General features: G+C 35.8%; 1 protein-coding gene across 1 annotated transcript; it reads left to right on the top strand.

The window, feature by feature from the left end:
- The first annotated feature begins 16,706 nt into the window (after window positions 1-16,706).
- Mnn1 (menin 1) lies at window positions 16,707-132,345 on the top strand. The gene is made up of 6 exons (XM_090375735.1): window positions 16,707-17,124; window positions 25,922-26,074; window positions 48,355-48,539; window positions 54,216-54,481; window positions 114,304-115,093; window positions 132,127-132,345. The coding sequence occupies exons 1-6, from the start codon at window positions 16,707-16,709 to the stop codon at window positions 132,343-132,345; spliced, it is 2,031 nt and encodes a 676-aa protein (XP_090231861.1).
- Window positions 132,346-138,359: the final 6,014 nt, after the last annotated feature.

Here is a 138,359-nt window from a genome sequence, read left to right as displayed (position 1 = left end):
CAGATTTGTATTTTGTAAATTATGTATATATATTTATTCAATGCTAATGTATATACGTGGAATTTTTCTAAACATTGAGTTATAAAATTTTCATAACTATGGATTTGTTGCATTTTTTTGAAACAAAGGAAGCCATTATTTCAGATTCTAGAAAATAAAATCCTTCTGAAGTTAATAATAGGGAATACCATTGACAACTTGGATGTGGTGCCAATCTGTAACTATAGAAGAAAACTATAATCACTTAGAACTTTCAGAAAATTTATGTGAAACCTGTATCATCTCAAGAGACTGACAAATGCAGTGCTTAAGACAAGTTGTTGCTTAATATGGGGTACATGTGCAATTTCAGTAAATTTGATTCAGCCATTTTATCAAATAAAAAAAAAAAAAAAAGAAGTAATATGCACTAAAAAATAAAAACACTTCATTTAAAATATATGTACATGTACAATAAAATTTAAAATCCAGCATCTGGCACATCTCAGTCCTCAAGGACTGAGATGTGCCAGATCTAAAATTTCCTGGGTTTTGGAAGGGCATACCTAGTGGTTCACAGCTTCTAAAAATCACATTTCAATAAATATTAAGCACAAACAACTGAACTTATTTACACATCTGTAAACATTTATGACTTTTGTTCTTCCATCTGTTTCTGCAACCAGCAGGATTTAAAATGCGTGGATAATGCAATGGTCTGAATTCTCACAGCAGGAGCTGTCCTGATATTATACTACTAGCAGCTGCTTTAGCTATGTTGCAACCTTTGAAACCTGATTTCATATACTGCATGAAATCTCATATCAAACAACTGCTTTGCCCATGTATATTTATATGTATATATCACTAGAGACCACTTGCATTGTAATGAGGACCAGTTAGTCCTGAAACATGCTGTTATAGCTGTATCATCAGTTTGTTCCTACCTGTGATCAAGGCAAGAATTGAAAAATTATATCCACTAAAGGGAAGAAATTCACGTATATTTGTCTTATTTAATCGGTACGTTTTTATCAAAATTTTATCTTTTAAAATTTACTTTTATGCCATAGTATATCTTCAGTCACTCTGAGTTTTGTGGGGGGTTTGATATGTCTGGGGTCGGGTTGGGACTTTCAGCTGTGATGCCAGGGGTGTCAGTCCTTCCATGAGTGAAGAGCGAGAAACACATTTAATTATAAGTTGTTTTTAGCTATTTTTAATCAATATTATTTGGAGAATATGGTGTAGAAGACATCCTATGAAGCTATGATAATCTCTTATATATTTTAACATGTTTTAAACAAATATTCAGTTACTCTTTGGGTGAGGCTATTTGTTTGAAAGTAGTGCAACTATTGCCAAGGCAAGTTTTTTTCTCTTTTTAGAATTAAGACCATTGCATTTTCTAAGCAGTTTAAATTCTTCTGGCCACAAACACAGAACAGGACAAGATAGTCCTGTAAAAAGGAGACATAGAACAGGAGTAAGCTCAAGAGCACAGGTTTTGAGAACAAGTGGAGAAATTCCATTAGGACCTGGTACCTTGGTATCCAGATTGTTCAAAATTCTTCTGACATCCTCTTGATGGAAGACCACAGGAGAGGCATTCAGTGGAATGGTGAGAGGTAGTTTACCAAGATCATCAATACATGAGTTGGAAGAAAAGTAGGGCTCTAATAGGTCAGCTTTATCTTTAACTGAAGTGGCAATAGAACCATTTGGTTTTGACAGAGGTGGGCAAAAGTTACAGCCAATAGCTTTGGCAAGGGAGCAAAATACTTAACTACCATTTGGACAAGAAGCAAGTTTTCTAATCTTACCCTGTTGGAAATCTAGTTTGGACTGATTAATAACTGCATTACAATTGTTGTGAGCTTTGGTGTAGGCAGAAAATGAACCTGGAGACTTGGAAACAAGCCAGTTACAATAGGCAACATTCTTCTCTTGAACAGCCTTAGCACATTCATTGGAAGACCAAGTTAGATAAAGGATGAGATTTCAGTATAAAATGAAGTATTTCATCCCTACAAGAATAAGTTCACTGACAAGATCTGAGCAAATATCAGAAGATTTGAAACAGTAATCTAACCAAGGAAATGAAGAAAATAAATCTTGCAGATCATCCCATTTTGCATTCTTATAATGCCAAACAGCACAAGGTTGGGTATGGCCTTGAGAGCCATTCTAGCCTAGGTTACTGTTGCACCAGTAAACCCAAAACCAAACCAAAACAAGCCTTGAGAGAAAGGCTCTATTGGAGAAGAGACCATTACAAAGTTGTGATCTGTGGTGCCTAGAGGACCACTCATCTCACAGTGTACTTAGAAGGGTTGTTTGTTAGAGGACGATCAAGTGTGTTGGCTTTGTCGTTAGGATTGTCTGGTATTCTGGTAGGTAAAGGAATGATATGCAAGGTCATCAGTAATTGCAAAAGCCTCATCTCAACCAACTGGGCCTCTGCAACTAGAAAACAGAAGCCAGCTGGAGTTGTTATCATTAAAATCACCAAGGAAAGTTACCTCATTGTTAACAAAGTTGGACTGAAGAAAGTCAAGTGTCAAAGAGTAGAAGTGAAAGAGTTCCAAGTGATTGGTGGAGTTGTAAGGATGATAGAGGCAGCAGATGAATTTGACAGAATCTGGTAGAAGAGATTTTAAACCAGTGGAGATTCCAGATTACTAATTTTCTGACATGGAATAGCAGAATGGACATATGCACCTTTGCAGCAAAAGGAATCACACAGTGAATAATTCAGAAAACTGAGATGAGCAGTTGTTGAATCAACCAATAACTAGGATTCTGTCAAAAAAAGTACATGAGGTTTGACAGACTTTAAGTGGAAATGGACATTGTTGAGATTAGAACTGAGACCACATATATTTTAGATATGGATCAGGAAGTGTGGGAGGTTTAGATTTTTTTCCAGATAAGATTATTCTATTAGTTTGATGATTACATGTTTACAACAGTAATAAAATTTTTGGATATGAGGTACACATGGCAAGAGTATACCCATCTCCTTGACTATAATGTGGCCTCGAAAATGCACCTGCATACACACTACTCAAACTTCCTCCAGTCACTATCTGGCAGTTTGAGACTGAGATACAGTACCTGATCTAGAAGTCACCTAGAGGGTTACCACTAGGTTCGATCCAGTGAACTATCTAGCGACTGGCCTGCACACACACACCATTTTAGAGCTGTGCCCTTGAAATGTAAGGAATATTGGATCTTGCCATAATGTCCATCATATCCTCAAAAGATGTCAATCATACTGCATGATGGAAGAGATGGAGGGATTAAGTGCCAAAGCAACTAAGGCTACCAGGCATCAGTATATTTTCACTAATTGCATGTATTCTTTGGATTTTTGTTGCTTGCCAAAAATTTCTTGAAGGTGGAAAAAAAAACCCTCAGTTGTACTGACTACTCAGTCACACTATACAAAAAAGCCCATGAAAATTCATGTTATTGATGGGATTCAAACTGTCCCATCTGATGTGAAAGGAATGATTATAACCATTGCACTATCAGAAAGTGCCAGAGGGATAACTTCCTCTGATGATATCACATGCTAATTGGGCAGGATCTCGTTTAGCAGTTTTCACAACAGAGGATATCAGATCAAACCAGTAATCTGAACTAATCCACTTCTAGCAAAGGCTGTTCAGGAGAAGAACGTTGCATACCATAATTGGCTTGTTTCTAATTTTTCAGTTTCATTTTCTGCCTACACCAAAGCTTGCACCAATTGTAAAGCAGTTATTAATCAGTTAGAGTTTGAACAGGCTAAGAGTAGAAAACTTCCTTCTTGCCCTAAGTTGAGCATTCTGGTCTCTTGCCAAAGCTATTGGCCGCAACTTTTGCCCATCTCTGCTCCCACCTCTGTCCAAACCAGATGGTTCTGTTGTCACTTCGACCAAGGATAAAGCTGACCTGCTAGCATTCCATTTTTCTTCCAACGTTTGAATTAATGATCTTGGTAAAACACCTCCCAGCATTCCCAACGTGCTGCATTCAATGCCTTCTGTGGTCTTCCATCAAAAGGGTGTCAGAAGGATTTTGACAAATCTTGATGCTAAGAAAGCTCCAGGTCCTGATGGTATTTCTCCAATTGTTCTCAAAACCTGTGCTCCTGAACTTACTCTTGTTCTTTTTCTACTGCAGTTTCTACTGTCAGTCTTAACATCAGTTTTCCATTATTTTTGAGCATTGAGTCAAAGTTGAAATTTTACAAAGCAGATGAGCAAATATGCCACTCAGTTATTTGATAAAAAATACATTGGTGAATAACAGAACAACAAGGAAGATATCCTGTCTGAACAATATGATAAACTTGAAAGATGTGTCGCCAGTACAAGACCATGTGATCTGCTCAAAGTTATCCAGAGTTACCAGGGACATTTGACAATATGATAAACTGCTGTGATTCATTAACAAATGATGCAAATAAATTTGACAGCATTAGCATCAGCCAAAAAAAACCTTTCCCATTTCACCCATCTGGTCACTCCAAATGTTAATCTAGTTCAGCCTTAAATTTCTTTAAGCTATCAACTTCCACAACAGATGGAAGTCTGCTCCAACAATCAATGACCTGCTGGCTAAAGGCAAATTTCTGCACATCTATTCTACAATTGTCTTTCCTCAATTTGAATCAAGGCCCCCTCAGGTTCTTAATGTGAGCAAGCAGAAGTATCCCACAGCATTAAGCCTGCTAAAACCATTCATGGCCTTGTACACCTCAGTGAGATCACCTCGCAGGTGCCTAGTCTCCAGATGCTTCAACTTACAGAATTTAAGCATTTCTTGGTAAGAGCATCCCTTTGTTCCTCTCACCAATATTGTTGCCCTTCTCTGTACTTGTTCTAGCAACTCTACATCCTTCCTAAAATGAGGCCTCCAAACCTGTATGCAGTACTCAAGGTGTGGCCTGACCATTGCCTTATACAAAGGTATAATCAGGTCCTTGTCTCTGCTAGCAAAATTCTTATATATCATTGACAAAACTCCATGACCTGCTCTGGCAGCCTGTCTGCACTGATCAGAGAATATATTAACTGCACAATTACCCCCAGGTCTTTTTCATTCTCCATCTTCCTGAGTGTAGTGCTGCACAGTTGGTACATTTCTCTTGGGTTAATGCTACCAATATGCAGTACTTTGATTTGTCAATGTTAAACTTCAGTTGCTACTTCTCAGCCCATCTGCCTAACTTTTATAGATCCTGTTGCAGTAGCATACTGTCGTTAACAACCCTGCCAACCTTCGTATCATCTGCAAACTTTGACATTAAGCCTGATATACTTTCGTCAATGTTGATGAATACACAAAACAACAATGGACCCAGCACTGAACCCTGGGCGATACTACCAATAACAGGCCATGTAGAGCAGTGTCCCTTTATTGCCACTCTCTGCCATCGCCTACTCAACCATCTGTTTATCCATTGCAGTAACTTGCCCTTAATGCCATACCACTCCAGTTTGTACAGCAGTCTTCCACGTGGAACAGTATCAAAAACTTTCTTGAAATCCAAGTATATATCAAAATTATTTTTTGCATCCAGTTCATTTGTGACCACATCATAGTATCAAATCAAATTGGTCAGACAAGACTTCCCCTTAACAAACCCATGCTGTCTGAACTATTGTTGCAGTCTTGTCTAGATGATCCTGCATCACTTCTTTAACCAGTGACTCCATTAATTTCCCCATAACAGAAGCTAAATCTAAGGTCTTTAATTATTTGCTTCACCCTTTGAAACCCCCTTTGTGAATTGGGGATACATTTGCACATTTCCAGTCCATGGGGACTAAGGATGCACTCATAATTATGGCTAGGGGTTTGCTTACTTCCCTTGCTGCCTCCTTCAGTATAACTCTGATAGATTACATCTGTCCCAGGTGTAATACATCTGCCTTTTTTATGTTTAACTTCAACAATTTCTCCTCCACTTTGCTCTGTTATCACAAATTCATTTAGTTCCCTGTTAGAGGTTAGTAAACTGTCTTCCCCCTTCCGTACAGAATTCCTCATGTATGAATGTAGATGCAAATTACTTTCAGTTTGTCAGCTATCTGAGCAGGATCAACAATCGAACCATCAACATCAAGTGGACGAATCTGATTCATCCCCTTTCCTCTAGAGTTTGCAGAAGTAGAGGTCTTTGTTGTTTTTCTTTGCATCCTTTTGCCAAGCATTTCTCATAATCAATCTTCACTTGCCTAACCTCCTTTTTGACTTGATTACAGACTAGCTTATATCTGTCACCTGATAATTTATATGCCTCCCACGCATTTTCTTCTCTGCATTGTTGAGATTTCAGTAAAGCATTTGTCACTGTTCCACATGAATGACTATAGTACAAATAGGAGCAATTTAGCAATTTGAGGCAGCTCACTGCTACAAATAAAGGGGATGGTTTAATGGCAGAAGGCAGTAAGTGATTATTAAAAGAGTATTGTTCTCCTTGGACTAATAGTGAAAATCTCTCAGGGTTCAGTGGTGGGCCCTTACTGTTTACAATATTTATTAACAGTATTGATGAAGGTGTATCAAACTAAGTTTGCAGTTGATACAAAATTTAGTGTGGTGGAACCCATTTCGATTTTGGCACCACCTTTGTACATCTTGATTCTTCTGGCCTGAGTCCACTGATCTAGACAGATGAGAAGTGCTAAAACAAGACAATGAGGCATCAGAATATTGTTGCTTTAATTGTGTTGAATTTATTGCATAAATTTCCAACTTGAACGAAAAACCATGACCAATCCCTGCCTGAAATTGACAAACTCAGCCATGGGAAAAATCCATAAAATTCGAACTTTGATCTTATCCGGTGTGGGAAGAATTGCAATTATATCCTCTCTCTGCTACCTACTAGGACGATGTTAACAGTATAACGGTGATTTGGCCATCTGCCTTGCTGCTTTCATAAATATCACTGGATAAACCCCAAGAGAAGTGTATTAATTGCTTTTTGCCTTTTCGTTTTCCAGAATGAAATTTTTACAAATACGCTTTCTGGTTTAGACTGTCTAGGTCCTTGTAAATATCTAAACTACACTTGCGGAATGTAAGCTGGTTATAATTAACATCCCTCTAAGTCGATTGGGGTAATCCATCGTTGAGGCTATAAACATAGCTTTCCTTTTACACGCCATTGCAGAGTTAGTCTCGGAGATGGGTATTGTAGGGTTATAGGTGCATCAGCAACTTAGACCGTGTAACCTTTTTGTCAATACTTATTTCAAGTCTACTTTGCTTTTGCTTAATCCCAGAGGAACTTTATTAGAGATAAATTTACACTTATCTAATTTGCTAAGTGTGCCCTAGCATATGATAGTTATGTCACTATCGAAGCCCTTGGGTTTCATTTTTTTAAGGATTGAAAGGTTTTGTGGGCTGATTAGTTAAATCGCGAACTCCTAGGTAGAAGTGGGTATAATGACAGACGATGGGAAGGTGTATATGATGAGAGCCTTGCCAATCAATTTATCCCTGGAGAGATTGTGCAAGGCTCATTGGGTAGAATTTTTGTCAGCGCAGTCTGTGCTTGTTAACCAGGAGAGACTGCTTGTAAATGGATGGGTATACTTAAATAGAAAGAGTGCCAGAATATTTGCTGATGCTTTCGGGGCAGTATTAGGTGGGTCAGAAAACCGCTATCTTGGGGGGGGGGGGGGGATATACAGACTAATAGATTAACAGTAACTGCAGGCAGATGTGAAACTACTGAGTTCGATTTCTGTTGCCTATCAAGGAATTTCACAACCTAGGTGAGTTAGTCATTCTTAAGCGAGAGTTGCAAGCTTTTCTTAATTTCGAGTTTTTCGTTTAGCAAACAGCCAACTGGTCAAAAAATACTCACGTCTCATAGCCTTAATTTCTTTGGCGTTTATTGCACGCTTAACACCCTGAATACCGTGTCTGACAATTCGTATCGGACGAGGCTTACACGATTAAATCTACAGATAATCGGACGAATCAAATATAGCATGAATACATTTCACAGTACAATGTGCTGAATGCCAAATGTGTTAAGCACACTTGCTTTTCAAGAAATGGAACCTTCAGTTAATAACTGCACATTATGTTAGGCAAGTGAGAAAGTAAGTAGGGATTCTCTGTGCGCAATTCACTGAGAGAATGGTCAACTAGTGTCCTTGAAACTAAGTCACTAAACACTTAAAAAGAGTTGTGTCTTAGGGTTTTCGCGTACGACAATGTCTCAGGCGCACCGCGATTCGTCTCATAATCAAATAACCTCCAGCGAATGGGATTTATGAGGTCCACTGCTGCTCGTGGATACAAGAGACAAATACCAAGGATAACAAGCCTTGTGCAGGGTAACAGAAAGCAACAATATCCCAATGCACCAGTAGTAAAGGAAGAGACATTTCACAATGCAGAAATAGTTGTATTATGTCACGAATGGAGGTATTACAGCCACCGACAGATACAGATTTGCTCGGCTGCTGTGATAACACACTAACAGAAAACAAGACGGTTCGTTGACAGTGGGCTCGGAAACAACCAATCGATAGTAAGGACTTGTTTGTTTGTTTGAGAATTTTTTAGGCGCATGGGTGTCTATAGCCATAGTGCGCCAAAGTAGGGGACTGAAAAAAACTTGAAGTGGTCTGAGGAATCCCGGTCCCTCCTCTTTCGTGCCGATGAGAGGACAATATAGCGAGAACAGCATACGTCCCTGGAGTTGTTCACCAAACAACTCCGCCATCAACAGGGTAGGTTGGTGGCGGAGTTGTTTGGTGAACATTGAGTCCTTTGATACCAGCAGAGCAAAATATTTGAAGGCCTTCAAATCGTTTCCAATCTGGCATATCCTCGATGGCTGCAGTGTATACCTCTGTGAATGTATTCTTCCAAGAGGATAAAGCTCAGTGTCTCAAGCCCAGAATTGTTTTCAGGAAAATCAGAGTGAACCCACCTTACTGCTTTGGGGTCACAGGTCTTAATCCATTTGGGCACCAGCAGGATGAAAAAACGAGCTCTTCAGAGTAGAATGTTACAGCTATCCAACTGATGAACTAAAGAAGGTATTTGAGTCAGCATGAACCAGCATCCCTCCCTCTGTCATGCTTTGATACCTTGTTGAATTTGTTTCTTCATGAGAAAATACAATCGAACATATTCCATGCATCTTTTTTTTCTGCTACTGAATTCATCAGTTCAATTTCTCGCACTTTTCTCTAGTGGAACAAAAAAGGTGTTATATGTATAAAAATGAGCTCTAACTTTGTTGCACAGTTTATTTTTCATATATATTATTTTTCATCCATACGCCCTCGGAGATAGCACAGCTGGTAGGATTGCCGTCCTCCCTCACCCCTAGAAAAGACTTGAGTTCGAGTCCCGTGGGACACGGTGGAAATTTTTATGAGCCTTTTTTCACATCATGGCTACATACGTTAATCTGTCTCAGGCGAGGGTAGAATAGTTTTGTCTCCCGGAAACTCTTGTTTTTCGTACAGCAAAACAGAAATTCGACCTCAGAACACACGCAGTTTACAGAATATATACACGAACTAATATGGCCTTAATTGCTGATGCTTCTAAACCCTACTACTACAACAACAATATCCTACTATTTAGATTCGCCACTTGTTCCCATTATCTGGAATTGAATAATGCCTGCAGTCGGCGTGAAATCTATTCATTAAAAGAGTGGTTCCAATCTTTTCACAAAATCAGTTACAACAGTATACATGTATTCACAATAATAATGAATCTGCAGGATTCTCATAAAGTGATCTTTCGCACTTCATAAAATTAATAAATCGATATATCGAAACTTATAGACCATATCGAAGAATTCTTTTTTGCATCCTAAATGGTATTTATCAGATGATTTAACTAAAAAAAATAACAGAAAGCAAGGGATTAATTTAGAAAAATGACATAAAGGTAAACTCCACATTAATCTGTATTGACGATCAAATCTCCAATTTTATTTTTTTTTTCCAAATTAAAAAAAAAATTCGGATTATTTTATTAGAGTCAACCAGAATTTCTTCTACTAACCATTTGTGTAATGTGTCTGTAAATTGCGTATGTTCTCTGGTCGATTTGCCTGTTTTTCTGGACGAATAAACTCCATTTTCTGGGGAAAAAACATTGCTATCTACTCCTGAGACCGACTAGCTCAGCCACGGAGCGAAAAATGCCCATTAAAGACAGGAAATAGTATTTTACAATAAACAATCAAGATGGAACATTGTGCTCTGCACAGCTACCTTCAAAATTTCCATTGAGGTGTTCCCTACATCCTGACGGATTGCACCCTTCAAATCTGAAAGCATGGAAGCAAAATCTCTGAAAAGAGCGACGTTTCAGACATTTCAACAGCCAAAAGTCTATATGGAATTAGGACTAGAGATTAGATGGAGCGGGAGAAGTTGCAGAGGAGGGCTGTGGAAAGGCAATCGATAGTTTTCTCTTCCGTTGAGGTTTTGATATCATTGTACACCATGTGTGTTGATATCATTCTACAATGATATCAACATGGTGTTGCGGCCCATGATGTTAACATTGCACATAACACCATCCTGAATAAAAATTATGCTTCCATGTAAACAACTTCACTGATTCCTTATATAATTTTGTTCCTAATAGACCTGTGAGCTTAACTTCTGTTCCAGGAAAATTAATGGAGGCACTGGTTAAAGAAGCACTGCAGGATCATTTAGACAAGACTTCAGTTATAGCTCAGACACAGCATGGTTTTGTTAAGGGGAAGTCTTGCCTGACCAACTTGATTAGATACTATGCTGCAGTCACAAAAGAACTGGATGCAGGGAATAACTTTGATATTATATACTTGGATCTTAGAAAGGCTTTTGATACTGTTGCACATGGAAGACTGCTACACAAATTGGAGCAGTGTGACATTGGAGGCAAATTGCTGCTATGGATAAAGGGGTGGTTGAGGGGGAGAAGACAGAGAGTGGTAATCAATGGACACTGCTCATCGTGGACTGATGTTATTAGTGGAGTCCCTCAGGGCTCAGTGTTGGGTCCATTATTGTTTTCTGTATTTATAAATGATATTGATGATGGTATATCGGGCTTAATGTCCAAGTTTGCAGACGATACAAAGGTTGGCAGGGTTGTCAAGGACACTACTGACACTATGCTGCTGCAACAGGATCTGGAAAGGTTGAGCGGATGGGCTGAGAGGTGGCAAATGAAGTTTAACATTGACAAATGTAAAGTACTACACATGGGAAACAGCAACCCCAGAGCAACATATCAACTCTGTGGTACTACACTGACAGTGGTAGAGAATGAAAGGGACTTGGGGGTGGTTGTGCAGGCAGATATGAAGTTCTCTGAGCAGTGCAGACGGGCTGCAAGAGTAGCTCATGGAGTATTGTCAATGATATACAGGAATTTTTCCAGCAGGGATAAGGAGGTGATTATTCCATTGTATAAGGCGATGGTCAGGCCACACCTAGAGTACTGTATACAGGTCTGGAGGCCTCATTTCAAGAAGGATGTAGAGCTGCTGGAACGAGTACAGAGAAGGGCAACAAGATTAGTGAATGGAACAAAGGGGTGCCCTTACGAAGAAAGGCTTAAGTTTTGCAAATTACAGTGTCTGGAGACTAGGCACCAGCGAGGTGATCTGATAGAGGTGTATAAAGCCTTGAATGGTTTAAGCATGCTCAATGCTGATGGGATTCTTCCTCTAGCTCAAAAAAATCACCTGAGAGGGCATAAATTCAAATTGAGGAAAGACAGATGTAGGATAGACGTGCGGAAATTTGCCTTTAGCCAGCGGGTGGTTTGTTGGTGGAACAGACTTCCATCCCTTGTGGTGGAGGTTGATAGCCTAAATAAGTTTAAGGCTCAGCTGGACAGGTATTTTGAACGAACAGAGGGGTGAAGTGGAAGTGGGTTTTTTTTTTTTTTTTTTGGCTGATGCTGCATAAGCTTGCTTTCTTGCATCAAATGCCTCTACTAATGCTAATGCTAATAGGCCAGCATATGTGTCATTAATTGCGCATGTCGCAAAATATATTGAATTATTATTGGTTGGAAAGGAAAGGGGACCAATAATAGCACGTGCAATTCAAAACATAGCGTAACATTTAACTTCTTTGGGCATATGAGTGTTTTCTGTAGTCTGAATTCTACTACAGTCTGAAATATTGGTACAAAAATCTATTTGCGATTATTACAAATCCATCTAAAACGCATCTGTTGCTTCTACTAGGCAGAATCATGACGTCTTTGATTGTTTCTAGTCGATGCAAATGTTTTATTTTATAGGGCCTTCCTTTAAGGCTTTATGTGCCGGGCTCCAGCGGCTACCAGTCATACAAAATATATGGGGCATTAAATAAGCTGAACAAATTTGATTGGGGGTTGTTGATACTCCTCATCAGTTATTGCGAGGTGCTGGCAGACGATTACCTTTAGGCCTAGAAGTCCGGTAGCCTTCTTTGATGACGCATTAAAATATTCAATACAATTCTCGAAAACAAGGAGGCTTTCAGATATTTCTTTGTCTTTACGCTCTACCATTGCAATAACACCATGTATTTGTTCACCATGTTTTTTTATGGTGAACAAATAACCTTGCTTCTGATGTTCAAATTTCATACTAATTTTTATTGTATTTAAAAAGATCTGACAAACAGTATACTGATTACATCATAAAAAACAGTATTTCGATGCTGCCAGTGCGTTTTAGATTTATTAATTAGTAAAAGTCAGAGGTTCAAAACTCTACGTGTTTTGAACCTCTGAAAATTCTAGTATTATATTTTTATAGACGGGCGAATATTTTTATGCACATATTCAATTCTTCTTTCTTTTTGATGGACTTCAGAAATTTGTGGAAGGTTGGAAATGCCTTGAACGTATTAAATATATGATTCATATTTTTTAGTGTATTATAGAACTTAGATAGTTGTTTTGCTTTATGAACAGGGCTAAATTTTTACCTAAACAGATAAGGCAGTTAGGAAAGATCCATAGCAATTCCCAGTCCATGTTTTGTTACAGGGGTAGATCCAGACAGTTTTCCAAGGAAAGTGATATATCACGAGGACGATGTACTGGGTGTCTCAAAAATATTGGTACAAACGTTTAGGGGAGGTAGGTAACATCTAAAGGAATGTGAATCGCATAGGAACCCATAACCGGAAACGTCACGGGAATGTAGTAGCAGAGGCACAAGAAGCAGAAATGACACAAGACAGTAATTAGTGGCAAACATTTGACATAATATTAACAATGAAATACCAGATGGATGCATTTCATGATGTTACAACAGATGCTCGAAGGTTCCACCATGAGACGCGATGCATACGTGAACCCGACGCAGCATGAATTGGCGGACACGGTCGAACACACCTGGAGTTTTTTTGACAGTAGCAGCAGCGCAGACGAATCTCGCCACGAGATCCATTTCCGTCTCCACAAGCGATTCATACACGATAGATTTGAGGGCCCCCACAGAAAGAAATGAAGGCTCGATAAATCAGGTGAGCCTGGGGGCCAGGCAACAGGTCCACCACGGCCAAAAACGCCTGTTCAAATGGTCACAAACACATCTTCCATAATGGGCAGGCGCCCCGTCATGTTGAAACCAAATGTTGCGTGTCACATTTGCTGGAACATCGTCAAGTAACCCTGGTAGAACTTGTTCAAGAAAGATCCGATATTTGGCGGAGTTCATGCGGGATGGTAACAGGTATGGGCCGACTAAGCAGTCACCGACCATACCTGCCCACACATTTATTGCGAAGCGATGTTGTGCTGCATGGGGGCGTACACCGTGTGGGTTGTCGTGAGCCCACACATGAGCATTGTGCTGATTGAATAAGCCTTCCTGAGTGAAATAAGCCTCATCCGTGACCAAAACGTAGGCTGGAAAATTCAAATTTTGAACACTTTCTTGGAGAAACCACTGCGCAAAAGCCACACGTGCAGGATGATATTGGGGGAGCAGTAACTGAACCCTTTGAAGATGAAAGGAGTGTAAGGAATCGTCGTGCCAGACACGCTGTACACTGCAACTAGACACTCCTAAGGCAGAGGCAACGGCACGTGTGCTGGTAGTAGGATTACTCTGGACGGCATTCAACACACTTTCTTCCATGGCGGGAGTTCGCGTCGAACTCCCGCCATGGAAGAAACGCTAAATGACCCATAATCGCACAAATTTTGATCACACGCGCAAACAAACGATGGTCCGGTACATGTCTGTCTAGGAAGCGTTCTCCATAAATTCGTTGAGCGGCTCGTCCATTGCCCTCTGCTAATCCATACACTAGGTGCATGTCTGCCAACTCACAGTTCGTATATCGATGCATGCTTTTCGTGCGGCGACTACTGCTTGAATGAGTAAAGCAGAAATTTTTCCTCTCGCGAACTGATGAGCAGTGCCGTCTACCGACTTACGGTGACGTTTCCGGTCATGGGTTTCTATTCGATTCACATTCCTTTAGATGTTACCTACCTCCCCTAAACGTTTGTACCACTGTTTTTGAGACACCCTGTATATGGTGATATACTGATTTAGAATTGACCTGGTTTTGGCGTATTATAGCCTTAGTTGCTACTGCGCCAATAAAATCCAATCCAACCAACCAACTGATTTCGAATTTTTAATGTTGTCTATGATGCGCATTGAATAATCCAAATAGATTTCTGTTTATAATCCGTGTCGGTCATATAGATTCAGAGGAGTTCATAAATTTAAAGAGAAAACAAATACATCATCGTATTCAGCAAGCACGCTAGTGGTTGTTACTGTATGGTTTTAGGCGCATCAGCAACTTAGGCCATATTGCGCCGTAATTATGTCTGCAATTCGATTTGCTGTTTGCTGGGCGAAAACCATGCTACCCTTACCTAAGGCTCAGCCACGTGATGAAAAGTTCCATAAAAACTCCTTGCTTTATTGTTGGAATTCAGGCACAGGTCTTTTGCACCCTGTTTGGGGAGGACTACGGTTATGCCAACTATGCTACCAAGAAGATAATCACCTAGGCTGTCAGACGTGAACTCAGTTGCGTTTACAGTTACCATACCATATCTTAATAACATAAAGACAAAGTCGTGCAAGCCAGTGTTTAGGAAATGACGACTGAAAATTCGCTCTCCCATGGTGAGCGCTCGTGCATAGCAGAATGTTTACTATCACTATTCTTCATAACTGGTTGAAGATGACTGAGTTCGAATCTCATCGATAATACAAAGAATTTTTATAAGCCTTTTTCACAGCGTGGCTCTGTGTCGGTTTCAGGCGAGGCAAGGATTGCATGATTCGTTTCTGGAAACCCTGGTTTTTCATCCAGCAAACATTAAACCGACCGAAAAATACACATTTTACAAACATACATAGTGACGCCTCGTTGGTAGTTCTTTTGGCGCTTAAAAGACATACACATGCTGTGCTGCTACATGAAGATACTTCCTAGGATTATTATCATCAGCCATATGGTGAAGGAATCATCAAGAAAGAGAAGAATGATGATATCTAGCTCAGGACCCTGGGTGTGCCAAGCCCATACTCACCAGATGTGAGCCCCAGGAGTTAATATTTTTGATAATAATGTTAGTAATGTTCTATGTGCTGCATATTGATACTAGTATTTGGTCCAATTTACTCGGAAACTAGAAAGGATGACTATCTGCTTCTGTTCTGTGATTAGATTATCTTTTGAGCAGTGGTAGAAATAGAAAATTTTATGAAATCGAACGCTCACTTTGGATAATATTGCGAAGAAAGCAGTTATCACGTATATGGAATCGAAACAGAGTTCCAGCATCTATTTCGAGTGTTTTCCAGGAGAGTATGCGCTTTCACCACTTGTCTCTGGTTTGGAGAGGTATCGGTTTAAATCTCGTCGACGACGGGAGGAATTTCTCAAGTCCTCATCAATTGAGGCTGTAGCCAGCTAATCTCAGGCAACAGGAGTAAGGCTTCCCTCCATCTGAGTTATTGCGGGTTTTTCATCCTGCGCCCCATACAAATCGGCTCGCAAACAAAGTTCTACAGATAGAATATCTAGACAGGGACATGGAGTTACTCATGGGGATTGTTCAGTTAATAATTATTATTGTTTTTATCATTAAGAAAATGTAAGGTGTTGCCTTGACACCAGAATCTTTACATTATTATACTACAGTATTTTTGAAATGAAAATAGCTCAAGGGTAATACTTCAAAGATTGTTAATTCAGTTAATCTTTGAGAAAGTCCTACACCTCTGTGTATATGAACGCCTTTTCTAGATTCCACAATTTTATAAATATTCTTTTGGCAGTGAGAAAGCACCTCTTTCAAGCAGATTTCTAAGTTGTTGATCCTGAAAAATGATTTTCCTTCTTTTATTGGGCATCTCGTAAACTAGTGGAAACATTCCACTTGTATGGTGTTGTTTATTACTCAGGTAATTCAAGTCGTGGGCCAGAAAAACAACCTTAAATATTTAACATTTGCAAAATTTACGAATAAAGAATAAATAAACTTCTAATAAAATAATCTCATTTCAAAGCAATAAATATTTAATTTCAAATTGGTATATTTTAGATTTTTTCCAACATCAGAATAAACATTTTTTAAAAATTATTTTTAAATATAAATTTCTGTTTTGAAATTCATGCCACCTGGAGTTTATTACATGGAATCACTGCTTTAGCGACGTAGGTTTCTGCGCAAATGAAAATCCCAGTAACAAGATGGCGGGGTTCGGGGAAAGTGTTAAACGTCACTTTCCTCTTCAAAACATTGAGGCAGTAGTTGCGTTATTTAGATCTCAGCTGGACAGTAATGATGAGCCAAATTTAGCTTTTCTCTCTATTGTTGCTGGATGTATTGAAAATTTACTGACATGCAATAGGATTCTGTCACCAAACGCCGAAGTTGAAAGCGCCCTTGAACCAATTTTTCCCGTCGTTCAGTTGGCCACGGTCGAGGCGCTCTACGGCAAGTTCAAGAGTCAGATCAAGGGCTCAGTAGATCTGAGCAAGTTCCGCGGTAGTCGCTTTGCCACGCGGGAGCTTGTGAAGAAAGTATCCGACGTCATCTGGGGATCTCTGACGCGCAGCTACTATAAGGACCGGGCACATTTGCAGTCGCTGTACAGCTATTTGACAGGTAAGCGCTACCCTTGCCATCTGTCGCCATAGTTGCTGTTGTTGCACCGGGCAGATCGCATCTCTAACCGCTGATTGAACCCTGCAACGGCAAATCACTATTACAGTCACGTGTTACTTGTTTTGACACATCCCTTAAGATATACTATATATAGGCTTCCTGTTAAAACCAAAGAAGTATTTTGCTTTCCCATGTCTTCCAAGTGTGAAACAAAAATAAAAAAAAAAAAAAAAAGAGATGCATATTGAACGATGGATTGCTCTCCGTTGACTCGAATTTCGATATTTTCTTGTAGAATGTCGGGGTTCGTACGAAGTAATTAACCACGTGCTTACCGCACAATTCAATGACGTCGACAAAAATAATAACTGAGGGTGATTTCTTTTACTTTTGAGTATTGCTAATATGCCGGTTGAATGAACAGTATTGTACCTTGTGCATTACTGGGTCGTAGTGTTATATATATGTACACACACAAAAGTAAATATATTTTGAAAACATTATAATACCACTCTTAGACCGTGTGAAATTAATAATATAGTTAAGCTATTCGCCTATACATTAAAGTAACGTTTCAGGTATCTGATGATACCCATCATCAGACCATGCAGTTGGGGAACAAAAATAGAAAATTTGAATACAATTACCAATATTATGATAATTACAATTTGTAAATAAACAATTCTAAGTTTGGATTATTGTTAAAATAGGGCCAGATTAATACAAAGATTAAATTCTTACCTTTTGACAGACTCCTCTTGCTGATGTGCCCAGAAACCTAATGTTCATACAGGCAAGAGGCCTACCAGCATTTAATTTATAGGTGAGGGATTAATTCCAATAGCCAATAGAATTGTGCTAGGATTTTTATCCTTGATCCACGGTTCTTGTGTGTAGTGGACTTCTGAGGTGACCTTTGCTCTCCTACTCTGGTTTCGATATTTTCTTGTAGAATGTCGGGATTCGTACGAAGTAATTAACCACATGCTTACAATTGAATGACGTTGACAAAAATAACAGAACGTGATTTCTTTTACCTTTGATTATAAAAATCCTGGCACAATTCTATTGGCTATTGGAATTAATCCCTCACATAAATTAACTGCTGGCAGGCCTCTGACCATATGCACATCAAGTTTCTGGGAGCATTGGCAAGAGGAGTCTGTCAGCAGGTAAGAATTTAATCTCTTTGTATTTACCTAATTTAATTTCTGGCTCTATTTTAACAATAATCTGAACTTAGAATTGTTTATTTGCAAATTGTAATTGTATTCAAATTTGTAACCCTTTCTATTTTTGTTCCCCCAACAGCACGGTCTGATGATGGGTATCAGTAAGATATCTGAAACATTACCTTAATGTATAGTTTAGGCGATTAGCTTAATAAACTATATTATTCATTTCATGTGGTATAAGAGCGGTATTATATTTAGTAATAATCTTAACGGAAAACAACCACATAACAGCTTTCCCTAACTATATTAACATTGTATGTTTACAATGCATATGCATTATCGTAAACAAATAAACTGCTAGTATCAGAAGTATAGGAAACAAATGTGATGAATTCTTGATTATGAGTAAATGTTGACATAATAGGAATATCAGAAACTTTGAATATGATATTCAATTTGAATATATAGAAAGTGTATTTAGGCTTTTGATCAAGAAGCATTCATGAATGTGTTTAGTTATAACAATCTTGTGAGCCTCCTTGGAAGATTAATGACTTTACACTTGATATTCAATTCAAAAGGCCTAAGTTTGAATTTCAGGGATGAAAATTTATTGAGATCTTTTTATTTATTGGCCTTATGCTAGGTGGTGGTGGTGGTGAGTGTTGGACTACTGTGAGAGATATTTCCTGGTGTGCCATTCTCCAAAAAAAAAAAAAAAAGAAAAAAAAAAAGGCCAATTTAGTTCCTATATATATATTCAGGACTGCTATTGTTTGTGATTCTGTCACTGGACAGAGTGTAGGATTTAATTTTTTTTGGGTTTTTTACTTTGCAAACAGACTGCCGTTAGAACACTTGTGTTTAGAGAAGCAAAGCAGTGATATCTCAGTGTGAGTTTCCTTGGTATCAATTCAAAGCAGTCCAATATTGTTATGGTGTGATATTGTATTATTGTTATGGTGCTGCATTTCTGGCCATTTATTCAAATTTCTGATAGTTTTAGGGGTGATCTTTATGTTGATCATAAAAAAAAATGTGCAGACATCCAAAGTTATTTGCCTCCATATGAAAAAATTGCATGCTGCTGCTTGACTTGCATCTTGTTCCCCCTCCTTTCCTTTGTGAAGTTCATATCCTCAATTTTTTACTTTATTGAGATGAGATGAGATGTAGCTCTATTTGTTTGTTGTTGTTGTTATTGTTTGTTATTTGGTTTTTAGGAGCATTAGCAACTAGGGCCATATTGCTCTGGGATATGCGGTGGTCATTCCCTGACCTTTCCGCATCCTCTGTATTTGGTGGAGACGGGCTCGAACCCCAGTCTCATCAAGAAGCGTGTGCTACGCACTGCTGCTCCTTTCCACCTGGCTACGGAGGCGCAGCTCTATTTGTAGTGAATCAATTCGTCATTTCTGGTGTGAAATATTTGCAAAAATAAAGTTCTATGAATTTTATCATTTTATATTAGATCTACAGTGGTCATTAATTTTTCATTGTTGCATTATACATCTGGATTCAGATGTACATGGATTACTGATTCAGATCAAGGACAATCTTCAAAACCAAGGTAAAAATTTATGGACATTAGTGGATGGGTAAAAACAACTACTTACTTCAACTGGTTATTTCACCAATCAGTTTTTTGGGAGAAAAAAAAGAAAGGCAAAAAATAGTTTAAAATGGAAAACACTAAAAATGTATTCTTAATTCTGACATTTAATTGTGGTCTGCAGGATTCCCCCTATATGCAGACATTTTATTGTGTAAGAAGTTCAAAAAACAACATTAAAAACAAGTCTTGTTATCCAAAAAAAAATATATATTCCAACTAACTATGCAGCCAAATTACTTGGTAGCAAACAGGCAAAAAAAGGAGGAAACCAAATCTGTGTAAAGTCACCATACTGTCAGGGTTTTTTGATGTATATGGTTGCCATAATAAATTTTGTTATGGCTAAATTATTTTCAGTTAAACAATAACATGATGAAGATTGAAAGCGAATATCATTCTGGAGTTATACTAAAATTCACAGTGATGTAATTCTACTAGATATAAAAGTTGATATTTATATAAATTTGTATATCTATTTGATATACAAATATATTTTATATTTGGCTTGATGGAATTGACTTTGGGATTCCATTATCTGTTTACAATCTTCAAAAAAACAAATTTAGTTTTTTGTAGATCGTAAGCCATTTTGTGTATTGGGGTCACTGGTTCCTCCACAAGAGAGACAAACTTTTGGACTTCATGCAAGGCATGGACTTATGCCCATATTAGAGATGACACTATCATCCACGAGTCAGCCTAAATTGCTAATATAGTTTTGATATAAATAGCATTATCAAAAAAGGCAGATCTGTTATTTATTTAAAAAGACACTGTCATGGCAGCTATTTCAAGACTGGTCACATGACATGTCATTTGTTAGCGTAAAAAAAAAAAAAAACTAAATGCCAACTGGTGGATAATGCCTCACGTGTATTGAGCAGTCAAGTGGTGTATGGAAGAAAAACTCCAGTTAAACCTATAACAGCCCTTAATCCCCGATAACTCCAATTTCAAATTATTTCAATGCCTGTACTGAAATAACCTCACAATCTTTACTGACCTTGCTGTGTAAGGCAAATGCAGTCCATTATTGGGGGTTAAGTGTACCTATAAAAGTTGTGCATTTAATTAGAAGTTTTTCTTGCCTACGTCATACATTATCCATCAGTTGTCAAAAATAAATTGCTAATAGATATCCATCATCTTTTGACAGATTAAGTTTCTGAAACAGCTGTGCCAGACTTTTAAATAAAAAGCAGAATTCTATTTTTTGGTGATGATATTTATTATTTTATTTTATTAAATGATAAATTAGGCAAATACTAAAATGGTGTTAGTAATTTAGATAGAGTTGGGTCTCACATCTGGTGAGTATGGGCTTGGCACACCCAGGGTCCTGAGCTGGATATCATCATTCTTCTCTTTCTTGGTGATTCCCTTCTACTTTTGACTCTCTCTCAGATTAACTCGGGAATTTTTTTATTTTGGCTGATGTAGCATAAGCCTCAAGCTTCCTTGCACCATGTAGCTAATAATAATAATTTGAGCATAAGGCCAAACCTAGTGGGGGGGGGGGGGGGAGTGAAAGTCTGCCTTAATCACTTGAAGAAAGTATCCCCAATTCAAATTGAATACACAAATGAGTACAGGCTTAAAATTATTTTAATTTCTGCATTTAAATATAATCGTGTTACCTTTACTTAAAATTGTTCAATCAAATTAATTAATTTTAATAAAAATTACTTAATTATTTAAAAATATTAGCCAACCATGTCTCTTAGATGGATACATACATCCACCTAAGAGATCATAACTCATTCAGCCCAAAAAAATAGTTTTTCAGATGATTTTAAAAATATCCTAAAAGATTTTGTTGTTCAGGTGTAACTAGCAGGGGTTCATGTACTTTTAAAACGGTTTAAACCGAAAAATTTATTTAACTTATTGGTAAAATGTCTCCCTCAATTTTTAAAAAGTTAATTTCATTATTATATTAAAGCATTGAAATGATTCTGATTTTTGCACTTCATGAGTATAGTTTGGTTTTCTGCTGTTCATTTGGAGAGGTCTTATTTGAATACTATTGGAACTGGAGGATTTCTTAAAGGACTCTTCATTTAGGACAGTAATTAACTAATATCAGGCAGGAATTGGGTTTTCTGCCTGTGAATTATTCTGGGTTTACATCATGTACAACATACAAATCAGTCCATGGATTTTATATTTTTATTGTATAGATATAATAAATGATATCATGATCACATGTAGAAAGCTACACAATATTCTGCAACCAATGAAATTTCACCAAAACAACCAATGAAATTTCACTGACTTGGGCTTACAAAAATATTCACATAAAATACTACTCACAAAGCAAAATAGCAGTTATATTTATATTTTTTTAAAATGAAATGCATACATTTTTATGTGACATTTAATGTTCTGACTTATTTAACTCAATAAATTCAAACATGACATCAGAATAAAATTTTAAGCTGTGGATCATGTAAATTAGGCAGGCTATAAAAGAATATACATTAGCTTCACTTATTTCTGATTTAATTTGTGTAGCACAGAATGCAGTTGATTAGGTTTTTCTCTTTTTGTAGAATTTCAGAAAGATGAAATGCTGTAATTATGAGCTTACAGCAATAACATAAGGATATTGACTTCAGAAAATTATACTTTATTCAAGGTGACCCATAGGTTGTGCTCTTTTAACCTCCTACCACAGATCTACTGTTATGACTTGGTGAAGATAATATTGTATCTGGAGCCAAGACCAATGTGCTAATGTTCTCTTTACAGGTGAGTTGAGATTCATATTTGAAACCAATTCCTGGCATGTTCTTATCTGGAAAGAATGCAGAATATGCCTCCATTCATCTGAAATCAGGGAAAGCAGTCAGTATTATGACATTATTATGATTGTCTATACAGGCATCATGATGAACAGCTGTATTGAAGGAGGCACTGTGACTACTCAGAAGTATAGGGGCTAGATCCTTGAACCCTGTGTGATGCTTTTGTAGAGGTGCCTGGCCCTGAATTCATTTTTGTAGATGATAATGCTCTTACACATAGGGCTCAGCTGGTTGGTGAATTCTTTCAGTGAGGATATTCTTCAGATGCAGTGACCTGCCAGGTATCTAGATCTGTTTCTGATTGAGGATGCTTTATGGAGATGGATTATAGCACTCCATGTGCTAAGATTTACTCTTATATAGGGGAGTGATTTATTGCCATAAGGCCTTATAAAAGATGTGAGAACTGTATACCCCATGTTCAATTCCTGAGGTGTGCAGGACTGTCCCTACAGGTTTAAATAGTCATGACTATGATTCATGATAATGATAATATATTTCTTTTTAAACTCTAATTGAATCTTATTAAAAAAAATTTTTCACAATAGATTTGACTCATTGATAAATTTTCCACAATGGATTTGACCCAGGAGTAAACTGGATAGGACTTTCGTGCAATTGAAGTGGTACAATCATAGATTATGCAGCTAATATGGCTAGTAAGCTGAATAGGTAACTTATTGATCCATTAGGATTAATTGTGAAGTAATTAGTGGGCACATAGGTAATCCTCTTGGCTTGGAGATGAGTGAACACCTTGCCCACCACAATGTAGGAGCTAAGGATGAGAGAAATGACTACAGATCAGCCAGTTTGACCTATGGGTGACATATTTAGGATATCTACCAAAGAGCATATTATAAATTTTCGTATTTCTTCATGGATGAGGCTTAGATTTGCTTGTTTTCTTTGGCAGGCTTTTGCAAATTAATATTTAATGTATCCGTTTAATTAGTAAGTTTTTGATAAATAAAATATTTTCATAATTTCATACATAATATAGCAAACTTAATTGGTTTACTACAGTATTTTTGTATCTTTTGTATCCTCCTCCTGGCCTTCATAATGTGTTCATTGAGTGGCATAATTTTGACACTTTTCCTATCAGTGTCAAGTACGAAGCAAGACTTGATACTCTCACTACATGATTACACCCATATCCACAAGGAGTTAGATTGATTAGAACCATCTATAAGGACAGTGAAGAACTGTAGTGACAACCAGCCTAGTAGGGAAGGTGAGGCATATGTAGAGGTGAGGCAAAGGGCTACAGCAGCAGTCAGTAGTCCAACACAGGCAAGCCACCCCACCAGCAATGACACTTAACAATGTCAAGGGTCTCAGAATATCGGAACACATTGTAAGACAGCTGGCAGTCACCCAGTAAGATTCGAGCATTCAACTTACAGTCCTAAACTCCTCTATCCACTTCACTCTTTGCAGTGTACCTTGGACTGAGAACTGTGTAGTGATTCTTTCTTAAATAACTAATTATAATGAGATGTTAAACGTTACTAGTAGTTTCTGGAATTTAAGTAAAATTTATAGTTTTAATTTTAAAATTTGTAACCCTCTGCAAATGTGCTGTATCACACAAATTTCAACAGGTTAGCTTCAGATCTAGAAAAGTGGTCATTGCCCTGTGCCTATTCACACTTTGCACCCTTCTTCCCCACTGAAGCACTCTTTTATTGGAGAGTATTTTAAAGATTATTAACAAATATTATAATTATAATATTTATCATTATAATAGAAGAGATTATTGTAAATGGGCACTGCTCTTCTTGGATTAATGTTATACAAGTCCCTCAAGGTTTACTCCTGGGTGTCTTACCTGTTTTCAATATTTATTAACAATATTAATGAAGATGATACAAAAGTTGGCAGGATACTTCATGACAGTAATCAGGGTATGCTACTGCAACAAGATCAAAAAAAATTAGGCAGATGGAGTGAGAAGTGACAGTTGAGGTTTAACATTGGTAAATGTGAAGTACTGTATATGGACAGCAATAATCTCAGAAAACATATCAATTAGATGGTATCACGCTCAAGGTGGTGGAGAACTGAAAAGACCTAGGCGTTGTTGTACAGTCTGACATGAAGTTCTCTGAGCAGTGTAGACATGCCACTAGGACAGCTCATGGGGTTCTGTCAATGATATAAAAGAATTTTGCCAGTAAGGACATGGAGTGATTAACCTATTGTATAAGGCAATGGTTAGGCTACATCTTGAGTACTGTGTACAGGTCTGGAAGCTTTGTTTTAAGAAAGATGTGGATTTCTTGGAATGGGTGTAGAAAAGAGCAACCAGAGTACTCAAAAACAGGGCTGTAGTGGAGGGTATCGGCGTATATTCTCTGGATTTTTTTAGATGAATAGTGCAGCCTTTGGTTTTTGAAAAACTTGAAAAACCAAATATTATTAAAATATTTAACATTATAACATTCATTAAAAACTTTCATAGAGTATACTTTCTGCTTTTACGACTACAGCATTGCTCAAGAATATAAATGTGTACTCCAGCCACAAAAGACTTTGGTTCTGCAAATTGCAGCATTTGAAAACTAGCCATTTGTGAGGAGACTTGAAAGTTTAAGGCTTTAAATAGATTGAGTAGGCTAAATGCTGATGTCATCCTTACTCTTTCTTGGACAACACTTGAGGGAACGTAAATTGAAAAAGGATGGACACAGGCAGAAATTTGCTTCCAGCCAGAGAATAATTGATGTATGACACAAACTTCAGTGTGGTATTGTGAAAGTAGGTAGTTTAAAAAATTTTAAGGAAGAATTAGACAAATTATTATTGAAATTGATAGATGGGGTAGGTAGGGTTTTTTTTTTGGGTGATGCTGCATAAACCTGCTTTCTTGCATCATTTGCCACTACCAATATTAATACTAATTATAATAGTGTACATTACTTCTTGAATTTTCTTGAAAAACCTCATATCCATGATTTTTCTAATTAGAAATTAGCATTTTCCTCTCCATTTCAAATGGCAGAATAAATGAGGGAAATGTAAGCATTGAGAATTTGCGGAGTACTGTATTAGAACAGGGTAAGATTTGAATGAAATTTGGTATATAAATGAGGTTAGAACCATTTTTCTCAGCAACTGTTGCAATGTATTTATAAATGGCAAAACTTTTGTGTAATGATACTGTTTTAGTTTCTTATTGTTTATTTCTCTTCTAGGTAATAAATTGGACTGTTTTGGTGTTGCATTTGCAGTAGTAGCTGCTTGTCAGATTTTGGGTTTTAGTGACGTACATCTAGCTCTTTCTGAGGACCATGCCTGGCTGACATTTGGAAGGGAGAGAGATGAAACAGCAGAAGTAACATGGCATGGTATGTATATTTGCTATAATGAGCAAAATCTAATATTGATAAATATAGATTTATCTTTTAGTAATCTCTTCCACTGTCTTGTGCACATGGTCAGTAAATAGAGAAAAACTAGTCAGTAACTATAGGGTTGGGGAAATGTTGTTGTATTGCTCTAAAACTATTGAAATTAGGAAGCATTTAAACCACAAAATAGTTACAATAGATTAACCCTTTGCAGTCTACCATTATTTTCATTGTGTTCCTTATGCAGTCCAGCTCTAACAGTCATAAAAATGACTAAGTGAAATGTGATGTTCAAAAAATAAATAATTACATTGACATGAACTGATATATGCATGAGGTAATCATGAGCTATTCTTATGTACACACATTTTACATAAGCTAATATATAAAACAGCATGACAAAACATTTTAAAAGCTTTAATGCAATATTTCTTCCTGGAAGAAAAAAATCACAAAACTTTCCATCCAGATCATTGAAAATTTAAGGTGGCAGATGCACTATTCAGAACATCTGCAGATATCTTTCCTTGCTATTCTTGAAAAATTGAATTCTGTCTGTCCATTCTTCAGACCAATATTTCTTTATATCAGTTTTTTTTTTTTTTTTTTTCTCATTTAGTGCCATGTTGATAATGGCTTCAAAAATTTCTTTTAGTTCATTTAGTGAAACCAAAACTCAGTCTTATTTTTACAAATAAGATAGTTTCCAACTGTTCCATGTGGCGTTTGCTTTTTTTCTTCTCCAATTTCTTCAGAAAGGTCTAACAGGTTCACAATATCACTATCAGAAAGGCCTTTACCAGATCTTGATAGTAGGTCTAAATACTTCACTGTAATGTGGAGTATGAGTTACTTTGTGACTTCTATACTGAGAAAAACAACACTACTTGTCATTAGAAATTGAATATAAACATTAGTAAACATCGACTTAGTTTTTCAGATCGCTTATATGAAATATAAATGGATGCCAGTATGGTGGGAAAACAAATTTTATAATTGAAAATGCCAACAGTCAGGCCAGTTTCAACATTGGATTTGAAGACGGCAAAAAAAAAAACCCCAATAACATTGGCTGCTATATATATGAATTATAAACATTAATTAAGCTAGTACAGAAGGAAAGCAGATTTCATAATTGGAAACGGCAATGTTCATGGTGCCACGACATCCGATTGAAAGAGGATTCCAAAAAACAAAAAAAAAATAAATGTCACTGTTGTTAACAATCAAATATAAATATCAATTTAGCTTTTCAGATATAAACATCAAATATAAAAAGATATATAATTTCAAATATAAACATCAATTTAGCTTTTCAGCTTGTTTATATAAAATGCAAATTGGTGGTAGTACAGCAGAAAAACAAATTCTGCAATCAGAAATGTCGATTGGAAAAAGTGGCTTCGACATTGAACTGGAAGTGGAATTTTATGATGTTGCAGTGCTCACATCAGATTACAAAAGGTTAATTCTGTTACAAACTAGCTTGTCGTATTAAAAACAAAAAAAAAAAAAAAATCCTAAAGTGGGCTAAATCCTATTATTTTTGGCAACTTTAGGATGATTTTGAACTGAAGAGAGCAAAACTGATTAAAGATAGTATCAGCTTGTGTGTGTATAGGGGCTCACATCTGGTGAGTATGGGCTTGGCACACCCAGGGTCCTGAGCTGGATATCATCATTCTTCTCTCTCTCTCTCTCTCTCTCTCTGGGTAACTCGGGAAATTTTTTTTTTTTTTTGGCTGGTGCAGCATAAGCCTCAGGCTTCCTTGCACCGTATAGCTAATAATAATAATATGTATCAATGCATATACATGCCTTTTTTCTTTATTACAGTTATACTAGCCCATTTAGATAACACAGTGAATAGTTTCCTCTCTGTCTTGCACCAGGTAGAAAAGGCATGGGTTCAGTTCTCAAGGGTGACAGAAGTTGGGAATTACTACCTGCTGTGGGCTTTATTCTATGCTGTATTCTGTATTAGTTGATCTTGAGCAAGGGTTGCATGTCTTCCTTTCACATCAACTCTGGATTTTCATACAATAAATCAGAAAATTTACAGACAAAATATATTGAGACTTCTTGGTGTTATGCCTCGGTACAAATTCTAAACTTAGCCTAGCAGTTATTATAAATGTTGACTACATTACTAGTCATGTTTTAGTTCCCACAAAAATTAATACAGTAAACCCCCGCGAATAGCGGGGGTTACGTTCCTGAGAAATGCCGCGAATACCGAAAACGCGAATACTGAGTTATGGCTCCCATAGTAATAAAGGGGTTCCGTTCCAAAGTATGAAATATATAAGAAAAACTAGTCTAAAATTTTGTCTATGTATGTATTATATGTACCTTCATAATATGACTATGTACATAGACAGTACATAGTGAAATGCAAGCATATGGCATCGAAATGAAAATAAGAAACAATTTAATATTAAATGTAATATTTATTAGAAATTTCAAACAAATCTTTCAAACCAGCGTCTTTGCTAGCTAAAAAACCTATCCCACCAGTGATATCACCAGTTTCGCTAAAGCGTTGATAAGGAGTTTTGCGTTTTCACGAATGATGAGTGAATTTAACGGAATTTTATTTTGAGTTCGGTCTTCTATCCACAGATTTTGTATTTTTATTGTTTTCCATTTTTTTAAATTTAACATCACGAGTTACAGAGCAAATTTTTGAAGCAATTAGCGCGTTTTCACGGACACTACGGCGGATTTTTTCTTCCGATTTCTTGATTGATCGTACCGTTGACTCATTGATTTTATAATGTTTTGCCACTGAGGAGACACTTTCACCATTAGAAATTTTATCTAATAACTCAATTTTATTCGCTAATGTCATCACCTTCTTTGATATTTTCACATTTCTCTTGTTATTCGTAGTCATATTTTTGTAGGGGTTAGAAAGAACTTGTCCACAATAAAGTCACTTTCTTCCGTTAACACACTCGAAAAAGTCTGTTTTACACTGCAAAACGGTAGATTTATCACTTTTGTAAACATATCAATTTATAAATTGATAAATTTATTCAATTTATAAGCATATAAATTAAAAGCAAACGACGAAACCTTCCATAACAATCGCATAACACATACTGAACAAGGATTAGCGAGAAACATTCACGCTCGCGATTTTGTCACCCCTCTCCCCCCACCCACTGAGTGCTGTTTTGACCGGGAAAGATAATTTTAGCCACACCCATATTTTTTTTATGGGGGAAAATATTCACGGCTAAAATTCACATTTTTTAGGTTTCATTTTATATTAAATCGGCAATCGCGAATACAGATACCGCGAATAGCGGGGGTTTACTGTATTTACATTTTTTTTCACAAGAGTTCAAAATTATAAAGAAAAGCTATTTTTCCTGAATAATATTATGTTGTAATTCTAGTCCCATTATTTAAACCAGGCCTAGGCAACTCAAATCATCAGGAAACAAAAAAATTTTGAGGGGTCATATGAAGAAAGTAAAAACCTGACTTTTATTGAATTAATTTATCTACAATATTTTTATTAGGAAAACTCTCACTTGAAAGTATTACCAGGAGATACTATATTGGCAGCAAAATTTCTAGATTTAAAAATTTTCTTTCTTCAGCATATTTCTTGTAAAATTCACTTTTTCCCCTTTCTCACAAATGAAGTTTAATTTAGCATTCTCATTTACATTTGGGAAAGGTTAGAATTAAATTTTATTTAGATAATTGTTGATTTTGATTGGTGGGCACTTGTAAAACTCTTTTAGAAATTAGGATGATGAAAAAGAAAAAATAGTTTGTTTTTCTGATTAAGCGAGAAAAATATTTTATCCTGGTGAAATTCTTTAACGGCTTGTTATGCAGAAATATTTTCCTAAAAGTTTTTCCTAGTAAAATAAGACATTTTTATGGCATTTTTTCTCCCTGATTACAAAATTGATTTCAAAATATTCATATTCAGTCATATTTTTGAAAATTTCATATTAAGCTGTACTTTGTGATAGCAGGAAATAATGACAACTGCATTTGAAATTTTCATTTTCTTTCTGAAGGCAACCCATGTTTACTGGCATCACCTATTTACCTTAAATTATTAAGTCATGAATGACTCTGGTAAAATTTATTACCATGTGGCAGGTCATGACATGTGAAATGTTCTGAACATTTGGGTTAAGTTATAATATAAACAGTGCTAAGCCACAAAGTGGACAGTTCTATGTTAGATTCTACATGTAAAATTAATGATTTTTATTAAATATACAAATTGAGTTCAGTTGTTTCTGTGTGTTTGTATAATTCAGTGTGTGTGAATGAAATATTTATTGTGTGAGAACTGAAATGTGGCGTCAGTGTGTTAATAAACTCAATAGTTTGTTGTTTATGGCAAGTATGTAATTAAATAGCACAAAAGAAAAATTTATTCTGTGATCAAGAAAGCTTGTGATCTGTATTTGGTTGGAAATAGGAAATCAAAATAAATCTTGGGTTCCATGTATCTTTTTTTTTTTTTATGAAAACCCCAAACACGAGAGGTATTAGAACTTATAGTACTTAGTACCATGCTTGGGTTGGAGGTTGAGAAGACCAAAGAAGATGTTTGTTGACATTAGACATGAACTTCTGTAGACTGTAATTTTCAGGAAATACATAGGGAAGGTTGTTCCAGAGAACGGCAGTTGAATGAATAAACAAGGAAGATGAAAAGTTGGTTCTGTGAGTTTGAAGTTGGACAGTAAATGGATGTTGGCTGGTGGTGGCATGTGTTCGGACTGTTTGGAAAGAGAGAGCGGGAATTATAGAAGCGAATTCAGAAGAACAGTGCCCATGGAAGTATCTGTAGAAGAGGCATGCAGCAGAAACAGTACGTCTATGAGACAGCGAGTGGAGAGACTCTGTTAGAGATGAATCATTAATTAACCTAACTGCCCTCTTCTGAATGGAATCTAGAAGCCTAAGAGAGGTTTTAGGGGCACCGCCCCAGATGGAACAATATTCCATGGTAGGGCGGATTTGCAATTTGTACAGAGTGAATAGCTGTTTTGGAAGAAAAGTAATGCCGAGAGCGAAAGAGAAAACCAAGTTTTTTTGATGCAGAGGAAGCAATATTTGTAATGTGCTTGTGCCAAGAGAGATTAGAAGTCAGGGTAATCCCCAAAAGAGATATATCATTTTGCCTAGAAATCGGAGTGTCACTAAATATAAGCATAGGAGCAGAAGAATCCTTTTTGCGAGATATAAGACAAGACTGAGTTTTAGAAGGGTTGAAATCAACTAAGTTGTCTTTGCCTCACTGTAGAATTACCTGAAGATCGGCATTTAAGGAATTGGTAGCAGATTTTCGAGAAGTTGAAGCTGATTGAGCAGGACAAGGTTTCTCAAAATGGAAAGTGGAATGCAATGTGCTGTCATCGGCAAAACTATGGATAGGATTTCCAGTCAATGGAAGGTCATTAATATACAAGAGGAAAAGAGTGGGGGAAAGAACTGAACCTTGGGGAACACCGGCATTAGTGGAGAAGTTAAAAGACAGAGAGCCATCTACCATCACCCTGAGTGAGTGATCAGAGAGAAAACTGAATAACCAATTACAAAAAACAGTTGGCAAACCATAAGATCGAAGTTTGTTTAGAAGACCTTTATGCCAAACATGATCAAAAGCCTTTGAAATCTCAAGAGCAACTGCTTGAGTTTCACCAAACTTTGGCGCCTCCATAGCCAGGTGGGCAGGAGCAGTAGTCCGTAGCACATGCTTCTTGATTAGACCGAGGTTCGATCCCGGGTCCACCAAATATGGAGGATGTGGAAAGGTCAGGGAATGACCACGCATATCCCCGGAGCAATATGGCTTTAGTTGCTAATGCTCCTAAAAACCAAATAACAATAAATCGCCAAACTTGGTGATTTATTGGCCAGAATTGGCCAATAAATCACCAAGTTTGGGTACATTAGCCAGAATATCACCGGTGGATCGACATTGATGGAATCCATACTGAATCATTGATCAGACGGAAGGTTTCTAGGTAGTTTAAGAGTTGGCGGTTAATTGATTTCTCCGTTACTTTAGAAAGAGTAGAAGTAATTGCAATGGGACGATAATTGGATGGGAGGGATTTGTCACCCTTTTAAGGAACTGGCTGGATATGAGCAAATTTCCAAGCAGAAGGCAAAACACCTTTGGAATAAGGTGGCAAAGAATAGGAGTAAGTTCAGGAGCACAGGTTTTGAGAACAAGTGGAGAAATTTGCCACAGGCCAAACAAGTTTAAATTTGTTTGGCCTGTGTTATTTCATTTGACAATAATATCAATCGCAGTAAAGGTATATATACAGATATATCAAAACTAAGTATACATTTTCACAAATTGGGGTACTTTCTCAAATAAAAATAAAAATAGAATCCCTCCAGCCAGTAATGGAATTCCTGATCCTCAGAAACCTGTGATAGCCCTCAGGAAATCACAAGCAACCAGTTTAATCTAAAAGTAGGACTCTTCCCCTGCACCTACAAGGTGATCTGATTGAGGTGTATAAAGCCAGAGCGAATGGATGGGTGAAATGGGAAGGTTTTTTTTTATTATAGCAGACTCTCGATTTACCAGGATGGGATTAACCGGGAAGCGGATTAACCAGGACACTTCAAGGCTCCAAATTTAAAACAAAAAAAAACCAAAAAAGTCAACCAAATATCATAAAATTCAAGTAATAACTAGAACCTGCAGCTAAAAAAAAAAAAAAAAGTTTAGTTTGTTTTAGTGTATCGCGTCGATTGTTGTGTTCCGTTGCACCGCAAAAAGACAAATTTTGTTTCGTTATTTATGTCAGGGATGTCGAAAATTTTTTTTATAGTAAATATATATATATTTTTTTTTTGTTTAGAAATCGCGAAAATGATGGATAAATGCAAAATAGTTTGCGCTTTCAATTAAACAAAGACTTGAAATTATTCAAAAGTTTGAAAACGATACATCCGTTAAATCTCTAATGAACCATTATAATGTTGGTGACCAAACCATACACAACAAAGGGAAGCTATTAGATTTAAAATCGACATTGCAAAAAATAAAGGGAAGCATCGTATTGGACACGCGAGTAGTACGTGGTAAGTTTTTTATGTATCGCCATATTTTTTACGTAGGTTGCTGAACATTTTTCGATACAGTAAGTCCCCGACTTACGCAACTACGGATTTACGTAAATCCGTAGTTGCGTAAATTTGATCCACTCAAATTTTTTTTTTTTTTAGGATTTTAAAATTTAAAACAAAAAATAATAATAAGTAATCAATAACGATGATCATGGCACACACAAATTGCACAATGCACAAGTGAGATACAGAGTAACAAGCAAAAAAAATAGGAAAGAAGAGAAGATCCTTACCATTTATTTATGGTTTTTTTTTATGAGACTGAAGATTTCTTGTGAAGGGAATGCACACTTCAACATAATAACCCACATAATTGAAGCTATAGGTATTAATGCAAATACAATAAGATAGAGTTTAATACCCATTTATAATTAGATGCACGAACAAAGAAGCCCGGGAAGTGCAAATTGTTTTTGTTTTATGGCAGTGACCTCCAGAAATGTGCTTTAGTAAAATGTGAGCTCGTGCGGGGTGATAATGAATTTTCGCCTTAACCCTGTGAAGTTCTTTACAGAAAATTTCATTTTGACCGTTATCATGGTGCCGACTAAGGGAATAATTACAGTGGTACTAATAAATCTACCAAGAAAAGGAAAGCGATCGATTTGGATCAGAAAATTAAACTAATAAGAATGTATGAAAATGGTCAAACATTAACAAGTATCGCTCTGAATTCATATTTGTCAATAATAATATAGTAGCGATATGCTACTAGTCATTCCTGAGTTACGTAAAACTCAACGAAGTAAGAAGTTACGTCTTACGTTACTATTATGTATGTCGATGACTTCTGTATTTTTGATTAACCGTGAAATCGATTATCCGGGTTTTATTTTTTAACATCTATCCTGGAAAATCGAGAGTCTACTGTACTTATCTATTTAATTATTTATTTATTTTTTTTTTTTTTTTTGGCTGATGCTGATAAGCTTGCTTTCTTGCATCATATGCCTCTACTGATGCTAATATAGTCCTTTAAGTTTGTGGCTATACTCATCTAAGTATATACAAGGGTCAGCTGTTTGAGGAGGATGTGGTGGATATGAGGTGTCCAGATTTATTGTTTAAGGGGCAGGGGGTCCAGTATATGTAGAAATCCGTATATAATTTCACTGTTAAGGGAGCCATAACAGCAGTGCTTTAATCCTCTCCTGTACCTAGGACTGACATTGTGTATATACGCACCTCTCAGTTTCTTTTCTCATTTGTTAGTTTTCTATTTTTATACTGCACATTGGGAATAATTACAGTGGAATAATTACAGTGGTGTCTTTTATAAAACCCAGAAAACAGCCACAATATGAATTTGTGATTATATAGTTTTCTTTGGGTAGTTTGAAATGGGTAATAGTTAAGATGAATTTTGAGAGAGAAATTTTCGATAAATTTAAGGAATTAAACATTGTCATTGAAAGCTGATAATTAAAATTATATTAATAATAATAGAGACAGATAATTATTAATAATAATAATCGAGACAGATAACTTATTGTGGAATCTTTTGATTTAAGCTGCTGAAGTAAACTGGAATTAGTCTGTGTTCAAGTTTGGTTCCATAACTTATTAGTAGAAATAAATTTTATTTTGCAATCACAGGAGTAAGTTCTTTATTTCTCAACCTTTGGTAACATTTTAATATATAAAGTTTTTTTTTTTTTTTTTTTAAGTAAAAATATGAATAGATTATCTTTCTAGGGCATTTAAGTTTGACCTGCATAATATCTGCATAATTCCATTTTCAAAGGAAAGAATTGAAAAATTTATATATTTATTGGAAAAATGTGAAAATAACTCTTATTCTCTAATTTTATGAATTTTATTATTTGATTTAAGTAATATCTTTTACTCTAGAGGTTATAAAGAAAAAGCAGAAATAAGTTACTTTGTATAAATATTTTTGATTGTAATAATGAACAGTTTTCCTGTGTAATAGAACAAGAAAAAGCATTTTTACCTGATGGCAATTAAATAGATAGCATTTTGATATATGCAGAAGTGTTTTGGAGAGTTACAACATTTAGAGATACAGTAGCACCTGAAAAATCCAGCAATATTAGGGCTTTCCTTTCTCGATTATTTTTTAAACCTAATAATTACTGCCAGTAAATTGCATAGATCATTAGCTTGATCAATTGCATAGATCATATGTTGTGTTCTGATGTAGCAAAAAAAGCAGTTTTGTCACTGTGGTAATTATAGCATATACCTCACCTCTGGAAACTTTCTTTTGGCTGCTAGTTTGCAGCCACTGGAGAGTTTCCTGGGAACTACATTCTTAACCTTAAGTTAAAAAAAAGAGAGAGAAAAAAGAAGCATATTTGGAGCAACCAAGAGATATTCATTACAATTTGTTTTTGAATGAAATACCTGTATATATCCTTGCATGAGTTTGGTTCACATTAGGAAGCATACTTCCTGATGTGAACCAAACTCATGCAAGGATATGGCTACAGATATGACTAAGTGACCTATGGTCAAAATATAATTTAGAACAGTCAGAACAGTAGCATTTGAAGTGTGGGACATGTGGAGTAATTTTCAAACTTCAGTTTTTTTTAATGTAACTTGTCAAAATGTATTGGATTGAATATGGATTTGTGAAGTTTTATTGTACTTTATTGGGTATAGAACAAGGATTAGATGATACAAATCAGAATATATGAAGTGTTTACAGTCAGTCCTAGCTCTGTGGTAGGGTGTTTTTTTAAAGATGCAAAAATTGCATGTTTGAATCCTGCACACTGGCTGGCTGCTATAATAACCTAAAGAAGTTAACTCTTATGTCATCAATAAAAGTAATGTATTGTAGAGGTAGTCAAACATATCTTCACAAATTTGATTAATTGATAAAAAATACTGAGAACTCCATGTCTGGAGTTCTCCATTACTCTCTATATCTGCTAGACCAAAACCACACATGCATATATAAAAGCAGACCTTGGACTTATGGCATCTTTTCTAAGCAAGTAAGTTACATGCCTAGAAAAGGTGCCATAAGTCAAAATGACACGAACTGAAATCTTTTTCACTGAAAAATAATGATGTGAAGAAGGGATTATGTTCCTGATGCAGTTATAATCATGTGTATACTAACATAGGAGAAAAAATGACATTTATTGCAATCAGTGCTTTGGTTTATGTTATTGTTTTTTTTCATTATTTTGCAGTGGAAGTGATTATGTAACATCTCAATTTGTTCTTTTAACTTCAACATGTTGCATTTTTCTAGTTACTACACATGCTTAATACAGTTATTTTGGTTGTTGCTATAGTTATTCTGTGAAAGAAAGTACTGTATATGTAATGTGATTGTTTTACAGAAGGGTTAATCATTTTCAAATTCTTGATTTTAATATTTTATTTATTTATTTTTAATGGTTTGTATATGGATTTCCATAAATATTATGACAGTTTCATTTTTATTGATGACTTTCTTGAAGAAAAAAGTCATCAATAAATATGAAATATAAAATAAAGCAATGTAAAATATTAAAATATTTACATTGCTTTATTTTAATGTTTTCTTTCTGTCTACTTCCACCTCTTTATATATACATTTCTACTTTGCATCAATAAGCAGTGCTGAATGGCTGCATTTTTGTTTCCTCTGTTATTGTTATCAATTAAGCCATGTCCCAAATTGATCACAATAAGTGATCCACTGTATTTAGTTTTTATTTTTATTATACATTATATTATTTATTTTATTTTTATATATTTTTATTTCTGTTTTGTTATTTTATTTTTTTAATTGCCCAATGCAACAAAAGCCCCTGGCTTTCTTAGCAATGTGGCTAATACTAATACTAAGATTGAGTGCAAACAAATAGAATTGTTCTTTGGGAGTAAGCTTTAGGCTATTTGATCAACTGACTGGAAAATATATCTAAATAATTAATAGGAATGGATTTATTTAATTTTAGAGTAATAATGATATTCAGAAAACTTTTTTCCCCCTTTTACTCATGTTTATTGCCTATAGTAAATTTTCTGTGATTTGTTGCAAATATGATAGAGAAGATACATTAAACGCTTTGCTTTTTTGATTACTATTCGGAAAAAAAACCAAACATTTAAAATATTGCTGTAGGTTCTTATGCAGAAATTACATAATTTAATAATTAACAGTACAATAGTGTGCGATCTTTATTCTGTTTAAAATGCTAAATATATAGTTACAGATATACAGTGTTATATTTTTAAATTTAAAATTATTTAAAAATAACTCTCTTGCTATTTTTCACACACAGTAAATTTTAGTAAAATACTGCACATTCCTTGGCGATTATTTTATATATAAAAAATTTTATATATATATATATTTTATATATATTTTATATATATAATAAAAAAATATATATACACAGCCAGGCCTCGCATAATGCGAGTTCGATTAATGCTATTTGAAAAATTATACCACTTTTCGAAAACTTTACACTGCAAATTTCCAGTTAACGCGATCTTTTTTTTTTGCGATAGTTGAAAAAGATTTGACTTGCGTGTTAAGCTTACGGTCGTACGGTCAATAAACAAATGTTTGCCTGCTGCCCGCCTCGGTGTGTTCCATCAACCATCGGAAGAAGTCTTGTTACTTGTTTGTCTCCTGCTAATAAAGTCAATGCACACTTGCATAAAAATTCAAATTTTTAAATGAGCCAGATGAAAATGTTACCGCGAAGGAGATAACGGTAAAAGAATTATATGAAATCTTTCGTATCGCAGAGAACCTCAAACAAAAGTTTGAGGTTTTCTGCAATATTTATTTCACCAGGGCCCAGAGAAGATTGTTGTCGGCTATCGGAAATTGCTTGATGAAAAGAGAAAGTCAACACTGTTCAAATATTTCCGCAACAGTCATTTCTTCATTGTGTATTTTATGTCAGAGGTTCCCAAACTTTCCCGGTTCACGGCACCCTGAGTGTCTCAGTAATTTTTTCTAGGCGCACCCAGACCAAAAGAAATACCTAACAGTTCTGTTTAGTAGTTAGGTCCAAACAACTTAATAAGAAATGCTGAAACTGTGAACTACCTTGAGCTAGTAGTTCGCACGGTGTCTGGCAGATGTCGAGTATCGCTGTGTTTCCCTCGAAAATTTAAAATATTCCACGATGCGCAAGTTTGGGAACCGCTGTTTTATGCAATAAACATTTAATTCCATAATTATTTTCATTATCCTTTACATTGTGTACAGTTAAAAAGTTATTTAAAAGGTATTTTTAAAATTTTTTTATGGACATTCCAAAAGGTCAAGGACCAATTATAATTTTTTCTATTGATTATTATATTCGATTAACGCATTTCCGTTTTGCGCGATGTCCTCGCGGGACGAATTAATCGTGTTAATCGAGGCCAGCCTATATATATATATATATATATATATATATATATATGAATATGAGTTAAGTTAATAATGGTAAGAGTTTTTTAAAGGTAAAATATGATATACTAGCTTATCAGGTAAACCATAAACCATGGTGGGTACCCAACGTGACCTGGAAAAAATCAATCTGTGCCATGACATAAGCAATAAATTATAAACATATATAAAAATACCATTAAAATGTTAGTTATGGCAATAAGATACATTGAAAGGGACTTTTTCGAGGGCTAACCCTTACAATGTATCAACCATAATTAACGAGCTATCCATTTCTGTAGTCATCGTCCAGCATAACTATGTCCAAATATACGTAAAATAGTAGTAAGTTAGTGCCAAAAGTATAAAATTTGTAGTAAGTTAGAGCCAAAAGTATAAAATTTTGTAGTAAGTTAGAGCCAAATGGTAGTAATAAAATTTGTTAATTAATCCCAAATTTAGCAGAAACTGGCAAGATGACTGTTAGCCCGACGGATAGCCAAAATTTTAAATTAAATTAAAATTATAGAAAGAGCTATAATTATTGTTAGGCATATGTGCGTAGTTGATAGTAAATGCTGTCACGGTAGTCTAAGCAAAAATAACAGTGTGAGCTGTAGCTAACAAAGGCGAACGGAAAAAGGTATAAGAATAGATATAGTACCTCAATCCCCCTCGAATACTCTAATAGTTCATGAGGTATGAAAAGATAGGGATAAGAAAGTGAAAGTTAAACAGCAAAGAAAAAAAAAAAGATATATATATATATATATATATTCTGTAGTATTCATTCAGTTTCTTTGCTAGCATCTGTAAACTTGCAACTGAACGGTCATGTCCAGCACATTCTACATTCATATAATTGTATATAATAAGAATACTAATAATAAAGCAACAAGTACAGGCAACCCTCGTATATCAATGTACTTCTACAACGCAGTTTCACTCTAACACGGTTAGAGAATTGCGGCAAACCTCGCATAATGGTATTTTTGAGCTTTTGTGCAGGGGAAACCCTGCTATTATGTTGGATGTAATTTTTCAACATTTCCATTCTTTTTTTGTGAATCCTCACTGTTGACTCACTAGTTGGGAAATCTGTGTTAGGTTCTGTGCTATTGAACTTGTGCTTGTTTGAGAGCATAAAAAATTGTGACTTCAAGTGTGCAGCTTGTGACTTTTAAGATTTTTGTAAGACTAAAACATTTTAAGGGCTTAAGCCTCAGGCTGTGAGAGAATTAAACAATGTACAAGTTAGTGAAAACACATCATATTAGTACGCTGCAAACTCTGAATTAGTGAAAACGGAGTCGTTTTAGTTAAATCTCATTGTGTGAATACCTTCACAGCGAGTTGCCATGATATTGCACTACTTTGAATAAGTAATGCTTCACCAAAGGAGAAGACTATTGTTACTTATTCTCAGCACATACCACCACCCAGACGGCACCGTTTTGGGGCTATTTGGCTTTCTTCGGTGGGTGTGTAGGTGTGGCACCCCTGTAATGCAATGATGAAAAAACAGTTGGGAAGTATAACTCTTCACAATATGAGAGATGCTTGATGGTGTATAAAGTGAATTTAGACTAAAACACTTTAAGAGCTTAAACCTCGGGCTGCGAGAGAATTAGACAACATACAAGTTAGTACAAGCAAACACATCATTAGTAGTGCAATATCATGGTAATTCGTTGTGAAGGTATTCACAATATGAGATTTAACTAAAACGATGCCTTTTTCACTAATTGAGAGTTTGTTGCCTACTAATATGAGGCATTTGCACTAACTTGTACATTGTCTAATTCTCTCGCAGCCTGAGGTTTAAGCCCTTAAAGTGTTTTAGTCTGCATTCACTTTATACACCATCAGGCATCTCTCATATTGTGGAGTTATATTTCCCAACTGTTTTGACATCATTGCATCACCAGGGTACGTACCCACCCACCGAAGAAGGGCCAGATAGACCTGAAACGGTCACCAGGGGGATCCTGATGATGTCAGGAGTTTCCAAGAATAGGTAAGAGCAGTCTTCCCCAATGGGGAAGCGTTGCCTATTCGAGGAGTTTTTGAGTGGTGTGAGTTGAAGGAGTTACTGTCCCTTTCATTCTTTGTTTCTTTTTCTCTTCCTCTTACACTCCTACTATTACTTTCCCTCTACTTTTTTTGCTTTTCTAAGTCTAATAGGAACAAGTGGATAGTAGAGAGTTATTATCCCACACATATACAAATAGCCCCGAAACGGTGCCATCTGGGTGGTGGTATCTGCTGAGAATAAGTAACAATAGTCTTCTCCTTTGGTGAAGCATTACTTATTCAAAGTAGTGCAATATCATGGCAACTCGTTGTGAAGGTATTCACAATATGAGATTTAACTAAAACGATGCCGTTTTCGCTAATTCAGAGTTTGCTGCGTACTAATATGATGTGTTTGCACTAACTGGTTTTTGTAAGATTATTTTGGTTTTTATTTGATCGTGATAAATTTTTCCAGGTATGTATTACTAAACTTTGTTCTTAAGAACCATATTGGAATAATTTCTTTGTTGTGAATGAAATTGTAGCCCTAAATTAAATAGCACCGCTCAAAAGAAACTTTATTTCTCTAGAATCAAAGGTACAAATTTTGGATCTTCTTAAAAAAGGGGGAAGGTTAAATTTAAATGAGGCAACAATCTGGACCATAAAAAAAATTAACAGAAAATTAGAACTTCTGTTTATGAAGGAGCTTTAATTTTCCTAAATATGATAGCTTGTTCCCAAATGCTAATAATTGAGAAAATGGAAAAAGCACTCAGTATTTGGATTGATGATAGCAGTAAAAAATGGATCCCATTAGATGGCAATGTAAATAAACAAAAGACACTAAAAATTCATAACCATTTAAAAGGAAATGGAGAACCTTCTGTTAACCTGGAGTTTATTGCTAGCAAAGGGTTGGTTCGAGCGATTTAAAAACAGCTTCATTTCATAACATAAGAATTCAAGGGGAAAGTGCATTGGCTGATAATGAAGTTGCCAAGACGTATGCTGCTGGGAAATTTCGAAAAATTATTGAAGAGCATGGATACACACCACATCAAGTTTTCAGTGCCGATGGCACAGAAAGATGGTGTATTTTTGTTAGCTTTTGGAACACAACCCCCTTTTTGGTACTGGCCTTAGTTCTCTATTGCACAGTTTTGCACACACAAGATTTTATAAGAACCTAACTACCGTGTTATACGAGGGTTACCTGTATATAGGTAAAGTTTAATATACAGTTATAATAACAGTACTAATACTGTAGCACTATGTATACATTGGGTATGTATTGTAATATACAATTGGGTATAATACAGTACATATCCAGTGCTTGAACCAGAAGCAGGGCACTGCATATGTTTATTAAATTCTGTTAATTTATCATTAAGATCCTATTTTGATTTAACTCTCCATCTACATATCCTCTATTTTTGCATTTTAGTAAAATATTGAGTGACCCATGATGACTTTCCAGTTACCTTCTGTATCTGAAAGACCAAAATCATACATGCATATATACTGGTGGACCTTAGACTAATGGCAAGTTACATGCCTATAAAATGTTTTAATTAGTTAAAATGACACGAATTTAAATCCATTTTATGGAGCAAAATGATAGAATGGAATTATGTAGATAGATGTCATTATGTAAATGATAGAAGATAGGATTATTTATTCCTGGCTAAGGATCCAGTATGCAACTTTTATAGATAAAAATAGTTTTTTTAATCATATTCTTCTTCTTTTGATGCCTTCTCCTATTGGAGGTTGGCAATCACCACGCTGTACTTCTGTCTTGGGCAAGTTGAAAAAGATCCTCAGCTGATCTGGCAGTCCAATTGCAGATGTTTTTCAGCCAAGAAAGTTTCCTCTTCCCCACTCCTCTTTTTCTCTTTATTTTCCCCTCTATTATTACTTGAAGCAATTTATATTTCACATTTCTAAGGCAGGCGCCTCCGTAGCCAGGTGGGAAGGAGCAGCAGTGCGTAGCACACGCTTCTTGATTAGACCGGGGTTCGAGCCTGTCACCACCAAATAAGGAGGATGTGGAAAGGTCAGGGAATGACCACCACATATTCCCAGAGCAATATGGCCTTAGTTGCTAATGCTCCTAAAAACCAAAAAACAACAACATTTCTAAGGACATGTCCCAGGTAGGCAGTTTTCCTTCTCTTCACTAAGCGCAACAATTCACGTTTTCTTCCTACTCTTTTCAAGACTGCTCTTTTCATTTAATCATATATTTGCTAATCTTTTATAAAGTATGGAACAGTGTTTATTATAATTATTTGGCTGTAAAAAGTGTTATAACTATTATAACACGTTTCACTTATAATTATTGTAAGTGAACAGTGTTATCACTTTGCTCTTCATTTCTAATATAATGGTACATTTGCTACATTTTGTTATAATATCACTTAATACATCTGCTGTATCTAACACATATAGGCATCAAATGGAACTATAAGTGATGCACCTTAAAGCATATAGGCAGTTGTTTTTAAGTGGTCAGTGTGTGAGTGGTGCAAAAGTAAAAGCATATGAAATTAGCTGCTTAATTCTGTTAGTACACCGATTGAACTCTAGGCTATTAGCAGCAACGCTTTGTTTTTGTTTGTTGCTTGTGCCGAGGTTAGTTTGCACACACGAAATAAACTTTTGATAAAATTTTGAGTTTTGTTTTTATTTACAGCTCAGCCCAAAAATAAGTGTTTGCTTTTAGCTGTGAATCCAGACTTTTACTTTTCAACCGTTATTTAAGAATTTTTGGAATGTTATTTCTCAACATCCTGAAAATTATGGCGCATTGAATGCACTCTCTCATGTATAGGTGGAAGTGAATGTGTTAAGCATTGATCTTTTCTTTTATTGGTCATTTTTAAATGCTTTAAAAAAACACAACAGAATGCAAAGTGCTTAGCAGTGAAGTACATCAGAAGGAGAATGGGTAGCTGACATAACAGTAATCATGATATAGTTAGGCAGATGGAGTTATATGCTCTGTTGGAAAGAATCGGTTCTACATTCCCAAGTTTGTTATTTAATAAAAGGACTACTGGGTCCAGTGTACCTTGAAGGTTTTTTTTTTTTTTTTTTATGTAAACCCCAAACACGAGAGGTATTAGAACCTATAGTACTCAGTACCATGCTAGGGTTGGAGGTTGAGAAGACGAAAGAAGATATTTGTTGACATTGGACTTGAACTTCTGTAGACTGTAATTTTCAGGAAATACGTATGAAGGAAGGTTGTTCCAGAAAACGGCAGTTGAATGAATAAACAAGGAAGATGAAAAGTTGGTTCTGTGAGTTTGAAGATGGACAGTAAATGGATGTTGGCTGGTGGCAGCACGTGTTCGGACTGTTTTGAAAGAGAGAGCGTGAATTATAGAAGCCAATTCAGAAGAACAGTGCCCATGGAAGTATCTGTAGAAGAGGCATGCAGCAGAAACAGTACGTCTATGAGAGTGCGAGTGGAGAGACTCTGTTAGAGATGAATCATTAATTAACTTAACTGCCCTCTTCTGAATGGAATCAAGAAGCCTGAGAGAGGTTTTGGGGGCACCACCCCAGATGTGGGAACAATATTCCATGGTAGGGCGGATTTGCAATTTGTACAGAGTGAATAGCTGTTTGGAAGAAAAGTAATGCCGAGAGCGAAAGAGAAAACCAAGTTTTTTAGATGCAGAGGAAGCAATATTTGTAATGTTCATGTGCCAAGAGAGATTAGAAGTCAGGGTAATCCCCAAAAGAGATATATCAATTTGCCTAGAAATCGGATTGTCACTAAAGATAAGCATAGGAGCAGAAGAATCCTTTTTGCGAGATATAAGACAAGACTGAATTTTAGAAGGGTTGAAATCAACTAAGTTGTCTTTGCCCCACTGGAGAATTACCTGAAGATCGGCATTTAAGGAATTGATAGCAGATTTTCGAGAAATTGAAGCTGATTGAGCAGGACAAGGTTTCTCAAAATGGAAAGTGGAATTCAATGTGCTGTCATCGGCAAAACTATGGATATGATTTCCAGTCAATGGAATAAGGTCAATAATATACAAGAGGAAAAGAATGGGGGAAAGAACTGAACTGAAAACTGGATAACCAATTACTAAAAACAGTTGGCAACCATAAGATGGAAGCATGTTTAGAAGACCTTTATGCAAACACGATCGAAAGCCTTTGAGATGTAAAGAGCAACTACTTGTGTTTCACCGAACCTTTCCATTGAATTAGTCCATAAATGGGTAAGATAAGCCAGAATATCACCAGTGGATCGACACTGATGGAATCCATACTGGTGATCGTTGATCAGACGGAAGGTTTCTAGGTAGTTTAAGAGTTGGCAGTTAATTGATTTCTCCATTACTTTAGAAAGAGTAGAAGTAATTGCAATGGGACGATAATTGGATGGGAGAGATTTTTCACCCATTTTAGGAACTGGCTGGATATGACCAACTATCCAAGCAGAAGGAAAAACACCTTTGGAATAAGAAAGTGAAAAAAGGCGGCAAAGAATAGGAGTAAGTTCAGGAGCACAGGTTTTGAGAGCAAATGGAGAAATACCATTGGGACCTGTAGCTTTCTTAGCATCAAGATTCATCAAAATCCTTCTGACATCCTTTTGACGGAAGACCACAGGAGGCATTGAATGGAGCGTGTTGGGAATGGTGGGAGATGTTTTACCAAGATCATTAATACATGAGTTGGAAGAAAAATGGGATGTTATCAGGTCAGCTTTATCCTTTGGCTGAAGTGACAACATAACCATCTGTTTTGGACAGAGGTGGGAGCAGAGATGGGCAAAAGTTGCGGCCAATAGCTTTGGCAAGAGACCAGAATGCTCGGCTACCATTAGGGCAAGAAGCAAGTTTTCTACTCTTAGCCTGTTCAAACTCTAGTTTGGACTGATTAATAACTGCTTTACAATTGTTGTGAGCTTTGGTGTAGGCAGAAAATGAAACCGGAGAATTAGAAACAAGCCAATTATGATATGCAACATTCTTCTCTTGAACAGCCTTAGCACATTTATTGGAAAATCAAGGTTTAGATAAAGGACGAGATTTTAAAGTGCCGTGTGGAATAAAGGATTCTATTCCTGCAAGAATAATTTCACTGACACGATCTGAGCAAATGTTGACATCAGAAGTTTTGAAACAGTAATCCGACCAAGGAAAAGAAGAAAAGAAGTCTCGCAGGTCTCCCATTTTGCATTCTTGTAATGCCAAACACGAGATTGGGAATAGCCATGAGATAAAGGTTCCATTGGAGAAGAGACAATCACCAAGTTGTGATCTGAAGTGCCTAAAGGACCTCTCACTTCAACTGTGTACTTAGAAGGGTTGTTTGTGAGAAAAAGATCAAGCGTATTGGCTGTATGATTAGGATTGTCTGGTATTCTTGTAGATAAATGAACAATCTGTGCAAGGTCATTAGTAATTGCAAAAGCCTCAGCATCTCGACCAGCTGGGTTGGTGTGACTAGAAAATGGAAGCCAGCTGGAGTTGTGAACATTAAAATCACCAAGGAATATTGCCTCACTATTAGGAAAGTTGGACTGGAGAAAGTCAAGTTGCAAAGAGAGGAAGTCAAAGAGCTCCAAGTGATTAGTGGAATTGGGAGAAGGGTAGAGACAACAGATGAATTTGACACAATGATGTAGAGAGATTTTAAGCCAAAGAAGATCAAAGAGAGGAGATTCCAAATTGCCAAGTCTCTGACAGGGAATATCAGAACAGATATATGCACAAGTACCTTCTTTGAGGCGAAGGAATCATACAGTGAATAATTTGGGCATCCGAGATGAGCAGTAGTTGAATCAACCGATAACTGAGATTCTGTCAGAAAAAGTACATGTGGTTTGGCAGACTGCAAGTGGAAATGGACATCGTTGAGATTAGAATTGAGATCACGTATATTTGTGAACTGAATTAGGAAGTGCTTGGGAGGTTTAGATATTTCCGCAGATAAGCTTGCTCTATTAGTTTGAAAATTCATGGTGTATTCAATAGTAAAAAAAGTGGATGGGACATGTTGTATGAAGTAATGAAATTTTTGGATATGGCATGCATATGGTAAAAATATACCTAGATCCTTGACATAACGTGGCCTCGACAATGCTCCCCGCATACACACTACTTGGACTCCCTCCAGTCACTATCTGGCAGAGTAGAGGGAGCAAGATTATACACTAGCTGATCTGGAAGCCTCCTAGAGAGTTTCCAATAGGTTCGGTCCGGTGTACTAACTAGCGGCCGGCCTGCGAACACCGTTTTAGAGCTGTACCCTCAAAATGTAAGGAATATTGGATCTCACCATGATGTTCATCATAACCTCAAAAGTCATTAATCATACTGCATGATGGAAGAGATAGGGAAGGGTTGACCGAAACATAGCTCTAGAGAATAAACATGAGTTCCACCACTTGAAGCTTCCAATAAGCAAAGTGGTAGTATTGTGCCGGTTGATGAGAGTCATCTACCATCTTGTACTGCCTGGTAACATAGAGGGGCGGCATTCTTCCGTGTGGTGTGGGTGCCACACCTCGATCCCTGCTTACGTTGGTTCACACCGGGGTGGTCACCCACCATGTACTTGTGCATGGTGGTTATACCCAGGATTACTAACAGTCCCACCATCATGAAGGTGCAAGCAGAGGATTTGGCTGTCACAGACTGTCCGGACTTCGCCGAAATTGGGTCCACTTGACTTTAGTGCCACCCGAATATCAGTTCCATCAGCATTTTAGACTCCCAGGTAGCAAGTACAGCTTGTCTGACATATCTGAGAGAATGTCTGTGACAACCTCAAGGACCATTGATAACTTTAAATATAAGAAGGAACTTTATTATTTTTTTTCTTCCCCAAAATACTAATTTCAAGTACTACTAAGTCATATACAAGTACTACTTGTATATGACTTAGTATAAATTGATGTAATGACACACAATAAAATTACTTATAATTCTGAATTTTAGTATTCAAGAAACAAATTACATTCCACTTCCTCAGTCTGAACAATGAATAGGCACCCAGTCACCATAAACAGAAATTGGTAGCATATTTCACTATTCTGAGGTTTGGAGCATTTGGGCGCCCATTCACTGTTTACACTAGGGAATGGGATTATTTCCATATAATCTGCTATGGAACTGTGTGAGGTTAATTTCCATGTAATCTGCACATTATCTTCAGTATAGGTAGATTCCTCTTTTTGATGACTGAAATAAGCATTCCGAGTATTTAATAAAATTAAAATATGTAGTACTGTACTCGTATGTAGGTAATGCAAAACAGGTAACTTTATAAATGAGATGTCATTTATGAACATCTCATTTATAAAGTCATTTATGAAAAAAAATGACATCACCTTTATAAAGTAAAAAATTCTATAAATAAGTTTCCCTAAGATCATTAGGTTCTTACAGCCAGCATTCTTGCAATCTTTTCTCTTTGTAAGGAACTGAGTTTATATTTTAAAATATAAATAACGTAACAAAAGAATGTGCAGGTGATCACTGACTTCTAATCATTAAGTGTTAATTTGTGTAAGGGACATTGCATTCTTTTACTTAACGTAGTGTTATTGACAGTTTTAAGATGGGCAAAATTGAAATAATTTGAGTATTATTTGGATGTCTGAAAGTAATCCTCACCTTTTCCATTCTTTTAAGTTCCAGAACTATTCTTATCATGGCTTTAACTTTCAGAGAATCTTTTAATTCTGATAAAAAGCTTTATTAAATATTAATTAAATTTTTTCTTTCTTTAGGAAAGGGAAATGAAGACAAAAGAGGACAGCCTGTTACCAAAGAAATTACAGACAAATCTTGGCTTTATTTAAATGGACACCCAGTTAAATGCACAAGGCATATGGAAGTTGCAGCTCTTGCATCAGGTATTAATCCTTCAATTAGTGCCACCAGTGATAGTAGTGAGCTTGCTTCACTGCAACAGGTAAATATGTTTGTATATTGAATTGTATGTTGCTAGACTTGTTGTTCAAACCCTGATGTAAGTTAATTTATTTCCATTGGCTCTAAACCTTGACTGGGCACATTGGACATACTGCATCAACCAACAAAGAAAAATGTGTGAATTTTTGAACAAATATGAAGATTTTAGTATTCCTCAAGTATGTTTAAAGCTCCCCTCCATTTGCATCATTAATTATTTTTTCATTGAAGTATAGCTATAAAAAAATTCTTTAAGGCTCCGTTTTGTAGTAAAAATTTTGTCTTAATAAATGGTAGTATTAATTTTCCGTAGAGCTGTTATTTGAGAAATGATTGAAAATTGTCTTAAGATGGTTTGAGAAAACTTTTTTCCTTCTTTTTTTTTTCTTTTTTTTTTTCTTTTCTTTTTTTTTTTCTTTTTTTTAATATCTTTGTCAGCACCTACTACATTTTTTTGGACTGAAGTAAAATTGATGTAATGAAAATGCAAGGCCGAAATGACGCTAATGATGCTAACTCACTCACTAATGTTGATTCGTTAAAGTAAGTAGGGGGTGTGAGCATAAAATGTTTCATTGTTCACAACTTTGTTTCTAGCTATTCGATTTAAAAAATCTAAATGGTTTTGAATTTGGTCAAAGATGTTTTCATATAAAACAGCAGTTCACAAACTACTGCAATTTACTGACCCCTTCATAAATCAAAACAAGTTCGTGGACCCCTTCAAAAAAGTTTGGGACCCCTAAGGTGTGTGTGTGTGTGTGTGTGTGTGTGTGTGTGTGTGTGTGTGTGTGTGTGTGTGTGTGTGTGTGTGTGTGTGTGTGTGTGTGTGTGTGTGTGTGTGTGTGTGTATACATATACAGTATATACACATGCGTGTATGTACTGTATATGTATGAATACTGGTTTTTCTGAAAAGAAAATTCAAAGTTTTATTTGCGAAACAACTCAACTTTATTTTTATTTTATAATAACTCAACAACTCAATTTTATTCTTACTTTATAATAACTTTATTTATCATCAATTTGCTATACATAGAACAAATAATTTGTAATATGTATACAATTATATATACTAATCATATCGAAAATAAGTAATAAATAACAAAATTTGTTGTGATTCTATCAGTATATTTTGATACCTTCTGAACGTTTCACAGACCCTCTGGAACTGGTTTACGGACCCCCAGGGGTCCACAGACCCCTGTTTGGGAAACACAGACATAAAATACAGTGGATTTCGGTTATTCGGGCCACTGGTTAATCGGGGCAGCCGTTTATTTGGGGCAAATCTTAAAAAACAGAACCCAATTGAGAAAATAGCCGGGGTTTACTTTGCTTAATTGGGACAACATACCGTTTAATTGAGGCAGGAGACTGCAGCACTGGAGATTACCCTACGATTGTCTCCGACTGTACCACGTGGTTTGGTTGGATTTCTGGAAGTTACAACCATAGAACAATAAAAACAATTAGCAGTCACCTGTTTATTGGGCTTTTCTGTTAGTGCAATATATCATAAATGCATAGTAAACTCAATCTTATTGAATTTGCAATAATACTGACAGCTGGAATTCTGTAGGTTATTATGGTGAAATGTGTTTACACTTCCATGAAATCTTCAATCATATAAAAAAATTAATTTTCAGAATCTTCTCTTCATTCCTATTTTTATAGCTTCTTAACGTGTTACTCCGTTCTCACTTGTGCGTATCGTGTTACTTGCAATTTGTGTGCTGTGTTCTTTGTTATTGATTGCTTATCTTTTTACTGTTTAAATTTTAACCCCCACCCACAAATGTCAGTGAACAGAAATGTCAACTAGTTGGTATGTACATATTACAGTACATATTAATTATTCCGATTATCACGTATATTCTTCCGATTTTCACGTATCATTTAATTTTTTAATTGGTAAGTTAATAATGGGTAAATTTGTGCTTAATATATCTTTACTTTTTTAGCCTGTGGATAATATTCCTCCTATTTTCGCTAATTAGAATCGCTGTTTAATAGAATTAAAATTCAATTCACAAACTTGATCACAATGACCGGTGCTTACCATTGTATAGTGAACAGTAGTTTACTACGGTGAGTCCATTGTAACATGATTTGATTGTACAGTAAACCAATTGTAAGGTGGAGGTCCATTGTATTTTTAACTATTTACGTGAAACTTCGGATAATTGGGGCAGCCGCTTAATCGGGCCAAAATGCACTAGTCCCAATGTGTCCCAAATAACCGGAATCGACTGTATAACATTTTTCGTGCATACAGGGTACACTTGCATTTTTTTTTTTTTTTTTGTGGAGTTAATTTTTGATATTGTTATCCGGTAATGTCAAAATTAAGAATAATTTTTTTAAAGTTTATCGTTTTCAAATAATTTTGCAGTTTATACCAGAAATCTTGGTGGTGAATTCTGTACACCTATGCACTGTTCAAAGGTTGATTTTATAAAAGTTGTTTCCTTTAGCTATTGCACAAGAACAAGACAGTTCTAAACAATATGCCATGAGCTTTTCCATTTTATTAGATTTATGGAAATCTTATGTCCTTAAGAGAAAGTTATTTTTCTTTTGAATTTCAGTCAAGTATGTGATACCTTTTACAGATAACCATGTTTTATTTGTTTATTTTTTCAAATATGATTCTATTGAATTTATCAATAGAATATTGAATATATCAGTTCGTATTTACCAACTCCGGCAGCTCTACATTTTTATTGCAGAGAACAGCATATAACAGCCACGTGATCTCAGTAGATCACATACTTAGTGGACAGAAATTACGGGATACCTGCCTAGTAATGGATAGGCCCACCTTTCGCCTGAATAAGGGCAGTCACATGGCGAGGCATTGAGTCCACTAGTTCATGAAAGCATTCCACAGGTATTTCCATCCATGCTTTCTTGCTGCACCGCTGTCCATAATTCTGTTGCATTCCTGGGCGGAGGATCCAAACCTCGAACAGACCTTTCCACAGCATCCCAAAGATGCTCCACAGGGTTCCTATCTGGTGAACGGGGAGGCCATTCCATGGTCTTAAAAATCTGCGGAATGCTCTTTGAACCATGTTCTAGTTACTATGACTCTGTGGGGAGTCCCATTTTCCTGCTGGAAAAGTCCATTGCCCTTTGGGTGCACAATGACTAGGAAAGGATGCAGATGTTCTGGAAGGGTGGACACATAACCTGCATTATTCAGAAATGCCTCTAGATGTAATAGAGGTCCCAACGTCTGCCAGTTGAACATGCCCCAGATCATTACTGACTGTCCACCTGCTCGACAGTTCCTTGTTGACATGACAGGTGCATAGCTTCGTGCAGTTTCCACCAGATACGCACCCTCCCGTTCACTTGAAATAACTGGAAACGAGACTCGTCAGACCAGGAGACCTGTCTCCAATCATCCAAGGTCCAGTGCCGATAGTTCTTTTGCCCAGTTGAGGCGTAGATTCCTGTGTCATAGTGTTAGCAATGGGACTCTGGTGGGTTGGCAGCTCCCGTAACCTATTGTGACTAATATTGGTCTTGGTGGAGACTTTTCTAGCACCTACCTCGTTGAAGTCAGCAGTGATTTGTGCCACGGTCGCTCTCCGGTTGGCTGAAACAATGCGAGACGGACGTCGATGGCCCCGTTCATCCACCACCTTTCTCCGCCCACACCACTGTCCACAATGATATGTTATTCTGAAAATCGCATATTCCAGATACACTCTTGATATTATTGAACAGGGATGGTGCACTTTCTGTACCACCTCTGTGATAGAGTAACCCATGTGTTGGGCACTCATTATCATCCCTCTTTCAAAGTCAGTTAACTCACAAGATTTATCCATAGTGACACTGAATTACCATCTATGTAAATGCAGTGATGCTGTGTTACCTATATACCTACCAAGCTGTGCGTTTGTACACTAGCAAGAGGGGTGGCAGCATTGCGTTGCCCAGGAACCAGTCCCATGAATTCTGTCCTTTCAGTGTACACTATGGTTTTATATATTGGAAAAAACAAAACCACGTTTCTTTAGATTTTCAGCCTGACGAATGATCTCCATATATTGATACTTTTTCCCAGCAATTAGAGTGAACAAGTAATTCTTTAAGAATCAGTTAGTGTCTTATAGGTGTGTTTTTTTGCATTTTTTGAAAGTTTTCTCGTGTTATGATGCTTTAATATTTACTTATAAAGAAAGAATTTTTATATGCCCAGGAGGAGTGTTCTCAAGGTTAACTATTCTTGAATAGGTTGGGTGTGTTGATGAAAATATTTGCAACTGGGAGGCCGGACAGAAATTTTTCTTTGCTGTATCATTCACTAGATGTTTATTAATTAAACATAAATGACAGAGAAATGGAGTATTTTGATAGCAAATGTTAGTATAAAATATTTATGTATAAATGATTTTAATAGCAACAGTATAAGAGCAGGAATTCCACATACACTCTCAGACATGTAATTTTAGTCATTATTTAAAGTTAAAACCAAATGACATATATGTGCAAGTTGAAATTATTCCAAGTATTAAATGTGAATATTCTCTTTTCCTATGTACGTGCATCTCTTCATCTCCATACAGTAGCTCTTTTGTTCTCCTCCCAGTCTTTATATGCTCTTTCAGCTATAGTGATTGCTCCTACACTAGTCAAGTCAACTATAGCATTGCTCCTATCTCATCCTTCACTATTCCACTCTGAATTGAAACTCTTCTTGTTTCCTTATAGACTTTCAATCTAATGCCAGTGTATTGTATCATTTGGAAAGTTGTATATTTTAAAATTATAATTTACAAATCCAGCGACTGGCCAACTCTGAAATGTTGTTAAAAAAAAAAAAAAAAAAGAGCCCATGAAAATTCCTCACTTCATTGATGGAATTTGAACGTTGGTCTTTTAATCTAGTGTAGGGAGGATGGTGATTATATCCACTCTGCTACCTGTGAGGATTACTTAACTGTATGGTGAAATTGATGAAAAAAAGTAATTATAAACTTGCATTTATAATTACTATTCATACTATTCCCAAGTTTATAAATTAAGAGTTATTTCCATTAATTTCTAGTTCTTTAGTATATTTTCTCCCCTTGACTTTGTTTTTTGACATGATTGTACAGCTCTTCTGAGTGTGAATACTTCTCTATAGATGAATTTTCCTACCGACTATGGGTATGAAAAAAGGTTATACAGACAGGCAGTGATTATATTGAAATAATTTTGTCAATAACTACATGATAACAAATTGTAACAAAGTGGCAACTAAACTTTTTTGCTATTACTTGGTCTTCACTGGTTTTTTCCTCTCATTGCTCATTTTTTCCTCTTCAATTATTTTTTCCTCTCATTCCTTGTGTGTGTGTGTTAAACCATAGCCTGTGGCACTTCGTATGAATTGGCATCTTGAACTCATCTTAAGATAACATAAAAATAAGTAATATCAGAAATCAGTGATTTTTATTTTTAACAGGTTTGATAATGATGAATTATATAGTCTCCTAACAATGAAATCAAGTTTATTTTATTATGTTCTCTTTCATGAAATATACTTTCATCTAAGTAATTTCTGAGACTTTTTTGCATAACATTTTGTAATGTTTTTCCTTTGAACTAATCTTGATTTTAAAAAATATAAAAAATTCATGATAACACAATTGTATATTATTTTTCTTTATTTCAGCAACTCCTTTGGCTCTTGTATGATTTGGGTCACCTCAAAACTTATCCCATGGCATTGGGAAATTTAGGAGATTTGGAGGAAATAATGCCGACTCCAGGGCGACCTCCACCAATTGATTTATTTAAAGAAGCCATTTTGGCTGCCCAGACTTATTACAACAATCAGCATGTATATCCGTATACATACCTTGGAGGCTACTTATATCGTAATGGCCGCTATAAAGAAGGACTTGAAGCTTGGGCTAATGCTGCAGATGTTATACGCAAGTATGACTATTATTTATTTAGAGAATATATTGAAATGTGTTGGAAGAATGGGGGAGGGAGCCAGGGTATAACAGGACACTCACTAATAAATTAAGACAGTAATTATTCAGCTAAGTTTTTTATTTGAAGTTTTTTTTTTTATTTAAAAGAAATAACATAAATAGTAAGTAATTCTTACTATTTATGTTAGCATAACTGAATTTTAAGAACAAGTATCTATATTTTGTTAATTTTACTGAATTTTTATTTCATAAGAGATTAACAAGATTAACATTTTAGGACATAGAAATATTTTCAAGCTCGTATTACAACCTTAACTCTTTGAAGTTATGAAGCATATTGTAGACAGTATGCTGTTAACTTTTGGTTATAACATCTGTATATTATTTACTGTATATCAACGTACAGTAACGCTGGCCAGAATTTGCCACTGGTCCTTCTGCATAGCATCTGCCAGAGCTTGTTTGGAACAAGATTGTTTTGGCTGTAGCCTAATCTGCACTCCAAATCCCACAGGTGTTAAATGGAATTTGAGACTAGAGCTGGCCAATACATCTTTTTGATGCCTTTTTCCATATACTGTCCTTTTGTGATCCTCAGTATATGACAATGAATGTTGTACTGTCACTGGCAGGACTTGCTTTCCTTAGTACTGCCACATCATATCACAAGAATGTCCAGTTAATATATTCTGTTCACTTATCATGGTAGGACATACTAGTACTGGTGTAGGACTATGTCTGAACCAGCTAAAACAACCCCATACGATCATACTGTCTCTACCAGATCTCAAGGTTAAAATGATATACTCTAATGCAAAGTGTTTTCTGGGCTGTCTTCACAATGTCCATCCACATTGGTGACCGTGATATCTGGCTCATTCACTGCTACTCTTCCATTTAACCTAATACTTTGCAGCTCTCTAGAATGGTTTACATACTAAGAGATGTTACTGCGCTGTGATGGATCTGCTCGATGTTTTTTGCACACAATATGCATGAACCATAATTATTTCTTTTGCTTTGTTGAGGTATTATCTGTGGCCTTCCATCCTTGGAAGGATGGAAGACTGCAGATAATATCTGTCACAATAGATTTTGGGAAGTTTAAACTAGTTGTGCACACAAAAAAGGTTACTAATGTGGCATCCAACCACCATCCCATTTTGAGTCTGTAAGTTTTGATCCACGGTATATAGTGGCTTCTGATCTGCTGTGCACAGCACATTCATTTGTACTGTACAGAGGCAGACTCACTAATATACCATGTTCTTGCACAGCCAGACACAGAATTTATTTTGGTAGGTCTCAGGTGATGCATATGGGTGGAGGACCTCTTGCACAGTATATAGTATTTGCGATTCATTTGTGGAGGGATATCTGTACTTCTTTACCAGTGGCGTTCCTGAAGTCATCCCACACATTCCATCCCTCTCTCCAACACTGCTTCTGGTTGAAATTGCCTGTAATGATCAGAAACACTTTTGCATCCTATTTGTTTTAGAGAGGTCTATGACCAGCAGTTTCAACATTTAAAGCCCAAATGAAATATAGTCCGATTTCATAGACATTGACTTATGTAAAAGTAAATGTGATATTTTGTGGGAAATCTTTATGTGATGATGATAAATTGGATGCCAATTTTGAATTTGCATTGGTTGAATTGGTATAGTTATTAGTAAAATAATAGTTAATAGTTATATTAGTAAACCATTGCAGACCTACCTTATTCAGTTTATAGTAATCAAACCTAAAAGCCTCATTTATGTTATTTCTGTTATGCAGCCAAAAGTAATGTAAGTTGCTAAAGAGACCATGAAATAAAATTAAAATAACTGAGCACTTTTCTGTCCTTAAGATATTGAGACTTGTTAGTGCCTGTGAAGTCATAATAAAATGAATTTGAGAGTGGGCCATATCTTCTCATGTAGTCTTCCTTATCAATAATCTTTAAGCAATGATGCAATATTTTAAACTGTTGAGGATAAGTATTGTAAGTGCAACTGATACCGTGTAAGTTTTGTTCTTTTTCACAGTTGGCTGTATTGCCTGTATTCTTGCAAGCATTTCTATTTGATTTTCTTCATCCTCTATTTTTATTTTACTAATTATGCTTAAATTTTCATCAATCGTTAGCATTACTCCACAGATTTCATGTGTTTTAATGTATTATTTTGGTTCAAAGTTTCTGTTTTATTTTCTAATTAAATTCTTATTATCTCTACTATTATAAGGCAGAATGTTTATGTGTCTTCATACTGAACAAGATTACTGATTCTTACCAAATCTGGGCATATGGTTTGAGATGTGTATGAACAGGTTTTGGGCAAAATAAATTTTCCACCCATCAGAAAATAGCTACCTGGAAAGTCATGCAACTTGTTACTGATAGTTGAGGTAATATGCCTATTACATTTGTCAAAATACATTTTATATAAAGTAGCCATTATCGAGTATGACATTATTTGGGAATTATCTTTTACATATAGTGAATAATGGAAGGAGAATTTCTCTGGGTAGGTAATGGATTATGTGTGGACTGGAAAATAGTGAATGGGGATACATTGTGTTCCCATCTGCCATTTTTGATTCAATGTGGTAGGCAGGAACAATACCAGTCAAAGACCAGATAGGCAGCTAGTTTTTATAATCTGTACCTATGTACCCATCTGTATAATCTGTACTTCTTGCCTATAAATGAATAAAGGTGCAGGATTGTATTTTAAAGCAGATATTGAAATAATCAATTTTCTGTCTTCTGTTCTATAGGTTCACTTTAGAAATGACATTGTTATCTATGATTCATATTTCTATGCCTGCAATGAATAAAAATATTCATTGTTATTCATTGCAGGCATATAAATAATTAATCCCTTTAATGGTAACTTAAAATTCACTTTATGTTTTCAGGGAGAGTGTTTTTCTTTAAAAGAACACACTTTCCATATTTTAATTGGAAGTTTGCCCTACCACATGCTACTCATAAGTTCAGTTGAAAGTTTTTCCTTTCACATACTGCTTGCTTGCTCATTTAGATTTGAAACATTATTCATTGTTGAGTTTATTAATCAGCCTCAGGAGTCTCCAAACAGGCTATTGTGCTAGTGACCTAAGAGTTTTTAAATCAATAACAAATTCAACCCTTTTGGTGATGATATTCCATTAAAAATGATATTAGTAATTTCAGGTTGACTTATGGATAACAATGTCATTTCTAAAGTGAGCATAAGCCTTGTCACTCTCACTAGGAGAACAGAGTATCTCAGGATAGAATGACATCAAAATAGAATGCAGAGAAGTGTACTATTATTTATTTATTTTATGTACTCTACTATTACCTGTATACTGTAGTTTAATGGAGCTTTTATTTATTTTTTATAATTTGTTAAAGGATAACTTGGTAATTAACTACAGATTAATTATTGTGCACTTTTGTTGTGTATTTTTCATGCTTTTTACTAGTTTTTTCTTTTTACTCTGATTGAGAGGAGTTTAATGAAGATATTATTATTAATCATATTTAGCAATCATATGGACTCAGACCATGTACTGGGTGTACCACTTCATCCTTGCATTGACCATTTGGCTATCTTGAGGTTGTCCTCATTATGTTTTGTATCCTGCCACTCTCCTTTTTCTTTGGTTTAATTTTCTGCCTCATCAGGGGGTAGTCAAGCTTAGTAACCCTGACAGCTGCAATGTCTTTGAAGGCTGAAGAGAGAGAGAGAGCTGCAAGCCTTTGGAGTGCATATGTGGCTTTGATTAAATAAAATTGATTTATGCAATAAAAATTTACTTTTCAGATAAAGTCATTTTAAAATCATGATCATAGTTTCAATTTAATTTAATGAATAAAATAGCACATTATGAGGATACTATCATATAAATTATTGTAGAATGACAGAAAATACTGTTAATTAAAAAAAAATTATAGTTGAATTTTTGATAATTTTTATTTCTTAGGATCTGTTTAAAAAGTAAGGTAACATGTTTTTTTGGGGGTTGGAGGAGGACACTGTTTCTTGTTAATAAAGGTATTTGAAGCATGAATTTTTCCAGTCCACATTTCTTTGGGAGCTGCAATTCTAGCATCAAAGAGCTACAACGTAGTTCTTAAGCTGTAGTTTGGAGACATCTGGTGTGCAGTATTTTCATTTGTGATTCTCTTAAAGAATCTTCTGAATACAGCCCGATATTTATTCTAACAGTGAGCATTCATAATGATATTTCTACTGCAATGGGAGCATATTGCTTATTTAAATTATTCTTGAGCACCAAATATTAAAATTTTTCTTCTTTTATTTTACAATAATAATAATAATGACAAAAAATACTGAATAACTTTCCAACATGTATATCCTTTCATATTTTCTCCCCCAACGGTGGTATACTCCTTATTTTCTCCTTCTGGTATTCAAAATCTTCCAACTTTTCTTATTTCTAAAGCCATTTTTCTTATCCTTTATCATATACCTACATGCTTACATAATTTCTGCTTTCTCCTCAGTTTAGGGTTTGGGTTTTATACCCCCAGCTTGCTTAAGTATTAACCATTTTTAGCAGTTGACTGCCCACTGTATTATTTTGCAGATGTCTGCTTCACTTTTATTTTTCACCTTCTTTTAAGTTATTATAAATACTTGCATACCTTATTTCTTTAATTAATTTATTTATTTAATAACCATCTTTATGTAACATGGACTGCTCTCCAGCATAGTGCTGATACAAAAATTTGTATCCCTTGTTTTTCTAGCCATGTTTTGCTAGTACATTATACCTATTTTAGCTCTTTGTCAGCAGTAGTCTGGAGTTAAATGCCATGTCCTGGATAGATAATTATGCTGTTGTACTCTGAAGAAGTTAGCCCCCCCCCCATAAGCTGTTCAGCTAATTATTTGGTATTAATGTTCCTAATACTAACATAGTTTTGTTTCTGGCCTTCTATTCTAAAATATTGTTATAACCCCCTTCTCCCAGATACATTAATATATAACACTTTTATGTGCTATTATTTGCATTTTATTATTACATATTATTTTGCATTTCTTCATTTACAGTTTATTGTAATATGCTTAGATTTTTACTTTTTTTGAAACTTTCTCCTTTTTCTTACTTTTTTCCTGTTCTCTCTCTCTCTTTTTTTTTTTGATGTCTTATACATTGGATATACACTTAGCACAGTCTCTTATTTATCTTTTATTACATTTATTTATATTACATTATTCTAAAACTGTTTTGCTCTGTTTACATACCCTCTACTGTCTACTTCTATCCTCACAATTAAATATACTCGTATATTACTATTTTCACATGTTTAATATATAAACTTTATTTTTTTAACTCAATCACTTTCGATGGAAAAAAGCCATTGTCTTCATGACCAGAAACAAAATAACTCCAATTAATTAATAATCATCACAAGAATTTGTTTTCATTATATATATATTGAGTATATTTTCTTTTTATTTTAAAGTGCATTAAATACTGAAGTATAGGTAATTGCTAATTTTTGGCAGAGCATTTCATAAACCACTTGGGTACTGGAACATCCTAAGATAGTAGTATGCTTTCATAATTACTTGTGGGCTGACAAATAGAAACTACATGGAATGGATTTAAATTATTTGCATCGTAAAGGGAACAACAGCCATGACCATTGCAGTCAATGGGCAAAGTCTCTGACCACCTCATCATACAACTTAGTGTTAATGAATGATAATTATAATAATACTGTAATAAAAAAAATTAGTTTTCTTTATTGAGACTAATAGTTAATACATGGAATGGGGTTCTAATGAAGTCCCAATGATCTCAACTAATATAGTGATGCAAAGATACAGTGGATTACCTATTTGTAGTGTTTCCTTCATTTCATATTGTGTTTCATAATATTTAAAAATACTTAAGTTTTCTTTTAGAAGAAAACTTAAGTAGTTGAAATAATAGCGTATTTTCAACTGTGAATTTTTTTTTTTTTTTTATTATCTCTTACTTTTTCTGAGACTACCTATAATTTGATTAATTGTACTTTATTATATGTAAAGGTTTTGCAATTGATATATTTTGCTGGATTTTTTAATCTGTAAGCAGTTCCATTATTATTACAGGAATCTCTTGATTTATGAACTTTTTATCTTATAAACAAGAATTTTTGATGCCTTGAATTTGACCTTGAGTTTGCAAAAAAATCACACTAGAGCTTCATTTTTTTTTGCTAACTTCTGCTAGGCCTCAACTTAATATGATATGATTTTTTTAAAGTAAAATGAATGCAAATGAAATATTTTCAGTATTTGTATATTATTTAATGTGTTTATACTGTACACATATATACAATATAATGCTTGTGATTTTGTAAAATGTCAGTTTTACTTGTACTGTGCATACATGTATTGTGCAGTATATATATTTTCTTTCTTTCTCTTTTCTCTCTCTATTTTTTTTTTTTTTTTTTTTTTTTGTAAAATTAATTTTGCCAATATGGCTTTTTTATTTTCTTGTTTTGTTATAAAAGTACAGTACATCATATTTACATCCAGAAACAGATAGCAAACTCTTGTGGGGACCCCAGTACAAAACTCAATTTTGGGATCCCTGTTAATTTTAACCCTTCAGTATCAAATTATTAGGAATTTAAGCCTCTCCATCCTTTCTGACTTGAGTCCTAGTACAATTCACTGGTTTGCCATATGTATGCTATGGCTCTGCCAGCAGGAAATTTCAGGAAAGAAATTTAAAAAATAAACAATAAATAAGTAAATATAATATTTATTCCACCTTTGGAACCATCCATGATTTCAGGATGAAAGCATATTGAAAGTTGTGTTGCCTTATTTCTATTATTGCATAATATTATACAGGTACCGGACCATTTATCTGGCAAGCTTGGGACCAGAGGTGACCCGGTTTTCCGGTTTTCTGGACCAAGGCTTAATATATATTTAAAATATAAAATAAATAATGAAAAGTAAAGAAAGAAATTGTATTTAACAGATACAAATCAATACCCTTTTAAAGCATGGTCTGTTTAATCAATATTAATTCATTATCTTCATCTGAAGAGAAGAAGCACTGTTATTGGAGGTTGAAGGTTGAGGCTCAGGCTGAACTTCATTTGAAAGTTTCTGGTTGACCTTTGGAAATATGTCCTGCAGATTCTGTTGTTTCATATACTTTTGGTTTTTCTTTAATGAAAGACTCTTGTATCTTATATATCCACATTATATGCTGTTCACTGATGAAGCTCTTTTGCTCCATTCCCTGAATCAGTTCCTCAGTCAGGCTGATGCACCTGTATATAGACACTTTCTCTTCTTCTTTCAGTGCACTGTCATCACCATCATCACTCTCATCTGATTTGTTCTTATCAGTATTCATTACCATATCTACAGTTTCACTATCAGTGAGTTGGAGCATCACCATCAATGTTTATATACTCTTGTATAGCCCCTTCATCAAGGGACTTGGCTACTTCACACGACAAACCTTTTGCATATTCCAATAAATTCTTCACTATTTCTTCCTTACCAGACATACGAAAACCCCAAAAATCAGGTTCATCATCATCATCAGTTTATGGCAGCCGTTTATCAAAGTATCCTTGGGTATGTTGTCCCAGGATTTTGCTGCACTCCAAAGTGCATCTTTAACATTAAATGCTTTCTGAAATTCTTTTATCCCTGTATCTTTGTTGCAAGTGTCTAGCATTTTCTGCAGAAATACATCCCTGTTTCTGCACTTGGATGCACGAAGAATGTCTTGGTCTAAAGGCTGAATTAGCAAAGTACATTTGGGATGCAAGTAAACAGCACATACATTGTCCTTGACTAGAACTTCAGCAGGAGGGTGTGAAGAACAATTATCAAGCACTAAAATAATTTTGCAGTCATCAGGTAGTCTCACAGATTTACAATGAGCCCTGGCGTCAGGCACAAAGTTCTTTAGAAACCAATCGGTGAAATTCTGTGTTGTAATCCTAGCTTGCTTATTTGCCTTATAAATCACAGGAAACACCCTGACTCCCTTAAATGCCCTAGGATTCTGACTTTTCCCAACAGTGAGTAATTTGCACTTGTGGGTGCTGGCTGCGGTGGAACATGCAAGAACATTCTTATACCCTGCTGGTGCTGATTCATCTGGTGTTACATATGATTTCCTTGATATGTAATGCCAGAATAAAGAAGTTTCATCTGCATTGTACACTTGTTCAGCTGAGACAGTCCCTCATCAGAAACTAACTTGACAAATTCATCTAAATACGCCTCTGCAGCGCATCATGGTCTGCAGAAGCCTTTTCTTCACAAACCTTAAGCTTGCAAATGCTGTGCCTTTGTTTAAATCTGTTGAACCATCCAGAATATTCACATGGAGTTGTCAAATTTAATTCCTCCTGAAAAAGTTTAGCTTTGGCCATTATGATAGAACAATCAAGTGGAAACTTTTCACTCAGATGCTGCCTAATCCGTTCAAGCAAACTCTGTCCACGTCTACACTCTCCGACTGGTGTAAAGTTTTTCGCTTGTCCATTAATTTAGGCACATCACTTTCACCATAGAATTTAAGTATCTGTTCCTTCTGTTTCTTGATATCATAGATAGTAGATGTACCAACACCATACTCCTCAGTCAAATGCCGCACTGAAGCATCTTTATCGAGTCTCATAAGTAACTCTACTTTCTTCGATATACTGAGTAAAAAATGTTCCCTTTTAGACATGGTATTAAATGAAAATTATAATAAATTGGGACAAATAATCACAAAAATGTAGAGGGACAAGTGTACACAGCAGCTGTCATACTGAAATTGACGTGTGATTGATTGCTATTATATTCACGCTTGCTATATTCCGCACCTGCATGTTGTCAACAAAAAAGTCCGCCAGATTCGAAACTAGCCAGTTTTCTGGAAGCCGGATAAATGGTCCAGTACCTGTATTGCACATTTCCTGTGCCTAATGTACTATAATCTATAATAATAAAGCATGTGTGTCAGTATCATGGCTCAAAAACTATGAAGCTTTACATGCCTACTAAAGGAACCCCAGGGATGTTGCACTTTAGCATCATTTTTTTAAATTCATTAAATTTCTCTGAATTATTAAAACTTCTGATTTCTAATTGGTACTATTTTTGATTTCAATGATAATTAAATGTCATCAGGTTAATGAAAGAGGGGAATCAAATGTCACTTAACAACTTATGAAGGTAAGCAAAAGAAAGTGTTAAATCAAATCCTTGAAAACTACAGTATTTGTTAATGTAAGCATTATAAATGAATTAGTTGAATTATGTAAAGTACAATAATATCAATAAATGAAACATATTTTGTGTCTGTAAATGAGATAGAAACTTTAAATTAAACTTGGAAACTTTATTACCAATATCAGTGTTATAAATGAAAGAGAGTGCCATAAAGTAAATGAAAGAACTTTAATTTGATTGATTATTCACATAAATTGTGCCTGTTAAAGAATGCAGTCTGTAAGAATTTGTAAGAAGCTGTCTTAACTTGAGTAATTGTTCTCTTTATCTCTAAAACTTCCAGTTTTCAATCAGTGTATGTACTTGGAAATTTAAAAATTTTTTTTAACAGCGTCAGTATTAGACTAATAATATTTTAGGGCAGAAAGCCACGAACAATGTAAAATTGAAACTATGACATTGGTTAGTGCATTTGCATCATTATTACATGTTGAATTTTTTTTTAGGCAAATGAAAGTTTGTACATTGGTATTATCATTATTGTACCATCTCGCATTGTGAAACTACAAGTTGCCCTTGTTGGTATCTCTTGTATTGTGTAAATAAGTTACAGCTAGGTCATCACCTCTTATACCTCTAGATACCTTTGGTCCTTGAGGTTGTCACAGACATTCTCTCAGATATGCCAGACAAGCTGCACTTGCTACCTGGGAGTCTAAAACACTGATGGACGTGATATTTGCTCAAGTCAAGTGAACCCAATTTCAGCGAACTCCGGACGGTCTGTGACAGCCAAATCCTCTGCTTGCACCTTCATGATGGTGGGACTGTTAGTAATCCTGGGTATAACCTCCATGCACAAGCACATGGTGGGTGACCACCCAGGTGTGAACCAACGTAAGCAGGGGTTGAGGTGTGGCACCCACACCACATGGAGGAATGCCGCCCCTCTATGTTACCAGGCAGTACTAGGTGGTAGATAACTCTCATCAACCGGTGAAATACCACCACTTTGATTATTGGAGGCTTGAAGTGGTGGAACCCATGTTTGGTCTCTAGAGCTAAGTTGCAGTCAACCCTTCCCTATCTCTTCCATCATGCCAGTATGATTGATGACTTTTGAGGTTATGATGAACATCGTGGCGAGATCCAATATTCCTTACATTTTGAGGGTACAGCTCTAAAATGGTGTTCGCAGGCCAGCCGCTAGTTAGTACACCGGACCAAACCTATTGGTAACTCTCTAGGAAGCTTCCGGATCAGCTAGTGTATAATCTTGCTACCTCTACTCTGCCAGATAGCATGTATGCGGGGAGCATTGTCGAGGCCACATTATGTCAAGATTCTGGGTATATTTATTCTTATTTCATTACTTCATACAGCATGTCCCCCCCCCCACTTTTTCTTACTACTGAGTACACCATGAATTGTCAAACTAATATAGCAAGCTTATCTGCGAAAAGATCTAAACCTCCCAAGCACTTCCTAATTCATTTCACAAATATATGTGGTCCTAATTCTAATCTTAACGGTCCATTTCCACTTGCAGTCTGCCAAACCCAATGTACTTTTTCTGACAGAATCTCAGTTATCGGTTGATTCAACTACTGCTCATCTCAGATGCCCAAATTATTCGCTGTATGATTCCTTTCGCCTCAAAGGTGGTACTTGTCTATATGTCCGTTCTGATATTCCCTGTCAGAGACTTGGCAATTTGGAATCTACTCTCTTTGACCTTCTCTGGCTTAAAATATCTCTACCTCGTTGTGTAAAATTTATCTGTTGTCTCTGCCATTCTCCCAACTCCACTAATCACTTGGAGCTCTTTGACTTCCTCTCTTTGCAACTTGACTTTCTCCAGTCCAACTTTCCTAACAGTGAGGTAATTTTCCTTGGTGATTTTAATGTTCACAACTCCAGCTGGCTTCCGTTTTCTAGTCACACCGACTCAGCTGTCGAGATGCTGAGGCTTTTGCAATTACTAATGATCTCATACAGATTGTTCATCTACCTACAAGAATACCGGACAATCCTAATCATTCAGCCAACACGCTTGATCTTTTTCTCACAAACAACCCTTCTAAGTAGGGCACCTCCATTACCAGGTGGGCAGGAGCAGCAGTGTCGTAGCACACGCTTCTTGATTAGACCGGGGTTCGAACCCGTGCCCACCAAATGCGGAAAGGTCAGTAAATGACCACCGCACATCCCCGCAGCAATATGGCCTTAGTTGCTAATGCTCCTAAAAACCAAATAACAAACCCTTCTAAGTACACGGTTGAAGTGAGAGGTCCTTTAGGCACTTCAGATCACAACTTGGTGATCGTCTCTTCTCCAATGGAGCCTTTATCTCATGGCTGTTCTCAATCTTGTGTTGTTTGGCATTACAAGAATGCAAAATGGGATGACCTGCGAGATTTCTTTTCTTCTTTTCCTTGGTCGGATTACTGTTTCAAAACTTCTGATGTCAACGTTTGCTCAGATCGTGTCAGTGAAATTATTTTTGCAGAAATGGAATCCTTTATCCCACACTCCACTTTAAAATCTCCTCCTTTATCTAAACCTAGGTTTTTCAATAAATGTGCTAAGGCTGTTCAAGAGAAGAATGTTGCATTTCGTAATTGGCTTGTTTCTAATTCTTCAGTTTCATTTTCTGCTTACACGAAAGCTCGCAACAATTGTAAAGCAGTTATTAATCAGTTCAAACTAGAGCTTGAACAGCCTAAGAGTATAAAACTTGCTTCTTGCTGTAATGGTAGCCGAGCATTCTGGTCCCTAGCCAAAGCTGTTGGCTGCAACTTTTGCCCATCTCTGCTCCCACCTTTGTCCAAACCAGATGGTTCTGTTGTCACTTCAGCCAAGGATAAGGCTGACCTGCTAGCATCCCATTTTTCTTCCAACTCATATATTAATGATCTTGGTAAAACACCTCCCACCATTCCCAACACGCTCCATTCAATGCCTCCTGTGGTCTTCCGTCAAAAGGATGTAAGAAGGATTTTGACGAATCTTGTTGCAAAGAAAGCTCCAGGTCCCAATGGTATTTCTCCACTTGTTCTCAAAACCTGTGCTCCTGAACTTACTCCTGTTCTTTGTCGTCTTTTTTCACTTTCTTATTCCAAAGGTGTTTTTCCTTCTGCTTGGAAATTTACTCATATCCAGCCAGTTTCTAAAAAGGGTGACAAATCCCTCCCATCCAATTATCGTCACATTGCAATTACTTCTAATCTTTCTAATGTAATGGAGAAATCAATTAAGCGCAAACTCTTAAACTGCCTAGAAACCTTCCGTCTAATCAACGATCGCCTGTATGGATTCCGTCAGTGTCGATCCACTGGTGATGTTCTGGCTTATGTTACCCATTTATGGACTAATTCAATGGAAAGGTTCGGTGAAACACAAGTAGTTGCTCTTGACATCGCAAAGGCTTTCGATCGTGTTTGGCATAAAGGTCTTCTAAACAAGCTTCCATCTTATGGTTTGCCAACTGTTTTTAGTAATTGGTTATCCAGTTTTCTCTCTGATTGCTCACTGAGGGTGATGGTAGATGGCTCTCTGTCTTCTAACCTTTCCACTAATGCCGGTGTCCCCCAAGGTTCAGTTTTTTCCCAAACTCTTTTCCTCTGCTATATTAATGACCTTCTTCCATTGACTGGAAATCCTATCCATAGTTTTGCTAATGATAGCACATTGCATTCCACTTTCCATTTTGAGAAACCTTGTCCTGCTCAATCAGCTTCAATTTCTCGAAAATCTGCTACCAATTCCATAAATGCCGATCTTCAGGTAATTCTCCAGTGGGGCAAAGACAACTTAGTTGATTTCAACCCTTCTGAAACTCAGTCTTGTCTTATACCTCGCTAAAAGGATTCTTCTGCTCCTGTGCTTACCTTTAGTGACACTCCGATTTCTAGACAAAATGATATATCTCTTTTGTGGATTACCCTGACTTCTAATCTCTCTTGGCACATGCACATTACAAATATTGCTTCCTCTGCATCTAAAAAACTTGGTTTTCTCTTTCGTTCTTGACGTTACTTTTCTTCCAAACAGCTGCTCACTCTGTATAAATTGCAAATCAGCCCTGCCATGTAATATTGTTCCCACATCTGGGGTGGTGTCCCCAAAACATCTCTCAGGCTTCTTGATTCCATTCAGAAGAGGGCAGTTAGGTTAATTAATGATTCATCTCTAACAGAGCTCTCCACTCACTGTCCCATGGACGTACTGCTTCTGCTGCATGCCTCTTCTACAGATACTTCCATGGGCACTGTTCTTCTGAATTGGCTTCTATAATTCCCGCTCTCTCATTCAAAACAGTCCGAACACATGCCGCTACCAGCCAACATCCATTTACTGTCCAACTTCAAACTCACAGGCCTCCGTAGCCAGGTGGGAAGGAGCAGCAGTGCATAGCACACGCTTCTTGATTAGACTGGGGTTCGAGCCTGTCACCACCAAATACGGAGGATGCGGAAAGGTCAGGGAATGACCACCGCATATCCCGGAGCAATATGGCCTTAGTTGCTAATGCTCCTAAAAAACCAAATTACAAGCAATAACAACAATCAAACTCACAGAATGAACTTTTCATCTTCCTCGTTTATTCATTCATCTGCCGTTTTCTGGAACAACCTTCCTTCATACGTATTTCTCTGAAAATTACAGTCTATAGAAGTTCAAGTCCAATGTCAACAAATATCTCCTTTCGTCTTCTCAACCTCCAACCCCTCCAAGTACTATATGTTCTAATACCTCTCGTGTTTGAGGTTTACATAAAAAAATAAAAAAAGATACCTACCTGCTCACTAATGAGAAGCCATATAGCTTCAAAACAGTGTTGTCTGAGTTGTGGTACTCAACCAAAAATAAGTAACAGTAGTCTTCTCTAATGAAGAAGCATTACTTATTTGAAGTATAAGGAGGGCAACTTGTTGTGAAGGATTTCACAATATGAGATGGTACAATAATGATGCCAATGTACAAATTTTGGTTTGTTTAAAAAATCAGCTGTGTAGTAATGATGCAAATCCACTAACCAATGTCATCATCAGTGTTATAAACAAAAAGGGGCACCATTAATCAAATCAATTTTTGATTAATGGTGAATTTTTGATATTACTTAATGTCAGTATTATAAATGAATCGAATGAAATGTTTTTTCCCTTCAATAAATGAAACTAGTATATGTATAAGACACCAGTTTACTCTGAAAATTTAAAATGAATTAATATCAACTTTTATTTTAGTATATTTACATTACCTGTGCACAATGCCACACAAACGCTTTCAATAAAATTAAAAGAAGGAATGAAGCACTTTAGATCTATGTGAGATCTAATTTTAACCCCCCCCCCGTTAGAAATTATGTGTGTGTGGAAATTAGACATTAGCATTAGCATTTAGCATTAGCATTAGTAGAGGCATATGATGCAAGAAAGCAAGCTTATTCAGCATCAGCCAAAAAAAAAAAAAAACCCTCTCCCATTTCACCCCTCCGTTCGTTCGAAATACCTGTCCAGTTGAGCTTTAAATTTGTTTAGGCTATCAACTTCAACAACAAGTGATGGAAGTCGGTTCCACCAACCAACCACCCGCTGGCCAAAGGCAAATTTCCGCACATCTATCCGACATCCGTCCTTCCTCAATTTGAATTTATGCCCTCTGAGGTGATTATTCTGAGAAAGATGAAGAATCCCATTGGCATTGAGCATGCTCAAACCATTCAAAGCCTTATACACCTCTATCAGATCACCTCGCCGGTGCCTAGTCTCCAGACTCTGTAATTTGCAAAACTTAAGCCTTTCTTCGTAAGAGCAACCCTTTGTTCCATTTACTAATCTTGTTGCCCTTCTCTGTACCCGTTCCAGCAGCTCTACATCCTTCTTGAAATGAGGCCTCCAGACCTGTATACAGTACTCAAGATGTGGCCTAACCATTGCCTTATACAAGGGAATAATCACCTCCTTATCCCTGCTAGAAAAATTCCTGTATATCATTGACAAGACACCATGAGCTACTCTTGCAGCTCGTCTGCACTGCTCAGAGAACTTCATATCTGCCTGCACAATTACCCCCAGGTCCTTTTCATTCTCCACCACTGTCAGTGTAGTACCGCAGAGTTGATACATTGCTCTGGGGTTACTGTTACCCATATGTAGTACTTTACATTTGTAAATGTTAAACTTCATTTGCCACCTCTCAGCCCATCTGTTCAACCTTTCCAGATCCTGTTGCAGCAGCATAGCGTCAGTAGTGTCCTTAACGACCCTGCCAACCTTTGTATCATCTGCAAACTTAGACATTAAACTTGATATCCCATCATCAATATCATTCATAAACACCGAAAACAACAATGGACCCAACACTGAACCTTGAGGAACTCCACTAATAACATTAGTCCACGTTGAGCAGTGTCCATTGATTACCACTCTCTGTCTTCTGCCACTCAACCATCCCCTTATCCATAGCAGCAATTTGCCTCCAATGCCACACTGCTCCAATTTGTGCAGCAGTCTTCCATGTGCAACAGTATCAAAAGCCTTTCTAAGATCCAAATATATAATATCAAAGTTATTCCCTGCATCCAGTTCTTTTGTGACTACATCATAGTATCCAATCAAATTGGTCAGGCAAGACCTGCCCTTAACAAAACCATGCTGCGTCTGAGCTATAACTGAATTCTTGTCTAGATGATCCTGCAGTGCTTCTTTAACCAGTGCCTCCATTAATTTACCTGGAACAGAAGTTAAACTAACAGGTCTATAATTACTTGTGTCAGCCTTTGATCCTCCTTTGTGAATTGGGGTTACATTTGCACATCTCCAGTCTATGGGTACCTCCCCTGAGTCCAAAGAAGCTCTCATAATTATGGCTAGGGGTTTGCATACTTCCTTTGCTGCCTCCTTTAATATAACTGGATAGATCCCATCCACCCCAGGGGCCTTTTTTATGTTTATCCTCAACAATCTCTCCTCCACTTTCCTCTCAGTTATTACAAAATCATCCAGCTCACTGCCAATGTTTACTTTACCTACATCATTCTCCTTCCTGAATAACTCCTCATGCTTGAATGTAGATGCAAAATACTCGTTTAGATTGTTAGCCACCTGAGCAGGATCCTCAACTGTTGAACCATCAATATCCAGTGGACCAATCTGATTCATCCCTTTCCTTCTCGAGTTCAAGTATGTAAAGAACTCCTTTCTGTTTTTCTTTGCATCCTTTGCCAAGGATTTTTCGTAGTCTGCCTTTGCCTGCCTAATCTCCTTTGTGACTTGGTTACAGACCAACTTATATCTATCATAGGCTTCCATGTCACCCATTAATTTGTATGTATCCCATGCATTTTTCTTCTCTGCCACATGTCTCATTAGTCCATCTGACAACCATTTAGGCCTAAACCTTGAACAATATTTCTTAGTTGGTATGTAAAGCTTGGTAGCCACCAAGATTAGTTCCTTGAATGCTTCCCATTTTGAGTTTGCTGTTGGTAACATCATCAGTTGGTCCCACTGTATAGAATTTAAATACTGTCTCAGACCATCATAGTCGCCTTTACGAAAACAAAAACCCTTCCCTTTACCTCTGATGGTAGTTACCTCCTTGAGTAAATCCCACTTCAACACACTGTGATCACTGCCACCTAGTGGTTCATTTATCTGCAGGTTCTTAATGCATGAAGAATCACTACTGATAATCAGATCAAGAGTATTGCTCCCTCTTGTTGCCTCACGAACATGCTGATGTAGAAAACAATCATCCAATAAATCCACAAAAGCCTTGCTAGTGTGCGAGTGACCAACCCACAAATTCCAGTCAATATCTGGGAAATTAAAATCCCCCATTATAAGACTCTCTGATGTACTGGCCCACTCTATTTCCCTGTACAATATATTATTATACTCATCAGAGTCATTAGGCCTATAGCACACTCCTACTCTCAATTTTGATTTCCCTATGCTTATGTCACATTAAAAACTGACTCGACACTGCCCTGTCCATCGATGTCAACTGGCTTCACTTCCTTTGACTTTATGTGTTTCTTAATTAATAGCATAACCCCTCCTCCCCTCCTGTCCTGTCTATCCTTTCTATATACATTGTATTCCCCAAATTCCAGTTCCGCATTACTTATATCTGTGTGACACCATGTCTCTGATATCCCAACAATATCTGCCTTTGATGTTTTGAGCAATACCTCAAATTCATCAAATTTATTTACCAAACTCCTAGCATTGGTGTACACGCAGGTATACATGCACCTGTTTCTATTCTTAGCTACCCTAACACAACCCATGTGTTTACTTGTAACGCAATGACTACCAGCAGTCTCTGAAATATCCTGCATCTTGTTTTTCAGACTTCTGCTTATTTGAATAGAAGCAGTGCAAGAATCACTTCCACCTCTGCCAGTGGCTACTGTTAATCTATTAGTCCTTGTATCCCCCCCAACTAGCAGTTTTCCGACCCACCTAACACTGCCTCGACAGCATCAGCAAAAATTCTTGCACCCTTTCTATTTAAGTGCATCCCATCCCTGTAGAAGCAATCTCTCCTGTTAACAAGTACAGTCCATGCTGAAAAAAATTCTACCCCTTGAGCCTTGCACAATCCCTCCAGGGCCGAATTGATCGACAAGGCTCTCATCATATACTCCCTCCTATCGTGTCTGGGCAGAATTGCAGACACTTTCAAGTTCAGCCCTAATTCACGGCTTTTTTTCAACAGTGACCTGTACTTGCTAAGTAATTCCACCGGTCTCCTACTCTTAATATCATTAGTGCCAACGTGTACAACTATATCACCTTTTGTGCCCTTAAAAGATGATATCCGCTCTACAACGTCATCAACCTTTGCCCCTGGCAGACATACCCTGGTCCTATTCCACCTATCCTTTTTACAAAGCATGTTCCCCGTTTCCCTGACAATAGAGTCACCAACAACTACTAGTTCCTGTGGGACCAGCGCATTCTGCCTAGGGGGCTGCCCCTGTGTTGCCTGATGACCAAGTGCAAGCTCTGGCGTTGATGTGGGCAGCTGAGAGCTTGATGGGCCCCTCAATTTATTTCCTTTGAGGGCATCCACCCTGTCCTTCAAGGTCTCATAAAGGCCCATAACAACGCTGAGTTGTCGCCTGATTTCCTTGCACTCCTTACATCGTGCACACACAAAGACATCCCCCTTGGCAGTATCATGTCCCGTACCCGACTGCTCCGCAAACATCAAGCAAACAGTGCATTTTAATAGACTGTGATTCAGAGGGCAACTGCCCCCCTCAGTTCTCCCCTGAACCACAGCACTCCCATTAGCTTGAGCCTTTTGCTTTGCTGCTCTGGTCAGAGTCATGATTCCAATTTAATTCAATAAAATTTAAAATTTCATGATATGCTCCTGCCACTCCATCAGTGACTGCAAAGACAGCATATAAACATAGGATAATAGAGTTAATTATTATAATTGTAATTATAAGTTAGTTGCATTAATTATTAGTTAAGATTTGAATTAAATATATATAAAATTGATTTTCCTGTTGTAGTAACATACTACAAAACATTTTTTCATCTGTGCATAATTTACAACTGGAAAAAAAAAATAACAACAGATTTAGATTTTGTGTAGGTTTTTTAAGTGTTTCATTAATTTTTTTTTGGGAGTCAAAAAATGCTGATGGATCTGATAATTAGATTTCACTTGTGAGTCAAGAGCATTGAATTTTGACAGAGTCAATAATTATGTAACAACCAAATTCTGTACCTACACCTTCTTGGGGCTCTTTGTAATCCTGAGTATATTTGCAATGCCTTGTATACTGAAGGTGACTACCGGATATGAAGCATTATTAAGGGCTGAGGTGTGGTGCCAACACCACACGGATGAATAGCTAATCCCTGTTGATACAAGGCAATAATAGGTTATAGATGACATCCATCACCACTTTGCTTAATGGAGACTTGAAGTGGCTAAAACCATTTAGGTGCCCAGAGTAAAGCTCTAACAGCCTCTCATATCTTCTGATATTCACAAGTCATGTCTTTTCAGGTTATGATAGATATCATGGGGATATCCAACATTCCTTACATTTTGATAATACAGCTTTAAAAGTTTTTGCATGCCAGCCACCGGATAGTCCACTGGACTGAATCTGTTGGTAACATTCTTAAAAGCATTTGGATCAACGAGTGTATAATCTTGCTGACTCTATTTTTCCAGCTGTGACTTGAGGGAGTCCAAGAAGAGCATGGGGTACTACCAAAAATATATTATATTAAGGAGTGTATATCTTCCTGTGTGATGAATGTCATAACTAAAAATTCAATTCATACAGCTTGATTGAAGGACCAAACGGACAAACTCAGTTTGGTCCTTTGGTGTTTTTGTGTTGGTGCAACTGCAGGATTGCAATCACTGAAGAAGCGGAGGAGAAAATATCCATGAAACATATGATTTTTTAGATTCTGTTAGTGCTGTAAACCCTTGCTAATCCGGTTAAAGTTAATCTGGATCGAAATATGAAAAATTCTGTTCACAGTTGAGTACTTTGAAAGACACAGGATTTAGGATTGCAGATGAGTCACTGACTGCACAAAGAGAGACAGAACATGCATTATATTGTCTTACATGTTGTTCAGTATCGATGTTGACTTTGAGTCAGATGGATGTTATTGCTTTCATTGCTTCATTTGCCTACTTCTTTATATATATATGTGTACATAAGTAACATATTTTATATAATTATGGGTTTAAAAGAATTGAAAAGTGGAATAAAAAGAAAACACGTTACTTTAACTGTCATTAACAAGCTCAAAGTGATAGAACAACTTGAAAATGGTGTTCCTGGAAAAAAAAATTGCTGAAGAATTTGGTATTACCAACAGACTGTCAGATAATAAAAAACAAAAAGAATCTGTAAAGGCATTTGCTTTAAAATTCAATGTGAGGAGTGATAAAAGCAGTGTACCAGTATCAAGTAGACAGGCAGTGGCATAGTATTTAGGGTAAGGTGCCACCAGTGGTCATCCACATCTATGCCATTAGTATGTGTAGTATACAGAACTCTGTAAATGCCAGAAGTGTGTGTGTGTGGCATGTTGTATGTGCATAGTATTGTGTTGGGTTCTGTTGTTTCTCTGGCTACTTGGCCACAGGGCCCTTAGTAGGATTCTACTTTACCTGCCACCACCACTAGTTGGATAAGCCAGGCTTCCCATTTTTCTCTGACTGGACTCCACCAGGGTCACAAAGAAAGTTGGCGCCTCTGTAGCCAGGTGGGAAGGAGCAGCAGTGTGTAGCACATGCTTCTTGATTAGACCGGGGTTCGAGCCCGTCACCACCAAATACGGAGGGTGCGGAAAGGTCAGGGAATGACCACCGCATATTCCCAGAGCAATATGGCCTTAGTTGCTAATGCTCCTAAAAACCAAATAACAAACAAACAAACATCACAAAGAAAAAGGAAGAAGAGCGTATGGGGAGATGAGGTGGGGTGACAGAAGGTGGACCAACAGGGAAGATGGTCCACTAAGCAGTACAGTAGGGCTCCGCTTTTCAGCGTTCTGCTAATACAGCAGATTTCAATTATATCCATATTCATTATGTTCGACACATGTTCTGCTTTTTCAGCATTTTTTGGCATGAACTGCTGAGCAGCTCAGTCTGTGAAGGGCATCTGGTGCCATTTTAATGTCGGTGATTCAGTCTGTTTACAGCGTATGATAGTGTAAACATGTTATTAGGCTTTTATATGCATTGACAATTGAAAAAAAGGCTATGTTCCACTTTTCAGCAATTTTCGCTTTTCGGCAGGGGTCTGGAAGTGGAGTTTTACTATACAGGCGAAGTAGGAGTTGGGGAAGGGGAGTGAAAGTCACAGAAGCGTGCTCCTATACGAGCACCAATAGCCATGCATCCAGTATGAAGATCCTGCACTCTATTGAGTGCCAGCAGTGGTCCTGTACCCTGTGTGTGGTACCAGCATCCTACCCAGGCGAGGGGTTTGCATTGCAGAGAGTAACTCTGCAGATCCTGCACTTGAAGTGCTAGCATAATTCTACCCCTTTTGGGGGGGGTTAGCATATTCTTACCCCACTAGGGCATTAGTGTGGTGCCATTCCAATTCTAGTATTGGGGCATCTGGTCCGTCTGATTGTGAGTATAACCTGGGCAAATCATGCAAAAGCAGCATGTCGATTCATCAGCTAGGAGGATGTGTTCCTGGTTCTGTGGAGATCCTTGTATTTCCATGAGTAGTCTTAGCATTGGGTCATCATAAGGCTGGACAGGCATTTATCATGTGTTCACAGGTTTCCCTTCACTGCAGTGGCATCTCGGATCACTTTCAATCCCAAGGGCTCTGAGCTTCTGTTGAAAAGATCTGTGTCCCGTAAGCACAAAGGTGACTTGTAGCATGGGGGAGAACCAGGGAGGAGGCTTGGGGAAGGTAAAATTGACTGAGGGTAGAAACTTGTTGGTAATTCTTCCCTTCTCAGTGTTGTTCCATTCTTCTTGCCATAGGTTTAGGAGGTAGTTGGAGATGTGTCTCTTTTCCTCCTTGGAGTTGTTGGCTGGGTCAAGTTCCAGTCCCGGGATTTGAGTTGGTAGTCCTTTCCTTAACTTCCAGAATAGTCCTTTACATACATCCTCAAGATGTAGTGGTATACATCCTGCTATAACTTGGAGGGTAGGGGTTCTGATGGTGTGGCACACCCTGGTCACAGAGTAGAATGAAATGCTGTATCGATGCCAGTTTCCACCTGTCTCTCTCCAGGGAGACCCTGGGATACCAGACTGAGGCTCCATAACATACTAAACAAATAGATAGACATTAAAAAAGCCAAAAGAAGTGTTGCTGGAAGAAGCTGTATTTAAGTCGTATTCACAGCAGTGATCTAGTGGTGTTGGCATGCGACGCCAATGCCACCTGATAAATGTATTGTCTTTTTATAGTTTTTGGATAAAGGCTTTGCAGTGATATTTTTTTTAATTTATTTTCATCATCACTACCTACATCATTAAATTTTCCATTTATTTGTGTTCTAAGTTTTTTTGCCTTTTAGCTATCTTTTGCTTCTTTAATCCAGATGGCCTCTCCCCCCCAATTAATTGGGATTAGTGAGGGTTTACTGTAATAAATAGATTCTAAATTCTACTCTGGTGCAGTGTTTTCATTTCACGTGCTTTTTTTTTTTTCTTTCTTTTTTCAATTTAAATCTGTGTAAGTGAGATAACAAAAAGAATTACATATAATCCATTATAAACGATTTTTTATTTACATTTTGTAGTGTTCCTGTAGACAAAACCTCTGAATTTCTTTGAAACTGTGTTTCTCCTTTTACTTTCTACTTACTAGCTCACTCTACTCCTATGATAGTAATCCTTCAGTTTTTCTACTGTATGGTTAATATTCTTCTCCAAGTTTTTTTTTTTTTTTTTTATGTTAAAATGGAAAAGGGTTGCTATTTTATTTGTTGAACAGAAAAATGAAAAAAGTGCTGAAGTATCAACTTTGGAAGGCCACTTGGTGAAGATGTAGACTTCTGTAGCTGCTGCGAGCTGATAAGTTTTCATTGAAATTTTGTTGTATTTTTGATTAGTTAGCATATTATTTTGTGTATTTACAAATGGATTAAATAGGCTAAGTGGCTTTCATTAGCTTATTTTTTAAAAAATTTAGCTAGTGATTTTGTAAGTTACAACTTGCTACTCCTACCGCTATCATAGGGCTGTTTTTTGTGGATATATTGTAGTGTAACCAGTAGCTCAAAAGAATAATAGGGTTTAAATTGTAATAAATAAGTACTTTGAAGGGGTTAATCCCTTTTATATTTTTTAATTAGTTAATTTGTGTTTTACAAATAGATTAAATAGGCTTAGTAACGTTTTTAGTGTATTTTTTAAAATTTAGCTAGTGACATTGTAAGTTACAACTCACTACTCCTACCACTATCATATTGGCTGGAATATTGTAGCGTAATTCAGTAGCATAGAAGAATAGTAGGGTTTTAATTGTAATAAATAAGTATTTTGAAGGTTTTAATCACTTTTTGGATATATCTCTTTTGTATTTAGCTAAGGATATAACTAATTTAGCATTGTGATTGTTACGATATAAATACATATAGTAAATTAATCAATTAAATTTATTAACCTTATTCATTTTCATTGTTAATTAATTAAATTGCATTTACATGGAAATCATGCCCCAGACATGATTTCCATGTAAATGCAATTTACAGCAGCAAAGCAACGTGCACAAAGTAGTGGGAGTGTTGTGGCTCGGAGGAGAACAGAAGGGGGGTGATTCCCCACCACATCACAGCCTATAGAAAGGTGCAACTTTTAAAATGTTTGCAGACCTTTCTGGGACAGGACATGATGTTGCCAAGAGGGGGGGGGGTTCTTTGTGTGTGCTCAATGTAAGCTTTATGTAAACTCTAGAAGAAAAGGGATGAATCAGATTGGTCCACTTAACATCGATGGTTTGACTATTGATGATCATGCTCAGGTAGCTGATAAACTGAATGAGTATTTTGCATCTACATTCACACATGAGGAATTATTCAAGGAAAGGAATGCCAGAGGTTTATCAAACTCTAATGTGGAGCTAAGAGATTTTGTAATAACTGAGAGCAAAGTGGAGGAGAAATTGAAGTTAAACATAAGGAAGGCACCTGGGGTGGATGGGATCTATCCAGTTATATTAAAGGAGGCAGCAAAGGAAGTAAGCAAACCCTTAACCATAATTATGAAAGCTTCCTTGGACGCAGGGGAGGTCCCCACGGACTGGAGATGTGCAAATGTGTCCCCAATTCACAAAGGGGAACAAAGAGTGACACGAGTAATTACAGACATGTTAGTCTAACTTCTGTTCCGGGGCAAATAATGGAGTCAAGGAAGCGATGCAGGATCATCTGGACAAGGCTTTGTTATAGTTCAGACACAGTATGGGTTTGTTAAGGGGAAGTCTTGTCTGTCAAATTTGATTGAATACTATGATGTGTTCACAAAGTAACTGGATGCAAAGAATAATTTTGATATCATCATTTTTTTTTTTTTTTTTTTTTTTATGAAATCCCGAAACACGAATGGTATCAAAACCTATAGTACTTAGTACCGTGCATGGGTTGAAGGAGAAGTATGGGGGGGATACTGGAAACTTTGCTCTAGAGACTAAACATGGGTTTCACCCCTTAAAGCCTCGATTGAGCAAAGTGGTGGTATTGCACCGGTTGATGAGAGTCATCTACCACCACTTAGTACCGTTCAAAGTTCACAAGATGAGAGAAGATATTTGCTGACATTAGACTTGAACTTCTGTAGACTGTAATTTTCAGAAAATACATATGAAGGTAGGTTGTACCAGAAAACGGCAGTTGAATGAATAAACTAGGAAGATGAAAAGTTGGTTCTGTGAGTTTGAAGTTGGACAGTAAATGGATGTTGGCTGGTGGCGGCACGTGTTCGGACTGTTTTGAAGAGAGAGAAAGTGGGAATTTTAGAAGCCAATTCAGAAGAACATTGTCCATGGAGGTGTCTGTAGAAGAGGCATGCAGCAGAAACAGTACGTCTATGAGACAGCGAGTGGAGAGACCCTGTTAGAGATGAATCATTAATTAACCTAACTGTCCTCTTCTGAATGGAATCAAGCAGCTTGAGAGAGGTTTTGGGGGCACTACCCCAGATGTGGGAACAATATTCCATGTCAGGGCAGATTTGCGATTTATACAGAGTGAGCAGCTGTTTGGAAGAAAAGCAATGCCGAAAGCGAAAGAGAAAACTAAGTTTTTTAGATGCAGAGGAAGCAATATTTGTAATGTGCTTGTGCCAAGAGATTAGAAGTCAGTGTAATCCCCAAAAGAGATATCATTTTGCTTAGAAATCAAAGCATCACCAGAGAAAAGCATAGGAGCAGAAGAATCCTTTTTGTGAGATATAAGACAAGACTGAGTTTTAGAAGGGGTTGAAATCAACTAAGTTGTTTTTGCCCCACTGGAGAATTACCTGAAGATCGGCATTTAAGGAATTGGTATCAGATTTTCGAGAAGTTGAAGCTGATTGAGCAGGGCGGGTTTCTCAAAATGGAAAGTGGAATGCAATGTGCTATCATCGGCAAAACTATTTTTCCAGAAGGATTTCTTTCCAGTCAGTGGAAGAAGTTCATTAATATAATATACAAGAGGAAAAGAGTGGGGGAAAGAACTGAACCTTGGGGAACACCGGCATTAGTGGAGAAGTTAGAAGACAGAGCCATCTACCATCACCCTCAGTGAGCAATCAGAGAGAAAACTGGATTACCAATTACAAAAAATAGTTGGCAAACCATAAGATGGAAGCTTGTTTAGAAGACCTTTATGCCAAACGCGATCGAAAGCCTTTGAGATGTCAAGAGCAACTGCTTGTGTTTCACCAAATTTTTCCATTGAATTTGTCCATAAATGAGTAACATAGCCAGAATATCACCAGTTGAATGACACTGACGGAATCCATACAGGCGATCGTTGATTAGACGGAAGGTTTCTAGGCAGTTTAAGAGTTGGCGGTTAATTGATTTCTCCATTACATTAGAAAGATTGGAAGTAATTGCAATGTGACGATAATTGGATGGGAGGGATTTGTCACCCTTTTTAGGATGTTGTTTTGTTGTTGTTTGGTTTTTAGGAGCATTAGCAACTAAGGCCATATTGCTCCAGGATATGCGGTGGTCATTCCTTAACCTTTCCGCATCCTCCGTATTTGGTGGTGACGGGCTCGAACCCCGGTCTAATCACCCTTTTTAGGAACTGGCTAGATATGAGTAAATTTCCAAGCAGAAGGAAAAACACCTTTGGAATAAGAAAGTGAAAAAAGATGACAAAGAACAGGAGTAAGTTCAGGAGCACAGGTTTTGAGAACAAGTGGAGAAATACTATCAGGACCTGGACCTTTCTTTGCAACAAGATTCGTCAAAATCCTTCTGACATCCTTTTGACGGAGGACCACAGGAGTCATTGAATGGAGCATGTTGGGAATGGTGGGAGGTGTTTTACGAAGATCATTAATACATGAGTTGGAAGAAAAATGGGATGCTTCCAGGTCAGCTTTATCCTTGGCTGAAGTGACAACAGAACCATCTGGTTTTGAGAGAGGTGGGAGCAGAGGTGGGCAAAAGTTACGGCCAATAGCTTTGGCAAGAGACCAGAATGTTCGGCTGCCATTAGGGCAAGAAGCAAGTTTCACCTGTTATCCTGTTCAAAATCTAGTTTGGACCGATTAATAACTGCTTTACAATTGTTGCGAACTTTAGTGTAGGCAGAAAATGAAACTGAAGAATTGAAAACAAGCCAATTACGATGTGCAACGTTCTTCTTCTCTTGAACAGCCTTAGCACATTTATTGGAAAACCAAGGTTTAGATAAAGGACGAGATTTTAAAGTAGAATGTGGAATAAAGGATTCCATTCCTACAAGAATAATTTCACTGACACGATCTGAGCAAATGTTGACATCAGAAGTTTTGAAACAGTAATCCGACCAAGGAAAAGAAAAAAGAAATCTCGCAGGACATCCCATTTTGCAATCTTGTAATGCCAAACAATACAAGGTTGGGTATAGCCATGAGATAAAAGCTCCATTGGAGAAGAGACAATCACAAAGTTGTGATCTGAAGTGCCCAAAGGACCACTCACTTTGACTGTATACTTAGAAGGGTTGTTTGTGAGAAAAAGATCAAGCATGTTGGCTTATTTATGGTTAAAATTGTCCGATATCCTTGTAGGTAAATGAATAATCTGTGCAAGGTCATTAGTAATAATGCCTCAGCATCTCGACCAACTGGGTCGGTGTGACTAGAAAACGGAAGCCAGCTGGAGTTGTGAACATTAAAATCACCAAGGAAAATTACCTCATTGTTAAGAAAGTTGCAAAGAGAGAAAGTCGAAGAGCTCTAAGTGGTTATTGGAGTTGGGAGAATGGTAGAGACAACTGATGAATTTGACACAATGAGGTAGAGACATTTTAAGCCAGAGAAGATCAAAAAGAGGAGATTCCAAATTACCAAGTCTCTGACAGGGAATATTGGAACGGACATATGCACAACCTTTGAGGCGAAAGGAATCAAACAGAATAATATGGGCAACTGAGATGAGCAGTAGTTGAATCAACCAATAACTGAGATATTGTCAGAAAAAGTACATGGGGTTTGGCAGACTGCAAGTGGAAATGGACATCGTTGCGATTAGAATTGAGACCACGTATATATATGTAAAATGAACTAGGAAATGTTTGGGAGGTTTAGATCTTTTCGCAGATAAGCTTACCCTATTAGTTTAACAATTCATGGTGTATTCAATAGTAAGAAAAAGTGGGGGGGTGGATATGCTGTATGAAGTAATGAAATTTTTGGATATGGTGTACACATGGTAAGGATATACCCAGATCCTTGACATAACGTGGCCTCGACAATGCCCCCTGCATAAACACTACTCTGACTCCCTCCAGTCACTATCTGGCAGAGTAGAGGCAGCAAGATTATACACTAGCTGATCTGGAAGCCTCTTAAAAGTTACCAATATGTTTGGTCCGGTGTACTAACTAGCGGCTGGACTGCAAACACCATTTTAGAGCTGTACCCTCGAAATGTAAGGAAGATTGGATCTCGCCATGATGTCCATCTTAACCTCAAAAGTCATCAGTCATACTGCATGATGGAAAAGGTGGGAAAGGTTGACTGGAACTTAGCTCTGGAGACTAAACATGGGTTCCACCACTTCAAGCCTCCAATAAGCAGTGGTGGTAATGCACCGGTTGATGAGAGTCATCTACCACCTAGTATTGCCTGGTAACACAGAGGGACAGCATTCCTCCATGTGGTGTGGGCACCACAACTCGACACCTGCTTACATTGGTTCACACCTGGGTGGTCACTCACAGTGTGCTTGTGCATGAGGGTTATACCCAGGATTACTAACAGTCCCGCCATTGTGAAGGTGCAAGCAGAGGATTTGGCTGTCACATACCATCCGGACTTCGCTAAAATTGGGTCCACTCGACTTGTGTGTTATCCGAATATCAGTTCCATCAGCGTTTTAGACTCCCAGATAGCAAGTACAGCTTGTCTGGCATATCTGAGAGAATGTCTGTGACAACCTCAAGGACCAAAAAATCTCTGGAGGTGTTGGGAATTGAACCCGGGGCCTTTCACATGCAAAGCGAGCACTCTACCACTGAGCTAACCCCCCCCACACGTACTTGGATTTTAGGAAAGCTTTTTGATACTGTGGCACATGGAAGACTACTGTAAAAATTTGGAGCGGTATGTCATTAAGGGCAGGTTGCTAAAAAAATATTTGAGTGGGAGAAGACAGAGAGTGATTATCAATGGATACTGCTCTTGATGGACTGATGTTATTAGTGGAGTCTCCCAGAGTTCGGTGTTGGGCCCATGGTTGTTTTTGGTATTTATCAGTGATATCGATGAAGGTATATCTGGGTTAATGTCTAAGTTTGCAGACAATACAAAGGTTGGCAGAGTTGCTAATGACAGCAATGATAGTACACTACTGCAACAGCATCTGGAAAAGTTGGGTAGATGGACTGAGATGTGGCAACTGAAGTTTAACATTAACTGACAAATGTAAAATACTGCATATGAGTAGCAGTAACCCCAGATTAACGTATCAACTGGGTGGTATTACACTCAGGGTAGTGGAGAATGAAAAAATCCTGGGGTAATTGTGCAGTCTGATATGAAGTTTTCTGAGCAGTGCAAGAAGCCTGCAAGTGTAGCTCATGGTGTCTTGTCAGTGATATACAGGAATTTTGCTAGCAGTGATAAGGGGGTGATTGTCCACTTGTATAAGGCAATGGTCAGGCCACACCTTGAGTACTGTATACAGGCCTGGAGGTATCAGTTTAGGAAAGAGTTTAGTGCAGAGAAGGGCAACGAGATTGGCGAGTGGAACAAAGGGTTGGTGTTACAAAGAAAGGCTTAAGTTCTGCAAATTGCAGCTTATGTAGACTAGGCATCTACAAGGAGATCTAATTGAGGTGTATAAGGCCTTGAATGGATTGAGCAAGGTCAGTGCTAATGGGTTCTTCCTCTTGCTTAGATACTCACCTGTGGAGGCGTAAATTCAAATTGAGGAAAGACAATTGTAGAATAGATGGTTGATAGTTGGAACAAACTTCCATCTTTTGTATTGGAGGTCAGCAACTTAATAAGTTCAAGGCAGAACTAGACAAACGTTTGGAGTGAAGTGATGGGTGAAATGGGAAGAGTTTTTTTTTTGTTTGATGCTATATAAGCTTGCTTTCTTGCCTCATGCCTCTGCCAATGCTAATCAGCCTGTACTTGAAATCACTACTGTTAACAAGCAAGAAATCACTACTGTTAACAAGATGACAAGATAATACTTTGAAATTTTCTTGATGAGATGATGCTTTTAAGGTTACATACCTTTCACAGGAAGGAAAACTTAGGAAACCTGAACAACTAGGAAAATGAAAACCTCTTTCATTCAAAAAATGTATACAGTAATACCCCGACTTACGCTACCCCGACTTACGCGAACTCGGAGTTACGCGGTTCTTGATTTTTTCGTTTGGCAACGCTGCCGCCCACTATCTTCAAGGTCGTTTTTCGTATGTTATCGATATACGGTGCGACGGCGGAGAATGAGAGCGAAAGATGAACAAAATTCAACTTTGCTGCTTTTATGTTTTTTATATCAGTGAAGGGGAAACACATTTCACCATAATAACGTAAAAACCAACACAATTCCAGCAATCGGTATAATCGCAAATGCAATTAGATCGAGTTTACTACCAGTTTATAACAGATTTCACTAGCAGAAACGCAACTGGATTTTTATTGTTTTATGGTAGTAACCCCTAGAAATGTGAGGTGTTAATAGTGTATCTCTGCCTTTATGGTGTTGTTTATTCAGTTGCTACATGCGCGCAGCTTTGTTTATGCGTATCAAGCGTGCCTCCTCGTTTTGTAATTGTGCTTTATTCCCTAAAAATGAGTAAAATACTTAATTAAAAGTGTGAAAAGGAAGCGTCCTGGTGAAGACACTGCAGATTCAGAGAGAAAAAGAAAAGCAATTATCGATAAACAGAGGCGGACTGGATCAAAAATTCTTACCCGGGAAAATTTATAGTGGCCTCATACTATGGTTTATGGCCAAAATCACACTGGCCCACCGGGGTTTCCCCGGTAAGGCTTATGGCCAGTCCGCCTCTGTCGATAGAGAAAAAATATGAAATTGTGAAACGCTTTGAGCGAAATGAAAGACCATGTGATATTGCACGTGCTACAGGCCTAAACGAAGCAACGGCGAAAAGCACATGACAATTGCAAACTTGACAGGTTGAAAATTGAAAAGGGCTCAATTGTAAAGGGCTTAAAAATTTTAGAAAACATAGACTCCAACGAAGAACGCGTTATAGCTACAAAGCAAGGAATAAAAAAATTATTAGCTTGCTACGAAGAAATTCTGCGTGAAAAAAAGAACGCGCAGTGTCGTCAGACGAATTTGTTAGATTTTATGAAGCCATCGACATCGAAATAACTTTTTAACGTAAGTCATTTGTTTTTTAATACATATTTTGTATTAATATGTATAAAGAACTGCCATTTTATTAATATTTTTCTTCTAAACTAGTGTTTTTGTTAGTCCTTGGTCCCAATTAAGCAAAATTTATATGTATTTATATGCAAAGTTGTACCCCGACTTACGCGAATTCGACTTACGCGATTTTCGTCGGACCTACCTATCGCGTAACTTCGGGGTATTACTGTATATAATATTAATTTTTATATCTCACACTGTATTATATTTTTATAAATATGAATATACATATGTCCTTATCGCAGTTGTGAGTTTTTCTTTCATTTTGTTGATTATCTGGGGTTTTTTGGTTATGAAGGCAAATTTTTTTCCCCATACACTCTAGATAATATAGTGTCTCCTGTATTGATACTAGTTGCCTTAGCATTTACTCCAGTCTCTTCGGAGGCGTGGGTTCATATTCCAACTCTGCCAAATTTTCTTTAAAGGGAAGGGTTTTTGCTTTCGTAAAGGCGACTACAATGGTCTAAGACAGCATTTAAATTCTATACAGTGGGACCAACTGAAGATGTGACCAACAGCAAATTCAAAATGGTAAGCATTCAAAGAACTTATCTTGGAAGCTACCAGGCTTTACATACCAACTAAGAAATATTGTTCAAGGTTTAGGCTAAATGGATGTCAGATGAACTAATGAGACATATGACAGAGAAGAAAAATGCATGGGATACATATAAATTAACACGTGACACAGAAGCCTATGATAGATACAAGTTGATCTATAAACAAGTTACAAAGGAGGTTAGGCAGGCAAAGGCAGATTACGAGAAATCTTTGGCAAGGGATGCAAAGAAAAACAGCAAAGAGTTCTTTACTTATGTAAACTCTAGAAGGAAGGGGATGAATCAGATTGGTCCACTTGATATCAGTGGGTCAACTGTTGATGATCCTGCTCAGGTAGCTAACAAACTAAATGAATATTTTGCATCGACATTCACACATGAGGAGTTATTCAGCGAGGGGAAAGCCAGAGGTGTATTTAACTCTGGCAGTAAGCTAGAGAATCTTGTAATAACTGAGAGTAAAGTGGAGGAGAAATTGTTGAAGATAAACACAAGAAAGGCACCTGGGGTGGATGGGATCTATCCAGTTATATTAAAGGAGGCAGCAAAGGAAGTAAGCAAACCCTTAGCCATAATTATGAGAGCTTCCTTGGACTCAGGGGAGATACCCACAGACTGGAGATGTGCAAATGTGAACCCAATTCACAAAGGAGGATAAAAGGCCGACACAAGTAATTATAGACCTGTAGGTTTAACTTCTGGTCCAGGAAAATTAATGGAGGCACTGGTTAAAGAAGCACTGCAGGATCATCTAGACAAGACTTCAGTTATAGCTCAGACACAGCATGGTTTTGTTAAGGGGAAGTCTTGCCTGACCAATTTGATTGGTTACTATGATACAGTCACAAAAGAACTGGATGCAGGAAATAACTTTGATATTATATACTTGGATCTTAGAAAGGCTTTTGATACTGTTGCACATGGAAGACTGCACAAATTGGAGCAGTGTGGCATTGGAGGCAAATTGCTGCTATGGATAAAGGGGTGGTTGAGGGAGAGAAGACAGAGAGTGGTAATCAATGGACACTGCTCATCGTGGACTAATGTTATTAGTGGAGTCCCTCAGAGTTCAGTGTTGGGTCCATTATTGTTTTCTGTATTTATAAATGATATTGATGATGGTATATCAAGCTTAATGTCCAAGTTTGCACACGATACAAAGGTTGGCAGGGTTGTCAAGGACACTACTGACACTATGCTGCTGCAACAGGATCTGGAAAGGTTGAGCAGATGGGCTGAGAGGTGGCAAATGAAGTTTAACATTGACAAATGTAAAGTACTACATATGGGAAACAGCAACCCCAGAGCAACGTATCAACTCTGTGGTACTACACTGACAGTGGTAGAGAATGAAAAGGACCTGGGGGTAATTGTGCAGGCCGATATGAAGTTCTCTGAGCAGTGCAGATGGGCTGCAAGAGTAGCTCATGGTGTCTTTCAATGATATACAGGAATTTTTCTAGCAGGGATAAGGAGGTGATTATTCCCTTGTATAAGGCAATGGTCAGGCCACACCTTGAGTACTGTATACAGGCCTGGAGGCCTCATTTCAAGAAGGATGTAGAGCTGCTGGAACGAGTACAGAGAAGGGCAACAAGAATAGTGAATGGAACAAAGGGGTACTCTTACGAAGAAAGGCTTAAGTTTTGCAAATTACAGTGTCTGGAGACTAGGCACCAGCGAGGTGATCTGATAGAGGTGTATAAAATCTTGAATGGTTTGAACATGCTCAGTGCTGATGGAATTCTTCCTCTTGCTCAGAATAATCACCTGAGAGGTCATAAATTCAAATTGAGGAAAGACAGATGTAGGATAGACGTGCGGAAATTTGGCTTTAGCCAGCGGATAGTTGGTTGGTGGAACGGACTTCCATCCCTTGTCGTGGAAGTTGATAGCTTAAATAAATTTAAGGCTCAGCTGGACAGGTATTTCGAACGAACAGAGGGGGGAAGTGGGAGTGGGTTTTTTTTTTTTTTTTTGGCTGATGCTACATAAGCTTGCTTTCTTGCATTATATGCCTCTACTAATGCTAATGCTACTCTCTTGCAGCCCAGCTCATATTGTACCTTTGGCTTTTCTGTGTTTAAAATTTTATTCCATAATTGTAAATTTCGTGCAGTATTAATAAATACAAGTTGTTCTTTTCAAAATTAGCTTACTATGATTACATAGTAAAACTTCAGTAATCCCTACTAATTGTGGCAGGTGGATAGTATGAATTATAGAAAAAAAAAAAAATATATATATATATATATATATATGTGTAATTTTCCAAGTCATAGTTTATAATAAAAAAGCAGATATGTTCAATATGTTAATATAGATGGCATTTACAACCCATATATGATGAAAAGGTAGAGAACGCATAACAAAAATATTTATGGTTAAAACACACACACACACACACACACACTAGGAGTTCAAATCAATTAAAACATAAATAATATGATTTTTTAAATCATAAAAACTTAAATTAATATATTAAATGAAATAACTATAAATTTAATCAAATGTAGATGATTCCTCCCCATTTGTATTATCTTTTTTGAAAAAAAAAAATTGGAAATTTTCTTTTGAATAAAGGCCTTATTATATTGCTATGTCATAAATAGTTTTAATTTCTCCTCGACTATAAAAATAATTTTCAAATTCCTTGTCAGAATTAGCAGATTTAATAAGAGCATTGAAGCAGCTTCTAACTTCCTGTAATATAACTTTTTCTTTACTTTCTTCATCTTTGCTTCAGTTCCTTCTTTACCTGCTGGTTTTTAGTGATGGTTCTGTCACTATATGATATCAAATCATATTCTTACTTCCCAAAATCAGAGGTGAAACTGGTTTTTCTGCACAAGATGGACCCCATATTTATGTGGTTCTGAGAAGATAGAATCAACTCTCCGTAGCATCAGCACAGGCCACAACAGCTCTGGAACTACAGGAGTAGTATCCATCCACATTCATCTCCATTTTCCAACCTTTCCCCAAATTAATATCCTTTTCATCACTGTTATACAACACATTTTGACACTCTTCATCTTTGATTCTGTCTAAATCAATGAGAACATCATCATCATTTAATAGTTTTTTTCATGCATTTATTATTTTATTCTGCTTTGTTTCATTCCAACCTGCAGCCTAGCTGTAAAATAGTACATTTATGTACTATTTTACAGTTTTTTATACTGACAGCTGTCTTTTCTCCTCTTGTGTCCTACTCTATCAGAATCATTGTGGGGAGGGTTTAGTGAGGTATTGATGTAATAATGGAAACCCATGGTATTAGCAGTCATATAGACTTTCAGAATTGTCAAGATTACATACCTTTATTATCACCATCTTCAAAGAAGTTCTAATACTATATTTTTAATGAATTTGAGCTACAGGTTCATTTTATAGTACAACACAAAAGCTGGCAAACGTAGCTGAGCTATTAATATTGGTTGACTGCAGAAGTTTCCTTACTTGACAGAATCCTTTCAGCTCAAGGAGTTATCCTAGTTAATTCTATAACCATGTTGTACTACTGTAATTCCATGGAAATGAAACTTTTATATGCCTGTGTCATAAATGCATCGTGGATAGTATTGATTCTGTTACACTGTCATCTTATGATCTGAATATGTCTACTTAGAAATCTAAAGTATCTTTTCACATGGAACAGTTGTTGTCCATAATAACATTAATTATTTGTAATATTCTATTTTCAAAAATCTTAGCTAACATATATAAAGATGAAGTTTGTGTTTATTAAAAAAGCAAAAAATTCATTAATAATGATATTCAAAATTGTGAATATCATATTATATTGCTTCAAAATATGCCTTTTAAACATTTGAGGATAAGTCTGCTGTCATTCTGCATCTTACCTAGGAATACAAGATCTCTTTTATGATTTGTCATTAGAAAAAATGTTCCTTTGTATAAGTGAATAAAATCATAGTACTGTAGCTTAAACTAATTCGATTACTTCGCATCTTCAGAGGATTATAAAGACATTTAATGTAACTTAAATCAACTGAAATGATAATTTAATAACTTTTACTTGTTTCTTCTTGAATTCAGATATACTTCCTATCGGGAGTATGTTTTCACTGGTGGATAACTTGCACACTTATGGAAAATGGAAGAAAATTGCATAACTCTGAACTTGAGTCTGTCAGTAACATGAGGATAGTTTTATTAGTCCAAGTAATATGAATAAAGAAAGTTGCATTGTACTTTTATGTTTATTATCTGTTATTATTATTATTATATATTTAGTAATTTGCATCTGTTATATTAGACCATTGTCAATCAGTGTTGGAAAAAAGTCCTTTTCAGTGCATATATTTTTAGCAAGTCTTTGACATAACAACAAAATATGTAAATGTATATTATCTTTAATGTGGTATTATCACAAAAGATTTATTCTCAAATGTTTACAGAAACATATTTGCAAGGAATAACAATTGATTAAACACGTATGAACATGAATAGCACACTCTGAATTGAATAATTTGAAAGGGTCTTTTAATTAGCTAATGCGTATATATATATATATATATATATATATCTACGAATGGTTTGGCATATTTTAATTTAGAGGACTATATTAATAGCATTAATTGCATTGGGTGTTTGTTACTGCTCTATAAAATGACTGTCTTGTTTGATTGGTACAAATTAAAGTACTTGAGACTAATTGTTGAAGTATTGAATCTTTCCAAACTTATATAATATTTAAAAGGATGTTTTCACTGGAATTGGTATTAATAGTGAGCAAATAATCCTAATTTGTTCTATTGACAAATTTGATATCAGTATGACTTTTATCAATGAAAAGTGAAAATTGTGCATTTTTGGAGTGACAAAGGAAAGGAATCAGCTGGCTTTGTGAAAGGGAAAAGAATAACATTGCTAATGAAGTAATTTTAATTGGAGAGAAAGATATAAATAAAAAAAACTGGATAAAAGAAGGGAGGTTGAAGGGCAGTATGATAATGCAGGATATAGAAATGAAATGAAAGTTGAAGAGAACTCTATAGGATATTATTCCATATCCATCTCACTAACTCCTTAACCTTCATTAGTTATGTTTTAATCAAGTAGATTAGAAGTTTAAAAAAAATGGCTTCTGCAGCCTTAATGACTGGAGCAATAATTAGTATATCAGATTAGGGGTTGGCAACCTGCAAACACCTCAAGACTACCCTTATTGAATTCTTGTAATCACCCCAGGAAGGCATAATCACAAAGTTGTAACAAAGATAGACAGGCATGACTCAATTTAATTTCAAAGTAAGTCCCTTATATACATTTCAGATCCCCTCCTCCCCCCTTCCATCTGTACCATTTTTTCGAGAAACAGGTTAGTTTCTTACACCTAGGTTTCCCTGATTCAGAAATTTACCACTGGCAACAGAAACACACTACACAAGATTGAACCCTGTGTATCACCTGCAAAAATATGCTGATCCATTTATTAGATAAAGCACTAAAAAATTTTATATTTTGATTTTAATATAGATAATGAATAAAGAACATACCCATATCATATAAATAAGATGTATAGGAAGAGTTGGTGGAGGGAAAAAACTAGTGATAATTTTAAGAATGCTGAGCAGATAACCCTAATCTGATTGTATTTGTACATTTTGTCATTCAACATTTCTTAAATGTTGTTGAATGAAAGAATGGAAGATTACTAAAATAAGAAAATGTTATAATAAATGTTGTTGAATGAGAGAATGGAAGATTACTAAAATAAGAAAATATTATATTATGTGATATTGTTATGCAATAGGTACTCAAATTAGCTGTTACCTTGTGGACAGAGAGATGGAAATTTGAGAATAGTAATGGCAGTATATAAGGTGCAAAAACAAGGTTTGTTGATAGTGGAAAATATTGAGCATTGAAATTGTTCTATGCAATTTGTGTACTGCAGAATGACCACAGAGGTCAGAGGAGTTTATAACTACTTATTTGACAAGAATATTATTATTTACTATATTTAGTAATGTTGGCTTGAAACATGATCAACACAAACATGTTTACTACTGCACTCTTACTTTACCCACTCAGCTATATCAGTCCGTATTTGGGAACAACAGTATTAATTTTTATATCCAGAGTTACTGGATATACTTCAGAAGAGATTTGATTACTGGCAGAAGAACTTGAAGATGGAGTTTTTAGCTGTTCGCCACATTTTTCTGTCAATAAGGATTGACAAATGTGGATAGATACAAGAGGATTAAGGGTGGATGTGAGAGAAAATCCAGAGTGACCTATTGAGAGGCTCTCATAAAGTAGCTCAGAGAATAAGAATAAGGAGTTAATGTTAAAATTTTTTCAAACCATTTGGTTACACAAGAAGATGCAATAAAAATATAATCCAAAACTTGTGAAACAGTAATGAGATGATTATATTATATGGGTATTGCAGAAGAGGCCAAAAAGAACTGTTAGAAAAGGTGGCTAATAGTAATGCTTTTGAATATAAATAGTTGGTCTTTCAAATGAAGCATAAAGAAGCAGATGGCAATGGAGAGAAAGTTAGGATTCTTTTTAAAATTAATAGAAAAAAAATTTTAATTATTGAATAAGACAAAAAGAAGTAGAATTGGAGGAAAAATGAAGAGATGATAAAAAATCATAAAGAAAGAATTAAGAATAGGTCATAGGAAAGTGGAGTAATTTGAATATTACTGATGGAATCTACAGTGTGTTAGAATTCAAGTAACTTGAATAAGTGGAGTAATTTGAATATTAGTGATGGAATCTACAGTGTGTTAGAATTCAAGTAACTTGAAGAAGAGGAATAGGTTAATGATAAATTTTTCTGAATCATTCAGTTACACAAGAATTGGTAGGATTTTCGGAGTATTTCCCCCCCCCCCTTTTTATGGTCCTCTTCCAAAATATCACATAATAATTAGGCTAAGAACACATTTCAATTACACAAGTTTCCCTTTGTCGCTTACTCACTGCACATTTTTAGGTACCCTTAACTTTAGATTTTTAGGTACACTCACTATAGTTAGGTGCTATAGTTCACTCTATTACTAATCACTCCATTTCCTTTATACAGAGAAACTACTAGAGAACTAGTCCAGTTACATGGCATCCCACTTTTTTTGCCCAACATTAGCTACATATATTGAGTATCCATTTGTTCGACCACACTACTCCTTCCATGGTTCAATATTTCACCAGCACCATCTTCTCCAGGTAATTTATTATTTTTTAATTAGATTATCCTTTGTTGTATTTTTCTCTCTAGAGTCTCTACGTAAACTTATCATGAAGTTGAAAGAATTTCTACTGAGTCTGCTACTATCTTTAAGGTTATGTCAGCCAAAATCCTGAAGCATAAGTAAGAATAAGATAATGTGATGCTATGAGTGGTGCATAACACTGAGTCTTATCCACTGTTATCCCCATCCCACTCTTCCTTTCCTCCAAGAAATCTCATTTAGTTTCTTTTGGTGCTGGTGTAGTATTTGAAGCACCAAGTGGATCTGATTGTGATATCTTGATTGGTGTTTTCACTTTATTGTATGAGATAGGACCTTATCCGGGTTACATAGGGTGGTGTGTTATCTCTGTGAAATGTATAATATATGGTTCTTGGACATGTTCAAACTTCATGATTTGGCTAGTCTGTGACTTTCCATACTGAATTTTGGACTGCTGTATCTATTCATGCATATTATCAATAAAAAAGAGCCATATAATTTATTTGGCTTCTGTGTATTAATGCATAAAAGCAAGGTTTTGAAACTGAATACATACTAATATATTAGTAATACACACTTCTTGAAAAACTTATTAGAAACACCTTTTTCACAAGAAAATAAAAAGATATAACAGTGTGATGATGTTTTTCAGTGGTAAAATGGATGAATAAATATGACCTGATGTGGAATGTTAACATGGATCTTGGAGGGCAGATGTTAGTACCATGGCAAAACTGACACTGGTATTATTGGTTATATAAGACTTTATCAAGAGTGTCCCAGGAATGGCTCTTAGCTGAAATAAAAAGCATAAAGCACATCCAGAAATGATTGGTTGACATCCAAGGGCACTGGGTGAGTCATGTTAGCCCAAGTGGCATCTTGTCACAGTCATGACTATGATAGTAGCAATCCCAACACACCTCACTTTCTAAATTATACAGTGATTTGGATTCCACTGCTTTCCTGCTTTTTTCAAAAATAAAGGGACAATTAAGCCATTATATATTCAGTAGAATATGTACAATAAAAATAATTAAAAAATGTTGTTCAGTAAGGAGAGGTTTTTTCCTTTTATCAGCAGAAGTGTTTTAATTTTATAGAAAGGCCATATTCAAAAGAAATTCTTAAAAAAAAAAATTATATACCAAACTATTATTATAGGACTATAGAACTAAGTAGAAATGTGTGGGTTTGTTATTGAGATACTCTTGCATGTACTACTGCATTGCCGTAACACTGACCAGGGGACAGTTGCATGTCAGCACACTTCAAATGTGTATATTTCATGGCTTCCCACGCTTATTCTTTGAGACCTGCTGCACACAGTAGCAGAGTTTGTTGTGCATAATATATAATTTCAAAAATAAAACTAATTATGATGGGAAGAAAAGAATAAACATCAATTGCAGCCTGTTCAGAAAACTTAGGATACAATCTTTGTGTGGTTGTAACGAGAAACAGTACATTTGATGACCCATATTAGACCAGTTTCACATTTCACTTCACCTACAGAAAGAATTAAGAATAGCTCAGCCTTCTGGTTCTTTCTGAAACTTGTTTTAAATTTCTCTTTTTTTCATCCCAGATGTTTATCTTTTTAAGATATGATGCTTATTGACAAATCAGTTTTGCTTGCTTAAGTTGCAGTAAAATGGTGATTGTTTTATTTGAACTGTAATATTTCCTAAATTCTCTGCACTGTTTTATAATTACTCTAAAGTTATTATTCTTAATTTTAATATCAGTTTTTAATTTTATTTTTTTGTTAGTCCCCTCTAACTTGTCTGTACCAGGATATTATTCCTACTTTGTTGGCAGTAAATGATTTATATATACATGTCAGAAAAGTAATGAGATTAATTTTGTAACAAGTGTAGTGGCAACACTGGGAACAAATGACACACAACAACATGTAGCGTGGTCTTTCCCCTAACCTCACTGTCTGTTTCAACTCATTAGAGGCAGTACATCTGATGCTAGTGCAGTTAGGCACCTCCGTAGCCAGGTGGGAAGGAGCAGCAGTGCATAGCACACGCTTCTTGATTAGACCAGGGTTCGAGCCCGTCACCACCAAATACGGAGGATGCGGAAAGGTCAGGGAATAACCACTGCATATTCTCGGAGCAATATGGCCTTAGTTGCTAATGCTCCTAAAAACCAAATAACAAAACAAACAAACAAACAAAGCTAATGCAGTTATAGTAAACGTGTTTGTTAAGTGTGTTACAGTTATGGAACAGTGAAATATTGAACACTGATATGTGATCAAGTTTTGTATGAAACTGAAAGGAAGTGCAACTGATTGTAAAGGGAAAATTGAAATGGCATATTGAAAGGATGCCATGTCACGATCTCAAGTGTTTTCATTGGCACAAGATGTTTTCAGAGGGATGTGAAATGGTGAAATATGAGACACATACCAGATGGCCAGCAACCACTTGAACTGATGACAATTGTCCAATGGGCGAGAGTGTTAATTCATCAAGATTGAAGGTTAACAGTCAGAATGATAGCCAATGAACTGAACTTAAATCGAGACACTGTTCACAAAATTTTAAGTAAGATTTGGCCATTCGAAAAGTGTGCCTGAAAATGGGTTTGAGTGGTGAATGAAAAAAAAACTGTATGAACGTGTGTCTTGGTTTGCTAGAAAGGCTAGAAATTGATTCGGACACGCTGAAATGAGTCGTTACTGGTGATGAAAGCTGGTTTTTACAATACGATCCAGAAACCAAATGCTAAAGTGAAGAGTAGCTTGCAAAAACATCTTCACATCTGAAGAAATCTCAAATGATTAAATTAAAAGTGAAAACAATGATTGTGTTTTTTTGATTATTGCGGCATTATTCACAAAGAGTTTCTGCCACATGGACAAACAATGAGCCAAAATTACTACAGACGAATTCTTGAGTAGTTATGGAAAATAATTTTTTGTGTGCGACCAAAGATCAGTCAAAATTGGATCCTCCACCAAGACAACATACCATCCCATTCTGTCTTCTCCATTACAGAGTTTCTGGCACAGAAGAGCATTCCAATTCTCTCACAACTTCCATCTTCACCGAACCACGCACCAAGTGATTACTTTTTGATCCAAACTGAAAAAGAAACTGAAAGGAAATCATTATGATTCAATAGAGACAGTTCAAAAGGCTGTAACCGGCACTATAAAGGAGCTGACAGATGAAGACTACCAGTCTTGCTTTAACAAATGGAAATGCCATTGGAGATGTAGTTGCAGGGGGAAGTTATTTTGAGAGTGACCATTGTTATTCTGTATAAAATTCAAAATAAAATTTTTTATTGATTTAATCTCATTACTTTTCTGACAGGCCTCGTATATAAATCACCTTGACCTTTGATTATTCATGCCTCAATCAACTGTGCGTGTGATTATTTTTCAGGCCTTTCTTTTTTGTGTTATTTATTTAAATTTAAATTTTTTTTTTTTTTTTTTTTTTTTGCCTTGTACCATCATTATTTATTTTTTTATTTTCCTAGAAGCTAGTGAATTGTTGAATATCAGCTTCCTGTAAAATGCAAAACAGTATAGATTGCAGTATATATATTTATTTATAAAATCATGGGTCCACAATGCTTCTCTCTACTCCTTGTGTGTTTGCATTTTGTTAAAATGGCAGTAAAACATCAGACTACTTTTCTATTCTGTGCTTTTAGTTATAAAATGTCAACATAAATATGTCATCTGCTCATTTGTCTCTTGCTACGCATGTGAGGGGCATAAAAACTTCCATCTGTCGCCGTGGAAGTTGATAGCTTAAATAAATTTAAGGAAGAACTGGACAAACTTTTGGAGCAAATGGGAAGGGTTTTTTTTTTTTTTTTTTTTGCTGATGCTGTATAAGCTTGCTTTCTTGCATCATATGCCTCTGCTAATGCTAATTTCATATTTATAAAAAATTAAAACCAATATGCTGTATGCAGAAAAAAACTAATATTAGATTACTCTTAAGTTAATTTTTTCTACTATTTTTGTTTTTTTAAAAAAATATAAAATAAGTTACATAAGTAGATGATTTTCTCTTTTAAGAAAGTGTATAAATTGAGTACTGTATATACAAATTTGTGCATTTCCCATGAATTATATTTTTTGATTAACTGGCATCCTCCTCCTCCTCAGACTGTCTGTTAGCACAGATAATCAAGGATCTGTTTTATGCGTAAAACTTAAATTCAAATTCAAGCAAGATGTGAAATCATACTAAAAACTAGTAATTTAAATGTAAAGAACAATTGGTAAGAAAGTGGAGAATAAAAATAATTATATATAGAATTAGGGTGTTATAGATGAAATTTAAACTATTATGATTTAGAAATTTATTAATTAGGAAAAAAAATAGTAAAATCACTCGTTGGATAAATTTATACTGGCATACTTTGTTGTCTCAGAATCCTTTGTTGGATTCTGAGACTAAATTATATGAGATTTCATGCCTTAAGGTATAAAAATAACCACAACGGTATGACCATTAATTAAAGAATAGAATGAAATAAGAGACAAATTGACCATTGAATTGCAGCATTTTGAATGTTATAGATGAAAAATGCTATATTTGAATTTTTCCTGTCTGTTTGTTATTTCATTGCAATGATTAGTGCAGTGCCACAATTAATAGACAAACTATCAGTGTGGCAATGCAATAAATTTTTGAATAATGGTTGCTCATATGCTGTGAAAAATTAAAAACAGAACAGCTAAGTATGCTCACAGTACCAGACTACAACAGAATCCAAACTTTAATGAAATATAATGGAACATAACATCACACTTGATTTGAATGAGCAAAAAGGAACAATCTGTGCTAGAAGCACAGATTGTGAAAAGCAACCTAGCCATATTACTGCCATCTGTACAGCTTAAATTGAAATTAAGAGTTAAAAATAATAATAATGAAGATAATAAATAATGTAACAAACTTCAAAAGGTGCAGTTATTTATTTTTTAATTGTTTTAATTTTTATCTGTTAATTTCAATTTGAGTTGTACACAATTTAATATTATAGATAACTGAATTGTGCAAATCAGGAGGTGGGATGTGCTAGATGCGATCCAAAAGTTTTCCGACTGGAGCAGTAAAATTAATTTAAACTTAATGTTGATTACATGTTGGCGTTGTCCCCTCCACAGTTTATACATCGATCCCAGTGCTGCTCCAATTGCGAGAAGCATCTCTGGAATTTTTTTCTTGATGCTGTCCAGCACTTTCTATAATTCAGCTTGAATCTCCACAATGTATTTGAATCTTTATCCTTTTAATTGGATTTTCATTTTGGAGAACAGGAAAAGTCACAGGTGGCCAGGTAAGAAGAACAGGGAGGATGTGGGACCATCAGAATTTTGTTCACGACTAAAAGCTGCTGAACTGACAAAGCCGTGTGGACTGGCACATTGTTGTGATTCAAAAGCCATCCTGAGTGTGCCACTTGGGCATTTTCTCCTGACTCCTGTGTAGAACTGGTGATTTACAGTTTGGCCTGGCAGAAATAACTCCTGATGAATAATTCCCTTATCGTTGAGGAAAGCAATCAGCAAGTCTTTGATGATTGATTTCACTTGCCTTGCCTTTTTTTTTTTTTTTTTTGGACATGGAGATGATGGACTTTTCCTCTGGAAGGACTGCTGCTTTGTTTCTGGATCATGAACCAGATTGTGTGTTTTCTTCTTTTCTTGTTATGACCGTGGAAAGGAAGTTTCTCTCCTTTTTGGCCTCTGCTTGCAGATGCCTGCACACATAAAGGTGGTTCTGTTTCTGTGTGCAGGGCCCCATTTGTTGAGTGTTCATTACTCAGCAGATGGGTGAACAAATTTTGCAGGAATCCACATCATGTTTAAATTTTCAGTTAAAATGCATTGTAATTATCATACAATAGGTCTAGCATATATTCTTAATCGTGTGCCACTGTCTTCATGGATGACTTGATGTATGTTTTCAGTATTTTCGTCAGTCCTACTTGATGATAGATGACCTGAGCACTCAATGTACTCAGCCAAAGTTTGGCCACCTTGGAAACATAAATATCATTGAAAATTTTGTTCTACTCATGCCATCATCACCAAATACTTTTTAAGCATTTTGTAAATTCTCTGAAGTGAATTTACATCAGATTTTGTTATAAACTTTTCCTGGATTTATGACAATATTTGATGCAAATTTGCTGTTACTTAACATCTGCCATCTTACTAGGTTGCAAAAGACACAATCAACAGAATACACTTAAACACCAATTGCATAAAGCACAATGTCCTATTGGTACAAAACTCGCCACACTAACTAACAATGAATTAGTTCAGCAGTGTCTAATGGTGCACTGCTATACTATATGTGGTTAGTGCTCCATGCTGCCAGTCCGAAAACTTTTGACTTGTGCCCTGTATGTTCCTTAACATTTTATTTAAGTTTGGATTCTGTTGTAGTTTGAATGCACTTTATCTGTTCTGTTTCCAATTCTTTATAGCACACTGACCACTGTTATTCAAGTCTCTTCTGTTATGTCACCATATCAATAGTTTGTTTGTTGGTTATGGCATTGCACTGATTTATTTAACATTCAAAATGCTGTGATTCCAATGATCATTCTGCCATGGGGCGAGATTGGGCTTAATTGATGACTCCTTTAATTTATTTTATTTTTCAGTTAATGATCATTGTGGTTGCTTTTAATAATCTTAGGCGTGAGATTTTAAGTCATTTGCTCTCAGCATCCAATAAAGCAGAGACCAGTCTGAATTTGTCAAATTGGCTTATAATTTCTATATTGGCTTTCTAAATAATAGCTCTCTAAATAGTAATAGTTTTTATTTCTTCTATAACACTCTTCTTTATATAATCTCTCCCCATCTTTTTTCCTGATTGTTCTTTGAATTTATATTATAGTTTTTGGTTTAATTTCATATCTTGCTTGACTTTTCTGTTCTGCTTTTTTATGATTTAACTTAAATTATAATCAAACAGCATGCAGATGTAGTTACACTGAACCTTTCTATTTTACTTATTTATTATTTTCATTGTTATTATTTTTTATATGTAAATCTCAATTGGTTATATACATATAAATGAGAAATAAGAAATAATTTGCAGAATGGCAAGGTCATGAAATTCACAAAATTTAACAGAAAGGAGGGCAGGAACTAAATAAAGAATAATTATTATAGAGGTATACGTATCTTTGAATGACTTTAATAACACTGGTGTACATTTTTTTTATTATTATTTTTTTTTTTTGAATTTCTGATTTTTACTACAAATCACCTAGGTGAATGTGTATCATTTTTAGGTGCAGTTTCCAAACCTGTAACTGAATTTTGCTGTATCATATAAATTTTTTGATATGAAAAATATTGAAAGACAAAAAAAAAGTATTACCTGTAGCAAAGTATATATGTATTTTGAACATTCAGCATGCAATTTTCAGTTCAGTATATTAAGAACCAGTAGTACTTAGTATGTCACTAAATCCATACTTGAAGTTTATTTGTGCATGGGTTTTATGCATATGTTGGCTTTAGCCAGCAAATGTCTTTTAGATGAAATCTATATTTATTGGCTCAACATAGTTTTTTTTTTTTCACATGGATGAATTTGCACATTTTTGAACTTATGCTCATCACATGAATCATTTCCAAATTCCAGCAGTAGTCTGTCATCTTTGTCTCATTAGTATTAGTATTAGTAACAGCCGCATGGTGCAAGAAAGCCTATGGCTTATGCTGCACCAGCCAAAAAAAAAAAAAAATCAGAACAAAACAATGATAAAAACAAAAAATAAATAAATAAATAACTAAATAATAATAATTAATAAATAAAAAAAAAATAAAATAAAAAATAAATAAAAAGGAAATTAAACCTATCATCCTATGCGCTTCCCTTACCCGAAAGTACTATCCAGATGACCTTTGAATTTCCCCAAACTGTCGGCCTCTACCACCCATGAAGGCAACTTATTCCAGTAATTTATAACTCGCTGGCTAAAATAGAACTTCCTGCAGTCCAATCTAAACATTTCCCCCCGTAACTTGAATTTATGTCCCCTAGTTCTAGCATCATTTATAATCTTGAAAATTTTGTCCTCATTCATTTTACTGATGCCTCTCAGAGCCTTAAACACCTCAATCAAATCTCCTCTAAGGTGTCTAGTTTCCAAACTCTGCAACCCACATATTCGAAGTCTTTCTTCATAAGGACGCCCTTTTGCCGATCTCACCAGGCGAGTTACCCTTCTTTGCACCCTTTCAAGAAGCTCGATGTCTTTCTTCAGGTGCGGTCTCCATACTTGAACACAGTATTCCAAGTGTGGTCTAACATAAGCCTTATATAATGGGATTATCACGTCCCTATCTCTACTTGCAAAAGTTCGATAGATCATCGATAGGACACCATGGGCCTTCCTTGCAACCTGTTTACAATGCTCAGAGAATTTCATGTCTGACCGTATCGTAACACCCAAGTCCCTTTCCTCCAGTACTGGGTTTAGTTGAACTCCACCAAGTGAATAAGTTTTTTTGGGATTACTGTTTCCCAGGTGTAATACCTTACACTTTGTTGGATTAAAGCACAGCTGCCATTTTTCTGACCATTCCTGAAGTCTATCTAGGTCTCTCTGAAGAAGCTCAGCTTGACAGTGATCATTAACTACTCTCCCAATTTTAACATCATCTGCAAATTTAGACATCACGCCCTCTATCCCTTCATCAATGTTGTTTATGAAAATTAAAAACAACAGTGGTCCTAATACTGATCCTTGGGGAACCCCACTTCTTACATCAACCCAATCTGAGGAATAGCCATTTATCACAACCCTCTGCCTCTCATCTCATTTACCCCAGTATGTTTTTCTATAGTTTTGATATCTTGCTGAAATCTTTCACCCTTTTCACTCATTGTACCAAGGTTCTATGGAAAGTGTTCAGAAAATGCACTGTCATATACATGTTGCAATGTTTTTTTTTTAACTAGTTAGCATGTTGACAACTTTCTCAGCCCTTTGATTTATAAATGCCTAAAATTTTTTTCACAACAGTACTGAATGCCAATTGAGCTTCCACTTCTTTTTGAGATGTAGTTATGAAATTATTATCTTGCAGCTGCTTTCTGATTTTCTGTTCCGTCAGAAGCACCAGCATGGAGTTTAGTATTACTTACCTTTAGGAAGTTTTAAAAGTGTGCTGAAAATAGACTTCCTCTTCTTTATCATGTCCTTAAAATGCTGTTTTATTAGTCTCAGTTTTTATATGTGGCAGAAGAAGCAGCAGTGATAGAAGCATGAAAAGTCTTATTAATGACATTTTTTCTTCCAGGTTTGAGACCATTTCTTTTTGGCCATGTCATTTTAATCAAGTAGTTAATTTTAGCCATGATAGCCCTTCATGTAGAAATGAAGGGAATTTTGTATAATTTAGCTCTTATCCAAGAAGTGGTTAACAACTTCATAATACCACCAACTATACACTCATAATCACAGTATTTCACTTTTTTAACAAGAATCAGACTATTATCTGAGTTGTTTGTTTGTTATTTGGTTTTTAGGAGCATTAGCAACTAATGCCATATTGCTCCTGGGATATGCGGTGGTCATTCTCTGACCTTTCCACATCCTCCATATTTGATGGTCACGGGCTCGAACCCCGGTCTAATCAAGATGCATGTGCTACGCACTGCCACTCCTGCCCACCTGGCTATGGAGGCACCTTATCTGAGTTTCCTTTAAGTGTATCCTGCTAGTGATTACTGTGTGGATGAGGCTCCCCTCATCTTAAACTATTTTTCATGGTTTAAAGATAAATAGCCAACATTTCTTTCAGTCCTTACTGCAGACAACTTCCCATTTTTAAGCCAACTCTTCATTTCTCTTAAAATATTTTTTAGATTTGATGGAGAAAATTTGCGGGCACTTTTTTCAAAATCTTAAGTACAAATTGTTTTTATGTTCCCAAATTTTCTTATAATTTGGCTTAGTGTGAATATTTTATTCTGGTATTTCTCTCTTTGACCTGGGATGTTCTTTCCCAAGATGTCACTCAGTAATATTTCTAACTGTCATCTTAAGAGACTTGTATAGATTTTACTTAGTTTACTTAGGAGTGAAATTCCTCTGTAAACCACATTCAGCTTTATTTCCTTTTTCATATATCAAAATATTAATGCCTTGGGCCAATTTTCTGCTGGAAAACAACCTCTGGATAATCTGCTGTAACCACAGTGACACTGTTTCCTTCTTCAAATTTCAGGTGGGGAAAATAGTGTCACTGTGGTTAATATCATCTACATCTGTCTGCTGCCTTTCCATATTTGGAATTTTCCACAACCTCTTATATCTCAATAATAGGGATAGTATCCAAAATTTCCTGCATTTCAGTCTTTTCTCTTCTTCAATGATGTCTTTAACTCCTTTGTTTTGCAAATTTATCACCTATTTATCACCATGTTTCTAAAACATCTTTTTTTTTTTTTCCTGTTTTAACTTTGCTCTTATCATCTTTGATTTCCTTAATTATGATTGAATCTTGTAGAATGTGAAAGTATTCTCACCTTTCTTTTTTTAGTGCATTTATCTTCTAAATATGAGAAATTTTCATTCTTTGCAAAAAAAAAAAAGAACTTTTCTGCTAATAATATTTCGCAAAACAAAAGACTTAAGAATCCTTTTTTGAGATTGTATTAATGTTACTCTTGTTTATTTTATGTATTTGATAATAATAAAAAAAAAGTTAGTTTGCTTTTAATATGTGTTAGTTTCCTTAGAGTCTATTAATTTATCTTAGTTTACCTTAGAGTCTATTAGATCTCTTTATTATGCTTTGACTAAATGCATATTTCTTAGTCTATCTAACTATTTTAGTTGCATTGTTGTTGAGATAACAAGAACATGACACTAGTGCACACATGACATGCTACCCAATAGCAGAGCTGTGAGGTGAGTGAATGCTTGATACTGAGTACAAGAGGCGCTAATCGTAGCAAAAATATATATATATTACTGTTCGACCTAAGAATGAATGTTAATTTGTGAATATTGTATTTGAAGAGAAACAAAGGAATGTCATTTTCTCCTAATTGAAATTGCCTAAAAATATTTGTTTTAAAGTTTAAATATTCCTTTGCAAGGAAGGCACAGATATGCATCATACTTCATAGTACAGCCACTCCTCGATTAATGCAAGGGTTGTGTTCCGCGGAACTCTACATAAGTCAGAATTTCCCCCATGCCTGTTCAACCCTCACAACTGTGCTCGCTGAATTGAATGAATCAAAGAAGAAATGTTTGACGAACATGTGAATAGAATTATTTATTGTATTTGTTCAATTTTTTATCTCATGTCCAATTACCAAGAAAGTACAAAAAAAGAGAAGAGACAGGCATAACGTCAGTAAGTTTTACCTCTCGAGCATTGTTGCCAGAATCGACGTCTTCAACTGATAAGTACGCCACTGTGGAGGTTGAGGCCTGTGGAGATTTAGAAGGGGTCGGCCAGTCAATCTTACGAAAGAACATATTAATGGATGACTTGACGGTGGCTTTTTTCTTTTCATCGTAGATTTCTTTGTTGCAAGCAAGCATATCATTCACCCCTCTGTTAACTTAAGAATCGTTTGCTGTCAGGATCCATCTCAAACCTCGCCATTGCCAGTGAAATTTAACGAAATGCCATTGCCATCTCTCTGGTGATGAAATGTCTCAGCTCCTCATTTGGTTCATCTTGAGCTTCTTCAGCATTTTCTTCTTTCACTATCACTGCTTGCAAGTCAGTAAGTTCTTCGTTAGATAATTCCTTCTCTTCTTCCTCTATTAATTCCTCCACGTCTTTGGCATCAACTTCCAACTGAAGTAGCTCTGCAACCTTTACAGTCTTATCTGTAACCTCTTCATATGATTTGTCATTTTCAAATCCTTCGAAGCCTTTTACGTGCCATCGGCATATTTTCTTCCCTGTGCCATTTAAACAACTTTGAGTAATTTCCGCCCAGTTCTTATTAATGATTAAGATGGCATGGTAAATATTGCAAGATTTCCAAAAGTCTCTTAACGTAAAATTTTTCTCACCATCTACTGAGCAAATGTTGTGCGTAAGTAGTATGCTTTTAAATTTGAAATAACACCCTGATCCATAGGTTGGATGAGTGAAGTCGTGTTTGGCTGTAGAAATATGACTCTCACATTCAAATTGAAATCATCTAGTTGCATCGGATGTCCAGGAGCATTCTCTAATAGAAGCAAAATCTTGAAAGGAACATCGTTGTCTTTACAATATTTTTTAACCTCTGGAATGAAGCAGCATTTAAACCAATCCTCAAAGAGAGATATTGTTATCCATGCTCTCTGGTTCGATTGGAAATGCACATGTAGGGTGGTTTTATTGATGCTCTTAAATGTACAAGGATTTCCAGAATGGTACACAAGCAGTGGTATTAATCTGTAATCTCCCACTGCATTAGCTCCAAGCAATAGTATGCCCCTATCTTTTGAAGTCTTGAAACCTGGCATTATCTTTTCCTCTTTGGCAATGTATGTTCAATCTGGTATTTTTTTTCCAATACAGAGCAGTCTTGTCAACATTAAAAATTTGCTGTGTTGAATAGCCGTTTTCATCAATAATTTTTTCCAACACTTTTTTTTTTTTCCATCACAAAATTTCTCTGCAGCAGCAGAATCGGCACTGGTGACTTTCCCGCATACTTTAATATTTTGAAAACCAGCGCGATGCTTAAACTATTAAACCACCCATTGCTTGCACCATAAGTACTTCTTGCTTTTGCTTGAATGGCTATTGGACTCAGGGGCACTTGCTTCTGATTCTGATTTTCCATCCATATTATTAATAGCTGTTCCATCTTCGATATAGCACCTGAACACTGTTTTGTGAGCACTGTTGATCTTAAGTGCATTGATCCTTTAACATGTTCTCTTATACGTGCACTGTCCTTTAAAATAGTATTCACTGCTGAAGCAGCAAGACCTAATTCCCTTGTAATAGATGACAAACTTTTTCCTGCTTCATACTTCTTAATCATTTTCATCTTCATTTCTAAATCAATTTTGTTTTGTTCCCTGGCACTACCACCACTTGCACTTTCTGTTGGTCCCTTTCCCTTCATCATTGTAATATGTAAATAGGAATGAAGAGAAGTTTCTGAAAATTTGTTTTTTTACGTGATTGAAGATTTCAGTGAAGGTGAACTCATTTCACCATAATACTGTAACATAAAAACCCACAGAATTCCAGTTATCGGTATTATCGCAAATACAATAAGATCGAGTTTACTACCCGTTTATAATAGATTGCGCTGACAGAAAAGCCCAATAAACCGGAAAGTGCAAATTGTTTTTATTGTTTTTTGGTCGTGACCTCCAGAAATGTGCTTTAGAAAAATATCACAAAGGCGTTCAAAATTGATTCTTATAACGGGAACATATGATAATGATGAATGGGTAGTGCAATTTCCATTATAAAAATGACCTTTTAGAGAGATAAGCAGCTTAGTAATATAGCGAAATTTTCAACTTCCAAGGACTTGGAACGAATTACAAAAAAAAAAAAAAAAAACCAATATGTTATTGGGTTCACATTACGATATTTTCACAATACCTCCATTTATCTCTACAGATGCAAAATACGTTTCCATATTTTTTTCAGTTTGCACCGGCTGGCAAGAACTTAACGTAAAGTCGAATTTGCGTAATTCGAGAATTATGTAAGTCGGGGAGTTCCTGTATATGCATATTATTCCATGCTTTTCTCAAGGATTTAGATGTTATAAGTTATAGAGAAACTTTGGAATGCTTTATATTTTAAAGTGATTCAGTAGTGGGATAAATAAAAAAAAAAAATCATTCTTCAAATAAGTTGGAGCAAAAGAACAATACTTGTCAATTTGAAAAAATGAGGTAGAACAAACTTTTGATTTCGTATCACAAGCTTCAGAAAAACAGGACACAGAAAGAAAATAAAAGGAAACGAGTTTCATAGTGACTGTTGTGAACATTACATTCTTTAAGGCATGTGGAATCTGAATTTATGTTTTGTCTGAAGAAAGACAAAATGATATTTATATGGCGCCTCCGTAGCCAGGTGGGAAGGAGCAGCAGTAGCACATGCTTCTTGATTAGACCGGGGTTCAAGCCCGTCACCACCAAATACGGAGGATGCGGAAAGGTCAGGGAATGACCACCGCATATCCCGGAGCAATATGGCCTTAGTTGCTAATGCTCCTAAAAACCAAATAACAACAACAACAATGTGATATTTACGTTTTCTTAGTTAAAATGCATAGTAGTTACAACTTTAATAGTGTTATTAAAACTATAATAATGCAGTTCATACATATTATAGTTTTAATAACATAGCCACATATTAATGTAGCTGAGTTAGTAATTTTATATTCTAAGAGAAGTAGATTTTCAATTCTGTTGTGCCAAATGAAAATCAGTTAAACTTTTTGTTGTTGTTGTTGTTGTGTGCGTGCTTGCAGGTTGTCCTATAAGTCTGGAATCATAGGGGGAAAATAACTGATTCATATACTTCATGTTTACAGCCCCAAGATATCTGAATAAGAAAGAACAAGTCCAGATAATTTTTCTCATAAGGAATCACAGTCGGGGAGAGGTACTGCAGAATTTAACTGACTGCATCCAGACTGTGAACCAATAACACAGAACTGTGTTAGCAAACTTGTTGCAAAGTTTTGGAAAACAAGATCCGTAGAGGAAACCATGCAGTGGACCTTCGAGAAGGGCCACCAACGATGACAAGAGTTTCTGTAGCAACAGGTTCCTGGTAATTGGATAGGACATTGTGGGCCTGTGGAAGGACCAGCGAGAAGCCCAAATCTCACACCACAAGATTTTTTTATCTAGGGTCACTTGAAGGCGCTGGGGCTATGCTGAAAAAATTCAGTGTTGAACATTTGCAGCAGTGTATTATTGATGCATGCAATACCATTACTACTGACCACATTCACTGTGCTTTTTGACTGGGTATCTTGTCTAGATTTTTGTATCAAGAACATTGGTGGACACATTGGGCACGTTCTGTGAATAAAAGTGTTGTATTGGCATTTTTTATTTCTCCCTATGATTCCAGACTTTTGGGACACCCTGTGTGTGTGTGTGTGTGTGTGTGTGTGTGTGTGTGTGTGTGTGTGTGTGTGTGTGTGTGTGTGTGTGTGTGTGTGTGTGTGTGTGTGTGTGTCATGTCTTCTGCAAAAATCCTTAGGCAGAAAAATATAGCAGACAGATTTATTTTTATGCATATACATAGTTTTTATTTTGAAGACTAAATGCACAAGGCATAAAATGTTATGGGTTGAATTTAACTATATAATATTGTTGTAAATACACTGTAAATAACTATATAATATCTGGTACCCATATGTTTAACTACATAAGTAGTGTAAAAGCATTGTTTGATTTTATCTCGTATTGTGGCTACCTTCACAACGAGATACCAGGTATTGCACTGCTTTGAATAAACAATGCTTCTCTAATAGAGGAGACTACTGTTATTTATTCTCAGTGGGTACCACCACCCAGATGGCACCATTTTGGAGCTTGTTGGCTCACTCATTGTTGGGCGGGCAGGTACCCTGGTAATGCAAACTTGCCATCACGGTTGTGAAGTTAATTCCACATTACGAGAGATGCCAAATGGTGTAGGTAATAATAATATTTTGAACACTAAATGCACAAGGCATAATATGTTGTGGGTTGAATTTAACTATACAATGTTGGTGTAAATACATGGTAGTTTTAACTACATAAGTATTTATGTAGACTATGGTGTATTTACACCAATATTATATACAGTTTATATGAAAAAAGCCATAGTACAGTTTTATAGGAATGTAGCTCTGTGTGAAATCAAGAAGAAACCAAAGGTTGGGCAAGGGATAAATTGAGAAATATAAATAAATTTTTTTGATGTATACAAATTAAAAGGGGTGCCTCCTTACATTAAAGTTAGTTTTGACTGATATCTTTGGGTGTGGCATAAGATGAAAGGGAGTTAAAGAAAACCAAAAATCACACCAGAGAATGATAACCTTCTGTTTTCAGATTTTTAACTAAATGTCAAAAGTTTTTCAATTTCCTGATAACTTGATTTTCATCTTTTCCAATATCTCAAAATTTTGAAAAATATGGAAAGATTTTGCAGTTTTCTCTATATTCTGGTAATGATTTAGTACATTTAATTTCTAAAAATTTCATATTTTTTCTGTCTCTACCATAGTTTCTGAATTTACAGTCTCTTTACATAGGTCCCCTCCCACATACCACTTATGTAGTTTCCTCTAAAAAATTTCTCAATTTTATTTTTACCATTCAGATAAAATCATATTAGTATTAGAAATTAGCTATTTTAACTTTTGAACAAGGTTCAATTCCAATTGAACTCCTTTTGAACAAGGTCTCAATTTCAACGATGTCCATTTCCACTTGCAGTCTGCCAAATCCCTATTAAATTTGATAAGTTATTAAACTTGAGCATTATACTTATATATACATAGAAATAGAGTGCTGTGGTTTGAATAAACTTTTCTGACAGAATCTCAGTTATCGGTTGATTCAACTACTGCTCAACTCAGTTGCCCAAATTATTTGCTGTATGATTCCTTTCACTTCAAAGGTGGTACTTGTGCATATGTCCATTCCAATATTCCCTGTCAGAGACTTGGTAATTTGGAATCTCCTCTTTTCGATTCTTCTCTGGCTTAAAATCTCTCTACCTCATTGTGTCAAATTCATCTGTTGTCTCTACTGTTCTCCCAACTCCAGTAATCACTTAGAGCTCTTTGACATCCTCTCTTTGCAACTTGACATTCTCCAATCCAATTTTTCTAACAGTGAGATAATTTTCCTTGGTGATTTTAATGTTCACAACTCTGGCTGGCTTCCTTTTTCTAGGCACACCGACCCAGCTGGTCAAGATGCTAAGACTTTTGCAATTACTAATGACCTTGCACAGATTGTTCATTTACCTACAAAAATACTGGACAGTCCTAACCATACAGCCAACACACTTGATCTTTTTCTCACAAACAATCCTTCTAAATACATGGTCGAAGTGAGTGGTCCTTTAGGCACCTGAGATCACAACTTGGTGATTGTTTCTTCTCCAGTGGGGCCTTTATCTCATGGCTATTCCCAACCTCATGTTGTTTGGCATTACAAGATCGTGTCAGTGAAATTATTCTTGTAGGAATGGAATCCTTTATTCCACACTCCACTTTAAAATCTCGTTCTTTATCTAAACCTTGGTTTTCCAATAAATGTGCTAAGGCTGTTCAAGAGAAGAACGTTGCATGTCGTAATTGGCTTGTTTCCAATTCTTCAGTTTCATTTTCTGCCTACACCAAAGCTCGCAACAATTGTAAAGCAGTTACTAATCAGTCAAAACTAGATTTTGAACAGGCTAAGAGTAGAAAACTTGCTTCTTGCCCTAATGGTAGCCGAGCATTCTGGTCTCTTGCGAAAGCTATTGGCTGCAACTTTTGTCCATCTCTGCTCCCGCCTCTGTCAAAACCAGATGGTTCTGTTTTCACTTCAGCCAAGGATAAAGCTGACAGTGCAATATAAAATTGCACTGTATGTTGTCTGTGAAATTTAATTTCAAATCCAAAGGCTTGATTTTAAAACGTCCAGCTATTTTCCAAAAATCTGTTGCTCTTCTGTAGCTTTTCCAAAAATCTCCTGCTTTCCTCCAGCATTTTCCAAATATGCTCTTGTTTTCTTCCTGTTTTGGACAAAAAATCTTCTGCTTGCAGTTGTCCAATTACTAAGAAAGTAAAAAAATTGGCAGCTATATTACCAAAATGCAAAACTTAATGCTTTCCATCATTGTACTTTAACTACATTTATCATGTCATATGAATAATTTGTCTTGCCCTTTGTTGAAACAATATACCTATGTTACCATTATTGTAGCATATATTTCAAATATCTGGTAACAATGTCAGGATTCACTGTCCTTTTTTTTTTTTTTTCCTATAATAACTTCAGTGACTATAATAACTTTCCTATAATAACTTCGGTGAAGACAGGATACTAGAGCTGGAAAAGGAATTAGAAAATGTGAATTGGAATATCATTGGTTTGGCTGAAACAAGAAGAAGAAATGTATCACTTATAAGTTTATCAAGTGGAAATCTGCTGTACACCAATGGAAACAGTGAAAGGAGTGAAGGTGGAGTTGGGTTTCTGGTCCATAAAGATTTTAAAAACAACATTTTGGAATTCAAAAGTACATCACCAAGGGTGTCAAGACTAATACTCAAGATTTCTAAGAGGTACAAGCTAAAGATTATAATGATTTATGCACCAACATCGAGCCATGATGATGAAGAGGTCGAAGAAATGTACACTGAAATTGAGAGTCTTCTAGATGAGCAGAAAACCCACTACACTATTATTATGGGGGACTTCAATGCTAAGGTTGGAAAAAGGCAAAACAGTGCAGAAAGAGGAACTATAGGAAATTTTGGAATTGGTGAAAGAAATAAAAGAGGTGAAAGACTTGTGGAATTTGCAGAATCTCAAGGAATGTCAGTAATGAACACTTTTTTCAAGAAAAGGGTGAACAGAAAGTGGACATGGAAGAGTCCAAATGGATTAACAACTAATGAAATCGACTTCATCCTCACTAACAGAAGATATATTGTGACTGATGTTACCGTCCTGAATAAGGTAAATGTTGGAAGTGATCACAGAATGGTAAGATGTACACTTGATATAGATGTAGGAAAGGAAAGGAAAAAACTGACTCGAGTAAATAATACGAAGGTCTTTGAGATAACAGAAGAGGAGAAAAAGCCGTATGTACTGGAACTTAAGAACAAGTTTGAGCTTCTGCAGACTGCTGAGGACCAAGATATCGACGAGGAATATTACAACTTTTTGAAAGTGATAAAGCCCAAGAAACCTATAGGGAAACAGAAATCCAAAGAAGAAAAAATTAGTCAAGAAACACTTGTCATGATGAACCAAAGACGACAAATGAAGAGCAAGAAAAACACTGACAGGGAGAAAATTGAGTATACTGAGTTATGCAAAGCCATTAGAAAGAGACTCAGAGAGGACATAAGAAGATTTAACACAAGAAAAGTAGAACAAGCATTAAGGGAAAACAAAGGATTTAAATCAGCAGCCATGAGCAGTAATACAGAAAGACAAATGATACTGAAACTGAAGAATAGCGATGGTGTACTTATAAACAGCAGAGAAGGCATAATTCAAAAAGCAGAAGACTACTATAGAGAATTATACAAGGAGCGAGGGAATGATACCAGCAGTGGGGAAGATGGATTGCAAAGTAGCAATACATACGACATACCCGATATTCTTCCTGATGAGGTAGAACATGCATTGAAGAAAATGAAGAATCGGAAAGCCCCGGGGGAAGATGAAGTTACTGTAGAGTTGTTAAAATTGGGAGGAAGAGACATAACACAAAAACTGGCAAGGCTCTTCACAAAGTGCATTAGAAAAGGTGTGACGCCTAAGCAGTGGAATAATGCAATCATAGTTTTGCTGCATAAGAAAGGAGATAAATCAGAAATTGGAAATTATAGACCAATTAGTTTGTTATCCCATATCTACAAGTTGTTCACAAGGGTCATTACTAACAGATTAGAAAGAATACTTGATGAGAATCAACCGAAAGAGCAAGCTGGCTTTAGGACAGGATTCTCAACTATGGATCACCTTCACGTAATATCACAGCTAATGGAGAAAGCAAATGAATATAAAACACCATTATGCCTGGCATTTGTGGATTATGAAAAGGCATTTGACTCCATACAGCATAAGGCAATGTTTCGGGCACTGGAAAGACAAGGCATAGATACTCCATATATTATGATTTTGAAGAAAATATATGAGAGTGCTACATCCTTTATTAGACTAGACAAAGACAGTAGCAAATTTAAAATCGAGAAAGGAGTTCGACAAGGAGACACAATATCTCCGAAGCTGTTTACTGCTGCCCTTGAGGAAGCTTTCAGAAGATTAGACTGGTCGCAGAAAGGAGTCAATGTGAACGGAGAGTACCTAAACCATTTACGATTTGCAGATGACATTGTGGTCATAAGCCACGATCCCAAAGAATTAGAGGAAAATCTTAATCAGTTATGCAGAGTTAGTAAGGATTTTGGACTAAAGATGAATATGGCTAAAACAAAAGTAATGATGAACAAGTATGCCACGGAAAGGGAAATAATGATTGAAGGAGCACTAATTGAAAAGGTGGAGTCATATACTTATCTGGGACAAGTTATTAGCTGTAATAATGATAAATGGCTGGAAGTCAAGAGAAGAATAAATTTTGGATGGATAGCATTCAGGAAATATAGTCACATACTGAAGAGCAATATCCCAGTTTGTCTGAAACGTAAAATAATGAATCAATGTATACTCCCCACCATGACTTATGGAAGTGAAACTTGGGCACTCACCAAAAGAATGGAAGAGAAGCTAAGAACTACACAGCGAAGAATGGAACGAATTATATTGGGAATCAGACTGTTAGATAAGAAGAGAAACACATGGATTAGGCAGCAAACTCAAGTAAAGGACATTCTTATCAAAACTAAAGAACTAAAATGGTCTTGGGCAGGACACATAGCTCGAAGACATGATGACAGATGGACTAAGAAAATAACAGAATGGTACCCAAGAGGAGCTAGAAGAAAACCTGGAAGACAAAGGCGGAGATGGATAGATGAAATTCATGAGTTTTTGAGTAGTAAATAGATGGCCAGTGCTCAAAACAGAAGGAACTGGAAAGTTGCTGGAGAGGCCTTCATCCTGCAGTGGATTGAAAATGGCTGATGATGATGATGATGATGAACTTCAGTGACTATTAAAGTTATTAAACTTGAGCGTTATACTTATACATACCTAGAAATAGAGTGCTGTGGTTTGAAGAAGTTGTAACTTTTCATTAATAAAATACACAGACAATAAGCTTGGATATCCTAATTTGGTGTGCAATGCATATGATTTTTTAAATCTCATAAATTTTTTTCACTTTTTTTTTTTCTTTTTTTTTTTTCAATAATTTAAATGCCCATTAATGTTCACTTTCCCAGGCTGGAATATAGCACTTTGTTTATTCCAGCCTGTAAACTAGGCCAGAAGCAGATTAACATTAAGATTGTCATTTTATTTTATTATTGTAAAGTGTAATTATTATGGGAACTAATTTTTTCCCCTTCTCCTAGATACAATTATGGACGTGAAGATGAAGAGATCTACAAAGAATTTTTGGAAATAGCAAATGAATTAATTCCTCATATTGTGAAGGTGGTTAGTGCAGGAGGGTGTGAACCTTCAGGTCAATCAACAGTCCCACTTTTACAAGATCCTCAGTGTTTTGCACATTTATTGAGGTTCTATGATGGCTTGTGTGAATGGGAGGAAGAGTCCTCAACCCCTGTTCTCCATATTGGATGGGCACGTCCTCTTGTGGCTACCATATCAAAATTTCCTGGTTCAATACGATCGCGCGTTGATATCCTTGTTCCACATAACCCAGATGATGAAGATGATGATGAAGAGGAGGACGTTGGAGATGATAAAGAATTAGAAAAAATGACAAAGAAAAAGAAGAAACCTCCAGAAACAGAAGCCTCAATAAATGGCTCATCAGAAAAACAACCCACCAAATTGCAATATAAAAGGAAGAAAGATTCAAGCATAGATAGCAAAATATCAGATAAACATGGTGGTAGTGGTCAAGAAACAGAATTTTTGAGGTCACTGGTTACGCATATTGATCCAAACGAAGCACCTCATCCCAATATTGTGGCTCTAGCAGCGGCATGTGGTGACAATATCCTTAATCCAGAGTATCTACTTGGTTCAGGAGAACCGTTTTCTTCACTCTCATCAAGTTCATCATCAGCTGCAGATTGTCGGGACTTACTCAGTACACAGAGTAATGGAACACCATTTCCAGGGCTAACTGTAGATACTATGTTAAAGGCTGACAGTCCAGCAGGATTACTGCAGGTAATGATTTTAGTTAGGATATTGTAGAAGATTTTGTCATCAAAATAAAATTATAATGACTAACTAAATAAATATATAATTAGTGAAGAAACTGCAGTTGTATCCATCTGCTTGGATTTATTGTAAATTCACTAAGGATTCAGACAGATTTCAGGTTGGATGCAGTTGTTGCTGTAACATTAAAATACTTCATTAGTATTGATAAAGGGAAATTAAGCTTATTTAGTTTGTATTAAAAAAATGCCACATGATTTCATATGAATATCTGTCTTGATTCTTAAATTTACACAAGCTGTCTAATTCTACAAGGTTAGATGGCATGTTCTTCCAACAATTAATTTAACCCTGTCTGAAATTAAATTTTGTTATATAGTCTTAACTGTTATTCTGCAATTTAAATACATGTTCTCTAGTTTTTGCCCCCCATTAAGGAAAAAAATATATTTCTTTATCATAATGACATACAGATGGCAGGGGTTGCTTTAATGTAAAATTTGATATATTCAAGGCAACATAATTTCACAAGACATACTTTCAAGATTTTCCATGTATTGTAAAATATTGAAAAGGTAACGCTTGCTTTATATATTTGAATGTAGATATGATTTTTCACCTTCAAGCAGTGGGAAATGTGACATAATCAGATATTTGCAAACAAATAAGCATAAGGAAAATGTGCAGTGCATAGAAAGAAATGCAAAAATAGATGTAGCATTTCATAGTGACTACTATGATGTTGTCATATGTGCAAAATGTTTATCAACATTGTTTATCATAGAACATAAACCTTGTTTCTGAAGTATAGAGATGACATTTTTAGACTAAACAAAGATAGGGAACAACTTTCCCATTAAGAAAAAAAAGAAAAAGACCACTTGATTAGATAAAATTTTAATTTAGAAATTGTAAAATCTAGACAGTAGTACAGCAATACCTTGCTTAGCACGGCTTCAAACAGCACAGGTTTCACTATAACACGGTTTTCAATTAAGTTTAAGTCAAAAATTTACTGTACATTTAAAACTCATTCAATAGCCTAGATGTACTTTATATATATGCTGTGTTGTCGTAGCTTAGGTATGCATACATATATGCTGTGTTGTCGTAGCTTAGGTATGCATACATATATGCTGTTTTGTCGTAGCTTAGGTATGCATACATATATGCTGTGTTGTCGTAGCTTAGGTATGCATACATATATGCTGCAGCGCCAACTCTGTTGTCTTACATGCACGTGTGCCAATAGCTCCCCTCAGGCAGTCAGCAGCAATGTGCAACAGTGTTCAGTATTCTTAATTCCATCCTGATGAGATGACGTGATAGCTTTACAAACTTTTCGTTTCACAATTTATTTTTTTATCCTTTAGATGCAATCGAAAATATATCTGCCTCTTGGCTAGAAATCACTGCCAACAATAACATTTGTTCTGTTTGGCAGCATGTTTTGCCCCATTTGGTAAATGATTTCATTGGTTTTGAATCGCAAGTTCAGACAATTACCTAAGACATTGTGAAGATTGGAAAAGACTGGATTCAAAACTTTGGACACTGCCAATGTACATGGCTGCACTGACTCACATGGAAATGACTTAGATGATGCAACTCTCCTTGAAATTGATGAGCAAACTGCATATGAAGAGGAAAACAATTCTGAAGTGGATAACACCGAAGTGGCACCAAAAGAATTTAACAGAAGAATTGGAGCAAGTTTTTCAGGGGGTTGACATGGCCTGCGAGGCAATTATGAATGGAGATCCGAATGAATGTAGCATCAAGGTACAGCAAATTTTACAAGATGGGATTTGATGCTGCAAAGACTTGTATGATGAGAAAAAGAGACAACTTCACCAGACTTCATTATTGAAATACCTAAATAAACAATAAATCTTTTTTCTCATCTCTCATGATGTTACCTTTTCATTAATAAAATTTTTGCAATATTTTTTATTTCAAATCCTTTTAATTAACTATCAAATATAAATTGTTTATAGATTTATTAAATTTTTTTATAGACATTTTCTCTGGTATGCATTCACTTAAAACCCCTTATAATTATACCTCAATCAGCACGGTTTCACATAACACGGAACAGTTTCAGTACCAATTATCAGTGCAAAGCAGGGTATTGCTGTACTTGGTTCAGTTTTTGGCTCAAATATATAAAACAAAAAGGTCCAGATGACAAATTACCTAAATATCCTCTCTCTATATATAAAATAAATAAAAAATAAAAAAACAGGTAATTAGTGCCAGCATTGGAAGGTTAAGTTCCCCTAACTGCATTCCTGAACTACAGGGTACAACATTGGGCATCTTCTTCTGAACAACTTTAAAATGTGTGACTCCTTTAAAAAAAAAAAACATTATCAACACTACACTTAGTGTTGATAATATTTTATTTATACTTTTCTTGCAATTAGTTTATGTACGTGGAATAAAACTTTGATAAAATTGTGAGGTTTTGTTCTGGCTTGGCACAAAAGTAAATGTTTGCTTTTAGCTATGAATTTAAGACTTTTACTTTTCAACCATTATTCATTTTTAGGCTGATATTAAAGGTTACTCCTCATCATTCCAAAAATTATTCTACATTGAATGTGCCCTCTCAAATATAGATAACAGCAAATGTTTAAAGGAAGATCATGCCTCAACAGTTTGATTAGCTACTAAGAAGTTGTTACAGAGGAACTTAATGCAAAGAATAATTCTGACATTTCAGTAAAGCTTTTGATAACTGTACCATGTGTATAATTGTATAAATTGGAGCAATGGTGTATTAGGGGAAAGTTACTACCATGGATAAAGGGATGGTTAAGTGGTAGGAGACAAAGAGCAGTTCTAAATGGCCACCACTCTTCATAGACCAGTGTCATAAGTGGGGTTCCACAGAGGACAGTGTTGGGCCCCTTTACTGTTTTTAATATTTTTTAATGATCTTGATGTAGGTACAGTAATACCCCAACTTACGCTACCCCGACTTACGTGAACTCGGAGTTATGCGGTTCTTGATTTTTTCTTTTGGTGTATATCTAAAATTAGCTTACCAGTGATTTGGAAGTCAAATCATAAAGCTTGGGTGACAGCTTCCGTTTTTGAGGACTGGTTTGGTCACCACTTCATACCCGAAGTCGAACGTTATTGCAAGTCTAAACAGATTCCATTTAAAGTGATGCTTCTTATTGACAGTGCACCCGGTCACCCTCCTGCCACCCTAATTAATTTCGACCGATGTGTGAAAGCTCTGTTTTTGCCTCCAAACACAACCAGCTTGCTTCAACCGATGGACCTGGGAGTCATCAAAACATTCAAGGCTTACTACACGAGGCATTCGTTTGCATGTCTGAATGAAGCTATGAGACAAAATAGTGAGATATCTGTTAAAGACTTTTGGAAACAATTCAATGTTTTAGATGCCGTAAGAATCATTGAAGAATCTTGGGATGAAATTCACAAAAAAACATTGAATGGTGTCTGGAAGAAACTTTGTCCTTTTTTTTTTTTTTAAAAAAGGAGACGAAAACAACGCCAGAAACTGATCATGTCACTCGTGATAGAAGAAGTTGTTAATCTTACCAGGCATTAGATTTGGAAGTCAATGGTGATGATGATGTCATGAGCTCGTAGAGATGCGTGAGCAAAACATCACTGAAGTATCTGACACTTCAGACCCAGTTCCACCAGAAAAGCACATGACAATTGCAAGCTTGACAGAAGGTATCAGCTCAATTGAAAAGGGCTTAAAAATTTTAGGAAACATAGACTCCAACGAAGAACACGTTATAGCTACAAAGCAAGGAATAAAAAAATTATTAGCTTGCTACAAAGAAATTCTGCATGAAAAAAAGAAGGCGTTGTGTCGTCAGACGAATTTGTTAGATTTTATGAAGCCATTGACATAGAAATAACTTTTTTACGTAACTCATTTATTTTTTTAATACATATTTTGTATTAATATGTATAAAGAACTGCAATTTTATTAAATATTTTTCTTCTAAACTAGTGTTTTTGTTAGTCCTTGGTCCCAATTAAACAAAATTTATATGTATTTATATGCAAAGTTATACCCCGACTTATGCGAATTCGACTTAAGCGATTTTCATTGGACCCACCTATCGCGTAACTTTGGGATATTACTGTATTTCAAGTTTGATGTCTAAGTTTGCTGATGACACATAGGTAGGCATAGTAGTTAATGAAAGTAATCAGGATATGACAATTCAAGAGAATCCAGATAAGCATTAGTAGATGGGATGGAAAGTGGCACTTGAGTTTTAACAGTGAAAAAGTGAAAAATATTGCATTTGGGTAGCAGTAATCCCAGAATAACATACTATCTGTTAAGAGGCAAACTCAAGGTAGTGGAGTAGGTAAAAAATCTACATGTAATTGTACAGTACAGTCTGGCATGAAATTCTCTGAACAGTGCAACCAAGCTGCTAAAACAGCCCACGGGAGTTCTGTCAACGATATACAGGAACTTTGCTAGCAGGCACAAAAAGAGATGATTATTCCATTGTATGAAGCAGAGCTGTGCTGAGCCATTTTAGTACCTGAGGCAAGAATGAAAAATTGCAGCCTCCCCTAAAATATTAAAAAATATATGACTTATTTAAAATACATGTCTGGTACACATTTTAATAAAAATAAATGGATGACAAAAAATAAAAACTGTTTAAAGTGATTTTTATTCTCACAAGCAGTATTTGTTATAAATATATAACAGATTTATTTATGTGTCATTCATTTCAAAAATAATAACAATATAATACTTAAAACAAATGTTTCATCAAAAATATCACAAATTAGAATAATTTTGATTATAAAGAAACAATATTTCTTTAAATAAATTAACAATAATATATTATAGACAGACCACGGTTTTTATATGTACAGATTACAATTTTATTTTGTGAGCTTTGAGTGACAAAAAGTCATCACTAATTTTGTCGAAATTTATTTGATTACATATGGTCCTCTCAATTGATAAAATGGCCTTATCAGATAATTTTCCTTGGCTTAATGTTGACCGTAAATAGTTTTTAATCAATTTCAGCTTGCTGAAACCACTTTCACATGATGCAACTGTGTCACTCTCTGTAATCATTAAATATATTCTTAATGTCACTTCCAGGTTGGGAAACAATTCTAACCTTATTGCAGATATGGTTGATTTTTTGATGAAAACTAAATTAATAAAAGTTTTGTTCTGTGCATTTTTATGTTCTTCATTATGTTTTTACTCATTATAAAAAGCAAATTTTTGGAGTTCATGAGTGTTTTTACTATACTGTTGATTTAGGTTTGGTTACGAAAAAAGGAAAATGTTTCTTTATATTTCGTAACCTGACCTTAAATGGTAGGTTAGGAAATAATAGAAATGGTGTCCTTATATTTAGTGACCTAACCTTAAACGTTAGGTTAAGAAATAATATAAGAAAAGAAAGAAAGATTCTATATATGTGTATATATATATATATATATATATATATATATATAGTGAATAGCTGTTGAGGTGTTGATTGACGTTATGATACGTGTGTATCCGCACGAATGTCTTTAAAATTAAAAGTACAGTAATAAAAAAATAATATTTTGTTAATAAACAATTTATGTGCTAGTCCACATGATTCTAAAGAAAAAAAGGTTAGGTTACCCTCTCCATTTTGGGAGGGGTTCAAGCTCCCATGGGATTCAAGTGGAGGTAACCTCACCTTTTTTCACCATTAGGGCATATTATTGAACAAGAAAATAAAAATACAGTTATAAAAAAAATTATTTTTTTATGAATGTATTTCTAAATATGACTGTAATTCTAAAGAAAAAAGGTTAGGTTACCCCCTCCACTTTGGGAGGGGTTCAAGTTCCCATGGGATTCAAGTGGAGGTAACCTGACCTTTTTTCACCATTATGGAAAGCGTTCATTAGGGCAAGTTACCATTAGTGCTACTAAAATGATACTAACCCGATGTTATCGTGTGTTGTGTTGTGTTCGCGCACCAATCAGCACATTGTTTGCCCTATCAATGAATATATCGTTCTCAACTTTGCTCCAGACCGATAACACCTACCGAGTGAGCAGCGCTAGAGTGCTGTATCGGGAAACTAATTTTCCGCGTAAAGTTATGCGACGTCTCTCGTCGTTTTTGTGTTGGCTTTCTTTACCTTTGCCAATCTGAGTTCTCTAAATTACAGCATCTGGAAGCTCAGCAGTGGAAGGAAACCTGAGTGAAGTATTTAAGGCTTTAAATACATTGAGTTAACTAATTGCTGATAGCATCCTTACTCTTTCTCACTATGCTTATATGGGAACATAAATTTAAATTGAAAAAGAATGGTTCCAGGATAGATGCAAAATTTTGCTTTCTGTCAAAAAGTAATTGATTGTTGGAACAAACTTCCATCTGGTATTGCGGAAGTAGGTATCTTGAATAAATTTAAGGAAAGATTAGACAAATCATTAGAAGAGATGGACAAACAGTGTATATAGTTTTCTGGCTGATGCTGTCAAAGCTTGCTTCCTTACATCATGGTAATTAATCATCTTGACCTGCTGTGGATTAGTGTGCACGTGCATGACAGAAGACAGAATTTTGGAAGTTATAGTGCTAAATTATTCCCTTGTGTTATTTTTCAAGTAACCCCACAGAAAGAAATCTATTGCTGCTAAATCTGGAGATTGCAGTGGTCAATTTTGCCGACATTAGATGAAATTAATCTGTTTTGGAATAACCCTTGCAACACGACCATTGTAGATATTGCTGTGCGAGAGTTTGCTCATTCTTGTTGAAACCACATTGTAAGTTGATTAATATTCTGCAGTTGTGTCATGGAAATTTTCGATAATGTGCCAGTAAGTTTCATCCTTTGCTGGTTCATCTTGATCATTCTTTTAAAAAAAAGTATGGACCAGTTATGTTTCTTTTCATGACTCTGTACCACTAGACATGTTGTGGATGAAGTCTTCTGTGATGCACATTTTGTTGATTTACTGTAACCCAAAACAGTCTTGTTTATAACATCATTTACATCAAAATGAGTTTTGTCTGTCCATCTTCCCATTATGGAATTTCACATATCACCCATTAAAATGAAATAAAAAGAAAGTTAACTAGACAATATTTTTCATGCTTATAATAAATTTAAGATTTTAATGTATGCTTTTATTCTAAAACAAAGTGCTTTAGAATAAAAGTGTATATTGAAATCTTAAATTATCTTAGAAAATACATAAAAATGAAATCCCTATACACTTCTTTTGCTGGCTTAATATTTCAGATTGTAAGAAATCTGAAATACGATGCCAAATATTTTTAATAATAATTCATCTGAAGTTTTCACATTATCCATTTCTGCTTCAACTCTTATTGTATATATTTTTGTAGGTTAGCATATGAGGCCTTTGCCCCTAAATACTTTATAGTGTATATATATATATATATATATATTTTTTTTATTATATTATATTTTAATTATTCATGTTTATTATTCATTTTATAGAACTAATATTTTCTGAAATCCACTTGCACAGCTTTACTGCTAAATTAAACCTGACAAACAAGTAGGTGTATAGCAGTCACTTCATTTTGGGCACCTTCCATAATGTTTTTTGAGATATAATACCTGCTGCCTCTGAACTGAATTATAGCATTGTAATGAAAATTCAGTTATAAATTCACACATATGCATAAATATTTCATGAAAAGCATTGCAACAAATTTCAAAAACCAAACTTTGATAATTATATACACAGAAGTAGCTAAATGTTTCATTTACATGAAATATTTCATATTATGAAATATGGGGTACAATAGAACTTCAATTATCCTTCAGGGTACGGACTGAGCCGGATAATCGAATAGATGGATAATAGAATATGTAAGTTAAAAATATTATACAGTGAACCCTTGCTAATCTGGAGTAATTGGGGGGAGAGGTCATCCGGATTAGTGAAGCAAAAGATAGCCCTAAAAGACAAAAAAAAAAAAAAAAAAAAAAACACAAATAAATGAAAAATTTAATGATATAAGTAGCGCTGATGAAAATAAATAAAACAAAACACTGTAGAGCCTTTATTTAAAAACTGTAAAAATAGTTTTTATGTTGTTAATTGTTTTTTGTCTTTTTGTACATCCATCAGGTGGTGCTGGCATCGTACACCAACACAACTTGATTGTTGCTGTGAATACCGCTTAAATACATCTTCTTCTGGCAACACCTCCTTTGGCTTTCTTAATGTGTCTTCTTAATGTCTCTCTAGACATGTTGTGGATGAAGTCTTCTGTGATGCACATTTTGTTGATTTACTGTAATCCACTGCTTTTATCACTCCCCACATCGAATTTTAAAGGAAATGTCTTTATAGATTTTTTTTGTTTTTTAATATCTGACACAGCCTGTTAGCATTAGCATTAGTAGAGGCATATGATGCAAGAAAGCAAGCTTATGCAGCATCAGCCAGAAAAAAAAAAAAAAAACTTCCACTTCACACCTCCGTTCGTTCGAAATACCTGTCCAGCTGAGCCTTAAATTTATTTAAGCTATCAACTTCCACGACAAGGGATGGAAGTCTGTTCCACCTGTGGGACCAGCGCATTCTGCCTTGGGGGTTGCCGCTGTGTTGCGTGATGACCAAGTGCAAGCTCTGGCATTGATGTGGGCAGCTGAGAGCTTGATGGGCCCCTCACTTTAAACTCTTTGAGGGCATCCACCCTGTCCTTCAAACTCTCATATAGGCCCATAACAATGCTGAGTTGTCGCCTGATTTCGTTACACTCCTTGCATCGCGCACACACAAAGACATCCCCCATGGCAATATCATGTCCCGTACCCGATTGCTCCACAAACATCATGCAAGCAGTGCATTTTAAAAGGCTATGATTCAGAGGGCAACTGCCCCCTCAGTTCTCCTCTGAGCCACATCACTCCCATTAGCTTGAGCCTTTTGCTTTGCTGCTCTGGTCTGAGTCATGATTTCGATTTAATTTCAATAAAATTTCAATTTCAGTACAAAATTATAACCCTAAACTTGTATCCCAACACAGTTATAATGCTATATATGTTTTTCAGTATCAAATATTATCTACGAGTTCTGTTTATATAACTTCCATATCAAGTTATGTATTAATTAATTATGTTTCATTTGTAATCTAAGTCGTTATATGTGTTTAGTTAAAAGTACAATTTAATTGACAACGAAGTTTAACAAAATTAGTAGATTTTGCTGATTAATTGACAATATTATATTATATACTATACTATACTAATGCTATCTAGTTCGGGATATAACGTTGAATCGTATAACAATGGCGCAAGTTACGAACGGTAAATATATGGACACTTAAGTATTAATTAACTTCCAAATCTTGCTGTCTCAATTCAGAATAAACTAACGATCCTGACTAGGTCTATAAGCTACTTATAGAAAGCAATGTGATGTATCAATTGGTCAATAAAGTGGCTAAATATGGCTAAAAAACTTCTCGTTCAGCGGAGTGCAACACGTAACACGTGGATATGATACCCTTACCGATACTTTTATGCAATTACAAGGCCAAGTAAAGAATAAATACACCAGATTAATCAGAAAAACACAAAATAATGCTATACTACTAAATTTAAATCAAAAGTTTTAGAAAAACAATAATTTCAAATCAATAAATAAGAAAATCCACTTAGCAGCTTTGAACACGTCTGGCTCCCACTAGCCTCGTCAGCAGACTGTTGGCCAGTACCAAATTCTTCAGCAATTTTTTTTCCCAGGAACACCATTTTTAAGTTAACAATAGTTAAAGTAAAGTGTTTTCTTTTTATTTCACTTTTTAACTCTTTATAACTCATAATTATATAAAATATGTTAACTTAATGTACGTGTATACGTATAAAGAAGTATGCAAATGAAGTGATATAAGTAATAGCATCCATCCTACTCAGAGTCAATATTTTCTTATTTTGATCTGGATTAACTGTAACCAGATTAGCGAGGGTTTACTGTACATACAATAGACTGGGTCATCTAACTTGTTTATTTTATTACATAATACATAACCTAATGAAATTTAATTAAACTTTAATTATTATTTATTTTTTATCGGGTCATCAAAAAATCATAGTACAGATATCTACCTACATATCTATTTTTAATATTTTGACATTACATTGGGTCTAGTAATGTCATAAAAAATTGAAAAGAAAACAATATTACATAATTAAATTTCTTTTCTAAAAAAAAAATGTCAGTCTGTTTCTTTTGTTTCATTACCTGAGCCTTTTGGGAGGCAATTACAAATTTTACGCAGATGCTACTTGTGTAGCATCTGCTTCTTCTTGTACCCCGAACCACTCAGTGCACTTTGACAACATAGTTTCAGCTTCACAGTGGCTAATTATGTTAGTTGTTCCATCAGCAGCAGCTTTTTCTTCTTCTTCAGTTTCAGAATCATCTGAAATTTTCATCACTCTTTGCACAGTTTCATCGTCTAAAATTAAAAATTTCAGTTTCTTTTGGAATGGTTTCTGTATCACTTGAATATATTTCTGGCCACAACTTATTCCAGCTTCTTTGTATTATTTGAACTGGAACATCATTCCACGCATTGGCAACATTGAAAATTGCATCTTTTATAGTGAAGCTTTTCCAAAACTATCACATCTAATTTATTTTCTGCCGAAACAAGTTTTTGAATGCACATTTTGTGATAACGACGTTTCGTATTCTCAGTCATGCCTTGGTCCATCGGTTGAATGAGAGATGTCGTGTTTGCTGTCAGAAAGTGGCATGATATTTAAAGTGGTAGGGGGTAGATAGATGCATTGTCCATCAGTAGCATTGCATATTGTGGTAAACCTTTTGATGCCAAATGTGATCTTACACATGGTACAAATGAAACCAATCACGAAATATATCTTGGCTCATCCATACGTTGTTTTGTTAAAAATATTTTAACTGGCAAAGCATTTAAATTAATATTTTTAAATGGCCTAGGCTTTTTGGTTTTTCTGTAACAACCAAAGGCAATTTATGGCTACTGCTGGCATTAGCACATACCATTATAGTGATGCCATCTTTTGTATCTTATATCCCGATGCCATATGTTCAGTCATTGAGGCCAGTGTCTTTTGAGGTAGTGCCTTCCAATTAAGGTCAGTCTCATTGCAGTTGTATATTTGATCTTTAACCAAACTTCGATCAGCTATTTCTTTCTGTAGTTTTTCACAATAAACAGAAAATGTTGCACTATCTGCACTTAGCTTCTCACCTTCTAGAGTGACAACTGTTGAATACCATGGCAAAACTTAAATTTGTCCAACCATCCTATGCTAGCCTTGAATGAAGGATCTCTGCCTAGTTTTTTATTGATTTCAATGGGTTTTTGATTATTATAGGTCCCGACGATTGAATTCCTTCTCTACATTTTTTAACAAACCATTGAAACATTGCTGTATTCAGTTGTTCATTTTTAGTAAGCTTCATTGTTTTACGACTTTTAACATTACCATCAGTAGTTTCCATTTTCAACACGTAGTTTTCAATTTTGTCTGCATCATGCTTTATATCATTTACCACTGTTCTTCCTATTCCATAAACTGATGCTATACTTGTAGCACTTTCACCTTTTCTTAGACGATTGCTTATTTAAATTTTTTGTGATAGTCCCAACACTACTCGCTTACATTTCTGTGGTGTCATTTCAATGGGTTTACTAAATAAAAATTATTAAAATATGGAACAAGAGGTTCAAGTACAACCATATACAGTGAGTTGTAAACAAAGACTGAGTGACACATAGCACCAATGTCACAATGCATTATGGCATAGTGGGGTTAAGTGATGGTTTACAGAGACTGACGGTAAATAGGATGACGGACAATCGAAGTTCTATTGTACCATATTTTAAATTTAATTACATTACTACATTATTGTGAAAGCTTAAATTACCCCCTAGCTTGCATGTTGCATTGGATACTGTAGGTTATGTCTGGCAGTAGTGATACTACAGTAATAAAGATTTAAAGTGTTATAATTGAAATTTGCAAAACTTGGATAAATAATATTGATAAGATATAAAACTAGCCCACAATATGAGGAATGTTCTGGGCTAGTTTGCCAAATGCTGACCAATTTGCAGGTTACATTCCCTGCCTGCAAAGATTGTGGCCTGCAAGTTATTCAGCATTTTATAAGTTGAAAGTTGCAAAAAAAAAAAAAAAACCCTGTGTTTTTTTTTAAAAATTTTATCAAAAATTTGTTAAAACAGCATTATATATACCCTTTCACAATTAACAATTATTGCATACGTTGAAGGTCAAGTTGGTCCACTTGATATTGATGGGTCAACTGTTGATGATCCTGCTCAGGTAGCTAACAAACTAAATGAATATTTTGCATCGACATTCACACATGAGGAGTTATTCAGCAAGGGGAATGCCAGAGGTGTATTCAACTCTAGCAGTAAGCTACAGAATCTTGAAATAACTGGGAGTAAAGTGGAGGAGAAACTGTTGAAGATAAACACAAGAAAGGCACCCGGGGTGGATGGGATCTATCCAGTTATATTAAAGGAGGCAGCAAAGGAAGTAAGCAAACCTTTAGCCATAATTATGAGAGCTTCCTTGGACTCAGGGGAGGTACCCATAGACTGGAAATGTGCAAATGTGACCCCAATTCACAAAGGAGGATCAAAGGCTGACACAAGTAATTATAGACCTGTGAGCTTAACTTCTGTTCCAGGAAAATTAATGGAGGCACTGGTTAAAGAAGCACTGCAGGATCATTTAGACAAGACTTCAGTTATAGCTCGGACACAGCATGGTTTTGTTAAGAAGTCTTGCCTGACCAATTTGATTGGATACTATGATGCAGTCACAAAAGAACTGGATGCAGGGAATAGCTTTGATATTATATACTTGGATCTTAGAAAGGCTTTTGATACTGTTGCACATGGAAGACTGCTACACAAATTGGAGCAGTGTGACATTGGAGGCAAATTGCTGCTATGGATAAAGGGGTGGTTGAGGGGGAGAAGACAGAGAGTGGTAATCAATGGACACTGCTCATCGTGGACTAATGTTATTAGTGGAGTCCCTCAGGGCTCAGTGTTGGGTCCATTATTGTTTTCTGTATTTATAAATGATATTGATGATGGTATATCAAGCTTAATGTCCAAGTTTGCAGACGATACAAAGGTTGGCAGGGTTGTCAAGGACACTACTGACACTATGCTGCTGCAACAGGATCTGGAAAGGTTGAGCAGATGGGCTGAGAGGTGGCAAATGAAGTTTAACATTAACAAATGTAAAGTACTACACATTGGAAATAGCAACCCCAGAGCAACGTATCAACTCCGTGGTACTACACTGACAGTAGTAGAGAATGAAAGGGACTTGGGGGTGGTTGTGCAGGCAGATATAAAGTTCTCTGAGCAGTGCAGACGGGCTGCAAGAGTAGCTCATGGAGTATTGTCAATGATATACAGGAATTTTTCCAGCAGGGATAAGGAGGTGATTATTCCCTTGTATAAGGCAATGGTCAGGCCACACCTAGAGTACTGTATACAGGTCTGGAGGCCTCATTTCAAGAAGGATGTAGAGCTGCTGGAACGAGTACAGAGAAGGGCAACAAGATTAGTGAATGGAACAAAGGGGTGCTCTTATGAAGAAAGGCTTAACACGTTCACTGTCCCCATATATTACATTTGCGTGACCTGAGAAGTCCAGATATGAAACTATCAGATTAATCAAAGTGTACGTAAATAATATGTACATATAGCTATTTTGTATATTGTATGTAATGTTTTTTATGTTTTTTTTTTTTTTTTTTTTTTACTATGCATCATATGTGATGCCTGGACTTGTGAATACAAATTTACTCCTCCACGTCCATGAATCTCATATGATTCACTTACAACTACCCACCAATTTTATTACTTTTGAGGTTATATTGTTGACCTTGAAGTGTTTCGGCCACGGTCACAAGTTATTAGTTACTTTCTAGTGTGAAAATGGGTAGTCGTGGACTTAGTGACGAGGAGTTGCAAAGAATATTGGAGGAAAGTGACTATGAGCCAATTTCTAGTGATAGCGACGACGATTACGTACCAGAGAAAGTTTCAGAGCCTGATATTGACAGTGGAAATGAAATGAAACAAATATTGACACAATTTACGGATATGGCAGGTACATCAAGGCAACATGAAGGTTCTGCTAGTGTTAGCAAAAGTCCTTGGACTTACAACATTTCTCCACCTCAGGAGGAAACTTTCATAGGTTCATCCGGTATCCAAAATATTGACAGTATAATAGAAAATGGTAAAGCTTCTATAACCCGCATTTATTATAAATTTAAAAATGAAGACGTCATGAATCTTATGGTGAATCAGACAAATTTATATGCTCATCAGGTTATGAATAGTCAAGTAACAGCGAAAGGAAGAATGCAACGATGGAAAGATACTAATGAAAGTGAAATGAAAAAGTTTTTGGGATTCATCTTATTCTCAGGTATTGTTTCATATCCGAGATGGGAGTATTATTGGAAAACAGACCCTATGTACTATCATCCATTGTTACATAATTTTGGAATGACTTACAATCGTTTTACTAACCTACTAAGATGCTGGCATTTTGCAGATAACACAGCAGAACATTCTAATAGATTGTATAAAATTCAACCCCTTATTGATCTAGTAATTACAAATTTACGTAATTTATACTTTCCCAGGGATATTGTTGTTATCGACGAATCTATGATACCGTTCAGAGGTCGGCTTCTATTCAGGCAATATAACCCTTCAAAAAGTAACAAATATGGATTGAAAGTATACAAGTTGTGTACAAAAGATGGTTACGTTTGTCTTTCGATGTTTACAACGGTCAAACCCCGCAAACCCTGCCAGGAATCAATAAACCTGGATGTGTGGTTATAAAGCTATTAGACAGACTAATAAACCAAGGGCGACTTCTAGTTGCAGATAATTATTATATTAGCATACCTCTTGCAAATTACCTGAAATCAAATAAAACAGATTTGTGTAGTACACTTCATAGTAATAGATTGGGAGTTCCTAAGGAAATAATCCAGAAGAAATTACGCAGGGGTGAAAAAATAACAATGCAAAAAGATAATATTGTGATCACTAAGTGGCATGATAAGAGAGATGTTTTGATGTTGTCAACATGTTTTGGTGATGAAATGAAGAAGTGTGGAAGAAGAAATGAACAAGTAAAACCAGAAATGATAACTGAATACAATAAAGCAAAAAAGGGGATCGATGTATCAGACCAACTTTCAAGTTACCAGTCACCAATCAGAAAATCATTGATATGGTATAAAAAAATTGCAATAGAATTAGTTTTTGGGACAGCAATTGTGAACACATTCATAATTTTCAATGAATTGCAGCAAGAGAAGAAAGACATGTCTCTTTTAGAAGTGAGAGAGGCAATCACTAAAGAATTGATGGGAATCAAAAAGGAACCAACCTCTAGTACAACCATTTGTCAATCTTCATCTCAGCATTTTCTGTCGGTAATTCAGAGGCTTTCCCACGGTAAAATTCACAGGAAAAGGTGTCACGGATGTTACGAAGAAGCAAAAATTGCTGGAAAAAATCCCAAATTGGCTGCCAAACAAGTTCATACTGAATGTAAATCATGTGAGAAGCCATATTGTATGAAATGTTTTGAAAATAAACATAAAAATTAGTCTTTTTTTCAGTTTTTTGTACTTCTGAAATAAAATACACTTTTCTTAACATTTTGAAATCTGTTTTATTTACTCCTAACATTGCATGTAATTTGAAATATTTGATGTAGCTATGTGTAAAAACTAGGAAACTTTTATGCAGGTTCATTAACTTTTCTAAAAAAATATGTTCTTGTTAATAAGTCCACAAAAGATTAAAAACATAGGTCAGAAGTCCATTTTTTTAAAAATGTTTAAGCTGGTAAGACCCTTGGGAATCACATATGATGCCTGAACTTATTACAAAAAACGATTGTGCATCACATGTGATTCCCTGGACAGTGAACGTGTTAAGTTTTGCAAATTACAGTGTCTGGAGACTAGGCACCAGCGAGGTGATCTGATAGAGGTGTATAAAGCCTTGAATGGTTTGAGCATGCTCAATGCTGATGGGATTCTTCCTCTAGCTCAGAATAATCACCTAAGAGGGCATAAATTCAAATTGAGGAAAGACAGATGTAGGATAGACGTGCGGAAATTTGCCTTTAGCCAGCGGGTGGTTGGTTGGTGGAACAGACTTCCATCCCTTGTAGTGGAGGTTGATAGCCTAAATAAGTTTAAGGCTCAGCTGGACAGGTATTTTGAACGAACAGAGGGTTGAAGTGGAAGTGGGTTTTTTTTTTTTTGGCTGATGCTGCATAAGCTTGCTTTCTTGCGTCAAATGCCTCTACTAATGCTAATGCTAAAGTTGTATAATTTGCAGTATATATGGTGTGATAATTTGCATGTATGATTAATTCTGATTATTTGCACAATTGAACTCCCAGAACTGTTTATAACATATGAGCCTCCTCCTCCTTTGTGATATAAGTGAGAGCTATTTTTTTATATTGGTTTCTCATCTTTTTATTCAGTTTTATGAACATTTATTTCACAAAAAATGACAAATTTAGAAGTTAACATGGCTTGATTTCATAATGATATCATAACTTTATAAAATGATATATATTTTAAGCTTTAATAATGTTAGTGCTATATTTGCCAAATCTTCAAGCTAAGCAGTATTGTTAAACATTACACATTTATTTATAAATATCACTTGCATAGAGCAGAACTTTTAGAACTGCTATAATGATAATAATTAATGTTGTGAGCATTCTTCTTTTTTGTTAGATGTTTTCAATAGCAGTAAATATGTGTAACACCCTTTAAGGAAAGAGCAACCATTTTATTTTGTCACATGTTTGCTGTCTGGAATTTAAATATAATATACAAATTTATAGTTTGATCTTATAGTATAGAATTGATAAAGTTGCACCGATTCACTTTGTTATAATTTTTTTTCTTCTTCCAGAGTGATATAGAATCTGCAGATCATACACCGGTTAGTCTCAAAAGTCAAAAAATGGCAGGTTTAAAGGAGCTACTTTTAGCTGAAAAACTGAACACATCTGCCATACAGCTACAGCTAACTGCACAGTCACAAGTACAAGTTGTGAAACGTGGAAGGCATTCAAGTGAGTTTGACTTTGTTCCTAGTGGACGCACAACAAAAAGAAGCAGGAGGGAGTGAGGTACCACTAGTCAGCGGTGCTCTGTTGTACAGTATGCACCTCGATAGACTGCTATAAGAATGCAGAGAGGTTGCACCGAGTGTGATACAGCGACGGGTACAGGTGTCGCAGCTTCTGTGATTCACATGTAAATAATCATCATCATTTTTGTTCTCCATATAAATCATGCTGTCTCACATTTCCTCCTTTCACTGGTTCAATGTCAGTATGCATTTCTTGTGGGGGCAGGGATCAAATGCATTGCATTTGCCACTTTGATTCTATGAATTTGCTTTTTTCACAACTTGAAGTTCACAAATGCTGTATGTGTAACTTACAGTGGAAAAAGCATCCTTATGACCACTTAGGATGTAAAAATTGTGGGTTCCTCAAGTCACTGTAAAATTCTCTAAGTGAGGAAATAATTTATAATAAAAGCTCATAATAAAGGGATAAAAGAGAAAACAGGATTTTATTTAAATTTCTATTTTGTGTGAGCTGTGGCCATCTTTATGATCAGCTTCAAAGCTATAATGCAATTAGATATTTAGTGTACAATACTTTTTATTCCCTGAGAAATATCAATCATAGTCATATGCATAGAATATACTGTGGCATAGTGCAGGTTTACCAGTGTTATGGCTTATGATTTCTAATTGAAATATATCTAAATAATCTTTTGGTGTTCAGTTGCTCCTAATGAGCGGATAGTGCAATTACAGTTATGGTATAATTTTGATGTTGTTTGATGCTGTTAAGAATGTTTACTTGCATTTAGAAATAACATTAATTAATCAAAGACTTGTTTGGTGGATATATATGTAATATATATTCAAATTACTGGAATATTCCAGTATTTTATTTTGCTTGAAACTGGTCAGATATGGATAGCGAATCAGTATTGCCCTGCTAGGATATACTGTAGCAACCTTTTTATGAATTTTTAAGCTTCAGCTGGTCCAATTATTTTGTAAGTATGCTATTGTATATAGATCTCAGCAAATTTTCTCCAGCAAAACCAAAGATCTTTTTGGTTTTCGTAATGACTATTCATTGAAAAACAAACAAGAAATGCATTTTCTTTGTTTCAATGACTTATTTTTTAACTTTGTATTAATTTTATTTTGTATATTTTATTTTCATTTTGTTTTAATCGAATTACTTAAAAGAATATCTCAGCTGTCAGGGTGCCATCTTTCATAATCCTAATTTTTCTTGTGATCTTTATTCTTAAAATATATACAAGGTGTTAGGAAAATCACACACAGTCATGACATGGAATACTGCCTGATGAAAGACTAGTCCAAGCAGAATAAACATTTGAAAAATTTGAATAAACATTTTAAAATTTTTGAGTGTGAGGCTGTGTTGTGGAGAAAAATCACCAGCAATATCTGTGATGTCATATCCAATGTAGCAATGTGGTGCGTAAAAGAGGGGAGAGAACAATGAATAGGGTGTAAAATAATAATGTGTGACTTCAGTCCCTTGGACTTCTTTATTTGGGGACATCTAAAGAAATCAGTGTAGCTTTGCCATCACATGTAGGACCTTGTCGACAAAGTATGTGTTTTATAGTAATTATGGGAAGTCATGGCACTTACGGATGCACCATTAGACTGTGCAATGGTGCTTCTGTGAATGCCATGGTACTCTTGGAAGGTCAAGTGATGGCCCAAGCTGACAAACACCTTTTCTGAGAATGTGTTTGGAAATTCTAGGATGCAAGTGTCAGAAATTAATTATTCTGAAATTAAATTAATTGTTTTAAGCATTTAAATTTCCCCCTTTCCCATGTCTATACTACTAAAATAAAACTCTATTATTAAAAATAATAAAATTCAAATTACTTTAAAAATCCTATAAATTTGTACTGTAAAATTTATTGAATAGAGTTGATTTTGGTTCATTTAATGAATATTATTTCATCAAAGTTTTGACATTTTTTCCTGTAAAATTTCACATTTTACAGGAAAAAATTTCCTGTATTTGCACATATTGTGCTGTGCAACTAATTAAGATGATTATATAAAACAAAATAATGTAAGTAGTCAAGTATATATACAGGTGGGAACAAGGCAGACAGACACATTTTAAGTTACTAAAGCTTTATTATAATTCTTATAAGTTGAGTCCAAAGGCATTTTTACTAGCTATTTGATTTAAAAAATTACATCACTTAAGTTGTGCCCCTAGCTTGTCAATACATTCTTGAATTCTTGTGAAATTCTGCGTTACACAAACTGTCATGGCATCATCAATTGCTTGAATCTTCTCCATGATTCTATCCTTCAGTACATCAACTTTGAGGTTTGTTGGTGTAAGCCAGGCCTGGCCAACCCAGATCATTCTGCAGGCCACCTTGATGAACTACAATATTCTGCGGGCCACACATAAAACAAAACAATCTCTTAAAAATAAAAAAATCAAATGCCATAAAAATTTATTTTATTCATTCATTTTTATTATATATCTACATCAATGAGATATTTGCTTTTCTTTGCAGTCACTCAATTTTTTAAAATCTACTTCAATATTGGTAGTTGCACATCTTAATTGATTTTCCAGATTTTCATCTGTTATTGAAGCTCGAGATTTACTTTTAATAAATTTCATTTTTCAAAAGAAAGTTTCACAAACATATGTGGATCCGAGGGTGCTCCCAATTTCTTGTGCAAAAAATCTTAATTTGAGATACTTTTTTTTTTCCGCTGTCATATACGTGTTGTAAAAGTTGATTTTTGATGTGACGTGAATGTGTTTTAATTCATTGTTGCACTGCAAATCAATTACTTCCATCTGCAGAATGGAAGTAATCAATATGGCAATCTTCCAGGATTAATGCCTCAATTTTTGCAATACTCACTCTGCAGTTGCTAGGCATCCTGGGATTTCTTCATTTGCTGAGGTTCTTCCACATTTGAATTGTTTATATACCAATGTGGAACAACACTGTAACTTGGATAGTCTTCTCTATAAACAGCGACCATATCTTCATGAATTGTTTTGGGTGTTTTCCCTTATAGAAAGTGGAACCGAATCACTGATCTGTATTCCACTTTATCCATTGTGACAGTTCGCTTCATTCAGTGCTGCAAAGAAAAAAAAGTGAATTGTCAGATTGAAACCAAAATTTATATGGTTGGTATAGAGATTTCAAAGTATCAAACCAAAAAAAATTTCATCTTTCTATCACAAATTCTTGTAGGTGAATACAAATCTTTTTTACCCCCCCCCCCCCCCCCCCGTGCAAACATATATACATATATATGTATGTTTGCATATATATAATTTTTTTTTTTTTCCCACGAGATAAGAATAAATAAATGATGAATAATATGTGAAAGTAAACTCTAGCGAAAAATATTAAATACTTCACAGATAGGGAGATGTGCAAAGAGCAACAGAAATGTATTGCTAAAATATAAAAATTTATAAATAGAATCCACTTCTTAATGAATAACATAGCCAAGCAACTCCAACAGTGGAAATAAAACAGGACTGTAGTATAGAAAACTGAAATAGTAGAATTCCAATATAAAAGAGCAAAATCCAATTTAAAAACCTAGTGATAAATTTAGAAACCAATGAAGAGACTGGCTAAAATCAGAGAGAGAGAGACAGAGATCAAAAATTCAATAGTATGAAGACTATACATTAAAGGCATGGGAATCAAATTGTTTCTACTTCTTTGGATTCTGTTGCTTATAACGTATAGTCATACTTTGTATTTGTAAGATCTCTCTCTCTCTCTGATTTTAGCAGTCTCTTCCGTGGCTTCTAAATTTATCATTAGGTTTTTAAATAATTTGGCTTTTGCATCCAAATTCTATTATTTCATGGTTTTCTATGCTGCAGTCCAGTTTTATTTCCCCTGTTGCAGCTGCTTGTCCATATTATTCACTTTTATATATATATTTATATATATCTCACATATAAGAATAATGAAAAGTATGTGAAGGTAAACTGTAGGGAAATATATATTAAATACTAACAGTATGGAGATGTACAAAGCAGCAGAGACCTATATTGCTAGAATATAAATGTTAAATGAATAATAATAATATAGCCAAACAGCTGCAAAAGTGGATATAAAGAACTGTAGTATAAACTGTGTTGTTAAATGACAGTCTTTTATTTCTGTTTTAAATATATATATAATAGCATTAAGAAAATAAGTAAGAGTTGAGAATGATTGGTGTGAAAACTTCTTCACACACTTTCTTCATACCAATATAACCAAAAAGATTGGACAGCACTGTTGCAAGCAGTTGAGAAAATGACAATGACAATCTTGTATATTATGAACTATTAGGCCTGATGTGTTTTCCATTATAGTTTTGATGTGCAATACATTTGGACATTAAACAGACATGCAAACATAGTCGCTTATTATTCTGTGCCTACTGGATATAACTTCAGAAATATTGCCAGCCATTCTTTTCCCACAGTGTGTCCTCACAGGGCAGCACTTTATTCTATTCACAATAGTGTTTCACCATGTCATCATTCCGTGTTGTGATTGTGCCATATTTTCCTAACATCTTGTATAATTAAATTAAATCTTTTTATTAATACTCCTTTAATGTTTTTTCCTTTCTCTCTTGAACTTTTTATATTCTTTTCTGTTAAAGCTGTTAATTTTTGGTCGTCCTGTTTTTAAAGTCAGCCAGAAGGTATTTTGGGATATTTTAATATATGCCATAACTTGACATTTTAATTCTAATTTTGTGAACAGTTTTTTTTTGAAATATAACGTAATGTATATTATCTCTTTCTTTCTCTCGCACTCTCTTCTAAATATATATTGATATATTGTCCAAAAATATAAATTTAATTATTGTAGAAAAAAGGAACCCTAATTACAACAAAACTAATGCAACAAACTAAAGTTCATTTCATCTGACTTCAGACTTTCCAGAAGTTGTTATTTGGTAACTGTGTTAGTGTGGCTTTATATCCAGATGCCAAGTGTGCCCCATGCTGGAAATGAACATGCTGGCCTAGCTGCCAAAACTGTTACGGATTGTGTAGATCAACCCTTTAGTGTACCTGACTCAGATTACAAGTTAATTATAAAGAAGCAATGTGTCTTGAACAGTGGCAACACATCTGGCAAAGTCAAGTTGGTAACAAGCTACTCCATATAAAGATAGATCTCAAACTGGGGAAATCCAGTATAAGTGAGAACAGACATGAAGTCATACTAGCCTGACTAAAAATAGGCCACACAAACTTAACATTTCTTTATCTGCTTGCAGACAATAATCCACCACAGTGCACAAAGTACAATACCCAGCTCATATCCAACATGTACTCATGGATTGCCCCAAATACAATAGTTATCAGTAATCTACGTTTACCTTGTTTTCTATGACTAAGAAACACTTCTTTCAGTATTACTGACTTCCTAGCAGATATGCCACACGTGGCCAAATTTTTTACTTTCCTCAAGTGGATACAACTGTACAATGCAGTGTAAACTTGAATGCCATTTATGCAGATAAAACTATGTATTTAACATTCCAATAGTTATGCACATTATGGCCTTGTTTGCCCTTGCACTGCAAAGCCTAAAATCAAACGACTGTTCCCCATTCAGAAACTGTATAGTTATCAAAAAAATTTTGCAGTACCTTCCTGCATATTTGAAAATGCATGTGGTTTAATTTAATAACATTTAAAATTTGTGTCGTACCTTTCTCTTTATTGAAAATTACTTTTTTTTTTTTTTTTTAAATTTTTCTCATATATATTCTCCTGGCAACTGCCTGCACGTGGACATTCAGTTAAAATTTTATGATTATTGTACTTCAGCAATTCAGATCCAAAGTCTTTCATGATGCAGTGTAATTATGCTTGGCTCTAATGAATCCAGTCTCTCTCTCTCTCTCTGTAGACAGTTGAAGTAAATTGTCTAATACGTTGTGGTTATTGGCATATTTGTTATAAATAAAACATCTTAAACAATACAGTTCTTACTGGAATTGTCCCTTCCTCTAATGCTTGCACATCTTTTGGGTCTTCTTTTCTC

Source organism: Mastigoproctus giganteus, chromosome 6 (genome assembly GCF_048544385.1).
Source record: "Mastigoproctus giganteus isolate SK-2022 chromosome 6, ASM4854438v1, whole genome shotgun sequence".
NCBI lineage: Eukaryota > Metazoa > Arthropoda > Arachnida > Uropygi > Thelyphonidae > Mastigoproctus > Mastigoproctus giganteus.
The sequence above is the reverse complement of the archived record's forward strand: the minus strand, read 5'-3'. Positions and strand labels throughout refer to the sequence as shown.

Excerpts from the sequence above, each read along its gene's own strand:
- Mnn1 (XM_090375735.1), top strand. The coding sequence starts at position 16,707 with ATGGCGGGGTTCGGGGAAAGTGTTAAACGTCACTTTCCTCTTCAAAAC. Across the intron at positions 26,075-48,354 it reads AGCAGAAGTAACATGGCATG|GAAAGGGAAATGAAGACAAA; the intron begins GTATGTATATTT and ends TTCTTTCTTTAG. Across the intron at positions 115,094-132,126 it reads GTCCAGCAGGATTACTGCAG|AGTGATATAGAATCTGCAGA; the intron begins GTAATGATTTTA and ends TTCTTCTTCCAG.